Here is a 144,179-nt window from a genome sequence, read left to right on the forward strand (position 1 = left end):
TCTCACTGAGTTCTCCCATTCTTTTCTCTAGTGCAGTATCTTTAGAATTATTAAATTGTTTATCCGGCATATTGATTATCTCTGTTTCATTTAGTTCTTTTTCTGAGCTTTTTTTTTTTTCTTGTTCTTTCTGTTGAAATATATATCTCTTCCTCCCCATTTTGCTTGTCTTTCTGTGTTTGGTTCTATGGATTAGACAAAATGGCTTCTCCACCTAAAGTTGAAGGAGTGGTCGTGTGGATGATGTCCCTCCTCAGACTGTGTGCTTTGTGACTGCTGGCTGGCTGGAGCTGTGGCTGTGTGTACTAGTTACTCTTTTAAACTGTGACTTTTTACATGGAGAATTAAAAAATAAAAGAGAAAAAAACAGAACAAGAAAGAACAACCCCCCCCCAAAAAAAACCCAAAATAAAAAAAAAAAAACTTTTTAAAAGTAAAATAAAGTAAAAATGTAAACCCCCCACGAGATCACCACTTGTTTTTGTGCCCTCGCACTACAGGGTGGCTGGTGTGGGCTTGTCTGAGGTTGCAAGCTCACAGCTCACCATATGCTGGACCCGGCTCTGGTCTGGCCCTTTAAGGCGCAAGAGGCGAGAACAGTCCCGGGGTTCTTCGCCCCTTTTAAACTGCGGCTTCCCACCTCCGCGGTTCTCCAGCGCTGGCGCACGCGCGACTGGGGCTGGTGTAGGCTTGAGGGCCCTGTTCTTGCCGAGGTGGCAAGCTCCCTGTGAGGGTTAGAAAGTGCAGGTTAGAAGGGTTAGAAAGCCCCATGGCAGCCAGACCCGGCTCCAGTTGGGGCTTTTAAGGGGGAGGGGGAGAGAGCGTTGTAGCAATTCCTTGGCCCTTTGAAACCTTGGCCTTTTCCGGTGTCCCAGTACAACCTGGGCTGGTGTGGGCCTGCAATGCCTGGGCTTGCGGAGGTTTGCAAGCTTTTTGTGAGATCTGACCCATCAGTTACGATGTTGAGACCCCCTCCTTATTGCATCAGTTTGGGCTTTTAAAGCGACAGGGGAGAGAGTGTTCCTACAGCTCCCGAGCTCTTTTAACCCCACCACCTGCTTTTTCTGTGCCCTATTGTAGAGGTGGGCTGATGTGGGGTTATGGACTCTGGGCTTGCTACGGTTGCAAGCTCACCGAGAGGACCGGACCCACCCCTTGGGGGGTCCCCACCGTGCTCTGGTCTAGGCTTGTAAGGTAAGGGGGGACCATGAAGGGTGTACCTGGAGAGCTTTCCCATCACTCCCCTACTGCTTGGCCGAGTTCTAGCACTCTTTTCTGTGCTAGTTCCTCTTTTAAACCCCATTTTTTTCCTGTGCCCAGAAGGACCTGTTTCCGATCCCTCCCTTACTTTCCTTCCTTCCCCACTGCCCTTCCCAGTGTCAGGGGGTGGGGCTGAGGTGGGGCTTCCGGTAAGGTAAGTTACTTACCACGTCTCTGTGTCTCCTGCTGTTCTTTCCCTGGTTGCTGGCAGCTGTGCAGTCAGTGCTCGGTTTGCTTCCGGACCAGTCATTCTGTTAAGAGGTGTGATTCGGTGTGTTCCGTGGAGGGGAGTTCAGAGTCTTCCCAGCCACCATCTTGAACTGGAACCTAGAAGTAGATTCCTGCTTGCTAGATTTTTTTTTTTTTAATATTTATTTATTTTTGAGAGACAGAGCCCACATGTGAGTCGGCAAGGGGAGGGGATGGAGATAGAGGGAGACAGAGGACCTGAAGAAAGGTCAGGGCAGAGCCTAGTGCGGGACTTGAACTCAGGAACTCAGAGATCATGACCTGAAGTCAGTTGCTTAAGGGCCCAGGCACCCCCCTGCACTGAGAGATTTTAAAAGGTGCAAAGCAGCAAGCCGTCCAGTGACTCATCACAAGAAAATGAAAACCGCTGGGGGTGGTTATGGACAATATGGGGCAGCTGGTCTTAATTCCATTCCTGGCATAGACCTGAGCACCCACGTTCGTTTTGTGTGTTGTTACATGGGAGAACTCCTGCGCTCTCCAAACACTTGAAGCTGGAAAAAAAAAAAAATGAGATTCTCTCGTCAGATTGATTTTGTTAAATGTTTTAAAAATTTGGTAAGCTTATTTTTAACTTGACGATTTGGTTGGCTTTCGGAAAGTTAGGTATTTCTTTCAGGAAGAAGCCCTGCATTGGAATCGTTTTCTTTTTGAACAGTCCACTGTTTAATGGTGGAGCTTACAAAGGATCATAGATAATTTCTTTTTTCCCCTCAAAGAAATACATGCTCAAAAGTGAGGGTTTTAAAGGCAAATGAAGGCAAACTGAGGAACCTTTTCAGTACACGTATTGCCATGTCATTGTGCCATCTTCTGGAGCAGAGGCTACAGGGAGACTGGTGTCGCTGCAACTCGCATGTCCCAGCAAGCTGCTGCTTACGACCCCTTTGCTTCACCTCCCAGAGCTGCGTGCATGCACTCAGGGCCTCTCTTGTGCCCAAAGAACTCTGTTGCAGCCAAGCTGTAGGAATTGTCCAGTCATCAGAGGGAAGACGTCTCCGTTTCTACCTAAATGCTACGTGAGTGATCCCCACTGTATGATGAACTGGTTAGACCTTTTAATTACTACGAGTTAGAAACCATAATGGTGCCGAAATGGAACGGAAATTGTGCCTCCGTATTGGGGCCGCAGAAACAGATGAGAGAGGAATATTTGAAAGGGAATGTTGTGAATTAGGAAAGATCAGAGATCAAAATTTAAATACAGCATTTATATTCCGTTCTGTTTTGAATATGGGATGTGGAGACACAAAGATAAGTGGTAATTTCTGTCGTCAGGATACAGTTTCTTCCTCATGGTATCGTGGAAGTGATGGGAATCTTGTGAGGAAGTAGTTGTGGCATTTTAGGATTTCTGCTAGCCAAACAGAAAGCTTGGAATGCTAACACAAGTACTCAACACTTAGAGAAGGCAGATTTCAATGAATTCAAGACAAGATGGTTATCATTCTATTACTGAAGGGGGAATTCAAAGGGATAGGTAAGCTTTCAAAATTATAGTCTGTCTTTGCAATTACACGTTATCCATGCTGAAGACCAAAAGTGAGGGCATCTAGAGCCAACATGGAAGCACTCTCTCTGAGAAACTCAGATTTAAAAAGGGCACGTGCCAAAAAGTGGAAAAACCTGTCACCAAAAATTATGTGAAAGAGAGGCAATGGCCAGTAACAGGGAACAGAAGGACCAAAGGCCAGAGTGTGCTGAGGCTTTTGAGAAAGAAAGAAAGAAAAAAAAAAGGGGGGCAGGATAACGGAGGACTTACAACTTCAGAGCGAGAACAAGAAGGAAGAGGCAGGCCGTGTTGCTTGCGGCCAATGGTGTGATGTTGATGGATAATGTGAAGAAAGCAGAACTTGTTTCCTGCTGTTTTTCCTGTCTTCTCTGTCAAGGAGAGCTGTCTTTGGACTAAACAGGGTAGAATGAATGTTGTTAAGAGTTGGAAGCCCAAGATGGGTGAAGAGATTCTGTGCGAGCCATGCGTTGTTTGTAAATGAGCCCAAGGTGCTGGCTCTGAATGAATTTCAGTGCGGGGCTCTGAGAAAATGTGCCGGTGAGTTTACCCACCCACGCAGGGAGAGCTTTGAGGGTGGAGGAAGGGAGAAAAGCAGGCTGGCTGAAGACAGGTAAATTCCACCACCTGGGAACTGTGGAATCCACACTTGGAAAGGACCTTAGGTACCCAGTTCATTCCCTATCTGATACATTATGACACATACGAGTAGGTGTTCTATGGATATTCAAGGGCGCATTTGAGAGGCCCAGCTTATCTGTCTAGTATTTGATCCCTTTCCTTAACAGCACAAAAAGCCCTTAATGTGCACATTGTTTCCCAGTTGTCAAATAATCCATTCCTTTCTCCCTTTCTTTACGTTCTCTTTCCATAAACATTTGTCGACTGTACATTATGTTGTATTGTCTAGGAAGATAAATAGGACATAGTTCTTGCCCTATAGTTCTTTAAAAATATATGAATTTACTTATTTGTTTATCCAACAAAGATTGACTGCCCCAATGTGTGCTGGGCACTCTTCCAGGTACTGGAAATAGGATTTTAAATAAAACCACAGCCCTGCCCTCATGAAGCTTATATTAGAGGACAGATAGAGGACTAGCAATAAACATAATATCTAAATTCTGTAGTCTACTTGGAGGTGTACATGCCGTAAGAGACGTGTCAACAGATGAGTCTGGTGACGGCTCTTGGGGGACAGCGGGTGCACAGAGGAAAGAGGAGTAAATTCTTCTGAGGTGCTTGAGGACCTGATCAGTGAACTGAATCTTGAAAGATGAATAGTTTTGAAAATAGCTGGTTGCTTTAGGGGAGGAGCGGAGCTGGCATTCCAGGAAGTAGGAGATATTTGATCAAAGAAGTGTGAATGGAAACAGTAGAATGTGTTAGATGTTAGAAGACGTCTGAGGAATCAGCATCATTTCATTTGATATCGACAAATAGAGGTAGAGATGTTTTTTTCTCCTTTTCCTCTTTCTCCTCCCTCTTTCATCCTCCTGCTCTCTCTTCTTCTTCTTGTAATGATTAATACTGTTGACTCCTTTGGAGTTTACCATCAGCTAAAATCCTGAATGTTTCCACTCACATTATGCCTGAGCCATATCACCCTAGTCTTTCTGTGTGGGAATACTTTGTATTCTCAATAATCTTTTATGAGTTTAGGTTGTGTGTATTTTACGTTCTGAAAAAGAGTTGAAGTAACTGAAGTAATTAGACCAGAGAAGAGAAAACTCCAGAAACGGATAAAAGTTGTCTCCTCACAGTTGAAGATCCATCATGGGGAAGAGAGCTCTATTTTCTCTTTTTGTGGCTGATCTTACTAATGGGTGGGACTTCAGGGATGTAGAGTTCAACTCCATGCCAAGAAAAGCCTCTGGAAGTTGATTTGAGAAAAGGCCAGCTGCATTTTTCAAAGCTGCATTTGGATCTCCAGGAATCTGTTGGAGAGATGGGGAAGTCTTGGGCAAAATACAGACTCCAGGGCCCCATCATGGACTTTGTGAGTAGGGGCAGGCATCTGTATTATAATAGGCTCCCAAAGAAATCCTATGCATACTGAGAATTTTAGGGAAAAGTGTTAATCATCTCTTCTTTGAGAGTCCTTTGCATCTTGGGAGCCTTTGTCCCTAGAAGGGGGAGTCAGAGAACATTCATTTTCTTTAAAGTGTGAGGAACCTGATGACTGTGGGTGTCGTCATAGGGTGATCATAGTATTTACCACTCAAACCAGAACACTTTTGAGAAGGAAGAAAGTGCTGAAAGTAACCATGTGTTTTTTGAAATATTTATTTAATGACTGATAGTTTCATTATGTTGATGAACCCATAAAAGTTATATTCAAGAATTGTTTAAAAATAGTTTTTCCCAAAACGTGTAATAACATAACTGCGCACAGTAAACTTTAATACGACTTTATATTGAAAAGTAAACATTAAAAAATATCAGAATCCTTATTCACCTCTTAAATCAGTTCCTTAAAACACATATATCTCTCATACCACGGTACTGTATTTGTTCTGAAGCAAGTGGGATTTTTTTTCTTATATGATCTTGTTATGTTGAACCAAAAGTTACCTGAATTTTTCTTCAAAATTACATTTTATGGCTAATAAATTTGAGATGAACCTTCAATTAACCTTTCTGTAGACCATATTGTGTTGGAGACTGTACTTTCTCTAGCATACTAATAGGATCGGAACACATTCTAAGTGGATGATATTCTCAATTCTAATGCAGTTTCAAGGGTATTCTTACTTCCATTCCTTTCCTCAAAAAGTATTTTTACAAGGCAAAGCTTGTCAAATTAGTTCTCTATTGTGCCATGTTTATATTTTGCAAAAACTTATTTCTCAGCTTTACCCTAGTCTGGTACAACGGAAAATAGGAAGGAACTCTATAAAAAAATTCTCTCTACAAACGGAGATATTCCAAAATGTAGTTCTAGAACTGCATATTTAAATCTTACACATCATTTGAGCTGCCGTTATTTAATTTGTTCAGTTCTTCCCTTGCCCTTGTGGGTACAAATTTTAGCGTCTTGCTGTTTTTAAACCTCCTTACCAATAATCCCAATTTGCTGAAATTCTAGAAAACTGAAGTTTGATCATCTGCTCACTGAAAATGTTGATAACAACTTCTCCAAAACGGATTTAGAAGGATATGGCCCAAATCTAGAAGGCTTATTTATAAAGAGTTCAACACCATCATAGGACACTTAGATTGATTTACAAATTATTTTCTCAAAGGCTCATATTTTTCTAAAATCCTACTTATGGCAGCCAGCAAAAAGAGAAACACGCATTGCTTGGTATTCAAAATCAGACTTTTCACAAAAAGTGTGTGGTTCAGTTATTCCAAGTACTATATACGTTATGCTATTTATAAACTCCTCAGCCATTGCTTATTTTGACAACTTGAGTACCATGTTGCACCACACTTAATTCCAAGCACATTTCTACTCCATCAGTGTTTTTCGCAAAAATGGCGTTTTACCATGGTACTGTGCTCCATCAAAATTTGTACTTATATCAGTATGCAAGGATAACTTTTATCTGTCGTTTGAACTCTCTAGGAACTGAATTTACAGCAGCAGTGACTCATTTAACGGAGTTTATCATGGCATCGCACCCTGGTAATGTCAGGTGTTTACTTTCAACAGAATGAAATCCCAAATGCTTTGCTGGTACCATGAATTAAAAAAAAAAAGAATTGGGGTGCCTGGGTCGGTTGAGCAAGTGACTTCGGCTCAGGTCATGATCTCACGGTTTGTGAGTTCGAGCCCCCGCGTCGGGCTCTGTGCTGACAGCTCAGAGCCTGGAGCCTGCTTCGGATTCTGTGTCTCCCTCTCTCTGCCCCTCCCCCACTCATGCTCTGTCTGTCTCTATGTCAGAAATAAATAAACTTTAAGAAAAAAGGAATCATTATGGAAAATGACTGTTTTCCAGTTTGTAGCTTCTGATTACATTTCTGTAAAAGTGACGTCATTTAATTAACTTGAAGCGCTCTTCCGCCAGGGGAGCCAGCACATGAACAGCTGTCTTCGCTTTTTCTATGTGCCCAAGAACAATAGAATGAAATTGATACAGTAAGTTGATTAATAAATAGAATACAGAGACATTAATAAATTAATAATAAGTAATTACTAGAATAAAACTGTAGAGCAACGTTTAATTGGTCTAGATGAAAGTCTTGCTTTCCTCATATTTCCCACAGCTGCACGTGTCAGGTCATTGTGTTCCGGCACAGTCTTTGGGAGCTGACGCCGACACTTGAGCAGATGTGCGTCTTCTGGTTATTGTGGGATCAGCGATAGCATGTGACTCCTCTAGTAGAGGGTAAGTGTCGATCAACCTTTTGGAATTTGTAGGTTTGTCACGGACTTTCTCATGAATGGAGTATTTGGTTTTCCATCAAACAGTCCTTCTCCTCTTTTTAACCCGTTAATGCCCAAACGTTCGTTGCCAGTTTTTAAAGTGCCACCGCGTAACCACACAATTTAATAGTTGTAGATTCATCCTGCATGCCGTTAATGTTAAACCCACTGTAGGAAGAGTATTTGGATTTGTTTCCATATGCTATGTGATGGGACTGCTCAGTGCCCATTACCCATGTTTCATATACATCTAGACTAAGATTTCCCTGGTTTTCCACTGCACCCAATGGTGACCTGCTGACTTTGGGTATCTCTCACGTTAAGACGGCAGAGGCAGCTGCACCAAATCTCCTCTCATCATTATCCCAGATGGATGAGAGCTCTTCCCAGCTGCTGGTGTTCTGTCACTTTCTTTGGTAAGTGAGCACCCCACAAGCCGTCCTGGAAGGGGAGGTGTTACATTGGGTTGTGGGTTGAATTATTCAGAAGAAGATGCCGAGAGGAAGTTTGGGGTCTATTTTGGGGATCAAGAGGAAAGGGGAAGAGCGGGATTGGGTAGAGGAAGATGTCCAGATGTCATACAGGCTTGACAAAGCCTAGGCTAAACTAGCTGGGAACTCTGGAGTAAGGGTAACCCCTCGGAGGTGTTCGCGTTCGGCCAAAGAGCTGGACTTACACCCGCTTCTTACTTGGTCACCAGGTGTGGGCTGTCCTGGAAGGTGTGTGAACTTCAATGGGGCCACTCTCTGAAGCTGAGGCTGACCCTGAAGAGGCTGACAGAGGCCGTCTGTTCACTGTGCTGCCCACACAGCAAGTTCCACCTTGAAGAAGCATCTCGACATCAGATAGTCTGCCATACATCGTGTCTAGACAAGATTGGAAAAAATGAGATCGGTTACCTCCAGGCATCCTCTGATCTCACCAGAGTAAGAACTCCGTTCACTACATAAGTGTCTCGTGTGCTACCAGACGTGTAGAAAGCCGAAAGCACCAAGTGGCACCGGTCATTGCCGTGAGCTGCTTGGAAAGTCAACTCTGAGATGGAGATGAGCATCCAGGAGTTTGTTGGGGCATGTTCTTTGGACCACCCACTCTGGGAGGGGAGCGAGGGAGGTGGCCTGGGCAGAAGGAGAAGCTGGCCTGTGAGGGGGTCCTCAACACAAGCCAACCCAAGCTCCTGTGAGGAGCCTCGAAGCCGGGCCAGGCTTTTCTACCTCTCCGTAAACAAGTCATTGAACCTGGGCACCCTGGGAAGAGGACGTGGCCGTGCTGAGATGCCACTTTTCGTCTGAAGCAAGTCTGAGGAGGGCTGATGGCTGGGGCTTTCTCCAGAAGCCCTCTTGGAAGCTTCAGGAATAATCCTGATGGGTCTCTGAGGGGTACCTCACAGCATCCCCACTGGAAGCGGACTGAGCCTGTCCCGGCTAACTTAGGCCACTGGTACCGTTGCCGCTGCTGCTGCCACCCCTGCTGTTACTTAAAGAATCCTGAACAAATGCTGAAAAGAGGTCACGCCTGAGACAGCAGCTATACACGCGGCTGTCCCTGAGCAAATCAGGAGGCAGCCACCCTGTCTGTAGCAGAGTTCAAGGCATGATTTCCAGGAGAAAGGATGACTTCCGTTTACCAGCCTTGAAAGGTAAGGTGCCGGTTCAGAAATCTTGAATTTGCGCTTGTGTTTCACTTAAATGCAAAAGGATTTAAGTCGATTATTTCATGTTTGTCTAGAGCGTGACGGTGCTTTCTTTATTTTGCAGTATTTGCTTCCATTTTCAGCAGCCCCCTTTCTGATCCTCGTGTCTACTGCCCTGTCCTGATCACTCAGTAGAACCCGCCACTGGCCAGGGCTGCGTGGCTGCAGGTTCCAGCATGCCCAGTGCCTGCACTGTTGGCCCCCGCTCTGCCCGTGGCCTTGCTCTCCCTTAGGCTGTGAGCAGAGCATTTTTTCACAGCTGCCACAAGATGTAGACACTCATCCCCACCGATCCTTTCAAAGAGCCCAGGGACCCCAGGCCGCTCCAAATGAGATGCTTCTGCCAAAAGAACGCAGTGAGAGTGGCTCTGGCTACCAGAGGGAGGCTGGAGCATTTCCTTTCGTGATGAGCGCAAAGCAGGGTCGAGAGGAGGTTGAAATACCTATTGTTAGCTCTCAGTCATTGTCATGGCTGCCACACAGTGTTGTGGAATCGTGAGGGAGGAGGACAGAGCAGAAGGAGTTTGGGACTCAGATGTCAGCAGGCGTGGGTCCCAGCCCCTCTCAGCCCCTGATATTCTGGTTCTCCCTGGACGGATAAGGTCTTATTCACCCTACACGCGTTGCCTAGGAAAGTGTCAGGTTCACGGTGGGCGCTCTTAAGCGTGTGCCTTTGTTTTCAGGGTTTTCCACCCCCGGACACAGCTCGTGTAAAGAAAGAGTAGGTGCGGGAAAAAAAGCTAAGGAGTTCTGGATTTCCATTCATGATGCACATTCTCTACCCCCACCCAAAGCACAATACCTTCCCTTGACATTGCATCTTGCAGCCCGCTGAAAAGATGTCTCCCAACCTCATACATCTGCCCGAGGGAAATGCTTATTTGGAATTGCTGGACATACATGTGTTCCCCCTCAGAGCACACTTTATGTCCGGGAGAATAGAGTTCTGTGATTATTCAGACCGAAATACTGCTTCCCCATTCTCTCTTCTTGTTATCCTACTAGATACATGCCTACTAGATACATGCCCAGCCTTTCTTTCTGTTCTACATGTATTTGTGCTGCATTTTGTGTAATTTCTTCAAATATATTTGGAGTTTACTAATTTTCTCTCGAGCTGGTTCTCATCTACTATAACCTATTCATTGAGTTTTTAAAAATAAATTTTTTTTAATGTTTATTTATTTTTGACACAGAGAGAGACAGAGCATGAACAGGGGAGGGTCAGAGAGAGAGGGAGACACAGAATCAGAAGCAGGCTCCAGGCTCTGAGCTGTCAGCACAGAGCCTGACATGTGGCTCGAACTCACGGACCGCGAGATCATGACCTGAGCCGAAGTCGGACGCTTAACCGACTGAGTCACCCAGGCGCCCCTTCATTGAGTTTTTAAATTATAATAATTATAATAAACACTTTTCTGAAATACAACAGCTTATTAAAATAGACTTGTCCCTAATACCTTTTATTGTGGTTAAAAAAACACATGCCATGAATTCTATACTCTTAGCAAATTTTTAAGTGCATAGCACTATGTTGTCAGCTGTATGCACAGTGTTGTACAGAAAATGTCCAAGAACTTTTTCGTCTTGCGTGATTGAGACTCTATAGCCATTGAACAGCAGTTCCTCATTTCTCCCTCTTCCAATCACTGGCAGCCATCATTCTACTCTGCTTGCATGAGTTTGACTACTTTTGATACTTCCGATAAGTGGAATCATGTGGTATTTGTCCTTCTTTGCCAGGCTTATCTCACATTATGAGATAATTACGTCCTCAAAGTTGATCCATGCTGTAGCATATGACAGGATTTCTTTCTTTTTAAAAGCTGAATAATACTCCATTGTTTGTATGTGCCACATTTTCTTTATCCATTCATCTGTTTATGGACACCAAGGTTGTTTCCATTTCTGGTGAGTAATGCTTTATGAGCATGGAAGTGCATGTATCTCTTTGAGATCCTGACTTCAATTCTTTTGGATAAATATCCTGAACTAGGATTGCTGGGTCATACAGTAGTTCTATTTTTAATATTTTGCGGACCCTCCATACTGTTTTCCGTAGCAGCTGCAGTATTTTATATTCCCTCTAACAGCACGTAGGGGTTCCAGTTTCTTCACATCCTCACCAGTGCTTGTTATTTTTTGTTGTTTTGTTTTTTGAGAATTGCCATCTTAATAGGCGTGAGGTGCTCTCTCATTGCGGTTTTGACTTGTGCTTCCCTGATGAATCGTGATGTTGAGAATCTTTTCATATATATGTTGACCCTCGAAAAAAGCCTATTCAGATACTTTGCCCATTTTTATAATTGGGTTATCGTCTTTTTTGCTAGAGTTGTAGGAGTTCCTTATGTATTTTGGATATTAACCCCTTATCGTATATATGGTTTGTAAATATTTTCTTCCATTCCATGGGTTGCCTTTTTACTCTGTTGGCGGTTTCCTTGGCTTGTTTGTGTAGTTTCACTTGTCTGTTTTTCCCTTTGTTGCCTTATCTAAGAAATCATTGCGGATCCCGTGTTACAAAGCTTTCCTCTATGTTTTCACCCAGGAGTTTTATAGTTTCAGGTCTTACAGTTAAGTCTAATCCATTTTGAGTTGATTTTTGTGTATGGTGTGGGGTAAGAATCCAACTTTGCTCTTTTGTATATGGATATCCAGTTTTCCCAGCACCATTGGTTGAAGAGACTCTCCTTCCCCATCATATAGTAGTGACACCCTGTCAAAGATCATTTGGCCATATATGTGTGGGTTTATTTCTGGGCTCTTCTGCCCCCTTGGTCTCTATGTCTGTCTGGATGCCAGTACCACTCTGTTTCGATTTCCATAGCTTTGTAATATGTTTTGAAGTCAGAAAGTATGAGGCCTCTAGCTCTGTTTTGTAGATTGTTCTGGAATAACTATTTTTTTTAAGGTTTAAAGATAATATGTGTTTTTGTCTTTAACTTGTCTCCTTTTTTCCTAGTTCTTGGCTCTTCCGTTTTAGTTTTAGTTCTTATTGTATAATCTTTTTCACATTGTCTTGTCAACTACCCTAGAACATGTGGTGTTAAATCCAATGGTCGTGTCTGCTATTCTCTTTCCAGTGATTTCATTTCTTGTGTGTTTTGTAATTTTTTGTTGCAAATTCCTTTTAAACTGGGGTTGTTTTTCCCATGTAAGGGACATACTCCCTTGTGGCTCAATTTTGCATTTACTTTTCTTGGACTTCAGGGGGTCCCTTGTACTAGAGTAGGTTTTGTAACATTCTCTTGGTTTGCATTTATTATATTCTTTGGGCATTATAATTTCTGATACGATGTCTGGTGTGGGGTTTCAATTTCATGGAAGATTTTATTTGTTTTCTACTTAGATTCCCAGCAATTTGTAAGGTTTTTTCTTTCCCTTTCCTGAGCTGATGGGTAGGGTTTTTCTAAGCCTCTTTCTGAAGAGAAGGAAGTCCTTTCCAGAACTTTACTCTGTGCAGGATTCTTATTTTTTCAGCTTCCTGCCTCACACTGCCCCCGGGGCATTATCTCCTTTTCTCAGTGCAAAGTAAAGCCTCTGCCTTTAGCTTCCTGGTGGACTGTGGAGACCCGTGCTCCTGTGGGCTCTTCTTTCATCAGTTGTCAGAATTACCAGTCTGGTTTCGGGTTCTTTTTCCTGGGTTTCCCTCTTCTCCTTGCTCTCTCCTTTCCTGTTCTCCCCACTTCCCTTCTTCATCTGAGTTGATAATGTATTCTATACAATTGCTCAATGCTTTTACATAGCACTGCTGTGTTTTCAACAGGATCAGTAGTATCTGTTTGTGGTGGTAATGGCGATGGAAAGATGCAAATGACTTCAGTTTATGTTGCCCAAGGATCTTGGGTGATGTTTTGCAAATGAAATAAATCTTGTCTCTCTCCAGATTAAAGTCTGCTGATGACTTGCTATTGCATTTAGATAAATAAACTCCAAACTCCCGATTTTGGCTGAAAATATCCCATAGGAGTCGATTCCTATTTTTCTTTGCAACCAGAGCTCATGGTACATTCCTGCCCCCGCCCCCAAGCCCCGACTCCCCTTAGTCAAAGCAGCCTTCCTTCTTGCCTTAGTGTCATTGTTCCTTCTACCTGGAATGGCTGGTCCCTGGGTCTTTGCATGGACATCTCCATCTCGACATCCAGATGGAAGAATTGCCACCTTCCTAAAAAGGTTTTCCTTGTTGCCTGTCAAAAGTAGGCTCTCACTCCCTCCTCTCATTTCCACTTATTTCATAGTCTTAATGACACTTATCACTTTGTTAATCCATATTAGTTTATGTTTTTTGCTTAGTTACTGTTTATTTTGGAGGCTGGCTGTCAGGGATTGCTGATGGAGGAGGAAAGAAATAATCGAGGATGAATCCTGGATCTGGGGCTTGAGCAAGTGAGCAGACTTCTGTAAGAGAAATAGTGTGAAATGGAAATCAAGAGTTCTCTTTTCATGTTTGTGATTCCTTATATTTGTGATTCCTAGTCTTCATCCCTAATGGACAAATCAAGTGGGAAGTTAGATATAAAAGTCTGGAACTCAAGCAGAAGTCAGAGATGAAGATAAGCATTTGGGCATCATCAGGATATAGATAATATTTAAAGCCATATGGCTAAATGGTAGTACCCAGGGTAAGAGTGAAGTGTCCTCAGAAAAGAGAAGGTGGTCCGGTCAAAGCTTCAAGGTTATACCATTGAACCAATAAATGCAAACGAGGGAGGGTCTTTTGATAAAGAAAGTAAACAGCATGGTCAAAACTTTGTCTAATTAGCTTAACTCAGAAGTTTGATGCATGGAACCACCAATGATGGCCACTATAGATTTTCAGAGGAGGAGAAATAAACTTCATGGAGTCCCCGTCCAATGTGACTTAACCTCCTCAAACAAATGTACATAAGGATTTCATGAATATGTTCTTTCACCCTTTTTCATAAGGATTGGTGTCGGCGGGGGTGGGGGGGGGCGGAATCTGACAGAGATGACACGTGGATATTGTCCAAAACAAAGTTGTGTTAGAAATCTCTGGGCAGCTTCATCTTCGCAGTATCCCCAAAGGCTACTGAGAATGGACCAGAAGAGCATTTTCTTCCCTCATTTTGGGGAGACTAAGTTACGCATTTGAGCAACTTATTTGTACTTTAGAGGAACAGGACGCTGTTGCTGAATTCCTTCAGACAATTTGGTCCAAGGTGGGAATAATGCTCTGATGTTTTGAGATGTGTGATAAGGTTGAAGAATTGTCAACCATAGTCCTGGTAATAGAATGAACAGTCTCTCTATCTGTTCCGACTTCCTTGAGCTACAGATCACCGTCTCGCTTTTAAATCTAAGTTCCTTACTGCTCTCATTGTCTTCTGGACTTATTTAGGCTATAAAAGGTTTGCCTAGAGATATGGATGGTTTATGCAGATGGTGTGGTTACCGCTGTGCAATATATCCATGCCTTTGCTTTACGATTTCAGTCAAAACAAAATTAAAGGCTCATAATCACCCTTGTTCAGGAAGCACTGAGGAATATTTTAAAGTTCACATTTTCATTGATCTTTCATCAAGAATAGGAATAAAGTTCCAAATGAGATGCATTTTCTATAATGCATGTGGCGCCCTGTCCTGAAATAGCTATTGTTTTTGTCATTGTGATTTGCTGGCCAGACAGTTGGATATTAAACAATAAAAAATAAGTTTTTGTACGTGACATTTCGCTTTTGGGTAACTAGCAACCTCAACTCCCAGGCATTAAGATTAGTATATTCATCTCCACAGGTGTCCAGAAATGAAATGAAAGGTCACCTAAAGCAGTAGACACACTTCATTGCTATTACACCCCAAACTTCCTCCAGTAAAATATTTTATTAAAATTAAATGAAAAACCAAAACCTGCACAGTGGTTGTTCAGACAGCTTTAATGGGCTTCAGGAGGGAGTGCACTCCCAACCATTCTGTGGTGGATATTTTATTATGTGCAAGAATATTATACTGTTCTTTCCTCATCTTTTTGGCTGTGTGTTGAATCAATTAAATTGCAGCTTATAAATTTCGGCTTAAAATCTCTGAGAAAATAGCTTTTGTTTCTATTTATAGATGCAGTATGTACTTCCTGAAGATGGTTTCTCTCGTGCTGAATCATTCTCTCCTTTCTCCTCATTTGGTTGTTCATTTAGCAAATATTCACTTATGTGCTGAGTTACTGTGTGTGTTCTGAAGGTGACAGTTGTGAGCAAGGTAATCAAAGTCCCTAGGCCCTTAGGGAGTTTATAATTTAGCCAAGTAGACAGGTGTAACACCAAAAACAACGGTAACAGCTATAACTTGTTCTGCTTATTAAATGTTTACTATTTGCCAGATCCTGTTCTAGGTGAGTTCATGTATTACCTCATTTAGTTATGACAATACAATGTGGGAAGACCTATGAGCTAGGTTCCATTATTATGCCCATTGTATGGAAGAGGAAGCAGAGACACAGGGAAATGTTAAGTAACTTGCCCAAGGCCACACAGCTCAAAGTGGCACTGACAATACAAGGTGACCAGTGTTGTGATGGGGGTACGTTCAGAATATTGTGAAAGCCTGGATTAGAGGCTCCTGACCTGATGTCTTAGACTTCTTCTTGGGCTGCCATAACTAAAGTACCATAGACTAGGTGGCTTAAACAACAGACCTCTATTTTCTCATAGTTCTGGAGTCTGGCAAGTCCAAGATCAAAGTTAGTCTGGGTTCCATTTCCAGCGAGGGCTTTCTTTCTGGCTTGCAGACGGCTGCTTTCTCATTGTGTCCTCACACAGCAGAGAGGAAAGAGGTCAGCTCCCTGGCGTCTCATAAAGACACTGGTCCTATAATGAGGGCCCCCTCCTCATGACCTCATCTAAACCCAGTTACCTCCCAAAGGCTCTATCTCCAAATACAATCACATTGAAGTTTAAGGCTTCAACAGTAGAATTTTGAGGGTGGACATAATTTAGTCGACAGCAGCTGGTTTTAGAAGTTTTTCAGGTCAAGGATTATAGATTCCTTTCCAGATCAGAAATAATATTTAATAGCTATTAATGAGACAACTTCATATATATATCTGCTAGATCCCAGTGGCATCATAATGGGTTACTATATGACCTTTAGCTTTTTAACGCCATTAAGCCTTGGTTTTCCCATCTGAAAGTTGGGAGGAGAGTTATGTTGCTGTCACACTTATGTATATACAGCACTTATGTATATATGGTGTGCATTTCTATATGGCGTTGTTTATGTGAACGGTGAGGTGTGCACGTATGTGTGTGGCTGGGGCCAAGCGATCTTTTTTTTTTTTTTTTTTTGGCACTTTCAAATGTACAGCACTTTAAAAAAAAAAGTAGGTGTATATTATCTCATGAGATCATCACAGGTGAGCTGTTACTTTTATTCTCATTTTTCCATGTGTAGAAAGTGAGGCCAAGAGGTCCAGTTTCTTTTCCAAGGTCATGCAGTGTGTATGAACCAAGGTAAGGTGTCAACAATAGACCTCCGATGCCTGGGTCAGTGCTACCCCTCTGCCTCACGGCTTCCTGGTGCTGATGCACGTTCTGACTGCCACTTGCTTTGAAAAAGATGTTCGTTCTCTCCTGTCTGCTCAGCGGACATTTCCTTTTGGTTCCTTGCCATCCATGACTGTGTCACAGTGGTGAGTGTTTCAGTGGATTTTTGAAGCATTGATTTCCAGCCAGCCCCCATCCCAAACACCTGACCGCACACCCACTTCTGTTTGCTTCACTTCAGTTCACTGCGAGCTGCTACGGGAGCTCCTCGTTTGTTCTCGCCCAGTTTACATGGCAGCTTTCAGAGTTTTATGGTGGCCATGAGGCCCCATTGCGAGGACAACAGCTTCAGAAACGTGAGCAGGTCGTGCTGTTTCATTTATATCATTTCATATAAATCTATGCATTGGATCATAGCATCATGCCTTTTTTTAAGCGAAATATTTTTCTTTATCTGCCCTTTCCTACTCTTTCCCAACCCATATCAGCCTCTACACCCAGCTAGTCCATGTTTATAATCTAGCTTGGGGGCGCCTGGGTGGCGCAGTCGGTTAGGCGTCCGACTTCAGCCAGGTGACGATCTCGCGGTCCGGGAGTTCGGGCCCCGCGTCAGGCTCTGGGCTGATGGCTCAGAGCCTGGAGCCTGTTTCCGATTCTATGTCTCCCTCTCTCTCTCTGCCCCTCCCCCGTTCATGCTCTGTCTCTCTCTGTCCCAAAAATGAATAAACGTTGAAAAAAAAAAATTTATAATCTAGCTTGTGCTCAAATAATTCTCAGTGCTCGTCTTATGAAGTCACATGTAAACGTACATCTATGTGTGTTTATATATACACACATATGTTTATATACATGTATGTGTTTACATATGTGTTTGTTTATATATGTTTGTATTTATATAACATATATATGTGTATATATATATTACAGAACAGGTCATCGTTTTGTAAATAACCCCAAAATGGGTTCTTTATTATGATTGTTATGTGTACTTTACTTCATCTCGCTCTTTTCACTCAACAAGAAGGCATGAAAATTGCTCCAGGTCAACTGTCAGAGTTCTAATCTGTTCTTTTATTCTTTATTTTAAAGATGGATTCTTTATTGTAAAGAATAAAAGATGGAGAAAATAACATGATGAATCCCCACTGCCCATCACCTGGCTTCAACAATTATTGGTGCTTTATTTTATTTCATATATTCCACCTAACTTTAAAATATTTTCATCTTTTGCTGGAATATTTTTAAGCAAACCTAGGCTTTGTGTTATTTTTATCAGATAAATACTTTAATATGAATCACTAATGGAGGTGTTTAAAAAAACATAACCATAATAACCATTATCACTTAAAGCCAAATTTATAATAGTTCTTTATGGTTAAATCCCCCTGATTTCCTCAAAAATGTCTTTTTGTTTTTTTATGGTCAGTTTGTTTGAGGATTCAGAGCCAGACATTGTGTTTTCATGATATGGCTTATAAATCTCTTTTAAATTTACAACTTTCCCTTCCTCTCTCCCTTTAATGCCTCTATTATTGAGGAAACCAGGTTAATTCCCTTGTAGAATTTCCCATCTTCTAGATTTGGCTTCCTGTATCCTTATAATGTGATTTAACACCTTTTTCTACCCTGTGTTTCCTTTAGGTGCTTGAATATAAAGCATTGACTAGATTCACGTTCCATTTTTTTTAAAAAAAATTTTTTTTTCAACTTTTATTTATTTTTGGGACAGAGAGAGAGAGAGAGAGAGAGAGAGAGAGAGAGAGAGCGCGCACGCGAGCATGAACGGGGGAGGGGCAGAGAGAGAGGGAGACACAGAATCGGAAGCAGGCTCCAGGCTCTGAGCCATCAGCCCAGAGCCTGACGCGGGGCTCGAACTCACAGACCACGAGATCGTGACCTGGCTGAAGTCGGACGCTTAACCGACTGCGCCACCCAGGCGCCCCTATTCATGTTCCATTTTTTTGGCAAGAACACTGAATAGCAGGTGTTGCATACTGCCTGTTGCATCACATTAGGAAAAACAGAAAGTGGGTGGGCCTAGTTTAAGTGAGGCTGAAGTTGATCAGCTGTTTCAGGTGTGGTCAGCTTTATTTCTCCCATACAAACTTCCCGAGAACCCAATTTTGTGAGGACTAAAGGAAAATGACACTTCTTCAGGTGGATAGACATTTTCTCCTCTGCTTTCTGGAGCTGATTTTTAACCAGTTGCGAGGCTGATACCCTTCCCTCCTTGCCTCTCGTGGTTGGAGAAGAGGCCGATCATCAGACAGTGGGCAATGGAGGAAACAAAATTTATTGAGAGCTCTCGGCTCTGTGACTAGCAATAACCATTCCTGGCTGGTTACAAAGTTCCCCAGATACACTGTGCTATATAACCCTGATTTTCTAGTTCATTGTAAATTCACAACACTACCCTAACTCTGCCAACTGGCCCTCTTTTCAGTATCTACATAAAAAAGAAAGCTCCTGGTAACACTCTTAATGCTTTTGATAATACTTATTGACTTTACAGAAAAACTTTTATTATAGCATAATATACATTACAGAAAAGTACATGTAAGTGTACAGCTTGATGAATTTCTACACACCGAACACACTCATATAACCAGCATTTGGATCAATAAATAGTACATCATAAGCACCCCAGAAGCCTCTTTATGCTCCTTGGAGTATCTCCCCTTTTACCTGCAAGGATAACTATTATCCTGCTCCCTAAAAGCATAGATTAATTTTGCCTGGCTTTGCACTTACATAAATGGAATTGTAGAGTATATATACTTTTGCATCTGGCTTATTTCTGTCAACATTTGTGGCATTCAGCCGTTTGAATATATGCAATTGTAGATTGTTCATTCTCATTGTCATATGGGATTCTGTTGTGTGTTTCTACCTACCAGAGAGATTTTTGGTCATGGTGTATGCGGTATGTTCTTTATTAGATAACGCCAAGTAGTTGTCCAAAGCAGTTGTACCAAATCACACACCCACCGGCAGATGGGCCACATTTGATATTTTCTATCTTTTTTCATTTGTAAGGACATAATTTTCAGTTGGAAGAAGATTCCCAGAGTAGAAAAGACTTTCTAATACCAGCCTCCAGGTTCTGTTTGAGTGTAGCGATACAAATGGGGCAGGTTAGACTGGGCCTCTAACAACATCCTCCTTTATTTCACTGATGATAGAGGATGAATGGGTCAGATGGATACACATAGCCTTGCTTATCAGCAAGGAGAAGAAGCTTATGGGCTTAGTGATTTAAGAGCAGCCAACTTTATTATCATATAAGTTTTATGACAAAAATAAAGACAGTAAAAAAAAATTCAACATTATGGAACTATAACACAGTAATATTTTTTGAGTTCCCTCATCCACAAACATATATGAATTTTATATGGTTACAGTCATAATCTAGATATAATTTTATATTATGCTTTTTTGAAAAGATACTATATTTGAATCACATTCTCCTGTTGTTTCAATGTTTATTCATTATATGTTTAGACCATTTCTGAAGTTTTGCTATTCTCTACAGGTCTGAAGAACATACCTTTATGAGCTTACCTCTTCTTTTTTTTAATCAATTATTTTTTTAACTTTATTTATTTTGAGAGAGAGAGAGAGAGAATATCTTAAGCAGGCTCTGTGCTGTCAGTGTGGAACCTAATACAGGGCTGGAACTCAGAAACTATGAGATCATGACCTGAGCCAAAATCAAGAGTTGGATGCTTAACCTGCTAAGCCACTCAGGCACCCATAGGCTAAGTTCTTAAGAGTAGGATTACTAAGTAGAAAATTGTGTTTTTTTGACTCTTGATTTATCATGCATTTTTCTTTACAAGGCTTTCCACCGTCTATACCAGTGGAATCCAGCCTTCTTGGAAACCACAAAAGCTTAGTTTTATTTATAAGCAACAAAAACTTTGTTAGGTTCATAAATAAATAAAATATATAGCATATTGTAAAAAGGAAATTACTTGTATTTTGAAGATTTAAAACTCTTTTTCTTGGCATTATTTATGCCAAATGAATAAGCAACCCAACTTTCTACTATTAGGCCAATAGATAAACAAATGTGGTACATCCATATAATGGAATACTATTTAACAATTAAAAGGAAGGAATCACCGATACGTGTGGCAGGATGGATGAATCACAAATAATTATGCTGAGTGAGAGAAGCCATACAAAAAAAGAGTACATACTTCATGAGTCTGTTATATAGAACTCTATAAAATGCAAACTAATGATAGTGACAAAAAGCGGATCAGTGGTTGCCTGGGGACATGAGGTGGGGGTGCAGAAGGGCAAGAAGAAAAGGTTACAGAGGAGCACATGGGGACTTTTGAGGGTGATGGGTATGTATATTATCTTGATTGTGGTTATAGTTTCATGGGAATATACATATGTCAAAACTTATTAAATTTGTACACTGTAAATCTGTATGGCTTATCGCATATCAATTATACCTCAGTTAAACTGTTTCTTGCCCAAATTTCTTGCCCAACATTTCCAGCTGTTTGAAGCTCAAAAGTTTGATTTATCCACGTTGCCATGAGGAGCATCAGTTGCAGTTAATTCATTATTATTATGCAGTAGTGTGGGTTTAAGGGACACAAACCCATTACACTACATGATGATGATAATTAATAGCGATTCATGCCCCTGATTTTGGGTCCCCCCCCCAAAAGATATGTTCATTCCTAACCCCCAGTACTTATGAATGTGATGTTATTTGGAAACAGGAACTTTGCTGATGTGGCTGAGTTTAGATGAGGTCCTACTGGACGAGGGTGAGCCCTAAATCTAATGATTGGTATTTTTATCAGAGGAGAGGTTACACACACAGATACACAGAGAGAACGCGATGTGTAGATGGAAACGGGCAGAGATTAGAGTGCTATAGCTCTGAGCCAAGCCCCCCTTGTTTCTGTCTGCTCTGTCCCGAAGGCAATTATGCTGCTGTCGTGTCTTTATATTAACATATGCACTCAGTGGACATCAGAGTATTGTCCATGGGTGCTTGGTTAATCCCGAGTCTCTTCCGTGGGGTCTGGGAGGTCAAACCGACCTTCAGTTTTGCTTCTTTCGCTGTGCTGACATTCGCAGTGATAGTACAAAAGCGCGGGTAGGTGAAACTGCTGACGTCTTAGCACGGATCAAGGCTGTGCTGCACCAGGAGACACTGTGTTCTTCATCCACTTGCACTGGCAGAAAACAACAACAAAAGAGTTTCATTTAAGAATGACCTTGGTGAAGCAGCCAAATTATTTATTTTGTTAAATCTTAATTCTTCACTGCATGTCTTTTCCCTGCATTGTGTGTGATGACATGGGAGTACAAAAAAGTCCTCCTGTTACATACAAAAGTACAAAAAACAAAGAAACCAACAACAAAACCAAAAAGCACTTTGCGTAGTTGAGTTGTGAGCCGAACCAGCAGCTTTTCCCAAGAACACCATTTTTATTTGATAGACGCTGGTTATTCAGAATGTCGACTTGGATTTTGGGCAGAAGTGCCCTTCCATGCTCAGAGATTCTTCCATCAGAGACAACAGTCTTAGAGATAATGCTTTCTTTACTGAGAATGACATTTCCTGTAAAAGCCTAAGCACAGGTAAGGCCCAGGGAATGCTAGGGATTTGCTTAAGGACACGTAGCAAAAAGTAGCAGCGGGCTTAGAAACCAGCCTCCCTGACTTCCAGCCCACTTCCCTCCCCATTCCACTAAACGAGACAGGTGGCTTTCCATATTTCATGCACCCTCACCTTGAGACAGAGTTAATGCTGCAAAAGAAAGAAATGCCAGGTGGAAAAACTGACAAGTCAGATATTACACAGCCACTTAATTTTTATTTTGTAATCTTCACAATCGGAGCAACCAAGTAGAATACATAAAGAAGACACTAAAACGTGGCATAATAAAATTCATTTGACCAGGAATATGGGCTTCCATGTTTTTGTCTCCAGCTCATTTTTTTTCCCTCATTTTTAATGTCCGCTGTGTTTTGGGTCCAGTGCTCACTTTGGCAAAGGCTACATTTAGCTGCAAATTGAGACATGGTGTGTAGCTGCTATGATTAAGGAATTCAGGATCTTTATCCAATATTAGGCCTTGAGGGTGGAGAGAAATGCTGAAGAAAAAAAAAGATTTCAACCTTGCCATGAACAGATGAATGCCTGAAATAAATATTAACTGTTATTTCTGCAAACTTTCCCACTGTTTTATATACTTCATTTCCCCCCATTTGTGAGTCTACAACGTATTCTGGCAACATTATGGGTTTCTACTCATGATGAGTCTTCTCAGCATGGGCTGGGTCAGTGTTTGTAGCTCAGCTGGCCGGTGCCAGAGTGGAGAGCTTGTCTGATTTGATTCCACCCCAGGCACTGAAGGATTTTCAAGATTTTCCTCTTAATATTTGGCTTTACTTGATAATCCTAGGGCATGCTGGGAAGTCTCAGCAAGAGGAAAAAATTAGTAACCACAGGGAGGCCTGTTTGGAGGGTTGTGGGTAAGTATGAAAGCCCATGAGTGTGACTACTAATGACTCTTGAATGTTCTGCTTTTCACAAGATTTTCCTTCAACAAAAAGCGTGTAGGCTTGTGAGGACAGAGGGCTTTTAGAAAACTCGCCATCCCCAGAACGACAAATGTATGACTGAGTCATTTCCCAAGAGAGAAGCCACTAGTCGGTAAGGTATGTGGAGCCATATGGTTTAGCATGCAATTTAGAATTTCAAAAGCAGGAGTTGGCAAAAGGTTGCACGAGATGTTAGCCTCACGTTTTTATCATTATTTTTCTTTCTTTTTTGTTGAGTGCTGACATTGCCCTTGGCATATGCAGGATAGAAGTCATGCTATCTGCCTCTGATCAACATTGGAGAAAGTGCCCAGTTCAGAAACAGGCTTTGCAGCTGAGAATGTGATCCCAAAGGCTTAAAGGTTGTATGGGGGGGGGGGGGGAGTGGGGGTGCACAAACCAGTTTCTCATGTGTTTTCTTTAGTTTCTGTTTTTTCCTGGTTTTTTTTGTTTGTTTTTTGTTTTTGTTTTTATACAGCCACTAAGAATTTCTCTCTTGGAAATGCTTGATAGGCTAGAATCTCCTTTTGTCTGGATGCTCCAGATGTCAGGTGGCCCTATGGAGGAAGTGTGGTAGGGCTGACGGTTTTGCACTGTGCAGTGGAGGAGGGAATATTACTGACTGGATGACAAGGCTCTGAGGGAGTCTGTATTTAGAACTAGATTTTTCTGATCAGACAGCAGTTGTGCGAGGCATCTGACAGTGGCTGATCTTGACACGGAGGGGATCCAATCAGAGGTGGTCTGTGCACAACATGTCCCCTAGAAATACAAGCAGCCTTTCCCCATGACCTTGTACACACAGAGATAACATAGCACGCCAGCCAGGATGACTTGGTGGCGCTCTATCTGCTGAAAATAACTTCACCTTAATTTAATCGAGTTCGGTTCACTTTATAAGGTTCCTACTAAAACACATGCACGAGGCTTGGACGTAATTAATTCTTGTGACTTAGATATAATTAGCCTCATTTTAAGTTATAGGAAACTGAGGATTAGAGAGGATAAGTGTCTTATCCAAGTTCATACAACTGGTTCTCACCACATATCTTCATTTTGATAAGACGCACGGCTTTCCTTTCTGTGACAAAAATTCAGTCTCATGCCCTGATTAGTGAGTCTATGACTTCTTTTTTTTTAAAGACTTAATTTTTTCAGAGCACTTCTAAGTGCACAGCAAAATTGAGAAGAAAGTATAGAGATTTCCCATATATACCCTCCCTCCTATGCATGGTCTCCCCCATTGTCAACACCCCCATCCAGAGTGGCACATTTGTTACCATCAGTGAAAGTATACGGACACATCATAATCACTTCAAGTCCATAGTTCACATTGGAGTTCACTCTTGCTGTTGTGCATTCTGTGGGTTTGGAAAAGTATATAATGATAAGTATCCATCATTATAGTATCATATAGAGTATATTTCATACAGAGTATTGCCCTAAAAATCCTCTGTGCTCTGCCCATTCATCTCTGTCTACTCCTACCTCTGGCAACCACTGATCATTTTACTGTCTCCATAGTAAGACTTTCCCAGAATGTCATATAGTTGAAATCACACAGTATGTAGCCTTTTCAGATTGGCTACATTTGATTAGTAATCTGCATTTAAGACCCCTCCACATCTTTTTTATGTCAATGAACAAATACGTCTATAATTAAATATTAATACAATAATTTCATAGAGTCTTACATTGCATGAATGTTTCAAGGGTGAGTATCCCCAAATGGAGAGTCTGTTAGAAGCTGTATTGCTTTTTCTTTTTTTAAAGTTTGTGTTTAAATTCCAGTTAGTTAATATACAGTGTAATATTAGTTTCATGTGTGGAATGTAGTGATTCAACACTTCCATATAACACGTGGTGCATATCACAACAAGTTTACTTTTTTTCTTTTTTAAAATAATTTATTTTTTTAATTTACATCCTTCATTGTATGTATGTGTGTATATGTATGTGTATACATACATACATACATATACATATACACACACACACCACATCTTCCTTATCCATTCATCCATTGATGGACATTTGGGCTCTTTCCATACTTTAGCTATTGTTGATAGTGCTGCTATAAACATTGGGGTACATGTGCCCCAGGTACATGTACCCCAGGATACAGTATACCTGTATCCCTTAAATACTTAGTAGTGCAATTTCTGGGTCTATAGGGTAGTTTTATTTTTAATTTTTTGAGGAACCTCCATACTGTTTTCCAGAGTGGCTTCACCAGTTTGCATTCCCACCCACAGTGCCAAAGAGATCCTCTTTTTCTGTATCGTCGCCAACATCTGTCATTGCCTGAGAATGCTAGCCATTCTGACAGGTGTGAGGTGGTATCTCATTATGGTTTTGATTTGTATTTCCCTGATGATGAGTGATGTTGAGCATTTTCTCATGTGTCGGTTGGCCATCTGGATGTCTTCTTTGGAGAAGTGTCTATTCATGTCTTTTGCCCATTTCTTCCCTGGATTATTTGTTTTTTTGGTGTTGAGTTTGATAAGTTATTTATAGATTTTGGATACTAACCCTTTATCTCATACGTTGTTGGCAAATATCTTCTCCCATTCTGTCAGTTGCCTTTTAGTTTTGCTGATTGTTTCCTTCACTGTGCAGAGCTTTTTTTTTTTTTTTTGATGAGGTCCCAGTAGTTCATTTTTGCTTTTGTTTCCCTTGCCTCTGGAGACGTGTTGAGTACGAAGTTGCTGAGGGCAAGATCAAAGAGGTTTTTGCCTGCTTTCTCCTCGAGGATTTTGATGGCTTCCTGTCCTACATTTAGGTCTTTCATACATTTTGAGTTTATTTTTGTGTATGGTGTAAGAAAGTGGCCCAGGTTCATTTTTCTGCATGTTGCTGTCCAGTTTTCCCAGTACCACTTGCTGAAGAGACTGTCTTTATTCCATTGGATATTCTTTCCTGCTTTGTCAAAGATGAGTTGGCCATACGTTTGTGGGTCCATTTCTGGGTTCTCTATTCTGTTCCATTGATCTGTTTGTTTTTGTGCTAGTACCATACTGTCTTGATGATTACAGCTTTATAGTATAGCTTGAAGTCCAGGATTGTGATGTCTCCAACTTTGGTTTGCTTTTTCAAGATTACTTTAGCTATTCAGGGTCTTTTCTGGTTCCATACAAATTTTAGTATTGTTTGTCCTAGCTCTGTGAAGAATACTAGTGTTATTTTGATAGGGATTGCATTAAATATGTAGATTGCTTTGGGTAGTATTGACATTTTAACAATATTTGTTCTTCCTATCCAGGAGCATGGAATATTTTTCCATTTTTTTTGTCTTCTTCAATTTCTTTCATAAGCTTTCTACGGTTTTCAGTGTATAGATTTTTCACCTCTTTGACTAGATTTATTCCTAGGTATTTTGTGACTTTTGCTGCAATTGTAAATGAGATTGATTCTTTGATTTCTTTTTCTATTGCTTCATTATTGGTGTGTAGGAATACAACCAACTTCTGTGCATTGATTTTATATCCTGCAACTGCTGAATTCATGGATCAGTTCTAGCAGTTTTTTTGTGAAATCTTTTGGGTTTTCCATATTGAGTATCATGTCATCTGCGAAGAGTGAAAGTTTGACCTCCTTCTGGCTGATTTGGATACCTTTTATTTCTTTGTGTTGTCTGATTGCTGAGGCTAAGGCTTCCAATACTATGTTGAATAACAGTGGTGAGAGTGGGCATCCCTGTCTTGTTCCTGACCTTAGGGGGAAAGCTCTCAGTTTTTCCCCATTGAGGATGGTATTAGCAGTGGGTCTTCCATATTTGGCTTTTATGATCTCGAGGTATGATCCTTCTATCCCTACTTTCTTGAGGATTTGTATCAAGAAAGGATGCTGTATTTTGTCAAATGCTTTTTCTGCATCTATTGAGAGGATCATGTGGTTCTTGTCCTTTCTTTCATTGATGTGATGTACCACATTGATTGTTTTGCAGATATTTAACCTCCCTGCATCCCAGGTATAAATTCCACTTGGTCATGGCGAATAACTTTTTTAATGTATTGTTGGATCCGGTTGGCTAGTATCTTGTTGAGGAGTTTTGCATCTGTGTTAATCAGGAAAATTGGTCTATAGTTCTCTTTTTTAGTGGGGTCTTTGTCTGGCTTTGGAATCAAGATAATGCTTCATAGAAAGAGTTTGGAAGTTTTCCTTCCATTTCTATTTTTTGGAACAGCTTCAAGAGAATAGGCGTTAACTCTTCTTTAAATGGCTGGTAAAATTCCTGTGGAAAGACATCTGTCCCTGAACTCTTGTTTTTTGAAAGATTTTTGATTACTAATTCAATTTCCTTACTGGTTATGGGTCTGTTCAAATTTTCTATTTCTTCCTGTTTTAGTTTTGGTAGTGTATATGTTTCTAGGAATTTGTCCATTTCTTCCAGATTGCCCATTTTATTGGTGTATAATTGCTTGTAATATTCTCTTGTTATTGTTGTATTTCTGCTGTGTTGGTTGTGATCTCTCCTCTTTAAATCTTACTTTTGTTTATTAGGGTCCTTTCCTTTTCTTTTTGATCAAACTGGCTAGGGGTTTATCAATTTTGTTCATTCTTTCAAAGAACGAGCTTCTGATTTCTTGATTTCTTCTACTGGTTTTTTTTTTTTTTTTTTTTTGGTTTCGATACATTGATTTCTGCTTTAATCTTTATTATTTCCTGTCTTCTGCTGGTTTTAGGTTTGTTTGCTGTTCTTTTTCCAGCTCTTTAAGGTATAAGGTTAGGTTGTATATCTGAGACCTTTCTTCCTTCTTTAGGAAGGCCCAGATTGCTATATACTTCCCTCTTATGACCACCTTTACTGCGTCCCAGAGGTTTTGGGCTATGGTCTTACCATTTTCATTGGCTTCCATGTGCTTTTTAATTTCATTTTTAACTTCTTGGTTAGACCACTCATTCTTTAGTAGGATGGTCTTTAGTCTTGTGGTTGATTTCGAATTTCATAGCATTGTGGTCTGGAAATATGCATGGTATGATCTTGATCTTTTTGTACTCGCTGAGGGTTGCTTTGTGTCCCAGTATGTGATCTATTCTGGAGAATGTTCTAAAGGCACTGGAGAAGAATGTGTATTCTGCTGCTTTAGTTGAAATGTTCTGAATATATCTGTTAAGTCCATCCTGTCCAGTGTGTCATTCAAAGCCACTGTTTCTGTTTAGGTGATCTGCCCATTGCTGTAAGTGGGGTGTTGAAGTCCCCTACTATGATGGTATTATTAATGAGAAGTCCCCTACTATGATGGTATTATTAATGAGTTTCTTTATGTTTGTGATTAATTAATTAATTTGGGACTGCCACATTTGGAGCATAAATGTTTACAATTGTTAGGTCTTCTTGGTGGATAGACCCCTTAATTATGATATAATGCCCTTCTTTATCTCTTGTTACAGTCTTTACTTGAAAGTCTAGATTGTCTGATACAAGTATGGCTACTCCAGCTTCCTTTTGGTGACCATTAGCGTGATAGATGGTTCTCCATCCCTTTACTTTCAATCTGAAGGTGTCTTTAGCTCTAAAGTGGGTCTCAACAGCATATAGATGGATCTTGTTTTCTTACCCATTCTGTTTCTGTACGTTTTTTGATTGGATCATTTAGTTCATTGATGTTTAGGGCGAGTACTTAAAGATATGAATTTATTGCCATTATGTTTCCTGTCGAGTTGGGAGTTTCTGGTGGTATTCTCTGGTCCTTTCTAGTCTTTGTAGGTTTTGGTCTTTTTTTTGTGTGTGTGTTTTCTCCCCTCAGAGAGTCCCCCTTAAAATTTCTTGCAGGGCTAGTGGTTTAGTGGTCACGAACTCCTTTAATTTTTGTTTGGGAAACTTTAAATCTCTCTTTCTATTTTGAATGACAGCCTTGCTGGGTAAAGAATTCTTGGCTGCATATTTTTCTGATTCAGCACATTGAATATATCCTGCCACTCCTTTCTGGCCTGCCAGGTTTCTGTGTATAGGCCTGCTCTGAACCTGATCTGTCTTCCCTTGTAGGTTAAGGACTGTTTTTCCCTTGCTGATTTCATGATTCTTTCCTTGACTGAGTATTTTGTGAATTTGCCAATGATATGCCTTGTTGATGTTTGGCTTTTATTGAATCTAATGGGAGTCCCCTGTGCTTCCTGGATTTTGATGTCTGTGTCTTTCCCCAGGTTAGGAAAGTTTTCCTCTATGATTTTCCCTCATAACCCTTTTACCCCTTTTTCTCTCTCTTCATATTCTGGGGCCCTTTTGATTCTGATGTTCCTTTTTAACGTCACTGATTTCTCTAATTCTTAAACCATGCTGTTTTGCCTTAGTCTCCCTCTTTTTTTCTGCTTTATTGTTCTCCATGAGTTTGTCCTCTCTATCACTGATTCGCTGTTCTGCCCTATCCATCCTTGCCACTGCAGCATCCATGGAGATTGCAGCTCAGTTATAGCATGTTTTATTTCACCTTGATTAGCTTTTGCTTCTTTTATCTCCACAGAAAGGGATTCTAATCTGTTATCAACCCCAGCTAGTATTCTTATTATTGTGATTCCAAATTCTGGTTCAGACATCTTGCTTGTATTTGTCTTAAGTCCCTGGCTGTCGTTTCTTCCTGTTCTTTCTTTTGGGGTCAGTTCCTTCATTTCATATTTTTGAAGGAAGAAAAGGGATTATTAAGGTAAAAAAAATTAAAATTAAAAAATCAAAAACAAAAAAATCAAATAAATGATGCTAGATCCTAGGTGCATTTTAGTTTGGTGTTTGAAAGGAGCTTGATAGATTGGAGAAAAAAGGGAAAGATATGAGAAGAAGAAAAAAAAGAAAAAATGAGAAAAAGAAAGAGAAAAAGGAAAATGTTTGAAAATTTGAAAAAATGTATACAATAAAATAGAATAAAATGAAATGATGAAAGTAAAATAGAAGTAAAAAATTTACAAAGATGTGAAGATATAGTAGAAAATTATTAAAAATCTTTTTAATAAAAATGGGAAATAAAAATAATTTTTTTCTCTTTCTATATTTAAGAATAAGAAAAAGAAAAAAAATTGAATAGATAGACTAGCGAACAGACTGAAATACGATTGAAATTACATCAATTTCCCCCAGACGTCTGTGAAGCATTTTATAGTCTGTAAACTAAGCAGGCAGAGAGACATGTGGTTGGTGTTCCTGTAGAGCCAGGTTGCCCCAGATGGGCGGGGCTTAGTGTAACAGCTCCCTTCTGCACTAGGTGGCCTTGCTTAGCTTACTGAGGTGGATTGTTGTGGTGCGAGTAGGTGTGAATGTGCATGCATGGGAGAGATGAAAATGGTGTCACCCAGCTACCCAGTCTCTAGTTTGGGAACTCTGTTCTCCCCAACCAGCAATCGCACACCCCTCCTTTGTCTCTGGCTTCCATTCACTCCCCGCTTTTACATTGTCTGTGACCAAGCCATCAGGTTGCAAGATGGCACCTCCCTCCTGAATTTTATCTCAGATGTGGCTGGGATTTTTCTCCCAACTTCTGAGGGACTGAGGCTTTGACCCACTCAGACCCTCTGGGGAGAGTCTCACTGAGCAATGGTCAGGTGCCGGCCGAACCCAGGAACATTCATAGGACTGTGCTACTGATGATGCTCAGAGACTGTGGCTGGGTGCCAGCCTGCCCCAGAAAAATTTCTGCTCTCGTGTAGCAGCATCGTTTCAGGGATTATGGTAAATCACAACATACATCTGACACCAGGCTTCCTGTTTAATGTCCTTTTTCCAGTACCAGCGAATGTGGTTGTTCTCCAGGGTCTGCTGGGACCTTTGCCTGTGGGGTGGCTGCACAGCCTCTACCAAATATCCTCCCAGCAAGGGAACTGCCTCTCCCCCTGTAGCCTGAGGACCCCTTGGTCCTTGCTCTCTGCTCATAGGGATTTGCCCTTCCCACCAGAGCTCTGCCCAGTATCAAGCTGCAGAGTTTCAGACTCTGTGATCCCCCTGTTTATAGAGTCTTTTTTTAAAAATTTTTTTCGATGTTTATTTTTGAGAGAGAGTGACAGAGTGTGAGTAGGGAAGGAACAGAGACAGAGGCAGACACAGAATTCAAAGCAGGCTCCAGGCTCTGAGCTGTCAGCACAGATCCCCACGCGGAGCTCGAACCCACGAACCGTGAGATCATGACCTGGGCTGAAGTTGGATGCCCAACCGACTGAGCCACCCAGGCGCCCCTGTTTATAGAGTCTTAATGGAATTTAAACCCTCTGCTTTCTCCTTTCTCCCTTTTAGGTTCAGTGCCTTGTATACTCTTTCTTTTCTCTCCAGCTTTCAGGCAGGGGGGAAGCTTTCCTGTACTCTCCCCCCATCTCCATCCTCTCTCCGCAAGCAAAAACAGCTCCCTCTCTCTGCTGCTTCTCTTTCCCCCCGTTCACTTCTCCACACTGAGTGCCTGCTGAGTTCTCTGGTTCAGGTTGTGTCAATTGTTGTGTTAATCTTCAAATCAGTTATCTAGGTGTGCAGGATGGTTTAGTGTTGATCTGGCTGTATTTCATGGATGAGAGACACAAAAAAAACCTTCCATGCTGTTCCACCACCTTGGCTCCCACACAACAAGTACACTTCTTAGTTCTCATCACCTATTTAACCCATCCACTCACCCACTTCCCTTCTGGTAACCACCAGTTTGTTCTCTATAGTTAAGATTCTGTTTCTTGGTTTGCTTCTCTCTCTCTTTTATTTTACCCTTTGCTCATTTGTTTTGTTTTTTAAATCCACATATAAGTAACATCATATGTATTTGTCTTTCTCTGACTGGTTTGTTTCCCTCTGCATTATACTCTCTAGCTCCATCCATGTCATTGCAAATAGCAAGATTTCATTCTCTTTTATGGATTAGTAGTATTCCACTGTATACATATATCACATCTTCTTATCCATTCATCAATTGATGGACTCTTGGGCTGTTTCCATAATGTGGCTATTATAGATAATGCTGCTACAAACATTGAGGTGCAGCATGGAGGTTTCTCAAAAGGTTAAAAATAGAACTACCCCATGATCCATCCATTGTACTACTAGGTGTTTACCCGAATATGCAGAAATCCTCCATGTCTTTTAATGGCTTGATAACTCGTTTCTTTCCAGCACTGAATAGTATTCCATTGCCTGGATGAACCACAGTTTACTTATCCATTCACCTACTGAAGAACATCTTGGTTGATTCCAAGTTTGGGCAACTATGAATAAAGCTGCTATAAATATCTGTGTGCAGGTTTTTGTATGGGCGTAAGTTTTCAGCTTCTTTGGGGAAATACCAAGGAATGCAATTGCTGTGTTTTATGGTAAGAGTATGTTTAGTTTAGCAAGAAACTGCAAACTGTTTCTAAGGTGGCTGTACCATTTTGTATTCCTATATACACATATGTGTGTGTGTATATATATATGTATATACATATATGCAGGTATGTATATGTGTGTGTACACACATACATGTAATATGTATATATATTCATATAATATATGACATAATATACATTTATAGACATTTATATGTGTTATACAGAATATATATACACACACACACACACACACACACACACACACACACACACATACATAAAGGTATGTATATCTTTTTTTGGTAGAAATTGGCTCATGTGATTGTCAGAGGCTGGCAAATCCAAAACTTGTAGGGCAGGCCAGCAGGCTGGAATCTCAGAAGCTAATATTGTACTCTTTGGTATGAAGTATTTAGGGCAGTCTTGGCATGCTGGAAACTTAGGCAGGATACACATGTTACAGTGTTGAGGTACACTTCTTCTCTGGAAAACCTCAGTTTCTGCTCTGAAGGCCTTCAACTGATTGAGTGAGGCTCACCCATATTATTGAGGGTAATCTCCTTTACTTAAAGTCAGCAGATTATAGATGTTAATCATGTATACAAAACAACTTCACAGCAATATCTCAACCACTGTTTGACCAGTCAGCTGGTCACCAGACCCTAGCCAAGTTGACACATAAAACTTAACCATCACGCCTGTGTGTGTGTGTGTGTGTGTGTGTGTGTGTGTGTGTTTAATTGTAACAGAGATAACCGTTAACTTGGTGGACCACATGTGCAAGATTTCTCTAGAAGTCTCTTGGAGTCTCAGCCTAAAACCAGTTCGACACTCCTTCTAACAAATTTGTAAGGACCTAATCCTTTTTCTGCTTAAAAGAATTAAGAGTGGTTTCTGTTATTTGCAATGGAACCTCACTGCTATTCTAGCAAAGTCTTGAGAGTATGAGAAAGAAACTCTATAGGCTAAGTATATTCATGAGGATAGATGCAAAAGTAGCATCTAAAATGTTAGCACTTGAGGGGCACCTGGGTGGCTCAGTCAGTAAAGCATCCGACTTCAGCTCAGGTCATGATCTCACGGTCCTTGAGTTTGAGCCCCACTTTGGGCTTTGTACTGACAGCTCAGAGCCTGGAGCCTACTTCGGATTCTGTGTCTCCCTCTCTCTGTCTCTTCCCCGCTTATGCTCTCTTTTTCTCTCTCAAAAATAAATAAACATTAAGAAAAAAATTAAAATGTTAGCAATTGAATTCAGGAATCCATCAAAAAGCTAATGTATGATCAAGCTGGGTTTACATCAGAAAAGCAAAGTTCAGCATTAGAGAAATAGTTTATTTTACTAAATTAACAGATGTAGTATTAAAGATATAAAATCATTTGATAAAATGCTATTAAGGGAACTAGAGATAGACATGAATTTCTTTAACCTGATAAAGTATATCTGAAATACCAAACATCAGACATGAAACAACAGTAAATTCAATGTTAAGCACAAAACCTTTCCTTTAAAAAGAATAGCAGGACAAGGATACCCACTATGACCGTGTAGGTGCAATGTTGTAGTAAACATTTCAGAAATAGTACTCATAAGGAAGAAGAAATAATAATTGTAAAGATTGTGAAGGCAGGAACAAAATTTTGTTATTTGTGGTTGAAATTACCATAGAAAACTCCATAAAATATAGAGACAAATATCAGAATTAGTAAGAGTTCAACAGGTTGCTGGATGAAGTTCAGTATATAAAAGTCTATTTCTTTAGTAGCACCAGCAACAGACCTTAACATTTAAAAAATACACTTAACATAATGTGTAGGGGTAAGGAAAAAAAATAAAGACCATTAAGGAGAAATTTACAACAATTTTATTGAAAAAGCCTAAAGATTGTGATAAATGAAGCTGTATACCGTATTTTAGCATAAGAAGGTTCAATATTATAAAGGTATTAGTTCTCACCAAGTTGATCTACATTTTTTTTTATTTAAAAAAATTTTTTTTAACATTTATTTTTGAGAGAGAGAGAGAGCATGAACGGGGGAGGGTCAGAGAGAGGGAGACACAGAATCTGAAACAGGCTCCAGGCTCTGAGCTGTCAGCACAGAGCCTGAAGTGGGGCTCGAACTCACGGACCGCGAGATCATGACCTGAGCTGAAGTCGGCCGCTTAACCGACTGAGCCACCCAGGCGCCTCTGGTCTACATTTTTAAAAGAAATTCCAGTCAAAATCCTAACAAGACTTTTTATGGAACTTTTGAAGTGTATTTTAAAATTTATACGAACAGAGGTAAAAAATAGCCCAGATGCTCAGATGTTCCTGAAGAAGGAGGTGGTGGGTGGTGTGGGGGGTGAAGTGGGGTGAGGAAGGAGGCCAGACAACTTGCAAACATTAAAAACTGTGGTAATTATATCAGCGGATATTAGTATATATTGATAAATAGATATAGAATCAATGAAGCAACAGCTCAGAAACAGACATATATATTGAAATCTGATACATGGCAGAAAGCACAGTGGATATGGAAAAATAGAAAATTGATTCCTACATCACAGGATATACAAAATCAATTCTAAATGTAATAAATATGTACATATGATAGACAAAACTTCCAAATATTTTCTAAGGAAATACAGAAGAGGCTTATACCTTCAGCTGAAAAATATTTGTTGAACAAAACATAAAAGGAAGAAACCGATTTAGGAATTAGTTGCTTATTAAATATTTGGTAGAACTTGCATATAAAACTGTCTGTCCTTGGAGTTTCCTTTATGAAAAAAGTTCAGATGGACCCATGCCTTTATTGGTTATGGGTATATTCAAGTTTTTTATTTTTTTTTTCTTAAGTTTTGACAATTTAACTGTCTCAGGGAATTTGTTGATCTTTCCTATATTTTCGAATTTATTGACAAAAAAAAACTATAATCTTAAAGAAATCTTGTTAGTCTCTGCTGAATTTGTAATTATGACTTAATTTTATTCCTCATAATGTACCTTTTCTATTTTTTCTTGATCAATCTTGCTAAAATTGGTCAAATTTACTACTCAGTTAAAAGAATTCTTTTGTTCAGTTAATCCTCTCTATTAATATCTTCATTTCCTATTTTATTCCTGTTTCATCTTATCTTTACTATTTAATTTTCCTTTTTTCTTTGTTTTTAGTATTTTTAAAAAATACTAAAATTTTTTTTTTAATTCCTTAGGTTGAACTCTTTATTTATATTCACACTTTTTCTCTAATAAAAGCATTCATGGCTGTGTTACTTCGATTTTTTTTTTAAAAATTCCTTATGTTGGACTCTTTATTTATATTCACCCTTTCTTTTTCTCTAATAAAAGCATTTATGGCTGTGTTACTTCGATTACCTTTTTTTCATTTTGTTCTTGGTTTTGTTTGTTTATTGTACTTCAGGTATAGTTAACATACAGTCTTGTATCAATTTTAGGTGTTCAATGCAGTAATTCAATAATTCTATACATTACGCAGTGCTCATCACGATAAGTGTACTCTTAGTCCCCTTCACCTATTTCACCCATTCCCCCACCCACCTCTTCTCTGGCAACCACCAGTTCGTTCTCTATAGTTAGGATTCTGTCCTTTGGTTTGTCTCTTTTTTCTTTGTTTGCTTGTTTTGTTTCTTAAAGTCCATATATGAGTGAAATCTTACAGCATTTGTCTTTCTCTGACTGACTTATTTCGCTTAGCATTATATTCTCTAGCTCCATCCATCCATGTCATCGCAAATGGCAAGATTTCATTTTTTTTAGGGCTAAGTAATGTTCCATAGTATGTGTGTGTGCGTGTGTGTGTGTGTGTACCTATATATATATACATATACGTATATATACATGTATATACATATGTATACATATGTGTGTGTATATATATATATATATATATATATATATATATATATATAGGTACACACACACACGCACACAAATATATATTGTTCGTTACAATAAAAGTGGTTAAACCCAGGGTCATTTTTTATAGTCATGGTATTTCTTATGATAAAATGAAAGTTTTTACAAAACCACAATTTGGAACAGAAATATATATATACATATACATACACACGTACACACACACTCACACACCACATCTTCTTTATCCATTCATCTATCAGTGGACACTTGGGCTGCTTCCATAATTGGGCTACTGTAAATAATACTGATATAAACATAGGGGTGCATATATCTTTTCAAATTAGTGTTTCTGTATTCTTTGGGCAAATACCCATTAGTGGAATTACTGGATCATAAAGTAATTCTATTTTTAATTTTTGGAGGAACCTCCGTACTGTTTTCCACAGTGGCTATACCAATTTGCATTCCCGCCAAAAGTGCATGAGAGTTCCTTTACAGCCACATCTTTGCCAACACTTGTTTCCTGTGTTGTTGGTTTTAGCCACTCCGACAGGTGTGAGATGATGTCTCATTGTGGTTTTGATTTGCATTTCCCTGATGATGAGTGATATTGAGAATCTTTTCGTGTGTTTGTTAGCCATCTGTATGTCTTTGGAGGAATGTGTGTTCATATCTTCTGCCCATTTTAAATTTGTTTACTTGTTTTTTTGTGTGCTGAATTGTATAAGCTTTTTATATATTTTTGATACTAAGCCTTTGCTGAATATGTCGTTTGCAAGTATCTTCTCCCATTCAGTAGGTTGACTTTTTGTTTTGTTGACGGTTTCCTTTGCTCTGCAAAAGCTTTTTTTTAATTTTAATTTTTTTACTTTTTTTTTTATTTTGGTGTAGTCCCAGTTTATTTTTGTTTTTGTTTCCCTTGCCTTAAGAGACCTATCTAGAAAAAATGTTGCTATGGCTGATGTCAGAGAAATTATTGCCTGTGTCTCTCTTCTAGGATTTTTAAGGTTTTAGTTCTCACATTTAGGTCCTTAATCCATTTTTTTTTTGTTTATTTTGTGTATGGTGTAAGCCAGGGTCCAGTTTCATCTTTTGCATGTAGCTGTCCAGTTTTCCCAACAGCGTGTATTGAAGACACTGTCTTTTTCGCATTGCATATCCTCGCCTCCTTTGTTGAAGATTAATTGGCCATATAATTGTGGGTTTATTTCTGGGCTCTCTATTCTGTTCTCTTGTTCTATGTGTCTGTTTTTGTGCCAGCACCCTACTGTTTTGATTACTGCAGCTTTGTAGTATATCTTGAAATCTGGGGTTGCAATACTGATGGTGTTAGTCTTTTGCAAGATTCCTTGGCTATTCGAGGTCTTTTGTGGTTCCATACAAATTTTAGGATTATTTGTTTTAACTTCAATTACCTTTTTAAATGCATTCCTCAAATTTGCGATGTAGTGTTTCTGTTATTTTTCCAAATGTTTTGTGTGATTTCTCCATTGAGCCATGAATTATTTAGTAGTGTATTTTTAACTTTCTAGGGGTGCCAGGGTGGCTTAGTTGGTTAAGCATCCAACTTTGCCTCAGGTCATGATTTTGCTGTTTGCGAGTTTGAGCCCCACATCGAGCTCTGTGCTGACAGCTCAAAACCTGGAGCCTGCTTTGGATTCTGTGTCTCCATTTCTCTCTGCCCCTTCTTCACTCATTCTCTGTCTCTGTCTCTCTCTGTCTCTCTTTCAAAAATGAAAATATTAAAAACATTTTTCTAAAGTAGCATATTTTTAACTTTCTAAATATATGGGCCTGAAAAAATCCTCCTCCCACTGATTTGTAATTTAGTATTATTGAGATCAGAGAATGCAGATTACTATAGGATTCTCTGAAATTTATTGAGACTCCTTATGAGGGTCAGTTTTTAAATTTTTTTTTCAATGTTTATTCATTTTTGGGACAGAGAGAGACAGAGCATGAACAGGGGAGGGGCAGAGAGAGAGGGAGACACAGAATCGGAAACAGGCTCCAGGCTCCGAGCCATCAGCCCAGAGCCCGACGCGGGGCTCGAACTCACGGACCACGAGATCGTGACCTGGCTGAAGTCGGACGCTTAACCGACTGCGCCACCCAGGCACCCTGAGGGTCAGTTTTTATAGACAGTCCATGTATACCTGAATAGAATGTTTATTCTCTAATTATATTCTATGTACATTAATTTTAATGTATGGAATATTAATTGTGTTCTTCAAATATTCTATTTTCTGATTCTTTGTTTACTTGGTCTTTAAATTACTGAGAGAAGTGTGTTAAAACCTTTCACTATGATGATGGTTGCTTTATCAATTTTTCCTCTTCATTCTATAGCTTTTTGTTGCATATATCTGAAGGTATTTTATTGTGGTTTATAGAGTTTTAGTATTTTTACATGTTTCTACATTTTTTTAAATATGTAGAAGCCCTCTCCACTAGTGCAATAATCTTTTCCTCTTAAAAATGATCTTTTGTCTGATATTATTGTAACTATACCAGAATTCTTTGGGTTGTGTTAACCAATACGTGCTTAATACATAATTTTTCTACATTTTTAATTTTTCTGTGGTTTGTGTTTAGATGTTCCTTTTGCAGATTTCATTTTAGATGTGACTATTTAAAAAATATATAGTTCAAGTTGGGCAATTGAGTCCATTTACATACATGTGGATCCATCTCTTCTAACTTCTTTTGTGAGTTTTGTTGGTCAGACTTCTTTCGTGCAGTAAGAAGTTTGAGCTTTCCCCCTTATGTAATTGGAAATTGTCAAGTGTTTACTGAGCGCAGTTTAATACACATACACAGACACACACCCCGTAGGAAGCAAGTTACTTTTACCTTCATTTTACACCCGAGCCAGATGAGTTAATTGTGTGGCTTTAGGTTACAAAACTATTAGGAGATTAAATTTGAACCACGATCTGAAATTGGATCCCCAATCCACTATCCTTTCATGCTTCCATCTTGTCTCCGGGATAGAGAGGTTCTGTCATCTACAGTGGAGCTACAGGTGGCAGAAAAGATCAGAGGACGATGAGGACTCTCAGGAGAAGCTGATAAGGTATGTTGAGCTCAGAACTTTTATTGTCCCTAATTTTTAAAAGGAGGTTGAATAGAATTTGGAAAGTGAATGACATTTTGCTTTGTTCTTGTTTCTTTGATGAGATTTACTCATCAGAAAGTGATGATGTTTGCTACAATAAAAGTGATATTTAAACCCAGTGTCATTTTTTTTAATTAGTCATGGTATTTCACTTACAAAATGAAAGTTTTATAAGATTATAATTTGTAACAGAAGTACATGGTGATTTTGTCCATTTTCTTGATAAGTGGAGAGAATGAAGATTATTGTTGAACAAGTCTGACAATGACAATAACCCCAAGTCCATTTCAATGATTCAAAAAGAGATCAAAAGGAATTTTTCTCTTTTAAATTATTGTTTTACTGTTGAATAATTTACTTGGAAAAAATTTCTTGAGAAGTTTCTTAGGGTCACTGAAGCTAGTTTTGATAATAAATTTAGGATTTGAGAGGAAGCAATGGCCTGGGAAAATAAAACTTTGATCAGTAATTGTCTAAAATCATAGAGATTGTATGATTAGGGTGTTAGGAAGAAATTGGAGCTATTTTGGGGGAATTAAAGAATCTATAAAATGCAAACAGCCTGATTTTCTTTATGGATTCTATGAAATTTCAAAGTAATTGTTTTTTCTATATTAGGTCATAGCACAGCTTTCTAGACCCAGTTCCAGGTCCCCTTGTCCAAATTTTAACCCCCCCCCCAACAGTTGTGTGGAGTTGTGATAAGAGCTCTAAGTAGCTTGAAAATACTGTGGGAATCACATTGAAGCTGGCTTCAGGATCCTAGTTTTGCAGGACTAGGTCACTAATAAGATGCAAAATCCATTTTCAAATGAAATATACTTATTCTAAAAGAAAAGGCCTTTCAAATGAGCAAAATGCAATTCTAGGTCTTAAATTGGGGCATTAACAAAGGCTGAACTTCACTTTGATTTACTTAAAAAACAAATCACCAAAACAGGGTGCTGGCTGGTTTTACCCCTTTTCCTCTGTGGTAGGATCACTTCTACTTTGTTTTAGTATGGGACATGCGGGTGGTCTATGAGATGTACCGATAGTTAAAAGATAATTCTTTAGGCTTTTCACTGGTTTCCTCACTTCTGTTCTTGTTCTATACAATTTATGCACATATTGCTATTGAAATATTTTTTTACAGCCAGTTGAAATTTATGGAGAAAGTACTACCTTTACAGCTTGGGTTAAAAGCCATTCCTTGTCTAATCCCAACCCGCCATTCTGATCTCACCTTCAATCCTTTATCACTACCTCTAGATGTGTGCACATGCCCGTGCACGCGCGCGCGCGCGCACACACACACACACACACACACACACACAGTTTTAACCACAACATGGTACTTGCCCTTTTCTTTGCATATGCTGTTCACACTGCCTGAAATACTCATGACCCTCCTGCCATTGTAATCCCAGATTAAATATCACTTCCTCTTTGAAGCTATACTGAACCTGCCTTTCATAGTCGCTCCCTACTCCGAGCTCCCAAAGCATACTATAAACTCATCATTTTATGGAATTCGCCAGTCATAGTCTAGTACGAGACATTGCCCACAAACAATAGCTGCATAGGGATTGGCTTTGCTCTTCCAGTTTGGTACCATTCTCTTGTAACTTCTTACCTTGCTCCTCTTATATGCTCTGGGTTGAAAAAAGAATAGACTTGCTGGCAGTACCTCTTGGACTTAAGTAAATAACGGAAAATGTAGAAGAGGCTGGTACTAAGAAATGACAGCAAGGAAGCAGGGGGATTTCTGTCACCCCAGGGTGGTCTATCCAGACCGACTATGCTCAAGTGGCCATCCCTATCTGGAGGATGCATGCAAAATGGGCATAAGCCAATCAAAGATTACCAGTAGAAGGAACACATTCTGCTTAAATCTAAGAAAAACTAGGATTAGATTAAGGATGTGGAAAAAATAATAACCCTCCCCAAGTGTTGAAATTTCTGTAAAACTCAACATTAGTCATATATTCTGTTTTAATATAATGATTAGAAATATAAATACACGTTTATGCTGAGGTATTAACAAACACTAGTTCAGCTTTTACTTATAATCTGGAAAAGTGTAATAAGCTGCTAACCACAGTGTTAGAAAGATGGTCTTATTCAAAGCTATAGACTAGGTTGGTAATACTAGTTACGAGTTGCCATTTATTCAGTGCCTGTTAAATCTCAAGCCCCGTGAGGGAGGCGTCACGACTATATTTTACTTTGACATATTTTTTTTTAAACTTTTTTTTTTCAACCTTTATTTATTTTTTGGGGACAGAGAGAGACAGAGCATGAATGGGGGAGGGGCAGAGAGAGAGGGAGACACAGAATCGGAAACAGGCTCCAGGCTCCGAGCCATCAGCCCAGAGCCTGACGCGGGTTTCGAACTCACGGACCGCGAGATCGTGACCTGGCTGAAGTCGGACGCTTAACCGACTGCGCCACCCAGGCGCCCCTACTTTGACATATTTTATTTGACTTAATCCACACAAGATACTTGTAGGCTAGGTACAATCATCCCAACTTTATAGAGTAGACAACCGATGTCCCAAGAGGTCGAATAATTTGCTCAATGTCACCCACTTTGTGAGTGGAGTCCGAATTTGAATTCCAGTCTCTCTGCCTCCAAAGCCCATGCTCTTTCTGTCATACAAGGCTGCCTCACAAAGTAAGTTTCGAAGAAAGAAACATCTACGAAGAAAGACGGAGCTTCTCAAAAACTGTACCTGCAAACTCACATCTGTACTCAATAGCAAACAATTCCATTAGTTAAGAGAAATGTATTTCGGAAAGCAGTTTGGCATATGAAAAATGTGCCTACCATACACAATGACTACAAAAATACTTGAAATAAATGATCAGATGTAGTTATCTCTTGAGGCTTTTCCATCACTGTCCAGCCCAACCTCGTGAGATCAGGCTGAGGACACCATGTAAAAGTTGTGACCCATGGCCCTGTTGGTCCGTGGCCCTGGCCCCCACTCATTATTCTCTCTGCTTCTCTAGACTTCCTGTTTTCCGACCCTGCGTCTGTCTGGTCACAGCATTCCATGCTGTCTTCCTCACTTTATTCTCTGTCTTACACAGGGTTCTATCTCTTCTGGGCACAGCCGCGGTGATTCCCTTGGCAAAGCTCTGGTTCTGGTTTGGTAGTGCAGACCCAGATGGATACTTTGTCAGATGCCCCTATGGTGGTGGTTATCCAGGAGTGGTTTGAAGATCACTTCTATACAGATTACCTTGCAGGAGGCTTGGAGAATATCCGAGTTGACTGAATCAGGACCTCTGGGGAGTAGGTCCTACAATCTGCACTTTAGTAGGCTTTCTCGTTGATTCTCTGTCTTTTTTTAATGCTTTATTTTGAGACAGAGGGCACACCACATGGGGTAGGGGCAGAGAGAGAGAGAGAGAGAGAGAGAAAGAGAGAAAATCCCAAGCAGGCTCTGCACTGTTGCACTGTTGGTGCAGAGCCTGACGCAGGGCTCGAACTTATGGCCATGCAATCATGACCTGAGCCGAAATCAAGAGTCGGACGCTTAACCGACGGAGCCACCCAGGCGCCCCTCATTCATTCCTTTGTGACCAATATTTTACAAGTACTGCCCTCCATTTCATGTGATCCCTGGGCATCCCTACCCTTTCTGTCATCTTTTGCAGGGACTCCCACATGTGAGAGCTCACCGGTCTGACCTGAATATACTATTGTTTTGTTCCATTAGTGTGTTTAACTGAGGGTGATCTATATTGCTTGGGCCTTTTAGAAAATCACATACTGGGAGTGACTGTCTGCCCTTTGCAATCACAAATGTAATTTTCTCTCTACTTCACATATAACCTGACTTTCCCCAAAGCCTCATCTGTTTGTGGGTACAAATAAAGCCACTTAATGGTTATAACCCAAATTTCACTGACTCATGCCTGTACCTACGTAATACAAAACCGCAGTTCCCTGCATAATTCTCCTCCGGTATTTCTGGGAGGTCTTGGAAGGTGCCTCGCAGGTGCTCTCAGTCCTGCTTCTCTGCACTGTGCTGCTGGTTGATGTGTGTTGCTTTTGGAGTCATTTAGACTGTGCCTCCCCATGGCTCCAAGGCTGGTGGCCTCCCTGAAGATGCTGAACTGCATGACCAGGACCAGGTGCGCGCGCTCTCTCTCCCTCTCCCTCTCCCTCTCCCTCTCCCTCTCCCTCTCCCTCTCCCTCTCCCTCTCCCTCTCCCTCTCCCTCTCCCTCTCCCTCTCCCTCTCCCTCTCCCTCTCCCTCTCCCTCTCCCTCTCCCTCTCCCTCTCCCTCTCCCTCTCCCTCTCCCTCTCCCTCTCCCTCTCCCTCTCCCTCTCCCTCTCCCTCTCCCTCTCCCTCTCCCTCTCCCTCTCCCTCTCCCTCTCCCTCTCCCTCTTTCTCTCTCTCTCTCTCTCTCTCTCTCTCTCTCTCTCCCTGTTCTCTTATAGCCACAAGCCCTCAGGTTGCTGAGAGCCGTGCTGTGTTCCCAGGCCTCCTGATGGGGATGAATCCATTCTGTGCTGGACACAGAAGTGAGGAGGATACTGTTTGCTCTGATTCTGTGTTTTTTTTTCCCCAACACTATTACTTTTCTGGATCCCCAGGGTCCCTTATGGAACTATTTCATTTAATTTGTGCGTGCAGCTTCCCCTCGCCGCCCCCCCCACCCAACATCCCAGATAAACACTAGCCTGTATATCCATCCACTTGTCCTGGATGCCCACAAGAAAACCACATACCCCCAACAAAACCTCTGTGAAAAATCTACTCCTTACAGACACTTCCACCAGTTGATCACACGCGCTCCGCCATGTCTGGATCTCGGAAGCTCCTTTCAACTTAGGTTGGGACTTGTCCTCTCCTGACCCATGGCCACGTGTGACACGTTCCTGAATCCAGTGAACCTGGCTTGAGAGCTACTAAAGGGCCTTCCTGGGGAAGATGTTTTAAAATTTTGAATGTAGGAGAGGCTGTCAGAGTGAGAGAGCCCAGACAGTACTGATCCTGAAAGTGTACTTATTTTTCCTTTAAAAGAAGACATCTGATCTCCAATTGAAGAAGATGAAAGCAAAAAGAGAAGCAGAGAATTGAACCACATGCAGGATTCAGCATTCTAAATGGTACACATTCTCCCCTACCTTCCTCCTCCTTTACCATAGAGTGCCAGCTGTCACCAGAAGCTGTTTCCAAACCAATTACCATTCCTTTATCAGCAAGGAGGATAAAATCTTCACAAAGGAACAGATGACTGGATGCCATTGGTTCTTCTGACTCTGGAACTGCTTTAGAAAGGAAGTTGCATCTTTGCAGAATTATTATTATCAATCAGCCTTTATTGCTTCAGCTTTCTTTATTGCATTCTAACACACAAAGTAATGAAAACATATAATAAAGAGAATAAAACACGTAATGCATCACTGTGCAGATATTGCAATCATAGCAAATCCAATGTAAATGCCCTACAGGGAATACTTGAGCCTTCCAATACATTGCTAACAGTTTGCATGATACTACATCACATTATTTATCTACTAAACCTGTCATGCTCTGCTAAATATTGTGCCAGCATCAACCCCAAATAGTACTACTCCTTCCCATCCTCCAAACGGAAGGCATATTTCTTTGCTGTCACTGGTTTTAATGTTTGCAAAGAGTAGCTCCAGCTCCTGAATAATTAATGCATAACGATTACTAAGCCACGGGTAGTTTACTATTCTAGCCCCTCTGGTCTTTGCAATGTTGCTTGCTTTAATATGCACTTCGAATTGGAACCAAGAGGTAGTAAAAGTCATTAAGACGGCATGAAGCTAAGTCAATAATGATTTACAGAGTTTGGATGCATTCCTGGGTTTTTCATTCTTGGCTCTCAAGCCCCATCTGCTGCTCATGTTCTGACTTGGTCTCCCTTTTGCAAATGCTTCTCTGATGACAGGGTTTCCGCTCTGTTTATACTTACTTAAAAGAGTCAGCTCTCAAGAGTTCAGGTCAAGTACACACTTCCTTTGTGGTAGTTTCAACTTTGGAAGAATACTAGCGGTGACTAAATACATTTGGAATACTTCTGCCAGATAGATGCATGTCAGGAAACGTCATGATCTCAAATGGTATGGGCGCCTAGTAAATGATGATAATACTTGCAAGGGTGATTCACCCTAAAGAAGGGTGTTAAAAGCTAAGTAGGAGGACTTTAAAAAGGAGGACGAACTTTTTCATGGTGTGATGGCAGAGTACTAATGTGAAGACTAACTCTTCTATGTGCTGCTTGTGGTTTCTACTCAAAAGATGTTGCTATATATCAACTGAGACTTTAATAATTCCTGTGTGGAGTAAGCTGTTTCCTCCCACAGGGCAAAGATTGGTCACTTTAGTGGACTTGCCTTTGAGCAGAAAGGATCCAGTGCTTCAGGAGTATCTAATGAGAAGATGTGACTATGGCAGGGTAAATGCCCCTTGGGTAGACATTGGAAAGAGAACTTGTTGCTTCTAGAAGGCCAGTGACTCAAAGCTTGTTCTCCTTCATGCTCGGCCTGTGGCTAAACATATATACTGTAGAAATTTGGACAAAACATTTGTGAGATAGTGGTGAAGAAAAGAATGTTGTAAACACTGCCATATTAACCAAATGGAGGGCCGCTTACAGCTTGTTTGCTCAGTGTTTTCCTTTTATAGCATATTAATGCCATTTCTCTTTCTTTTAGAGTTCCTCAAATCTCCCCAGCAAATGAAAAATGTTTAGGAATAAATATATACATGCTTTGAGTCTGGTTCTGTAGATTACAAAAAATCTCTGAATTCTCTTATGATAGGATATATTGTTAATTCTTTGAGGTGGTTTGGAAAATGTCTTTGACTTTTAAATGGACCCTGGTGATCTACATGTTAGCTTAAGTCTGAAAGGTCAAGCTTGCTATTTCCTCCTCACCCAGCCGACCAAGCCTTCTGTACTATAATTGGTGCTTTGCCCTTTCGAGTTTTTAAATTGTTGCTAGGTCTAGCACTAGGTTAAATGGATGGGACCCTTATTATTGGTAGAGCAAAGAGAAGTGAGGCTAAGTGTATAAATTGCTCCATGAATGCAACTGGTTTGCCAACAAACCACTTGTTAGAGAAGAATGAGGTAGAAGAGAGAGATCTGCAGGATGACCTAAAAGACCCCACAGTAGGGTGTATGAATAAATAACAGATTGAATACCAAAATCTCTGAGTACTTTGGAGAAATAGAAGACACTACAAATTAGCATCGCTTTCCGTAACAGATTCCCAGCAGAAGAACTCCATTGAGTCAGGTTTCCCCACCCCTGATAATGTGCAATAGGACCATTGAATGCATTCGTGGTCTAATTGGTTGGTTGCTGATTGCCTTGGTGAAAGGGGTGGGAGTGACAGGACTCAGGGAATCCCAGGGGAGACTGCAAAATGCTTTGATTTGGTCCTAGGGACTCTCCTTACCCCATCGCCTTATCCTTCCAGATGTCACGGCCCCATCTTCCTTTCCATGTGTTTGTGGTTACTTGTGTGAGTGACCCAAGCCATCGAAATTGGGGGGCGGTGACTGTCCCTATCAGGTGGGTTGAATGGAAGTGTACAAAGGTCAAATGAACATCAGCCTCGCTTATCATTTGGTGGGTAACACCCAGACTGTTGGGGTCTGAACCCTGGCTGTGCTGCCATGAAGCTCTTGGACGGCAGATCTGAGTAGCTTCTCAGTGGTCCTCTATTCCTGTCCATGAGATCTCTCCTCCTGCCATCTCACCAGCCATGAAATTATTTTCTGCACTGAATGACATGGGGGTACCAAAGGTCCTATTGTTCCAAATTTGTACCATCTTTTACCTGCACTTCAGCTTGTCAAACATAAGTAATATATTTGACTCCATTGTTCTCTCTCCTCTGCTTTCCTATTCCTAAGGTCGTGAGTAATTCATAATGTATCACTGGAGTTGGGGGAAACACCTTGTGGAACATATGAAGGAATTCCAAAGAGGGAGAAGGTTGGGGGGAGGAGGTTGAATCTGGTTAAAAGTTACAAAAATATTATCCTGCCGTATTTATGCTTAGATATGCAAATCATTTAAAGTGTATGGCATCTCAAGTAAGTAATTTAACCTCTGTGTGCCTCCATTTTTCCATTTTTCACAGCTATAACAATTGCATGTAATTCCTAATGTTGAGAATATTAGAAGATATAATGCATATAAAGTACTTCATGTAAGTACTGGGCATGTCACATAAAGATATGTCCAATGTGAAGGAGTAAGCCATCTTTACCACTCTGGAAAGTTGAAAAGCTAATATAGCTTCCTAAAGCTCCTCGCCATAGCCAGGGATTGGGTCGTGTTCTCAGCATCCCTGGCCATGTGAAATAGGGAAACGGATTTGGGATTTAACATCAGAGGACCTGAGAATAAACTGAGGGTTGATGAGGGGTGGGAGGGAGGGGAAAGTGGGTGATGGGCATTGAGGAGGACACCTGTTGGGACGAACACTGGGTGTTGTATGGAAACCAATTTGACAATAAATTTCATATAAAAAAAAATAAAATCACAGGGCCTGGATTTGAATGCTGGGTGAACCTCTTACTATTTGACTTTAGGCCTGTTCCTCAATGCAGTAGTTTCCTGTGCAAAACAAATTGCCACACACCCTGTGACTTAAGATAACAGAACTTTAGTCTTCTATAGTTCTGGAAGCTAGAAGTCCAAAATCAGTTCCACTGGTCCCAGATCAGGGTGTCCGCTGGGCTGTACTCCTCTGAAGGCTCCAGGGGACAGTCCATTCCTTGTCTCTTCTAGCTTCCGGGGGCTGCTAGTACTTCTTGGTTTGTGGCTGCGTCACACCAATCTCTGCCTCCGTGGTCATGTTGTTTCCTCATGTGTGTTTGTGAAATCTCCCTCTGCTTCCATTTTATAAGGACCCTTTGATTGCGTTTAGGGCTCGCTTGATAATCCAGGATAATCTCTCCATCTCAGAATCTTTAGTGTAATCCCATCTGTGAAGATCCTTTCTCCTTATAAGGTAGCTTTTATAGGTGCCAGCAATTAGGGCATGATATTCTTGAAAGGTCATTATTCTGCCTGTTACCCCTGACTTCTCTTAGTCTTAGGTTTTTTGTTTTTTGTTTTTTGTTTTTTTCACCTCTAAAATGGGAATAATAGTACCAAACTCATAGGTCATTGTGAGGATTAATCCAGTAACCCATGAAAATGCTTTATTAATGCTAAGGCCTTAGACAATAGTTGCTGAGAGATCTTCAAATATCCATTTGAACTTTCCCAGCTGCAATATGCATCCTGCATTCCTATGGCAAGATGCAGCATGCAGCCTGTGTTTTCTGAAATGGTGTTAGGATTGTACGAAGTTGAAAACCATAGGAAGTTGCCAGTTTTTGCTCAGTTCAAACATTATAGGCCTGCTCTTTGCTGGATGCTCTTCTGAAGATGAGAATGACAGGGATGAAAAGCCATGGTCTTGAACAATTCTGTTCCTGATCTATTCCATTTGGGATGCACAGACACACAAATTTGGGGGCACAATGGTGGATGGCCTGGCAGCATGGTGTTGGAGTGCTGGGGTATGGGCGGGCATGGAGGGGGCGGGCTGCTCATCTTCATGGGGGGGTAGCACTGGAAAAAGTGCCCCTGGTCTGCAGGTCTGACCTGCCTCAGTGTCTTTGTAGTTGCAAGTAGAACAGATTGTCCCTATACCCTTTGGCTCCTGAATTTGGGGATGAAATAAACAATATTGTAGAATGAGATAAAAACACAGACTTTGCTGTTTGTTCTCCAAAACTCGAAAGTCATGAAGACCTGTATCGGGGGGATGCTATCGATTTAGCACAAAGAGCCCAGGAAGGCTCTTAGTCCTTTTCTCCCGCTTCCCAATTTAAACATGCCTGAATCTTTAATAATCAAACCAAACAAATTATGAAATACCCAGTGACAGCTGGTTGGTTTGATGGAGCTGGCCCTGGAAATAGATTTGTAATTCTGTCGTGTTGATGGGAGAGAAGATGTTGATCAGCATGTTCCTAATTCATTACCATACTAGCGAGGCCTGCTGCCTCGCGATTTCCTATCAGGTTCCTTGTTGAGCCTGCAGTGGAGGTGGATGTGGGAATGTGTCATTCATACCTATTGGGAGTAAATGTTGTTTTCTCTTCTAAATGTATTGTTTTAGCACTCTAAGTAATTATTATATGAGAGGTAACAATTGTACTTCCAGTTTCAGAGGACTGATAATTTATGGGGATCCTATTTGGAGAGACAGGGCATATTTATCAAAAGATAACAATTCCCGGTGGCATATTCCAAAGTAACAAATGAGTGGCTCAGACAAGGAGTTTTAAAGACATTTGGAAGAGCGTGGTGTTTGGGCAAGACTCCACTGAAGAGGTGGGCCCAGAGCTGAGCTTTCGAGTGTTGGCAGTTATGAAGGAGGCATTTAGGAAAGGAGTCTGGAGACATAGGAAGGGTGGCACCAGAAAGAGACATAGGCAGGAATGTGCTGATGTGCTCTGGGGACAGAATTTATATCCTTGTTGATGAAGTAGTATGATTAGAGCCATATAAATATAAAATAAATTTGAATAGAGAATTCAGTCCACATTCATTCGTTGATTTATTCATTCGTTGATTTATTCATTCCTCGGTATATTAAGAGTACACCATGTGCTGGCCTTGACCCTGAGGTAAAGAAACTTGTATTTTATCACGTTGGCAAAGAGAAACTAAGAAGACTTTTTTTTTTTTTTTTTTGAGCATTGGAGGAAAGGAAAATCATGTAAGAGCGTGAAGTAAACCACAAATCATGATTTGAGAAAGTTCATTTGGCTGCCTTGCATAGAGTGAATTGGACTGGAGAGATCGTGAGAATGGAGAGATGAGCTAGGGAACCATTGCAGCCAAGGGACTTGGATAAGAGAGGTAGCAGAAGGAATGGATGCAGGAGATACTATTGGAGGAAAAGTGGCTGTTCTTCTGTTTCCATAACACTTTGTAGGATGTGTTGTTTGCTTACCTGTCCGTTTCCCCACCCAGACTGTGAGCACTTCAAAGACAAAGACCACACCCAATGTCTTGTGTCTCCACAGCCCCAGGCTCTGGGCCCGGCACACTGTAAGTCCTCACCAGGGGTCTGTTGACTTTCTAGTTATCAAAAATGGATTGGATGTGAGAGGTGAGGAGAAAGAAGAGTCAGAGAAGGCTCAAGATCTCAAACCAGGGAACAGGGGAGGGTTGGTTACTCATTATCAACAGGATAAGAGATGGTCACCGCAAAATTGCTACTTAGACATGTTCTGCTGCTCTCACTGGTCAGGCATTTGTGACACTGAAGTGACAGTGAGACACTAGGACTGGCTTCAGTTTCTAGGTTACATTTTTATTTTTATTTTATTTTATTTTATCTTAGTTTATCTTATTTTTTAAGTTTAATTGTTTTTGAGACAGAGAGACAGAGAATGAGTGGGAGAGGGCCAGGGAGGGGGAGACAAAGAATCCAAAGCAGACTCCAGCTCTGAACTGTCAGCACAGAACCCGATGAGGGGCTGGAACTCCTGAAACCATGAGATTATGATCTGAGCTAAAGTTGGACACTTAACCAACTTAGCCACCCAAGTGCCCCTCTAGGTTGCATTTTAGAAGAGAAACAAAGGGGCAAGGTTCTAAGAGTTATTTTGAAATCTTAGGTAGGAGGGGGACAGGGAGGAAGTACAGTTTGTAAAAGCATATTCTTTCCTTTCTGATTTTCTACTCGGGGACAATATAAGATATAGACGGGTCTTAAATATTTGCTTATAAATGGAGGAATGAATTTCTAGTGATTCATATGCTTTGATAAGAAGTCCAGTCAGACTCTTTTCCTAACACCCTTAAAATCATACCTCACAGATCTGGACCATCCTCTTGGAAAGTGGCTTGGCAGACAGGCATAGGAGAAATCTTTTACCCCAGTTTTAAGTTTTTACACACACAAAAAATGAATAGCTTGGTGCCCATTGTGAATAATTCAGTCAAGTAATTCAAACAACAAAGACATATATGGAACAGAAAGTTAAAGTCTCCTTCACAGCCCTCCATCTAATCTTTTCATTAGAACTAGCTATTGATAAAAGTCTGGTTTGGTTTTTTTCTCACATGTTTTAATCGCCCACACAGGCCTGGAGAGATTTTATAATACATAAGTGAGGTCAGACTATACATATTTGTTTTAGGATATCTTTTTTCTTTTAACATCTATGATCTCTGATATCCATGCATGTAAATCAGCCTTGTGCCTTTAACAGTTGTATAGTATCCCATTGTGAAAATGACAGTTGACATTATTTAGGCATTTGTTGTAAGTCAGCATCTGTGCTAAGCATTTAATATGATAATCCCACTTATCATTATGCCAGTCCTAAAGGGTAGATATTTTTATTATCTTCATTTTGGAGATGAGGAAAATAAGAGATTGGGTAGGTTTCCCAAGACCACAGAGTTAGCAAGTATCAGAGATAAAACTTTATTTCAGGTAATCTGATTTCAGCATTTTTATTCTATCCTGCCCTTTTATGGATCTACCATAATTTATTTAAATAATCACCATTAATGGGCACTTACTATGTTTCCATTTTTTTCAATTCATTCATTTATTCATTGAACAAATATTTTTTGAGTGCCCACGACCTACCACACATTAGTTTAGGCACTAGGGATTCAATAGTGAACAAACTAAACACAAATTCCTGCCCTTGTGGAGTCTACTGGAGAAGATAGACAAGCTAAGTAGGTAAATATATATAATATAATGAAGAAAGAAAACAATATAGCAGTGAGGAGAGATATGAACTGTTGTGGGTAGAGAGTTGGAATTTTAGAGAGTGTTCAGTTAAGGCCTTTTTGAGAAGATAATATTTGAGCAAAGACTTAAAGGAAGCAGGAGCTCCAGTCTTGTCTCTGTCTGGGAGAAGAACATTCAAGGCAGAGGGAAGAACATTCAAGGCAGAGGGAACAGGAACAGGAACAGGGTGAACAAAGGCTCTGAGAAACAGCAAGGAAGCCAGTGTGGCTGGAGTGGAGTGAACAAGGGGAATAGCGGTAGAAGACAATGTTCAGGAGGAAAAGGTGGCAGATTACGTAGTTCTTCTAGGTCTTCTGGTACAGAGTTAGGCTTTAACACTGGGTGAGTTGGAAAGGTATTGAAATTTTGAGCAGAGAAGGGACAGAATTTCACATTTTAACATCCTCAAACTATCGAGTATAGACTGAGGGAGATAAAGGCAGACACAGGGGTTCTTGCCGTTATCTAGGCAAGAGAAAATGGTGGCTTGGATGATGCTGGCAGGGATGAAGTGGTTGAATTCTGGGAGCATTTTGAAAGTAGAGCCAATGGGATCAGATGTAGCATGTGAGCATAAAAGAATCAAGGATGACTCCATTGTTCTGTTCTTGAGCAATGGATATATTAAATGCGAAAAATCTGTGAAAGGTCCACAAGGAGATAGTAAGTAGAGAGTTGCATATGGGGTTCTGGAATTCATAGGAGAAGTCCAGACTGGGTTATAAATTTAGAGGTTGTCAACATTTACAGATGATGTTTAAGGATAGGTGCCCAAGTCAAATCACTTAGGGAGTAAGAGAAGATAGAGATGTGGGGCAAGAATGAAATCCTGGGTCATGCCAACCTTATAAAAAGGCTGAAATCAACATTCTTATACGTATTCTTTGCATCTACATGACGTCATTTCTTCAAGATTTTTCTGTTGATGGCTCAAAGGACATTTTTTTCTTTTTTAAATTTGGTGGTTGCGCATAAACTGGCCTCTGTATCAATCTGTATTCTCAGTTGGAAGCAACAGAAGACCAGACAGCCTTCAGCAAATAGTTTTCTAATGCATTTCCTTCCACTAAGGAAGTGTTGGGGTCAGTACTGACTAGAGGCTGGCATAGTGGGCTTCAAAAATGAATGAAAACCAAAGAAATTCTATGGGCTGGGCAGCAAGAGAGATTTCATCAAGATGGTGCCAGAGCCACTGTCGACCTTGCAGACAGATGTGCCGAAGGTGGCTTTGACTGTCGCACCATTGGCACTGCTGCTGCCATCACTGAATGAAATTGAACCTGGCCACTGTAAATCAGAAGTCAGCAACTCCGGTCCCTTGGTCAAATCCAGCTGTCTGAGTGTTTTCATAAGTAAGGTTTTACTGGAATAAGCGCCATCTACTTATTTACATATTGCTTATGGCTGCTTTCATCCTACAGTGGCAGAGTTGAGTCATAGCAATTGAAAATCTTTGGAACACTAAGCCACAGTTACTTACTATCTGGCCCTTGGCAGAAGGTTGCTGACCTGTGCGGTAAGTGAAGTTCAGCGGTCTGTATTAGTTTGCTGTGGCTGCCATAACAAGGTATCACAGACTGGGTGGCTTAGCAAATTTATTTTCTCCCAGTTCTGGGGGTTAGAAGTCCAAGATCTAGGTGTCAACAAGAGTGTGTTTTCTGAGGCTTCTCTCTTTGACTTGTAGATGGCTGCCGTCTCACTATGTACTCACATGATCCTTCCTCTACGTATGTCTGCGTCCTAATTTTCTCTTCTTAGAAGGACACTATTTATATTCGATTATGAACCACTTCCAATGACCTCTTTTTAACTTAACTACCTCTTTAAAGACCCTACCTCCCAATGTGGTTACATTCTGAGGTACTATTGTGGCAAGCACTTTGTTTCAAAACTTTTTGGCTACTTCTTGATTCCCCACTCAAATGGATATTCGGGCGTTCATATTAAATTCTGTTTGTAATACTGTCTGAGGTTTTTATTAGGATTGCATTGAATATACAGAATAATTTGGGAGGAATAGGTGCCGTCATCATATTGAATTGTCTCTGTGAGGAGCACTGTATGTCTCTTAATCAAGAATTCTTTTATATCTTTTAGTAAGGTTTTATCTTTTTTAATATGGGTTTATATACTTTTTGTATATGTTCATTTCTGAGTATTTTACAGTACCTGTGGCTATTATGTGTGTGATATTTCCATTTCATTTTCTAATTAGTTGTTGCTTCTATATGGGAAAACTACTGATTTTTGTAGGTTTATCTTTCATTTGGATACTCTACTGACTTTCTGACTTCTAATTAAGCTGTCGGTTTTCTAGTTGAAAATAATATTAACTGCAAATAAGACAGTTTAGTCTCTTCATTACACACACATACTCACATACTTATATATCACATGTACATAAATATGAAGATGAGAGGTACAAAAGGAAAGAAAGAACTTATTTCTTTTTATCTTTTTGCATTGACTTGGGCTGTGTAATATTAATTTTTTCCATTGTGGAAAAATACATGTTGTCTCCAAATAGTCTTGTATCTTTCTTCCCTTTCATACTTCAGAGAAATAAAGACAGGGAGGAACAAATATAAAAACATGAAATGCCTACCTTTGAGCATGTTGCTATTTGCAGTTCTGGAAAGCAATAAAAACTGACACAGAAAACCAGGCAACGAATGCCCCATCTAGATGTGTGATAGGTTAGTGTTTATTATGGTCTAGATCAGGACTGTCTAGTAGGCATTTAAGATACATTCACATAAAATAGTCCATCCTTTGCTAGAACACACAAAATGAGTGGATACACTTCAAATGAATTGTTGCTGATTGAAGGAGGAAGCGCAATGGGAATGAGGAATGAGCATTCAGGGGGAATAACTAAATAAGAAAAATTTTGAAAGACTGCAAAAAAGAAAGAATAGGAGTAGTCTCCCAACAGCTGTGCCAGCTCCTGCAGATGTTTAGTTAACATAATCCTTCACAAGCTTGGGATGTACAAATGCAAAGCTAAGTTTCCCGAATACCTGTCAAAACTGAATTGTTCCTTAGTTAATTGAAGTCATCAGAGAATTATTGCTTTGTGTTTTCGGTAACTTCTTCGGGGCAGGGGGCGGGTAGCTGAATTATAAATATCAGAGAGCAATAGAATAAGGAGTCAAGGGATGTCTTCACTCCCAAGATAATGCGGCTGATACCTCTTTGCCCATATGTTCTCTCCACCAGCCATTTCTTTCTGACACCCGTGAGCCACGATGGCTCTCTGTTTTGAGAAAGATGATATACTATTGGCAAAATCTTTCCTAGAGTATCTTCTAGGTTGGGTTTACAATTTAAATGGAAGTGGAGGAAAGAGCTCTGTGTTGCGTGTTCGCCATGAGGAAGCCAAGAGGTTTTTTGTTGTTGTTTTTTTCATTGTTGTATTCCTTTCAACAACCTGCACTGTTTTTAATCATTCCTCATAGTGTTCTAGGCAGGTGTAACTGTCAGATAGCAAAAGATGAACTCAACAGGGTACAATCATAAAATAACTTTATGTTTCCTCCCATGGCCCTTTCAAACCAATTCAGTGTGCTTATTTAAGTCCCAGAGATTTTCCGGGAATTCTTAGATTATAACAAGTCCCCAGTCGCTTCAAGTCACAAGAATAGTCTCAGTTCAGCAATTTAAGGATGCAGCCCAGTTTAATAATAAAAATCTGAACTTCAATTGAAGTTTGATATTCTCCTGTCCCCCAGCTTTATACTGCTTCTTTGAGCTGGGAATCTAAGACTAGGAGAGGTGAACAATATCAATTTCTATCCATTTCAGTTATATGTGCCTTATCTTCATGCACACCCTTCACTCTACCCCACTTAGCTGACTGCCTCCACCACGGTTGAAGTTGAGGGCAGGAGAAAGAAGTGAAGGAAAGAAAAGTTCTTCCTTCATTGAAAAAGATGTTATCTGGTATGGCAGATAATTTCTCTTCAATTTCTACTTTTACAGATCATAGGGAAATAAATTCTTCCAAAGATTTTTTTTTATGAAGTGAACATAACATTGTCTCCAAATACTGAAAAAGTTTACCAAAAAATAAAGTTACAAATTTTCCTTTCAATAGTAAGACAATTATCCTAAATAAAAAAAAAAAATGAAGCAGCATTCAATAGCTTTAGAAGATACTACAGCATGACCACGTGAAATGTATTTGAGTGATATGCAGCTGGTTTGGCATAAGAACATGCATCATAATGTATCAAAGTACATAGATGTACATTGGTGAAAGACTATAATAATATAGATAACCAAACAGGCAGTTGATAAAATTTGGCTGGCTTTCTTTTTTCTTTTCTTTTCTTTTCTTTTCTTTTCTTTTCTTTTCTTTTCTTTTCTTTTCTTTTCTTTTCTTTTCTTTTCTTTTCTTTTCTTTTCTTTTCTTTTCTTTTCTTTTTTCTTTTCTTTTCTTTTCTTTTCTTTTCTTTTCTCTTTCTTTCTTTCTTTCTTTCTTTCTTTCTTTCTTTCTTTCTTTCTTTCTTTCTATTTATCTATCTATCTATCTATCTATCTGTATTCAAATTAGTTAACATACAGTGTCGTCTTGGCTTCAGGAGTAGAACCCAGTGATTCATCTCTTACATATGACACCCAGTGTTCCTTCCCAAAAGTGCCCTCCTTAATGCCTATCACCATTTAACCCATCCCCACCCACCCACCTCCCCTCTGGCAATCCTCTGTTTGTTCTCTGTATTTAAGAGTCTCTTATGGTTTGCTTCCCTCTCTGTTTTTATCGTATTTTTTCTTCCCTTCCCCTATGTTCATCTGTTGTGTTTCTCGAATTACACATATGAGTAAAGTTATATGGTATCTTGATTTAAAAATTCAATTAAGTAAGCATATGTAGATCCCTCTTTAGCATGATTGTAAAAAATACCCATCTCCATCAACAAAATAGCTTCATACCCAGTGGAAAAACTCTAGAAACATTTCCACTGAAGTCATAAATAAGAAAAGAATGTCCATTAACACCGCTGTTATTTAACATTGTTTAGACTGAGGTACTAGATGTTGTAAACAGGCAAGAGAAATGCACATTTGAAATGAAGAAGTAAAATCTTTGCATATGATGTGAGTTATAAACCTCTGAAACCAAAAATCAAATGAAAAACTAAACAATAAAGTTAAATTGAGGGAGATGACCACTACAAAATATAAATAAACAACTTCTGTATGATCAACCACCAATTAGATAATAATGGAAGACCCCATCTCAAATCACAGTACCACACCGTGCAGAGCCAGACCCCAAAGCCAAGGAGCACATGCTCAGTGTTTCATCACATCTGTGAATTGCAACAAACACGTGGCATGCCTTAAAGTGTAAAATAAATAAATAAAACAAAATTGCAATAAAAAGATGCATTTCCTAGAATGAATGCAAGAAGAAATGTACAAGGTCTATACAAAGAAAACTTCTTAAGACCCTGAAGAGCCATGAAAATGATCACTTTAACAAATGAAAAGGTATACAATATCCTTGGAGAGGAAAATGCTATCTCATAAACATAATTTGTCAAGTGAAATGATGCATGTAGTGCAATTCCAATGAAATTCTGTTAGGGAATCATTGATGGACAAGCTTATGTTTCTCTACATGAATGTTATTCTTTAATATTTAATTTTAATTTTTAATCTCTCATGTTAGACATTTCTTTGGTATTTTACATGGCTAATGATTGTTTAAATTTAGTCGTGTGCTTAGGAAGTTTTTTGCCAATATTTCTTTGGTATAATAAAATTTTCATCTAGGATCGTGTTCTTTCTTCCTAAGTATAATTCAGAATTTCCTTGATTGAGAGTTTGTTGGTAGAAAATTCCCTCCCTCTCTCTTTCTCTCTCTCCCTTTCTCTTTCTTTCAATTTTGGGGTCCTGGAAATGATCTATTTTGGTTGTTTTAGTGTTTGCTTAGCTAGGTACAGTATTTGGCTACTGGATTTTCTTCTTGGTTCTTTGATGGTATTACCTGATTGTTTTCTGATTTCCATTTTGCTGTCGAGAATTCACTGGTCAGACTAATTGTTGCTCTTATGTAGATGATTTGTATTTTCTGTGATTACTTTTTCAAATGTTCCCTTTGTCTTTAATAATCTGTACTTTTAGTCTGATGAGTCTAGCTATAGATATCTTTTTTCCTGTCTTGTGTAGGACTAGTTATCTTTCCTGAATTTAAGGATCCATATCTTTCATTAGTTCTAGAAAGTTCCCATCCATCATTTCTTCAACTATTGCCTCTTTCAAAGTCTTTTTGCTTCTTTTCAAATGTCAATTATATCTTTTGTAGACATTTTTTCAGTCTGTCTTCCATGTTGCTAATGTTTTTTCTCTTCCCTATTTCTCTCTTTTTCTCAATGTGCTACATTTAAAAAATTTTTTCAATTCTATATCAAGGACCTTATTTACCTCTAATAAGCTGTGTCTGCTCTACTCTTTGGGCTGCTGTTGGCTTTTTAAATTTCAGTGATTATAATTCTGGGTGGAGATATATCTGGCTATTTTTCAAATCTTTCTTTTCAATAACATGTAATTATTAGCTCGTGTTTTTATTTAAATCGCCTTAAATATTTTAAACACATGTATTATATATTCTTTATACATTCTTCATTATTCTATTATATGAAACAGGCAGAGGTCTAACAGAACTATTATTTATGCTTACCCTTATTTGTGGTGGCTTATTTCCTCATATTTAGTAGATATTAGTCTGTGAAAATCCAAAGAGGTCCAGTTTGAGGGAACTTTGGCATTGCCTACCTGTGACCATTTAAAATTAATTGTCTCCATGCTTCTTTCTTCCTTCTCCCCATTCCGTTATCCTCCAATTTTCTAATTCTTTCTCAAAATGTGTAATCTTCAGTTAAACCTATGCTGAGTTAATTTCAGCTGTTACATTTTTTGGATTCTAGAATTCTCATTTTTAAAAATATTTCAGTTCTTTGCTGAAATTCTCAATCTTATTTTTATTTTCTTGAACACATTAGGTACAATTATTTTAAAGTATCTGTCTGGTAACTCTTTTATTATTCCCTATAGATCTGTTTATATTGCATATTATTTCCCTTTATCTTTGTTCACATTATCTTTGTGTGTGACTGATAATTTTTGATGAGTCCTAATCTTTACTTATGAAAAAATATAGAAATAATGTGAGGCCCAGAATAATTTTATCTTCCTCCATAGAGGATCCACATTAGTTTCTGATAAGAGACCAAGGGCTCTAGCCATCCCACACTACCTTGATTCAATTTCAGGGATTGAGGTGGCTCAACATTGGGCATCAGTCCCTGTAAGGCCCAGTGTATTCATAAGTCACCTTTACTCTTAGGGTACATTCCTTTTGTGACCATACAAGTCCTTCGTCTTTGTTAATCCCTGGACTCTAATGATTGTCTCTTTACTCCACGAGGCTGTTGGAAACTGGTTATCTTCTCAGCTACATCTTTCAATAGTAACAGATACCCCCAGAAGGAAAGCAACTTCAGAGGTGTGTCTCACTTAGTGGGTTTTTCTGTTTTCCACAGATCTGGTCGTCTAATTCCTCATGGCTTTGTTTGTTCTCTGAATACTTCAAGTATATATTTGTTATATGTTTCCAACTTTTCTAGTTGTCCTCAGTGGAAGGGTTGATTCTAATGACATACTCTACCATTATCAGAAGGAGACGGTTTTTATTTTTCTTCTGGTAAAAAAAATCTTTTCCGGATTTTGCACCAGTTCTCCATCAATATTAGTGGCCATCTGATATTGCTAGTCTATTTTGTCTGCTTATGTCTGGCTACTGTTTCCCTTAAGTGCATAGTTTTCGATGTATAATATATATTATTATTCCCTCAGCAGTTGAGTCATATTGTGAGCTTCTTTGTAGAGCTTACAACCAGTAAAAAGGTAGTGGAAGGCCCAGCAGTGCTACTCTCATCAGTTAATGAATCAACAGTAAACAAACTGGAGAAAATCTTTAACCCTCTGCTGAAGCTTGGAGAGAAAGCTGGTTACTGCCAGATCCCTGATCACAGTCATAAAGATGGAGAACTATTTTTGAAAGATTCCCGTCTAGTTCCAGTGGGATTAGAAAGATAGAACTCCCTGGGCAAATAGGTAGTGACTTTCCCCGAAAGGATTCACAGGCCTCCAGCAGCTAAGCTACCTCAGAGAACCATGAAATCTCAGACTTAGATCCTGGTGTGAAAGAGAAGTAAGTCCTTGACTCCGTGGTTATCTTGTTAGCTCTTGGCAGGCCCCTAAAGAGGTGGAGTTTATCACTACCTTTTTGCCCTGACTCCCTGGGAGAATCCTTGGCCTCAGTGGACAAGTCTTCTGAAGTCCTTTCTTCTCAGAGTCCTCCTCTCCTTGTGAGTCTACTTTTATGAAGAACACTGGTCTGTGTTCTTTGAGAAGAACATGGCTGTGGTGGTGGTGGTGGTGAGGAGGAGGAGGACGACAATAGCTGGAACCATTTATTGAGCACTTTTTTAAAGTTTATTTTTGAGAGAGAGAGAGCGAGAGAGAGCGAGTGAGCGCATGCGTGCAGGGAAGGAGCAGAGAGAGGACCCCAAGAAGGCTCCACACTGCCAGCACAGAGCCTGATGCGGGGCTTGATCTCATGAACTGTGAGATGATGACCTGAGCCGAAATCAAGAGTCAGACCCTTAACTGAATGAGCCACCCAGACGTCCTATTGAGCACTTCTTAAATGATAGCCACATCACCATATGCTTTGGGTGTCCTGATTTCTTTAACCTCCTTTAAGAAAATCATATGCAAATGTTTCGTTTCCCTTTACACTGCAAATTGAAGCTTAGAAAGATGAGCCACTTGCCTATGGCTCATGTAGTTAGTAAGAAACAATGCTAGTATTTTAACATGCAAAAGACTCCTCTTTTTATAACTCTGGTACATTTTCTAAATGAAAATTACCTACATGTGCTGTGATAAATAATTCTTTGGCAGGGGGGACATTTTTTAAAAATATAATTTATTATTAAATAATTCTTAACATATACTTATTTTTGTAATAGTCTTGTAAGGACATTTGTAAAATGTATTACAAATAAACACATTTAGTATTATATATTATATTTAGCCACTTCAAGAGTCAAAGTCTAAAATGTAAGATAATCTTAAAAATTTGGCATCTGTTATGCAAAGCTTTTGATTTCTTCTCTCCTACTACCTAGCTGTAGAAACATGGGAAAATTGCATTATTTTTCTATTGGTCTGTTTCTCAACTGTATAATGAAAGGGCTATCTTAAATTATCTCTGACTCCTTGAGATCAAAGACTTTTTACCTTCTTAAAAATACCAAATGACTTTTAGAAACAATTTAAGAAAGTTATTTTGTAAACTCTTTAGTCAAATAGAACTCCCCCCTTTATTTTTCAATCAGATGGTCATATTTTGCAGGTATATGTTTTGCTTTAAACAATATATAAATTTTCTTTTAAAAAATTTTTTTTTAACGTTTATTTATTTTTGAGACAGAGAGAGACAGAGCATGAACGTGGGAGGGTCAGAGAGGGAGACACAGAATCTGAAATAGGCTCCAGGCTCTGAGCTGTCAGCACAGAGCCCGAGGTGGGGCTCGAACTCACGGACCGCGAGGTCATGACCTGAGCTGAAGTCGGACGCTCAACCGACTGAGCCCCCCGGGCGCCCCTATAAATTTTCTTAAATAGATAAAGGTAGATTTTAGATGTTGGAAAAATGTGTGTGGCAGACACTATTAGCAGCTGTTTCTTCTATCCATTCTATCTCATTAATAGAAGCCAATTTATGTAATTTATAATTGAAATATAATTGACATAAAACACGGTAAGTTTAAGATGTATATAGTGTGTTGATCTGATACATTTGTATGTCACAATATGATTACTACCATAGTAATAGCTGCATCATATCATATAATTATCCTTTGTGTGTGTGTGTGGTGAGAATATTTAAGATCTAGTCTGCTAGTAACTTCCAAGCATATAATACAGCATTGTTAACTATAACCACAATGCTGTGCGTTAGATCTCCAGAATTTAATCATCTTCTAACTGCAAGTTTCTACAATTTGGCCACCATTTCCCCCATTTCTCTATCCACCAGCCCCTAGTAACCACCATTTTACTCTCTGCTAATAGAAACTAATTTAGTTCAGCATGGCAACATGCCCAGCTGTAAATTCTAGCTTCATCGTCACACATGGAAAGGATGAACATGTGGCACAGTACTACTGGCCAATGAGATATAAAGTATAACATTATAATAACTTTATATGGTGACAGATGGTAACTAGACTTACCACTGGGGTCATTTTGAACCGCGTGAAAATACAGGATCACTTTGATGAGTACCTGAAACTAACAGAATAGTATATGTCAATTATACTTCAATCAAAAAACTAATAAAAACTAAAGTTGCCCATCTCCAGTCAATGCATACATACGTACATACATAAAGTGACAGTTTCTGGAAAGTGTTTGCTTTCCTGATTTAGACACCTCCTCTTCTTCATTGCCCTTTCTTCTTTCCTCCTACCTGGATCGCCAACAAAAGGCTTCTAGAAGCAGCAGCCGTCTTGCAACCGACTATAGACGAAAGCCACGTGCTAAGGATGGCAGGGTGGAAAGAAACTTGGTCCTTGATGGCCCTGGTGACAGTCTGAACGGTCTACCTCCAAAATTTTCTGTTACATGAGTGAATAAAGCACCATATTTTAAATCACCAACAGTATGGTTTTGCTGCCAAATGAGTTCATAGCCGGTAGAGCAGGTATTGATTCTAGTCTACACTAAAATAGTAGAATGAGATATAAGGCACACATTCCCTTTTGTTCTCAATCAGATTTAATCTGTTGTGAGTGTCCACCTACTTGGTTGGTGGGAAATTCATCCTCAGTCATTTTTGTGATTCCTGTCCTGTCTTCTCAAGAACGCCAGACTTATGAGGTACTTACACACACACACCCACACACACACACACACAAAACCAGGGAAAATGCCGCATCTTCAGTCCACAGTGGCTGTATTCACGGAACATTTATTTACCTATTGTCCAGGAAATGTATGAAGAAAGAGAATACACAATGAAAATGCCTGTAGCTATGAATGTGCTGTTTGGCCCTCAGCTCCAAGCAGACGGGGACATGTACCATGTCCAAGATTTGCCTATGAGATTTTTAGCCCCTGGTCTCCTGACCAAGATAGAGTCCTGAGTTCAGGCGTCCTTCAGTCTACCATCAAGGCACTACCTGATCTCCCCTACTGGGGGAAATGTGTGAAACCCTATCCCTATATTTGATCTTAGGACTCTAAACCTTCTTAGGATCCAAAAGCTTCTGCTCTGTCCAATTTGAACACTCCCCTCTGCAGAAGGGACCTAACTTAATTTTCACTATAATAGCAAACACTTTTGTGCTCTCCTGGTCATACAGATGAGGAAACTGAGGCGCCAAGGCTAAAGTCACCCAGCTAATAAGTAGCAGAGGCAGAATTTGGATTCAGAGAGACTCATTTTCATCCCTGCCGCTAACGAGGTATTGTGCTACTCTCTGCTTATCACACAAGGGCTTCTCACTCTGGTTACGCTTACCTCACTTCTCTTCTGGGTAAACATGTCCCAACTGTTAGAAACACAATGCTGATCTTCTTTTCCTGGGTGTGATGAGGGAAGAGGTATTAACTCTCAATACTTTTCTTAATAACTCACTCTGTAATATAGCCAATGAAAAACAATATGTTGCTTTAAAACTGCATTAGTTGAAGCTCCTTGTGTCTTAGTGTTTTCATAAGTTGGAGATAGTCATTCAACTACAACTTTGCTTCTATATTTTACCTCATTACAATTCAGTGATAGGGTAAAGAAGGATTGTCCAAGAAGGTGTTGGAAATCTTCAAGAAAAAAAATGATATTATAACTAGAAAATTGATACAACAGCAGGTACCATACTGGTAAAATGAATTTTTGCTTTGGTATCCCTAGATGCTCCCTATTCAATTCTTACTAAAATGTATTTCAGTCTAGAAGAAAATAGGGACCCTGACAACTGTTATTAATGCTCGTTGCCTTTTAATTGAAGCACACTCTTGGAAAATGTCGTATGTATCCGGGGAAATTTAATGCATTCAGTGTAAGAATAAATCTGTTTTTTGAGTGAGTTACATCCAAGGATTTTTTTTTTTTCACTTTTCAGTCATTCCACAATCTCTCTGGTTTATCAACTCCTTTTTCTTTGCTAAGCGGTGATGGTAATGCATACATTTGCCTTTTCCAGTAAATCATCCTTTTATAATTTGGCTTTCTTTCAATCTCAGATTCCCATCAGAAGGGTTTTACCTCGAGGCATATTGCAACCAATTTCCCTCGTAATTAATGCCATATCTGCCTCAGAGTCCATTTCAACTCCCAAATGAAAATTGATGAGGCAGCCAACCACGATAATCAGATCACATGCCACTGATTAAACTATCAGTCTAGTTTCCAGACTATCACCTTATAGTGCTGCATCATAGCCAGAGGGGGAGTTTTCTGGTCTTTTGCAATGTATATTGCTCATAGTAAGTGTCCATAAATTGCCATTAGCAGACGAAGAGAGGGATTTTATATGACCCCTATCAAATTCTACCAGAAAGACTAATGATCAAAGAGGTTTGTGTTACAGGGACTGAGACGCCACAGCATATGAAAAAAAAAAAAAAAAAAGCTGTCTAGACTTGATAAAACGAGCCACAGACTGTGACAAAAATCTCCTGGAAAAGAAAAACTACTCGCGTAGGTGTTTTCTCTCATCCAGGTGGAATGTGGATAGTTGAGCTGCATTATTGCCCAGGGAGCATGGTGACAAAATCTTCCATCCACCAGCCTTCAACTCCAGACGTCAGGGTGGGAGTGGGATTAGAGGTTGGTGTTTGAGATGACTCTTCACCAAACGGTCAGAGCAAGATTAACTCATTCTCTCGTTCATTCGATTCATATATTCACTCGCTCACTCAGTGTTTTTCAGGCGTCAGGAGAAGCACGGGGTCACGTAATGAAAAAGATACTGGGTCTGTTCTGGTGGAGCTGATACACTACGGGTGGGTGCAGGGGGACAAGTAAGTAGCCAGACCGTTCAATGCAGAAGGGTTAAATGCTAAAGGGGAAGTAAGCATGAAGTACTAGTCAAGTATACAGCTGTGTGTGTGTGTGAGAAGTTCCTGGAAGGGAGCCCTAGAGCCCTCCGTAGGTGGGGATAGTTAGGGATTGTTAGCCGGGTAAAGAATAGGGACAGGGCAGGGCAGGGCATTCAAGGTAGTGGAAACAATTAGAGTCAAGTGTGGGATGGACGGAGAGTATGACTTGTTTGGTAGCTTTGTAAAGCTAACCACAGCTGGAACAAAGGTATGAGAAGGGTTTTGTGGAGAAAGAAGACTAGAGGAAGGCTGGCAGATGTTCTGCCCTGAAAAATTCCATTGACTATCACAGGGAGCAGGGTGGATATTGGAGCAGTTATGAAAACAGATATGTAGGTGAATATACATGCATAAATTTACCTATAAATGCATTACTTATTTAATCAGTAGAGTATGGTTTTTGTTTGGGTACCACTTTGAAATGTTTTTAAGCAAGTCATTTAAAAAAAATTCAGGACCACTGTAGATAGGAACCTACCCCTAAGAGGCTCTTTGACACTCTCAAGCAGATACTTTATGTCCCAATTTGAATGACCTGACTCCGGTTTATCTCACTAATATCCATAGCTACTCCCAAAGTAATGGCCAGTGTCTTCTGAGATAAGAAATTCCAGAGCTTTTTCCTATCATAGAACAACCTGCATCGGTGGGGACCTAAATCACATTGACTTACTGAATTAAAAATGTTGACCTGTCCACTTTTCAAAGGCTCAGCTACCCTGTGCAATTTTCTGGCTGCCTGTGACCACTGAGTAGCACAGTGTATAGAAGGCTGTCATGGCAGTCAAGGGGAGGGAACCATGTGGCCTGCTTGGCAGGTATGTCCTACAGCATCAGAGGACACACAAATAAGGACCCAGGTTCAAAAAAATAAGTTGACAACAAAAATACACAGTGAACAAATGGCTTAGTCCTATCGGCTATGCTTGCACTTTTTTTTTTTAAAAAAAAAAAGCTGATTTGTTCTTATAATTTATTTTAGGCAACAGACATCTTGTCTCAAAAATGATAAGCTAATTTGATAGCTGTTATAATTCTGAAAACAAACTGATGATGATGTTGATGACGATGATGGTAGGAGTTATTCGTACGGTAACATGCCCAAGACAAATCCCAGGGGAGCAACAGAAACAAAATCAAATGGAGAGATTTGTCTTTGCCCAAGTTCCTCTGAACTGGAAATTTCTAAAGGTGTTTTGTGTGGCACACTGCACTGTTTGCAATTTTTAGCTTTTAAACTTCAAGCACATCAAAGTGTTGGGAGAGATTCAAAGAAAGATAATAAAATTCTTCTGAGGCTGCCTTACAGAACTGGGCTAACTGCCTGAGAGAACAGTGCTGTTGAATCAGCCCTTGCTGAGGAAGCTGCCACACTGGGCCGCTGAGACCCCTCCATCTCATCCAAAGGACAAGGGCTTAGACCATTATTCATTGCCTGGCCGGCCTTGGGGTGGCTTGCACACCTTAGAAGAACAAGGGCAGCAGGCGTTCAGAGCATGGGGCCATGCTGTGTGGTTTCCTCAGAGAGGGTTAACTGTATGTTTGCCGTGGAGTTCTCCGCTTCCTTCTTTCCTTCCTTCCTATTTGGCCCTCAAACAGTAATAAGGGGGAAGTCTTAGGATCTAGTTCCTGATCCAAGAATAGATACACGAATGCCGTGGTTGCTTCAGAGCAATGTGCACCTGCCCAGACACACGATTCCAGACCACCTGCCATTAGTTTTACATTGTAAAGAAGTTTCCTTAGTTCCGTTCTTGAGAGCAAATCTCAGTACAGGATGGGGGTAAAGGCCCTGACACTAGGTTTGGCCCTTCACACAGATAAAGTGAAAGTGAAGGAGAGGCAGATGTGAAGGGAACCTACGTTCACCGAGTTTCCACTATGTGCCAGGCACTGAGCTAATAGTCCTGTGCATATTCTTTAATTCAGTCCTCACTGGTGTCCCATGCCTTGCCCTTTAGTAACCTTTTGCTGTCTCATACCGTGAAGGTGTTATGCTTAAGGCCACCCAGAGAATAAATGGTGGGGCTTAGGTCACACCTGGATCTATCTGGCTCCTAAGCCCGTGCTGTTTGCATTATGCCACATTTCAAGGACATAGACTACAGGGGTGAGGACTCTTATGGGAACAAACAAAAAAGACCTATCTGTGCTCAATATCCAAAAAAGAAGTACTAAACCTTCTCCGATGGCCCCTGATTTACTTGCTTATTTTTAAACAGAGAATAATGACCAGAAAAATGAGCAAACAGAAACTTCTGTGTTTTCTACTTCATGCCTATTTTTCTTAAATAATATCAGTTACTAGGAAAGGATCTATTTAAAAACCTTATTCTAGCTAGTTTGTGACCCAGGACAGATTGAGAAGAAGTTTCTGGATTTCCATGTTTCTACATTTTGTTCATTAGATCATATGGATATTTTATAATTTTGTGATTGTCAACTCTTAATAAAAATGAACTTGTCATCTAAAGGAGCCCTTTAATGTACCCCAAAATAGATTTCAGGGACCAACTGTCAGTCTCAGTAAATCCCTGCTTTCTTCCATTTTTAACAGGGAACCAAAGGAACTTACAGTGAATTTGTTCAAACATGAGTAAGATCCATAGACTCAATATTCCCATCAGGAATCACAGATACTTCAGTTGCCCATGTTAGTTTCCTACATCTCTTCATACTGCACCACCTAAAAAATTTAGGATTGGAGCACATAGAGATAGAGGCAAAGGACAGAGGATGTCAAGTCCCTCAGGTACTTGAGGTTAGGATTCTTTCTTAACCCCTTCCTATGATTCCCTATGCAGAGAAATGCCATAGTAGAGATAAACTGGGGAGTTTCTCCATGGATTACACAGCCACAGTTACATACATATCAGCGTCTCTGAACCAACCAGAACAATGGCAAACTAGGAAGTAAAAGGAGGTAAGAGATAACGACACAAAGACTGAATAATAAAGTGGATGAGTCAGTTAGCCACGCAGAAGAAAAGAGTACAGTCGTAGGCTGGCAAAGGTTATAATTATCAAGCTCTGTGAATGTCAAGTACTGGGAGAGCAGAGCTAGGGGAGAGAATGGCAGAGGGCAAGGTTAAGGTGGGAGTGACATGGACAAGGGAAAGGGAAATGAGGCCAACTAATTAGGGATGAATCACAAGAAGCAGAATCTGACAACAGAGAGCAGAGATCAGGAGGAGCGAGACTGCAGCAAAATAAGAAAAAGAATGAATTGTATGTGAACATTGAGTTCAGGCGAAAAGCAGACTTATAAATCCCCATGGCTCCTGAGTTGGCATCACTGGATTATGGCAAGGAGTCTATGTAACTGATGCTTAGAATGATCAGGCTGGGCCATCGAGAACATTTTAAAATAGGAGTGTCTTATGGATGACTGCAGAGACGTGTAATACATTTTGGAGGGATTTTAATGTAGTTGGATTTCAGTTTGATCAGTAAATGCGTAAACATTTAGCTATTTGGAAGTATAACCAGTTCCCAACCATCCTGGGTAAACTAGAGCCTAGCCAAAGAGATCACTTGCCACATTTCCGAAGGCACAGAAATGGAAAGGAAATGGGGTCCTGTTGCTAGATCCTCGGGTGCCTGGGGGAAGAGTGGAGGCGGCGTGGAATTGCAAGGCTTGGGAAACCTCTCAGGGAGCGTGCCAGGCTGCTTTAGCAACAGCATAGCAGCAGGGCGCTACAGGAACTTGCACTGGGAGGAGGCTTGGCAGTGGAGTAAGGCAACTTAGGCACTTATCTCTGATGCAGAATCCGAGGCGGCACCAAAAACCTCTGGTAATCAAGATAATATTCTGACGGATTGTTTTTACAGATCGAAATTAGTGCAAAAACAATCCATGACGAACAAACCGTCAAACTTTGAAACAAAGACAGAATCAGCAGGGACACTGAAAACATCCGGGAGAGGCTGGATGAACTGGAGAGATGCTTAGGAGGAAGGACAGGTGGTTGATGCAGTGTGCTGAAAGAGCGAGACAGGGGAGTCAGGGACAGAGCCCAGCTTTATGACTCATGTGGCATGTCAGTCCCCGACTTAGGGGATTCAGAGAAGGAGGGCATTTGGGGGAGGATGATGGTAAGTTCCGCTAGGGCTTTGTCACATGTGAGGTGACATGAGCTATCAAATGGATTCCTGGAAATATAGCTGGCACTTGGGAGAGAAATCTGAGCTGGCTATAGAGAGAGAGGCTCACATGTAGATGCTACTAGAAGCCAGTGTATAGGTGAGCCTGCCCAGGGAGCAGGTATACAGACAGAAGAAACAGATGAATGCGCTGAATGTAATAATAAAAAGCAACAGTAAGTAACACTTATTGAGCTTTGCTACGTGCTTACCACTCTGCTGAGTTGTTTACAAGCAATATCTAATCAAATCCTCACAAGGGCTCTAAAAGATCTATGCTATTATTCTTCTCATTTTACTGATGAGGAAATGGATGTTTAGAGAGGTTAAGTAAGCCAGGATCTGAGCTCGGCAAGCAAATGGCCAAGCCAGGATTTAAACTCAGGAGGTCTGAAGGAAAGAGCGGGGGACAACCTGAAGAGAAGAGCAAGGGCCAGGATTTGAATGCTGGCTTTGTGGTTTACGGGCTGTGTGATCCCGGCCAGCGCTCGTCCTCCTGCCGTCTCTGTTTCTTCGTCTGTAAAACACGGGGATAGCAGAGGCTACCTCCTAGGGTTAATAGGAAGATGGGAGAGGGCATATTAAGTGTCTGATACGTAGTAGGTGCGCAGCACAAGCTAGCTAACTATGGCAGTCATGAGGAACACACGAGGGTCATGGCAAACATTTAAAGGGCCTTAGAGAAGAGGAGATAGAGGAAAATATAATGGAGAGGAAGAAGCAGAGCCGGGAGAGAAGCAGTCCAAGGGAGGGAGCATACCAGTGTTTGGTTGGTTTGCCAGCCATTGATGCCCTTAGCAGAAGCGGTAAGTTGAGTGAGGTGGTTGGGGGCGGGGGGGGGGGGTGCTCATTAAGTGATGCTGAGGAAGGGGAGCTAATGAATGTGGACAATCCTTCCTGCAAGTGTGGCCCTGAAGGGAAGGGAAAGGCGAGATGTTGCATGAGGAAGACACAGTGGTCAGGAAGAGTACTCTCCCACCCCCTATACATCTGAGGATGGGGGAGAAATTGGGCCTTTTTCCTCCCTGAGAGGAGAAGTCATGGAAAGTGAGAGAAAACATCAGGCCTAAAAATAGTGATGACTTTCTACTTAAACTTGAACAGTAGTTGAACGTATTCAAAAGTGCTTTTATAGCCGATGTGATATGGAGTCTTTAGAGCAATCCTGTGGAGTAGGTAAGGTAGTTAGATTCCCCGATTTATAGATGTTGAAATGAAGACTCAAAAGATAAGAGATAAAGGGTTGTCAATGTGAGAAGATTAAGAGACTCCCTCCTCACCCCAGCTGGTGTGCAGAATGGAGGTAAGGGGCTGATTCTCTAGCATAGCTATGAGAGGGGCCATGTTCCGACAGAGGGCTACTAGCAGGAGGGGTATGCTCCCCGGAGGCAAAAATACATGGGAGGAAGCGAGACACAAGAGACCCGTGGCTAGCCCCCACACAAAGTCTAAACCATGAGAGAGATCTGAAAAAAGACTGTAAAGTTTAACTTTGCATTAAGAATATACTAAGATCCTTTTGGAATTGTCTTAAGACATTGAGAAAAGATTGGAATTGTTTGCAGTGGATTTTTTCTCTGGAGCCCTGGGCACATGGGGCATGGCAATATTTTCTTTTGTGCAAAAGAACAAAGAACAAAGGTAGAAAGAAGAGGAGGTAAATGGAAATATAAGGGTTTTAGGAAAGGTTGAGGTTTCAGAGAAAGACAGAATTTAGAGAAAGTGGTTGAAAATGAATAAAGCTGGGCCGAGGTCATATTCTGGGAAAGAAAATCTACACTGCATTTGAAAGAAAAACAAGACCTGGAGAGAAGCTGAGGGGAATGGGATATTGGTCTGGGAGCTAGTGACAAACTAAAAGTGGTATGACACAGGTGTGCTGTTTCGAAGGGACACAGGCACCCCCATGTTTATAGCAGCACTATCAACAATAGCCAAAGTATGGAAAGAGCCCAAATGTCCATCGAGGGATGAATGGATAAAGAAGATGTGGTATATATATATACAATGGAGTATTACTTGGTAATCAAAAAGAATGAAATCTTGCCATTTGCAGCAACGTGGATGGAACTTGCCATTTACAGCTAAGTGAAATTAGAGAAAGACAAAAATCCTAAGACTTCATTCATATGAGGACGTTAAGAGACGAAACAGATGAACACAAGGGAAGGGAATCAAAAATAAAGACAGGGAGGGGGACAAAACAGAAGAGACTCATAAATATGGAGAACAAACTGAGGGTTATGGGAGGGAGTGTGGGAGGGGGAATGGGCTAAATGGGTAAGGGGTATTAAGGAATCTACTCCTGAAATCATTGTTGCACTCTATGCTAACTAATTTGAAGGCAGTCTGGGAGGCTAGAGGTGCTCTATGAGTTTGAAAAGGGGGCCCAGGTTCCTTATGTCTTGTTGCTTCCACAGGTGCTGTCCTTATCTGTATGACCAAAGTTGGCCCTCTACATCCATATTTCAACCCAGTGGAGGGGGGAAAGAGGAAGCGAGAGCTCTGAGTTTTCTTTGGAGAACAAAAGCTCTGAATTGTGCACACCACTCTATTTACATTCCGTTCGTCAGAGCGTTGTCAGATGGCCGTATGTAGCCGCACGGGAGGTTGGGCAATGTGGTCTCTAGGTGGGCAGTCCTGTGCCCAGCCCGAACTCAGGGGAGCGTGTTACCGAAGGAAAGAAGAGAGGACTGTAAACTGAGAACAATTAGTCTCTGTGCTCACAGTCAGACACCATAGTTAGATAATCGGAAGATTCCAGTAAGTAAGCTTGAGTAGGCTATGCAGAGTGTGAGTGCGAATCTGAGTTCGGATTGCGGGAGTGAGGTGTGTCGGTTTTGGGGAGAAGTAAGACAGTAGTAAAGTGTGGAGGGATGATGTGTGTTTTGGGCGTGACTGAGGTTGTACTAAGCGGGACACACTCCTAGGTCCATGACTCTCGTTTATAAATATGCCTCTAGTTTAGGAGTCGGCAAACGTTTTCTGTAAAGGGACCAAGTAGTCAATAGTTTAGGCTTTGTGGGCCATACGGTCTTTGTCAAATCTATTCAGCTCGGCTGTTGGAGCATGAAAGCAGCCTAAACAATATAAGCAAACAGGTTGTTTCCCAGTAAAGTGTTATTTATAAAAACAGGCTGTGGGCCAGATTTGACCTGTGGCCATAGTTTGCTGACCTCTGGTCTATTGCTCTGAAAGTACAGTCCTCTGAACCTACAGTATAACTCTATCAAGAATAACAGTTTCATCTGCATTCACTAATACATTTATTTAACTGGGTGTGTTCTATGCAAGGCTCTGGGATATGAAAGAATGTGAGACACAGTGCCTGAACACATAGGCAAGTTATTGTCTAAAGAAATATACACGGAAATAATTGCAAAACACCACGGTAACTTCTTTCTTTCTTCCTTCCTTTTGTTTTTCTTTTTAACCGAAGTATAATTAATATAGAGTGTTCATTAGTTCCAGGTATATAGTATAATGATTCAACAACTCTATACATTATCCAGTGCTCATCAAGAGGAACGATCCCCTTTATTTCACTCCTCTGCACACCCACTTCTCCTCTGGCAACCACCAATTTGTTCTCTGTCTTTTTAAGAGTCTGTTTTTATTTGTCTCTTTTTTTTCTTTGTACATTTGTTTTGCTTCTTAAATTCCACGTATGAGTGAAATCACACACCGGTAGTTTCTATAATAGATGCATGGGTCAGAATCAGTAGGAACACGAGGGAAGGCATGCCAAAGTTTGCCTGGAGGTCAGAAAAGCCTTCTCAAAGGCAAGGGCCAAGCTGGAGCCGGAGGGGGAAGGGAAGAATCCCTGCCTCACCCAACAGAGAAGGGAATTTCAGAGCGCGTGTGTTGTGTGTGCGAGCGCGCATATGCGTGGGGGTGGGGGGTGGACAGTATGTGGACAAAAATGGAAAATGAGAGAGTCTGGCATGTTTGCAGCACTCCCAACATTTGAGGAACAGAGAGATAAATGCTTAGAAGTCAGGTTATAAAAGGCCATTTATAAGTTGTTCCAAGGAATTTCATTTTATGTTGTAGGTCATGGGGAGCCATCGAGACTGCAAATGAGCTGGGCAGTGACAGTGGCAGATCTGTTAGAGAGCTCCCTCCTGCAGGAGCATGTGCCACGGAGGGGCGGGGGCGAGACAAGAGCAAGGAAAACCAGTAACTGTTATCAATGATCGTATGTTTGGGGGAGGGGAAGGAGGGCCTGAAATGAGTTGCCAGGGGTGGGAAGAGAAGGAAATAATGGACTCAAGAGACTTCTGATATGAATTATTGGCTTACTGGAAGCAAATTGTGTAGGGAGAAGGAAGAATTCGGTATGACACCCAAGATTCTGACTTGGGTAACCAAGTACATGGTAACACTTATCAAGACAGTAGGGATTACAGAAGGACTGGGTTTGGGGGGATTTGATATGCTTCTGGTATGGATTTGACATGGCTGGGAAAATCCAGGTGGAGTCTACTGTGCAAATGGGTGTTTATGTCTGTTCCTTGGGAGAGCGTCTGGACCAGAACTACAGATGTAATCAATTAGGATGCCTCAGTTTTAGGGGGTAATTACACTCCGTTACCTTCTGGAAAACACCATTGCAAGGCCAAAATGGACAAATGTAGAAGTCAGGGGGAATTCAAAATGTGGTTACAAGATATAAAATCAAACCAGACTCTGCCTGTACTAACAGTAGACTTCAGACTCTGCACTGAAATTCCCTATGACCAATACAAAGAATGAGGCCATTGCTTAAGTCACGGTATCTATAGGACAGTCAGTTGTTTAGTGGGAGCCAGTTGGTCTTGGTACTGAAATTTAAGTTTCCCAGGTGATATGGTGAGCAACTTCTTCAACAGCATCTTTTTATTTATATAAAAAATAAAATCACTTCACTGGGTTCTTTCTTCTCCGGCTCTCAAAGGGTTACATTAAAGCAAAGTTGTACAAGAAAGGTGTTGTTCTCAACTCACCTGTCATCTTCATAAAGTCCCTAGATCAGGAACTCTCTGAGGGTTGTGCTGGAGAGAGTTCTGAACCAGGAGGAACCTATATGACATTCTTGTTGCTAGGGTGGGCAACACCAAGTAAATGAGGGCCTTACAGCCTGTTGTCTTAAAAAAGACAGAGTTCTTCTCTTATTTCAGTGGATTTTGTTTAATTATCCTTTTATATACATTTAAGAGATTTCTCCAAAGGAGGTCAACATTTTAGTGCAGGTACTTTTAAGGTCACTAGGTTTAGGCCAAGAAAGCTTTCTTCTGTTCAGGATGTTACAAATAGGTCAGCAGAATGCTGTCACCATGAGCCATTAGGGGAACATGGGAACGACTTGTACTGGATTGTTATTATCCAAGAGTCTTTTGCGCCTCTAAAAAAGGTCAGCTGAGTAAACGTGGAGTCTGAAATAGAAGAGGAGCAGATTATCTAAATTAGGACATATGTTTGTCAGTTTTCTTCTCAAAAGAGTGTCTTTCAGCAGCATGCTTCATCATCTTGACTATCCAGGTTTTAGTCTTTACATTTAAGAATCAGATCCCTGGGGCGCCTGGGTGGCTCAGTCGGTTAAGCGTCCGACTTCGGCTCAGGCCACGATCTCGTGGTATGTGAGTTCGAGCCCCACATCGGACTCTGTGCTGACTGCTCAGAGCCTGGAAGCCTGTTTCAGATTCTGTATCTCCCTCTCTGTCTGACCCTCCCCCGTTCATGCTCTGTCTCTCTCTGTCTCAAAAATAAACGTTAAAAAAAAAATTTAAAAGAATCAGATCCCTTACGTACACTGTGAGAACATCCTTAGCTCACTGCAGTGATCTACATTTATTTATAATTATCCTTCAAACTTTTATGACTGGGAGATGCTGGGAATTGAGTTGGTGGAAGGAACAAAGGAGTTAGAGGGATACGTGCAGAAAATGATGCCGAGAGAGAGAGGCACATAGACATAACAGAGATTTATTCCACTCATATCTGGCTTAGCTTCCCAGGATCTTTCCTCATAAACTTTTTGTTTCAACTTATGTAAAAATTCTAAACATAAATGAATAGGTAGTATTACAAGTTTTTATGAGCAAACACTTAAATAACCACCACGTAGACCAAGTAATAAGAAGATATTGACAGAATTCCAGAAGCATCCCCTATTACCCACATGGCCCTGTCTGTCACCAAGTCTTCCGTCCCATAGTAGTCATGCCCATCAATGTTATGGTAGTCACTATGCATCCCTAAAATACTAGCTTTTGATACAAATAGAATCATAACACATATATATTTTTGCCTGGCTTCTTTCACTCAATGTTATGTTTTTATAATTCACCCATGGTGGTATGTGTTATAATTCACTCATTTCCTTTTTTTTTTTTTAATTTTTAGTGTTTATTATTGAGAGAGAGAGAGAGAGAGAGAGAGAGAGAGAGAGAGAGAGAGAGAGAGAGAGAATGAGTGGGGGAGGGGCAGAGAGAGAGGGAGATACAGAATCAGAAGTAGGCTCCAGGCTCTGAGCTGTCAGCACAGAGCCCGACATGGGGCTCGAACTCGCAGACAGTGAGATCATGACCTGAGCCGAAGTCGGATGCTCAACTGACTGAGCCACCCAGGCGCCCCATATAATTGACTCATTTTCATTGCTGTGGAATAGTCTACTGTCCGAATTAACCCCAATTGCTTATCTATTTTATTATTGACGGAATTTGGATTTTTTCCAGTTTGGAGCTCTCCCCACCCCTCCACTCCCAATTTATCCAATCACTCTTACTGCTCTTCTCTTGTCGTATATATTCCAAAATATACCAGGATTGGAAATTGGAGATGATGAGACTTTACCTGCTGATAGCCATTATAATCTTTGTCTGGAAAATTATCTTCAAAGACCCATTTGACCACACTTACCCTTTGATTAAGTGAGCTATTTAAAGGTGCCCAGTAAATGATAAAACACTAAAAATACTGAGTATTGGTTGTTCTGTTACCACAATTATTATATTTCTAAAACCAATTTAGTTAGCTAACATTAATATACACACCGTCAGGCATTGTGTGTTAATCCTCCCAAACCTCTTCAGAATAGGAACTGTTGTTATTGCCATTTTACAGATGGTGAGACTGAGACACAGAGGAGCAGCCCCTTACGTGCTTCCACACATCTGTTATGTGAGGTATCCAGAATTCAACCTTGATGACCAAACTCCATAACCGTGCTCTCAACGATTGCACTAAGTACTTTAAAGGCAAACATGGGGAGCAGAACGTATACTTCTGCCCAGGTTCTGTTTCAAGATCATGTGACACTTAGTTCTGATGACAAATAATCCTGCCAGTGCAGCCACAGTAACCTGTGTTAAGGCAGAAGAAAGATTTGTAGGTGAGCTCCCCTGCAGCTTGTGGGGACTCTTCGTTTTGTTCTCGCACTGGAGTGGGTCCTGCAGAGGTAGAGGGGCTCTGGCAGTGGCCTCACTGAGCACTCCCACAGGAGCCGACCCTGCAGTCCACAGCCACGCTTCCCTGGCACCTGTGGAGAAGGTCGCCTTGGGCTTGGTCACAGCCCAGTTAGGTAGTCAGGGTCACAAGGCTGCGAGGTGAGCAGCAAAGACAGCCTAGGCAGAGGCGTTTCATTCCATACAGAATCTTCAGGGTCCGCCACAGGACCTGTCTCCTCACCAGCCGTCAAGAAATGTCTGGTGAAGGAGCTAGAAGGAAAAGCTATGAAGCTGGTTTGACTGACTTTGTGAAACTGCATCCCTCTGCTGTTAGAATGATTCGAATGCCATGCTTAACAAAGCTCTGATTCCCATGCTTCAGAACCTGCTGTAAGCACGCTCGTCAACAGAACTGCACATGCATGGGGCTCCTGCCAAAGCGTGTGTTTGTGGCGACACAGATTCAGTTGTGACTGTGTGGCGTTAACTTCCTGCATCCGAAAGCAGGGGCAGTCAATTAAAACCCTGATTTATTTACACATCCCCTCTCTTTCTTTCAATTGAATATCTTGTTCAGAAGAATTCTATTAATATGATTTATCACAATAAACAGCATGGTTCCTGCTTTAATTGATTCATCTTTTTCTCCATCTAAAATGTTTCCTATATCTCTATTCTGCATCAACTTTTAGTGTCCTTTTCACAACCCCCCCGCTCCATATCTTCACTGACTTTGATCATTTCTACAGAGTCTAGATTTTTTATATAGTCTACATCTTAAATCACTCATTTTCTCATTTTTAAAGTGCTGATTATAATCATCCCTTAAATTTACTGAAATTAGCATGAGTTTTTAAACCATTAGTCAAAAAAGAAGAGGCTTTTTTAAAAGAAACTCCCTGCTGTTCTTTGTGGATGAAACAGTTGACATTTTGTTAAGAGATTTTTATCTGACTTTAATTCTGTAGCTTTAATGTATTCTTCACAGTTATAAATGGAGCGGTTTGTCCTAAATGGAAGTGTATCTATATAAGCATAGTTATATCCAGTCTTTAAAATGGATCATTTCATTTCACACATGCTATAGAATCTTGAATTTCACCTTTACTCATCTCAATTTCTTTACTAAAAACGACTCTGTTGCTCCAAATTCCTATATCAATGGATTGGATATATCAAATTGTAGTAGTAATTGTTCGTAAGTACATATTTTATAACATGTACTAATGGAATAATAAAATATATTGCAATAACAATATGCTCTGCCTGATAGAATTTCATCATGGGACTCCATTAACGCATTCGGCTGGTATCAGCTTTTGAAAACGCCTTCCGTTGTGGGGCAAGGAAAATGCTCTGTATAATAGTGAATGGTGAAAATGGGATTCAAATAGGAATTTCTAGGAAGGCTGAGCAGAATGAAAGAATACAGAAACATGAACGGATGCTGACCACGCAGTTTTGATATTGCTAGAAACTGGATTGATCCTGTGGATGCCTGTGCTCTCATCACACCCCAGCCTTTCCCCCCTACAGGTCAGGGGCTACCCTCATGCCTGAATGACACTGCTTTGCTCAGGTCACCAAAGGGTTCCTAATTGGCATCCCCAGTGGCCACATGTTAGCCTTCATCTTCGTCAGGCAGCCATTAGCCCTTCCTTTTTCTAATTTCCCTCTTCCCTGGACTTGGCTCTCCTACCTCCCTGAAAAGTCCCCTTCAAGCACACTGGTCCGTAGGGCTCCATGCCTCACAGCCTTTCTGGTCCCTGGGTTCCATCTCTGCTCTTCTCCCCTGGGGATCTCCCCTCCTCTTGCCTCTGCACCACCCCCAGGGCTGACTTTTCACCCCCTGCCAATACCTGCAGAATGCAGAGACCTGAAGTTCAACTTGTCCAAAACCAGACAATAATTCACTGTCCCTCAGATCAGCTCTCCTGGGGCTGTTGGCCCTGTGCTTCTCCCCCAGGTCTCCCAGTGGTCCTTTTGGTCTGTTCTGTCACAGCCAGCCTGAGTCCCCGGTTCTTCTGCCACCAGATCATTTGGTTTTTCTCCCTGTATTTCATTCCTGGGTTTGGTCCTCCTTATTTTCTGCTACTGGAAAATGAGGACAGATGCCGGAGTCGTTTCCCTGATTCTTTCCTCATCTTCTCGGATTCATCCTGCTCAGTATTGGAAATCAGTCCTCAGGCCAAGCGCCTACTAAAAACACCACCAGTGATTCCCTACTGTTTACCAATTAAAGTTTATTAAAGTGTCTCCACGACCAAGCTGTAATTTCTTCCCAGAGTTATTTTCCAGCACAAAATATATATTCTCTCTGCACTGCCGCCAAATTTAATTGCTTGTAAATGTTACAGTTAATAAATATTCTTTCCAGTAGCTCTCAGGTACTGTAAATGAATAAACGACATAAGAAGGATGACTTAATATTGCCCTCTCACCATGAGATAGTTAATCATAAAATTATAACTTTGAAATAATATGTAAAGTCTAAAAACTTTTTTTTTACTTGTTTCAATCATGTAGATTGCCTTCAGAATTGCACTAAAGATGAAAATCATTTTCTTTTTTTTGTGTATGCGCTTCTCCTGTTTCATAGGAAGGAAACTGATACCTTGAGTTTTAACACCTGACTTTTTCTTACCAAAATTAAAGCTCGTTTAACTTACATAGATTATACATAGACTTTTTCGATCTTAATTAACTCTTGGTCTGGTTTCATGTGTTTCTTGACCACCATTTCCATGATCTTGGTCACAATCCATTTGACATATCTCTCAGCAAAAAGCTGGCCCTTCAGTTAGGAAATGGAGGCACATTTTGCACCTTTTCCCAGCCTTTAGCACACCATCTGACCTCTCGGCAGCTGTCCCTCCCTCTCTCCACAACCCCTTCCTTTCCAACCTTGTGCCTCAAACAGAACCCTGGACTTATGGGACTTTGCCTTCTGATCTTCCTTATTTACATAAATATACAATGCAGCACATACTGTAATGACTTATAGAATTTAAATAGGTAATATATTTACAGTGGTATTTATTTATTTTTTCTCCTTCAACAAAGCCGGGCTTCTGAAACGCCACTGGCTTTCTATGATACTTTGTCAAGCCACCTTGATCATGTTTCTGGGCTCATTACATTATTTTCAAGGTGGAAGGCGTCTTTCTCTAGAACCCTCTGTTTGTAAACAGGTACTCATTTCCCCTCAGAGAACCACGCCCCATGGGCCTGGAGGATGCTGGAACTCACACCATATAGCTGAATGTTTGGCTGAGTTACAATTGGGTAAAGCCTCTGACCCTGCTCCTAAGCTGTGATTTCCAATAGCTACAGGGATTTCCTCTACTTCTGACCTGACTGGACCCGTTGTGTAACTGGTACAGTATGGTAGCCCTAATGTGGAGAAAAATGAGCGACAGTTCTCTGGAGGCAGACAAGGGATTGATTTCGAACATAGGGATTGATTACATTTCAGGCAACAGGACTGTAATTTAAGGGGTAAGGCAGAGTCAATGAGGCCAATATAATGGTTTCCTCTACAAGCACTGATGCAATTAGCAACTCATTTTAATTGAAAAGGTGCAGGAACTCTTGGCCCTGTTCCTATGGCCTTCGTCACAATAGGAAATGGGAGGGAAAACCAAGTCAGGATTCGCTTTGGTGGAATGGTAATGCATATTTCATAATACCAAATCTAGGAACCATAAATCATTTTCGTAGAAAGTACTGCTATAATATGCCATTGGTCTGGCTTTGAATGAGAATAATTGGCACTTTATTTATGTGATTTATTGAAGGTTAGTATGGAGAATCTTTCTCTATCCCAAAAGCCACTCTTATCATGCAGTCCTTGGTCCTAAATCTTTGCCAGACTTGCCAAACAGAAATTCAGTTTATTAAGGCTAAAGCCTTCTGGCTATTGAAGTCCCTTCTTACATGCTATCATACTTCAGTAAACATAAGTAGCACCTAGAATGCTACCTCTCTGATTCTGATTCACTGGGTCGAAGATGGGAGCCAGTTCGAAGATGGGAACTTAGATTTTCCTTAAGCATCCTAAGTGAGTCTGGTATATGAATTGTATTTTGATAAATACTGCTCTACATCTAGAGATAACATTTAAGTAGGTAATTATTAAATGTCTCAGGCTTATCTGAAATCAATTTTTCCTTAACAGCATGTTGGAATATTGGAACACAAATCAGCTAAGTTTCAAGAGAGGGTCATGGCAAGAAAAAAGTATGCAGCACAGGGCAGTAGTTTGAGAAAACATGCTCAGACTGGGTGTCTAGGCAGGGAGCCCTGTCAGAAGCTAGCATAAAGGTACTGAGTGCATGTGGAAGGCAGCAGGGTGAAGACTAAAGTTGGATTGATCTCTGGGGGGCAATTGTCTGGGACTCACTCTTGGGGTCATGTAAGATTAAGTGTTTCTGGGGTGCCTGGGTGGTTCCGTCAGTTAAACGGCCACCTCTTGATTTTGGCTCAGGTCAGGATCTCAAGGTTTGTGAGATCGAGCCGTGCGTCTGGCTTCGTGCTCTCAGCGGGGAGGAGATTCCTTGGGATTCTCTGTCTCTCTCTGCCCCTCTAAACCCTCAAAATGAATAAATAAACTTTTTATTTATTTTTATTATTTTTTTAATTAAAGAATGTTTCCTTCTGTTTTGCACCCTAGGTACCTCACTCACCTCACCCTAGTGCTGGCTTTGGTAGATAGCTTCTGCAATGGCTGCCAGTGGTCCCACCTTGTGGTATTCATGCCCTTGTGTAATCTGCTGCTCTTGTGTGTGGACTGAAGCTAGTGACTTGTTTCTAATGAGTAGAACATAGCAAAGGTGATGGGATGTCACTTCCAAGAGTAGGTTATAAAAGACTGTGACTTCCATCTTCTACCCCCTCTCATGCTCTTTTGTTTTTTAACTCTGATGAAACAAGTTGCCATTTGTGATTTATTGTGGCTTATTGCCATTTCTGCCTTATTGAGAGACCTAGGTGGCAGGGAACTGAGGGGAGCCTCTAGACCATAGCCAGTGGATCCTTCCCTGGTTGAATCTTGACGTAAGACCACAGCCTCAGCTGACACCTTGACTGTAATCTTTGGGAGACCCTGAACCAGAAGCCCCAACTAAGTCTTGCCCAGATTCCTGACCACAGAAACTGAGAGGGTAAATCTTGTTGAAGTCACTGTGTTTTTGTATGATTTTTTTTACTCAGTAGTAACTAATACAGTGCATAAAGATCGTGGTGGTGGTGGAGTGATGGTGCTGAACCTGAAGAGCAACATAAACAAGGAAAAGAGAGAAGGTACTGAGGACACACTGAACCCAGTTTTGTGTGTTTAAGCAGTTTGAACCAGGGATAGTTCTTCCTACAGGGGTTGCTTCCTTTTCTTCTTCCTCACCTCCTCCAAGTCTTTGCTGCCCTAAAAAATAGCTGGACAGTTGCTTAATCAACGTTGACTGCTAAACGTTGAAATTTCTTCTATCGAATCTCCAAGATTATTGCCGTCACCACCTCCTTGTCTATCGTGAACTCCTTCCCTGAAATTTGCTATGGTTCCTAATAAGGAGGTCTGTACTTAACAGTGATAGATAATATCTTCATCCGGCAGCCATAGCCACTAGAATATAAAAAAAGTAAAATGTCTGACATTGCAAGGATGTGGAGCAACGTGAACTTTTATAATTGCTAGTGGGAATGCAAAATGGGATGATCACTTGGGAAAACACTCTGACAGTAGTGTATAGAGTTAAATCTAAATCTAGCATACGACCTAGTAATCATACTTCTGGATATCTATCCAAGAGAAATAAAAACTTATGTGTACACAAAAGCTCATATTAATTTTTTTTTTGAGAGAGAGAGAGAGAAAGAAAGAGTACAAGCAGGGGAGGGGCAGAGAGAGAGGGAGACAGAATCCGAAGCAGGTTCCGGGCTCTGAGCTGTCCGCACAGAGCCCGATGTGGGACTCGAACCCACCAACCTATGGGATCATGACCTGAGCCGAAGTCAGGTGCTTAAACTGAGCCACCCAGGCGCTCCTATATTAAAATATTTATAGCAGTTTTATTTGTAATAGTCCAAAGCTAGGAACAATCCAAATGTTCATCAACTAGTGAATAGATAAGCAGACTGTGGTGTTACAGATTATCCTCTGTTCCCCTTTGTCTGTCTTTCTCAGGATTCTCTCAATGAGCGCCTTTCATCTAGCACCATAATCGGTCATATTCCTCATAGGCCTTTGGGGTGGGGCTCAACTGGGAGGGCATTATTTTCTCAGAAGGGAGAGACAGTAAGTGGGGCCTTCTGCACTGACTTAGATTTGTCCTTTTTTTATGGGCCTGGGACATTCACTTACCAATTAGCTCTTAGAAGCCTCTATTAGAAACAAGGTGCTTCTGAGATTTTTGATGCAAGGGATGCTGCTCAGAATCCTAAGTGGCCTCCTTAATATTCTGCATCACTAGCAAAGGCTTACACAGCAAATATTCATACCCATCAAAAAAAAAAAGTCTAAGATAAAAGTGCATGCATAACATAACACTTAGAGCTGTTGAATCACTATGTTGTACACCTGAAACTAATGTAACATTGTGCGTCAACCATACTTCAATTTTAAAAAGTGCATGCAAGAAGTTCATCGGGATAAAAGGCCCATTTTGGAAGCAGTGGGAAAGCTAGTATAGGTCAAGTTAAATCTATCACGTACTTCAGTCCCTTAAGAGGGCTACTCTGTAGCTCACTATAGTTTCATTTATTTTTCTTCTTTTAAGCCTGTCTAATGATTCTTAGAACTGGAAAGCTACATGGAGTACATGAGTCAGGGCCAGGATTTGCAGAGGTCAAGAAACTTCTTTATTCTTTATGAATGGTTGCAGAGAGAACGTCATCATCATCATCGATGGGATTATTTTTTTTCTTCCTTCTAATGGTACAGCATCTTCCTTCCAGATCACTGTCAGCATATCCCTCGTCAAACAAGTCTATAATTCCATCTCAAGCAACTCCTTTTACAGGCATGACAAAGTCATTGGCTGATTTAAATGAGGGAGGGGGGTTGAACATTTAGCATAAAGATGAAGTAAAGGCATTTTTAAATTTTTTACTTTATGTGAGCACTGGTGTCTAACTTTCCAGACAGAAAAAAAAAAAAATCACTAGTGATGAAAATAACAATTAAATGTAACTCATATAACACTGTACCACCGTATGTTGTTTTGATTCATTGTTATCTCCTTTTTGTTTTTGTTTTGTTTTGCTTATTTGTCTGGTCTTGGGTGCTCGCTTAAAACCAGTGAGGCCACGGAAAGGTTAGACTTGAGACCAGTTCTTTGGGGGCTCTTTCTCGTTCTGCTGAGAGTGTTTCTTCAGCTGCAAGGAAAAGATGCGTGCACGAATTCTTTTGCCTGTGTCATGATCAACTCCAGCTCCGTAGACGACCCCAGCTGTGGCAAGTTGATAAGTCCAAGTTTCAAGATGATACAAAGGGATTGAGTCAGGCAAGACCCAGAAGATTTGGGGCCAAATTAAATGTTACTCCTCGATGGGAAAGAAGAGAGGAAGGAGGATATGGAAATACACAGCCCAGTTTCTGCTGAGATGCTAGGCTCTGGAAACCCACCCCGCATGCTCGCTGTTAACTCAGTACTGGTTTGTGTATTTTCCGAATCTGCAGTGGGTGGCTTCAGCAGTCACCCGGGGACCGGGCACCCGGCGCCGTGTGATGACTTTTCCCTCTCACGGTTCTTGGGATTTCTCTGGAAGGTTCTAATTCAAAGGCAGCTTTTATTTGGAAAGCTTCAGAAGTCATTTCACTCTACACATTATATGAGGAGTAAAAGGCTTGTTTACGTTTAGCTCCACTGCTCTTAAACCCTTCTACTTGTTCTTGCTGGTAAAATTTATGTGAGTGGGAGGGAGATTATTCCTAGGTATGGGGTTTGTGTTAGAAGTTACTTTTTTTTTCCATTCTCATTCACCAAATAGGTACTGAGCACCCACTAGATGTCGGGGTACATGGGCAAAGCACCTGTTTCAGAGCTTGTGCAAAACCTCAGTTTCTGAGGTAGCCAAGCCCTGCACTTTTAGCCCTGCGTTGAACCACAGGTAGTGCTGACGGCCCTGTTCTTGTCATGGCTGAAGGCTTCTGGGAGATGGATCTTTGGGGAGCTACCTTGGCTGAGGCTCTCTTGGTTGAATCTCTAAGCACAGCAGCACAAACCCAAGCTTCCTGTTGAGTAATGTGGCCTAAGGGGAGAGAAATGAGAGCAAGTTCAAAGTTAACAATCTTACAAAACAAATAAGCAAACAACCTTGCAAATGTTTCTGAATCCATAAAATTTCCTCTACTCTGCACGGTAGAAACCATTGTGTTTAACACACCCAGGTTGTAGGATCTTTGAAGACAGGCAGTGTACTTCTCTTCTTTTGCATTGCTCATTCAGTTAAGTTAAAAAATACATGGTCATTGATCAACATGACAGATCAGTTGGGGAGGGACTTGGGCCATGAGTCATCTGAGCCTGACCTGCATATCTTCATTTTCAAAATTTTCCTCAAGCCAGAAACTGATATATTGAATCTCTGTCAGTGTTTTTAGAGTGTAGGCTGCAGACCAGCCACGACACAATCATCAGGCTGAGGCCACATTTAATAACGCTTTTTAGAAAATTCAGATTTCTGGCCCTATGCCAAAGACTTTCCTAATCAGAAACTCAGAAAGTTAGGTCTGGAAATCTGCATTTTGATATCTCATGCAGGTAGATCTTATGCGCACTAAACACTGAATGTCTCTTTCCCCGGGTTTCCTTGGCCTCTATGCAATTTTACTCTACGAACAAAGCTAGTAGATGATGCTTCTGCAAGACTTCAGGCAATCCTGAGCAGGCTGCATCGAGCTCTGCCACTTACCGGTCACATGATCCTGGCCAAGTGATTTAACTTCTTCACCTCTCAATTTTCCTTTCTGCAAAATGTGGGTTATAAAAGCACCTACCATTGGATGGAGGTGACTGAGTTTCAAGTAAGACAATATTTGCAAAGTGCTCAGAACTGTCCCTGGCAGATAGGAAGGCCTGATAACAGATACCTATTGTTACTGTTCTTGTTATTCAACCATTTGCAAAAACCGTGTCTTTTATGCAAACGCAGGAACAACAATATAAGGTTGAGGTGCTAATGTTAAGTGAGCTGCTTAGAAAAAGAAAGCTCTTCCAGTGACAGAGGCCAGCTGGAGACCGAAGTCATTTGCTAGAAGAAAAGAGACTCAAAGACAGTCACATCTTTCACAAGGTTGTTGCTTAAAGTCTGTGAAGATCTTTTGCAACCATCATTTCATTTGTGCTTCATAAAATCCCATGAGGTTGGTAGAAGAAGAGAGATGTCAGAGCATGGGCGTGAAAATGCATGATCTGTGCAGGCGACGGCCCTGATATTCACTCTACGACTTGAGCAAGTTGTATAACGTGTCTGAGCTGCAGTTCCCCACTGCTGTGAACTGGGGAGAAAATGTATAATATATAATATTACATATTATATGTGTAGAGCTCCTAGCACAAGGTCTCTAGCATGGGAAATGCTCACGAAACGTAACTGTTATTGTTGTGAGTAAACCAAGCCTCTGAATTCGCACATCCAGCAAGCGGCTGACCTGTGGTTTGAGCCTAGACCATCTGCCAAAGCCCATTGCCATCTCTACTAGATCAAGTGCCTGTAAATCTCAGACAGTTGTTGACATTTTATGGCAATCCATACTCTGATTTCTTGAAGCCCTCTTAATTTACCCATAAAGCCTTGCTTAGGATTGTCAGGGATAATCATTTTTAAACATGGCCTGCCAGCCATGTTATAAAATAGCACACTGGCAGAGGAGGCCATTCTACTTGAATTATTTATCTGGAAACTTGACTTCCGGCTGCAGCACACGAGTCCCTCCCTAAGGTGCCTGGTTTGGGTCAGGTAGTTAAAACTCACCAAGCAGCTGCTGGTGCCGAAGGCTGTGAATATAGCGGTTCTGCAGGGCCTCCCACTGGGGCCTGGAATTGTAAATCCTCATGATGCTGTAAAAGTAGCGCTGCTGCCCTTGGGTTAGGTCCTGTCGGAGCAGAGCAGGTGATTTTGATGAGTTGGTGGAATTCTCTAGGACCAGGAGTGTGATGTATTCAAAGCTGACTTCTTTTGCAAATAAGATATATATATGTATACATACATATGTATGTATAACAATTTTATGTATATATGTGTGTGTGTATATATATATACAAATTGTGCGTGTATATATATATATATATGTATACGCACACACGTATATATATATATATACACACACACACACATACATGTAACAATTGGAAAACAACCATTGGGTAGTTTCTTCTCCTAGTTTATTTAAACAACTTCCACTGGCCTGTGTGATAGTAAAAATGGATAAGCAAACATTCTAGGTTAAGTAAGTAGGTCAAGGTATTGGGCTGAGAGAGATCTAAGGATTTCCAACATCTTATAATTTTATTTATCTAGTATGATCCTTGTTGGAGAAGGTAGGTCATGAGACTCTACACAGGGCCTGACGTAGACCCGGCTTCTGAATGGGGTCAAGAGAACTTCCCACCAAGAGTTGTCAGTAAGCAGGGGAGATAGCTGGATGAGTGGATGGGTAATGTGATAAAGGTTCACAGGTGCTAGTTAAAAGGTGCTATGAACACAGAGGAGGAAAATAAACTCTGTGCAAGGCTTTCTAAATGAGTTGACCAAAACATCGGAGTCTTAGGGTGAGGAGAAATTCCCCCAAAGAACCAGAATACCGGTTCTCAAAGGGCATTGGCATCACCTGGGAACTTGTTAGAAATGCAAATTCTCAGGCTCCACCGTAGATCTACAGAAGCCTAAACTCTGGGGAGTGGGACCCAGAACTCTGGGTTTTAACAAGCCCTCTGGGTGATTTCTGACACAAGCACACTAAAATTTGAGAACCACTGTGCTGGAAGAAAAAGAAAGGCTAATTAGTGGGAGAAAGTAGTACAGATTTCCAATGGGGCACAAAATATCTGGATATATTGGGAAGCAGACTTTTTTTTTTTTTTCTTCAAGCAAAATATAGAGTCTGAGCTGGGAAAGGCTTAGAGGTAGGCAGGGGAAGGTCATAAAAGCCTTATAGATGTAATGTTCCGACTCAAATCTTAAAAGTAATACTTAAAAAAAGTTTAAAGATTATCTTTTATATGAGGAGCCATTGAAGGTCTTTATTTAAGTCCGCAATTCTCAAAGGGAGTGATTTTGACCATTGAGGACATTTGACAATGTGTAAAGACATTTTTGGTTGTCATAAATGGTGAAAGGGAGGATGTATGCTACTGGCAGTCAGTAGGTAGGAGCCAGGAGTGCTGCTGAACATCCCACAGTGCACGAGACAGCCTCCCGGTCCCTCGTAACAAAGAATTATCCAACCCCAAATGTCATCCTTTCATGTGACCAGATTTTGCAGCTGGCCCTGCTGTGGAGGATGCGCTTCTGGGAAGACAGACCATTGGTAGGGAGAGCATTTAGAAGGCTGACCTCTAGGGCAAGCAAGGAGCAAGAAGGGCTGGGACTACAGTTTCTGTTATATACCTCATCTATCATCAACGCTTATCGTATGTAGATGGGGAGACTGAGATAGTGGCATCAGCATTCTAGAAAAATCAAAGAACAAGAAGTTCACCGTAGGCTAAAAAATTCAAAACAATGACAGAATTTTCAAAGCAAGTTGTTAACCATTGTAATGAAAACTAAATTTAAGTGAATCAAATGTAAAAGTAAAGTGACTTTCATCTGTTAGAAATTTGGTGTGGAGGGGTGCCTGGGTAGCTCGGTGGGTTAAGAGTCTGACTCTTGATTTCAGCTGAGGTCACGATGTCACCCTTCATGAGTTCGAGCCCTGCACTGAGCTCTGTGCCAACAGTGCTGAATTCTCTCTCTCCCTCTCTCTGCCCCTCCCCTGCTCGCTCTTTCTCTCTCTCTCTCTCTCTCTCTCTCTCTCTCAAAAATAAGTAAATAAACTTAAAAAAATGGTATGGAGTTGAAGCCTGTGTGTCAAATTTATTTTCTGGTGTCTAGAGACCTTAAGCTTGATATTGAAAATGTGTCCAGAGTGAAGGTAGCAAAGCCAAGTATTTCTCAATTTGAGACATCATTTCAACTTTACAGTTTGTGAATTAGATGTTTTAAAAGATATCTTTGAAGAAGATAATCGATTCTTAATTAAGCTTTTTCAAAAGACAGACAACAATATAATATGAAAATAGCAAGCCAGTTTCAAAAGCAAAGCTCCAAAGGGCAATGGGAATAATCATTATAGAAGATAAAATCTTAGCAGTTATTGTTTTATTTCATGGGGGGGGGGGCGGGAATGCTATGTCCTTTCCTTAGCAGGGATCTGAGCTTCCTAAATAACAGTCCTAATATTCTTACCCTATTGCTTATCCTTCCTTGAGGCGATGGAAGAGAACTTAACTTTTGCAAAAAGTATTTATGAGAATGGCTTTAAATAACTTTGACTGGAAGGCACTAACATCGTTCTCTAGCAAGGAGCCATAACATGGTTTGCTTCCCGCCACCGATCAGTGCTTTTGCAATGAAGACAAGACTGTCCACAGAGCTCCTAAAATGCGCTGGGTATAGGATCGGATCATCCAAGGGCTCATTTATTCACCACACAGGCCGTCAACATGCACTGAGGGCCTTTGTCAGGCACGATGTTACCAAATACTGGGTAAACAAAGACATGAGAAAAAGTTCTCAAGCTTTGAAGGAGAGACCTACAAATTTTCTCCATTAGCGAATGATATGCTATACCTTCAGTAAAGAAGTCTCCAAGGCAGAGGAAGGGACGCGAATGCAAGGAATCCGTGGAACATTCCCAAGTTTTTGCTGTCTTTTCCGTTTTTCTCCCATTCTTTATCCTGTGCCTCCAGGGAACAACAAAGCATAGCATGAAATTGCATTTTGTTCAGCCTATTTTGGGACCTAAGTAAATAAGTAAGCAAGTAAGTAAATAAAGAAACAAATAAATAGATGTTATTTATGTCAAGGGATAAGAAGTTTTCTCACATGTTTCCAAGTAATTGGATCTCACCAGACTGCTCAGTTCTGTACTTTTCCCTATTCCCACCTGCTATTTATGAAAGGACTTTTCTTTCTGCTTCATCTTGTGTGTGCAACATGTAGACTGGGGAACCACTCCCTGTCACAAGTTATTTCTTATAGTTATAAATAATAGTTATTACTTTATCTGACTTTAAAAGCAGTATATGTCATTTTTGAAAATTTATCCATGATCTAACTGTCCATAACTATTGGTGGCATTTGATTGATTTCCTATTATTCTTTCTTTTCTGTGTACATTTTGTATGGTTTTAGAAAAGGGAGATGCTACTCTATATGTTGTGCACTTTCCCAGCTCATTGAATATCCCTTAAAAAAGCCTATAATTTTTAGTGGCAGTATAGTATTCCTTTACATTTTTCTCCGTTTCTTGCACATTTTGCAGTTTTCCGGCACTGCACTGTCCAAGAAACTATTAAACTTAGCTGTATTTCTTGCCAATTGCCCGACAAAATGAAGGAGCCGCAAAAAAGACTATGAGTAAGTCTTTTTTTTTCCTTTCCGTATTGTTTTAGGTTTGGAATCTGAGATGTGTACAATAATAAAAAAAATTAATAATCAAGGAGTAATAGACATATTGGAATAGGGTCGCCAAGGCATGGAGTGAGAACTCTAAGTGTTGTCTCCTCTGCTCATACCTTTGCCCTTGCCAACACCTACCCCCATCGGGTTGTTTGACTCACTGAGATCATGGCTATAGAAAGCTCTCCTTCATGCCAGTTCCTTCTCTCTCTCTCCTCTCCTTTATTATATGCTCATGCACATGCATACATAAAAGCACCCACATGTACACACGCTGAAGAAGTATTTCAACATGTGATAAATCTCTGCTTCTGAATTCATGAAGCTAAGGCTCCGATCTTCCTGAAGAGAAATTTATTAGGAAAACATCAGCCAACATCTCTGTGTGTCTTGTTTCCACGATATAAACTTATAAATTAAACTATAAATATTGTACTTAATCCTGCCTTCCCTCAATGTGCACTTCAGAAACCACACTAACCAAGATAACTCTTTTAATATTCTCTGTGATAAAAGTTGACACTCTATCCTGTACTTAGATCTTCTCAGTATCCCTCCTCCCATTTTCCAGATCTGCAGAGCAGAGCATAAATATTCTTCAAAGCTAGAAAGATTTCTTCTTTCCTCAACTAGCATAAGGAAATGACTGACGATCTTTCTTGTGGCAACAATTCATGGGTGTTTTTCTTGGGCTATTGCTAAGGAAATCCTTCTTGCCTAGTCAAGTGGACTATACCTGATAAAGTTTGATTAGAATGCTTGGAAAATTCAAGGAGGGAAAATCTACCAAATAACTTCTGTCTGAGACAAAAAGATTTGCTTCAAAGACTTACCCTGTATTATAAACTTCCCTCTTTTAAAAGCTGCTACTCCTATTCAGTGTAGTCTGCTTGCGAGGTCTCTTTCTTCATGGGATGGTGGCGGTCGAAATTCAGTCTGTTGATAAGCTGATATCTAGGCAACGTCATGTGATGAAACAAGGAGCTGGGGCGGGGGGGGGGGCGGGGGGGGGATGGATTTGGCTGCACGCCTTTCCCTGCTTCTGGGCAACATTCGACTGCACAATTTATCTTTTTCCTTTGAAATTTTGTGTCTAATCAAGTGTCAGCTTCTCAATCTACTACATCTGCATTATATGCAGACATGAGAAAAGAAAGTACATGGAGACAGAGAGGCTGAGTATTAAAGGTCAAGAGATCCACCAGGGCAATGGGCCATTATATATTTCCCAGATTTGGAGTCAGTCCCCTCACCCACATTGTTCAGAATGAGGAAGAAACAGTTCCTAGATATAGACCTACGGGCGTGAATTTTACTGTGGTAACCTGTGGAATTGTTCAAGACAGTACTCCTTTCTTAATTTTTGGAGGAGTAAGATATTCTCATTTTGGACCTTGGTTAGAGGCTGCGTATGATGATAATGAACCTGTGGCACAAGGATCTTGCCCACACTGATGTCATCAGCATAAGCCGCGCGTTTTAACCTGACTCATGACAGCAATCTTACCCCCTCCCTCTGGAGTAGCATTATTACTACAGACTTCCTTTTTTCCTTCTGAATCCTCCGTCTGAATGCCAGATTATCTGTAAAAATGAATAATTCCTAGGGAAAATGGAAGAAGAAATACCAAAAGAAAACCACAAATTCAAAATTCTTAAGTATCTAAAGGGAGTATCTCATCAAGATGAGAGTGATGAATTGTGCAGCTTACAGAAGAAAGAAAGAACTCACCAGACATAGAAAGTCTGCATTTTCTTCAATAATTTAAGTTATTGGAGACTGGGGAATAAACATGGCAGACACAGGAGTCTATAAAAGCCTGTGGATACCACAAACCTCTCATTGGATCTGAGAGTTTGGTGATTCTCTACTGAGAGATAAAGAACAATTGAATGCAGAGTTGACATCGTCAATTGAATCTTCCTTGAATGTTTTCCCAGCGTATGATGAAATGCCTTCCAGGGTATACCACATCTGCTGACTGTTACACACACGGGCTGATTCATAGCAGTGTGCATCAGTCCCTGCACCACCAGGAAAACAGAAACAGATCTAGGTGTTTGACAAAGAGCTTAATGTAAGGAATCTGTTTCAAAAGTACTGGAGGGGCGCCTGGGTGGCTCAGTTGGTTAAGCGTCTGACTTTGGCTCAGGTCATGATCAGGTTCGTGGGTTTGAGCCCCGTGCCCGGCTCTGTGCTGACAGCTCAGAGCCTGGGGCCTGCTTCGGATTCTGTGTCTCCCTCTCTCTCTGCCCCTCCCCTATTCACACTCTGTCTCTCTCAAAAATACATTAAAAAAAAAAAAAGTATTGGAGTGGGTTAGAGGAGCAAAATAAGAAAGGCCCGCTCATGCAATGATAGGCAATTCCACTCCACCACTAACACACCTAGAGCTGGAGGGACAAAAGGGAAAATGATTTTCCCCAGAGTCCATAAACACTGTGCCATCCAGGCTGTTTCCGTTGGAACACGGCCTGAGTAGCACCTCAGTACCTGGCACTCAACCAGTGCCCTTGCTTCCCTGCTCTGTCCCAAATGCTGATGTTACAGTGGCTGTCACCGCCACCACTGCCCCTGCTGCTACTGTCCCTGACATGGTTGCTGATGCTTCCACGGCCACAGACGTAAGCAGAAACCATGAAAGCAGTTTCTCCTTTCCTCTCACCTTCCATTTTCTGTCCCCCATTGGATGCCAGCTGGTAAGGGACTCTGCAAAATGCATTTTGCAGTCTTCCCACTGCCATGACAAAGAGAAGGGTATAGAATGGTAAGTGCAAAGCTGGGAGATGTTGACACTAGCCAACACGTGGGGATACCATCAGCGAAAATCTAAGAGGTACCTCTTGTTTCTGTGATGTCAGGTGGGAGGCTCAAGAACTTAGATGTACAGTCAAATGTTTGCCTATTACCACTAAGGTTTGTAATTTTTAAAGAAAAAAAATACCTAGCTCTGTACATAGTGTCAAGGAATGAAACAGGAGGTTTGGGTCAGTAATTTAACATTTAAGAATGATGAAACCATGCATATCATCAGTTTTGATCAAAGAAATTATTTTTCCAAAGACTAGACTTTTCAAAAAGAATTAAAGTTGACTACAAAAAAAAAAAAAGAATAAAAACACCTAAAATCTAATTACTATAAGGAATACAGTGTTGACTATTGGTAGAAAATATGCATGCTCTCTCAGAGCTGAAACAGTGGTAAAACAATGGAATAAGACAGTGGTATATCTATATAACTGTCCTTAGAACATGTGTTTTCATGGAATAATAGAATAATAAAGTGTTTTGACAGAATAGTAGGGTAAATATGATCTCATGGTCATTACCAAGTGAGGAAGGAAGAAGGACCCATGATTAGAATCCAAGATGAGGTTAATTCAAAGAATCTTAATCAAAGAGTCCAATCCTAATCCTAATTCAAAGAATCCAGTCTTCTAGAACAAGAGGCAAAGCTTAACTCTATTTCATTGAGATAGGTATTTCCCTGGAAAAGCATGAACCCAAGGGGAAATTATCCGCTCATATCTTTCTGCTTTTGCTCCTTTCCATCATTTCCAGGATCCTCTTAGCTGCAGAGCTCTCCAGGGAAATAGTTATGCTAGGCACAGATATCCTCCTTGTGCTACCCCAAGCCCTCAGAGGGCCTCAGTGCACCATCATGAAATGAAGGGACTGTCCCTGTCCCCATTCAGAGCTGCCGTATATCACCTGGACTTTTGGATGTCTCTACACAAGAGTCTTACACAGACTTTGTTAGACTCTCTTTCTCGTAGGACTACATAGCCTGTTGGGTGTAATCTTGCTTGGTGGGGGTTGGAATGGGTGTCAATTATTCCTCTACTATCTTGTTTTTCTTCCCTCTGATCTCTTCGCAGAAAATTCCCACTTCTCCAAAACTCCAAACCAAAGCTCTCACACATACCAACACCTTAGGGGGCACTGGTCTCAAAAACTAGAAACCTTAAAAGTCCCAGTTTGGTCTATAAAAGCCACTTTCAATGAGTAATAACTACTTTGAACACTTAAATGCAGTGATTATCAGGAAATGAAAAGCTGGATATGGTCATATATGTGCTAAGGACTTTGGGAAAACAGATTCAAAAAGTACTGAAAAAATCTAAAATAGAATATAACTCAAGAACAAAATGGTCTGTGGATTTAATTTTGACTCTATAATCCCAAATAAATGCTATGGAACGAAGAGGTATGATGTCAAAAGAAACTAGAACAGGTGTCCTGGGAGCTTGTAGATAATTCTAGATTCCAGACCTTGATTTTTTTTTTTAATTGTAAGAATTTGCAAGAAACTCTCTTTCATTAGGGACTAGCAATGGTCCTCTAAAAATAGACCTTATGACATAGTTATTAAGCAGGAGAACCAGGATTCAAACCCATGGTTACCTGCGGTCTATGGTTTCTCCCCTTGGCCTTTGGAAATAAAAGGGAATTTGAGCAACACACGCATTGCTATAATAGGAAACTCTCTCTCCTTGGGTGTGTTCTGTTCCCATCTGCAGTATTGCTTTGTTGAATAAGGGGAGGCTTCAGATTCACAAAGTCTTATGGTCATAATTCTGGAGCAGGTTATTAGTCTTAGGATACCAAGTCATCCATCTTCTAATCTAGTCTCCTGGGAAGGTTTCACACAAGCAGGCCATTCCCATCAGTTCTCAAACCTGCCTAGGCGTTTCTGCATTCACAGCATTGAGGGGTTTAAAGCTTAGGTCCTTGTCCGTGAAAACACTTCCCAGATGTATTCTAATTTTCTAAAAAGTGGGCTGAATAAAAATACCATCTACTGCTCGGCAACAGATTGGCAAAACAACTTTATAAACATTTAAAAGATCAGTACTGACAGCTATGTTTTCAAGCAATGTCATTTCCTTTTGTTGTTGTTCTTGTTAACAGGGAGACGGTTCTGGGACTCTTAGATGTTGTAGACCTGGTATTTCTGCCGTTGACAAGGTGCCTTGTGCAACCCTCATGGACAGATAAGTACAATTTGAAACTTGTTAAAAATTTTATACTCAAGTGTGCTAATTAATGAGTTCATGACAATCTGGATGGGTTTTTGGTGGCACGCTCTGATCTGTTCCACAGTTTCACCAGCTTATTAAGTTCTCAGATGACGAAGATCTAGTTTCCAGATGATAGAGATCTAGGTGGGATGGAAAACATGGCAGATGGCAGATGACGAAAAGATCTCGACAAGTTAAAGTGATGGACTGCATCTAATAGGACAAAATGCAGTAGTAATAAAAACAATATTCTGCATCAGAGTTTCATTTCTAATTGGACAAATACAGAAAGAAAATGTGATGCTTAGTAGCAGTTCAGGCACAGGGAAAGGCAATGCATCATGAGTTAATGAGGCCGCTGGAGGGATTCATGAGTGTGTATCAACAGAAGTGTAGTATCTAAAACAAGGCAGAGACTGGGACTGCCCTGGTGTGCTCTTTGTGCTTCAGTGTGTGCAGACAAGGGACATAGGCAAACTGGGCCGTGTGGCTAAACTAGAGGTGCTTCGTCATAGGGTAAGCTGACACATGCATTAAGAGCTATCGAATCTGGAAAAGGCCTATGGCAGAAGGGGGCGGGGTGGGCAATAATGCGTCACAAAGTATTTGAAGAGATCACGCGTTTGAGATTAGACTTACTTTGTATATCCCCCAAAAAGAAAAAAATTAGGATCCATAACTAGAAGCCTGCCAGGATATAAATTTCTGGTGTAAGAAACCACCTCAAGAGAGAATGAGCTCCCCATCCCAGATGTCTTAAAAATAAACTCCCTTGATGAAAACGCTGTAAAAGGTATTTACACATTATACTGGGTCGCTGACACTGTAATTCTATAATTCCAAAGGCCTATATATGAGTCAGAACATCCCAGCTCCCCCATTGCCTGCCTGGCCCTTCCTGATACAGTCCATCCTTCTTTCCATAAGCTTCAACGTTCTGTGCTTTGAGTGAAGCCCCAAATTTGGCCAGTTCTTCTGTAACTGTGGCTCACTGTGTACCATTCCAGGCACCTTTGTAACATTAACCCATGTAAGCCTCATAACGTACTGTGAGGCATTCACGATGACTAGCTCCATTTGGCTTCTGAGGAAATGGAGCGGAAGAGAGGTTACGTAACCTGCCCATGCTCCCACGGCCAGGAAGTGGCAGGACTGGCACCTGAGCTCAGGCGTGTATCTCTCCTTCTTAGAGACCTGGGCTACCCACAGCGAATCTCCTCTGGGCAGAAGCGCCCTGAGAGGTAATCTTTGGCTTGGAATTGACACACTCTAGTTCTGAGACGTTCCAAGTCCAAAGTCAATGGGGCAGGAAGGGATACTCTTCTCTAGGAGGTCATGGGAAGGAGCGAATGTTTACTTAAAGGTAATTTGATCTTCCATGAAAGGACTGGATTTAGGCCAACTCCTAGCCCGGGGGCAGGGCTGACTTTCCCAGATGCTAAAGGATATTTATCCAATGTCAGCTGTGGAAGGCTGTTATCCAGGAAGAAAGAGTGAATGGCTTTTAAATGGGTAAGAAACAGTGTCAACAGTGTCTGCCTTGATCTGAAAGGGATTTTTGTAGTTCTATCCACATCTTAAACTATTAGGCAAAAGATGTAGTGTGTCTAAGTAGATAATTATCTTTTTCTGTTTCATACCTCCAGGGACAGGGACAAAGATGAGGAAAGGAACTACCATTTATTATATGTCTAATAAATGCCACAAACTGTGCTAGGAATGTAATAATAATAATAACATATGATTATTATAATTTTATAGTTGTATGGATAATAATAAAGATAATTGTTACTATTATTATTTTATAGTTGTATGGAGGAAAAAAATTGAGGCTTTGGGAAGTTACTTGACAATTTATATTATCATACAAGGGGGACCCAAGATTTACACCCAGGTTTGCCTGACACTAGGGCTTTATTCTTTCTATTGTACTATGTTGCCTTTACCACACTTTGTTCTATTTATTTAAGAGCTATTTCTAGAACATTCTATGCGGAGTCTCCTAGAAGAAAATCATCCTCAAACAGGATAGTTCTTTATATGTATGAAATCAATCATTGTCTGAGTCATTGCCTCTCCAGGTTAAAAATAGTTCCTTTAGCAATTCCTTTTATTATATGTGTAAGCTTCTGGTAGTTCCATTTTTCAGAAGGTCCCCAGGTAGTCCGATGTGGAAGAAGAACTCTTAACCAAAACAATCAGGACTAATAGCTGGCTCATTACTCTTGTCATAAGCCTATGTAATATTTAATTAAAGCATGCCATTCCAATAACAAGAGCAATAACATAAACAGGTTTGGGAACGTACCCACATTGGTAAGTACACAGTACAACTGGGAGTGCCATTAGAAAATCAGGGGATGCTACAAAAATATGATCAGAGATCTTCCACAAAAATGTGTTTCTTGGAATCTCTGTTAATGACTGTGGAAAATTCCTTGCAGCCCAGATCGCAGGTGTAGTAGACTGAAATCCATTTTGTGGAGAATTCCCCATCAGGCTTGTTACCGTTTCCCTTCTTTCCCACTTTTGCTGGGTCTTCTGCCTTTGTATCTTTTGTTTTGGTCCTTTAACCCTTTATCAGTTACGCGATATGCAGTATGAACCCCAGAGAAGAGAAGCTGCATGCAACACAGCCTTCCCCCCGCCACCTCGCAGGTAATGAGAGAGGGCTTTCCATCCTGTCTTCTCTTTCTTGTGTTACCGCCTTCAAATCTAGTGATCCAGTTCTTTTTTTTTTTTTTTCCAACGTTTATTTATTTTTGGGACAGAGAGAGACAGAGCATGAATGGGGGAGGGGCAGAGAGAGAGGGAGACACAGAATCCGAAACAGGCTCCAGGCTCCGAGCCATCAGCCCAGAGCCTGATGCGGGGCTCGAACTCCCCGACCGCGAGATCGTGACCTGGCTGAAGTCGGACGCTTAACCGACTGCACCACCCAGGCGCCCCTAGTGATCCAGTTCTAAACACCTCACCTGGTGAAGCCGATGTGTCATCTTATAGCTGTTGCTCCTCCTTCTTTCCAGCACCCCTCCTCAATCGTGGACACAGCTCTCAAAACTCTAGCCCGCCTCTCCTGGTGTTGGAGATTGGACTTTGTGGCCATCATCTACAGCCCTTTCGAAACCCCACGGCTAATATTGTCATCTGCGGTGTGGCGGCTTGTTCATGGTTGTGAGCTGCGCTCCCTGATTATTTTGAGCTCAAATTAGGGACAGTAAAACCCTGAGGTTAAAATCTCAGATGCTTTTAGCAGAAAAACCTGAGTTTTGCAGGATGATTCTATAATATTCTGCCTGTGTAACTTTGGACAGGTTTCTCAACCTCTCAAAACTTTGGCTTCCTCATCTGGAGGAAGGCTATTTGAGCAGTTCCTGTATACTTAAGGGTTGCTCTGAGCATGAAATGAGCCAATAATGCTTGAGATGCAGCAAGCGCTCGATCCACGGGAAACTTGCGTGTTGCCTCTGTGTCATGCGTGAGTCTAAGAAGTTTACATATATTATCTTGTTTAATCCTCACATAAGCCCCACAAGCTAAGTACTATTAAGTCCTATTTGATAGACGAGAAATCTGAGGCACAAAGAGTCTTAACAGCTCAGTCGTTTATACAAGCTATTAAGTGAAAGTGCCAGGATCTAAACTCAGGTGGGCTGGTTCCAGACTGTGCCCGGCTGACCACTATGCCATGCTGCCTCTGCACTGGTGGCTCTTACTGTCTACATTACTGCTTATACCTGCATCACCTCGACAGAGGGAGGAATGGGAAAAGACTGACCCTTCCTTTTTTGCATGAGGTCATCCTTCCTGCTTTCTTCTACCACCAACGTACGCTCCCTTTTATGCTTCCTGTACAGAAAATCCATTTGTAGCCTCTTCCCTCTGCCTTGCCACTTGGGCCCAGCACCCTTCTTCATCTTCACCACACTAGGACACCTGATAAGGCAGAAATTCACAAGTTTCTAGGTCATAGCTAGTTAGAGCCAGTCTCCATGTGCTTTCCTTAAAAAAATATATATATATCTATTATAATATATTATATTATAATAGATATTACATATTATATATTATATATATTATGTATTATATATAAATAAATATATATAATATATCAATATATTTAAATATATATAATATATAAATACATTTATATATTTATATATTATATATATTATATATTATAATACATATTATATATTATATTATATATTATATATAATATATTATATATTATATATATATTTATTTAAATTCAAGTTAGTTAACAAACAGTGTAGTATTGGTTTCAGGAGCAGAGCCCAGTGATTCATCACTCACATATAACACCCAGTGCTCCTCCCAGCAGTGTCCTCCTTAATGCCCATCACCCATTTAGCCCATCCTGTCACCCAACACCCCTCCAGCAAGCCTCAGTTTGTTCTCTATATTTAAGAGACTTATGGTTGCCTCCCTCTCTGTTTTTATCTTATTTTTCCTTCCCTTCCCCTGTGTTCATCTGTGTTTCTTAAATTCCACATGAGTGAAATCATATGATATCTGTCTTTCTCTGACTGACTTATTTCACTTAGCATAAAACCCTCTAGTTACATCCACGTTGCTGCAAATGGCCAGATTTCATTCTTTCTCATTGCCAAGTAGTATTCCATTGTATATATAAACCACATCTTCTTTATCCATTCATCAGTTGATGGCCATTTAGGCTCTTTCCATCATTTGGCTCTTGTTGAAAGTGCTGCTATAAACATTGGGGTACAAGTGCCCCTTTGCATCAGCACTCCTGTATCCCTTGGGTAAATTCCTAGCAGTGCTATCGCTGGGTCGTAGGGTAGCTCTATTTTTAATTTTTTGAGGAACCTCCACACTGTTTTCCAGAGTGGCTGCTCCCGTGTGCATTCCCACCAACAGTGCAAAAGTGTTCCCCTTTCTCTGCATCCCCACCAACATCTGTTGTTTCCTGAGTTGTTAATTTTAGCTATTCTGATAGGTGTGAGGTGGTATCTCATTGTGATTTTGATTTGTATTTCCCTGATTGACGAGTGGTGCTTTAAACCTCCCCTATAACTCTAACTGGGCTCTTATGGACTACCTTGGTTTGTCAATGGCCTTTCAAAACATTTCTCTCGAACCAGACACCATGTAAGTGACCAGAGCCAACCCTGATGAGCCTACTTACTTCCTATGATCTAGATGTTGTACTCCTCTTTAAACTTCCCTAGAGAGTGTTGATACCCTTAGAAGCCACATCTGGGTTAGCATGTGGCATCATATTAAATTTATAATCAACTATCAAAGATAACTTTCCAAGGATGGTCATCCTCTTCCTATAATAATAAAATTGATAGTTTGTTATTTTTAACCCTAATAAATCTTAGTAATTTTACACTTGCATTCAATCCTGTCAAAGTAATTTTGACTTTGCATTAGGTTGTCTTTTATAGTAGTTACTGCCAAATGTTTCCATAATCTGCAAATCATGTGTCCGTGATGTTGGTTCTTAGCAAAATCTAGACTTTAATAGCAAACACCTAATTTATGAGCATTTACAAAATAAGACAGTGGTCACTCAGAGCCAGTGAGTGATCACCAGGACCAGGTCATGTTGTGCTAACCTCATTTCCTTTTGGTTAGGGTCGTTACTTAATTAGAGCAAAGCCATACACAAATTGTGTTGTGACTTCCACAAAGTCCTTGACAAAATCTCGGATTATGTTGCTATGAATAAGAAAGTGAGCTGTGATCTTTAGGTTGGTACATGCTAGGGGAATTCATAGTTCAATGAACTACTGAGTCCAAGAATCCAAAAAATACTTAGGAATGACTTTAGGTCAATCAGCCCAGATGATTTCTCTATAGTAGCATGTAACAACTTAGTGCTGGGCCTTGTTTTACTCAACTTAGGTATGGAAAATGTGCGCCATACTATGCATGTATGATGTGTAGTCCATTCTTATTCCCATTTGAAAATTAGGATACTTCTAAAATTTCTCCTACATTTTCTGTTGTCCAAGAGTGCCTGTAGTGTTTCTGAAGTTGATCAAAAGTGTCTTTAGTGCCTGGAACACCAGACAGCTGGGTCTGGCGTTGTGAGCACATACAAAGTGCATGTTCTGAATTGTAATTCCCTCTTCATATCATTGGCTCAGTCCTACCGGTCAAGTTTTAATTTTCTTTTTCTTATTGGGCAAGACAGAAGCAAAATTGGAGTTGGAGTAATTTTGCTGTCATCTGTTGAATTGTACTCAACATTCCCTAACCCTCTGTGTGCTCATCTTGTTCTTATTCTTGCCTCTTATTGCTTCTTTTTTTTAAAAAAAAATTTTTTTTAGAGAGTACGCAAGCAGGGGAGAGGAGCAAAAGGAGAGGGAGGGAAGTAGGTGGGGGGAGAGAGAGAGAGAGAGAGAGAGAGAGAGAGAGAGAGAGAGAGAGAGAGAGAAAGAATGAATCCCAAGCAGGCTCCACTCTCAATGCAGAGCCTTATGTGGGGCTCGATCCCACAACCCTAGCATCATGACCTGAACCAAAATCAAGAGTAGGACACTCAACCAACCGAGCCACACCGGTGCCCTGCCTCTTATTGTTTAAAAATCACTTTCTGTTGTTCTGACACTTTTTTCGAGTTTTAGCTCATCCTAGAATTTTGCCTGTCTGGCACCATTTTTACAGGTCTGGGATATTTATTTAACAAATTTATAAAGCAAACATCTAATGGAGCAAGAAAGACGATAAGCTTCATAAACAGGTGAATTATGTCATGGGTTATAAGATGAGCATAGTGGAAAATGCAAAGGAAAGCAGAGATGCGGAATTCTGGGTTGGGGGATGAGTTGCAATTGTAAACAAATTGGCCAAGGTCGCTCAGTGAACCGACATCCTTTAAGCAAAGACTTGAAGGAGGTGAGCAGTCAGTTAACCTTTGTGATGGAAATTAATTAAATGCTTCTTTCTCCCTTGCTTACACAAAGGCTCCTATGTTCTGAATCAGTTGTAGAAAAGGAGCATTACGTTTATTACCCCTCCAATTTTCCATGAACGCTTCCCCCCACCTCTCTCACCTTCTTTCAGTCAGGGACTAAGATCGACAGACTAATGCTACGTCCAATTCTTCATTTCAGCTGTCAACGAATGCTTTCTTGACACGTAGTAAACACTTAGTAAATATTTATTAAGTGAATGAATAAAGAGTAAAAGCCACTCGCTAATTATAAAAGGTGGCAACTAAGAGCTAATTTTGAAGCCTCTAGGAATATATTCCCTTGAATGGGATCCTCTGAAGATGCAAGGTAGGTGGTGGATTTGTAGTTTGGGGCTGGAGGCCTTTCTATGCAGTTCCTTGAGGAATGCCTCTAGTGACGTGGGCGTAGAAGCTCGCTCCACAAGCTTCCCGTGAACTTGGGAACTGTACACTCAGACATTGATCCTGTGAGAATAGGAAGTGGGAAAATCACCCACAAGGTATTTTTCCATTTAGTTTTTAATCTTCTGAGTGAGCTTTGCTGCGACTCACCACAAGACAAACATCCAGCAGTGTTTTTCCCAGGGTCCCACATCTTGGGCGGGCTGAATGCAAAAGGCACTTGCCAGAAGTCCCCGCACTGGATGTGCTGTTTGTAAGGAAAGAAAACAGGAATTCACAAACCAAGGAGTTCTGAAACACTGTGTAGGAAAACGGTCTGGGATAGAACTTTTTCTTTGGTTTGAAATATGCAAACTATGGAAATCTAATGCATCCCGTATTCTACGAACATAGATAATGAGTGAAAGAAACTTAAAAGATGGGTAACCATCTAACTTATTGTCCCAACTGGGACACTTTGGGGAGTGAAAGGGTCTCTGTTAATCGCTACACTTGGAAAACAGGCATAAGCCAAGGTTTGACTTTCTTAGGCAAACCAGAATATGTGGTAATGCTACGTAGAAGAAAAGTGCTGTGAAAGAGAATGTACAGAGAAGTGTAGGTAAAATGTGATACTTCTCCCCCTGTTGCTCATTTTACCTTTGACATTGCCATCCCTATCATAGAGTCACCAAATCATAGGATTTTGGGGCACAAATTGTGCTTACAGATCATACACCCTTCTACTCAAAAGATGGTCCATGGCTAGCAGCCTTGGCATCATCTGGAAGAAATACAAATCTCAGGCCCCACTCCAGACCTATTGAATCAGAATCTGTGTTCTCATACGATCCTCAGGTGATTTGTGTGAGTGTTAAAATTTGAGAAGCACTGACTTAAGCCATTTAACAAATGAAGAAGCTGAGGCTCAGAGAGGAACAAGGGTTCATCTAAGTTCACTAGTTATATCCAGGATATCATCTCCTGTCTCCTAAGGCTAGCTTTCCTTCCATGTGCAGTGGTTCTCTTCTATCAGACCTAAAAATTCCTGAGGCTAGCAAAAGTGGAGCTGAATTCTCGACCTGGAGTCACCTCAGGGTCAGCAAAGTCACTGCATGCAGTCTCTTCATTGGTAAAATGAGAAAAATTGACGATTTTGCCCACTAGGTTTCCCTTCAAGTTCTAAAGTTCCATAATTTTATGAATTGTGGAGCATCCCGGAAACCTGAAGCTAAAGGAGAAGAGTCCCCCAAAACATGGTGAAGGACAAGTGTCTTGATTAATGCTTTTCATGAGGAAGACATGTTGTTTTTAATGAGAAACAGGAAGGACCTTCCAGGACCTGGAATGGCAGATGCAACTGTTGATCCTAGGAAAAAGTTTTGGGGGACAATGGATAAAGATGGTATGGGATGTTTAAGAAAGGGGAAAAAAAATATCAGGCAGCTTTAAGCATGTCCCTAGTAAATTTAGACCATGGCATACAAAATAGCCTGTAAGTTAACAAAACTTTTCCTTAATTGGAGGTCATATATTCACTGCTTCTGAGACTTTCCCTTGCAACCTTGGGCATCTATGTCTATGGGCAATGAGATAGTTAATTTCAAGTGTCAACTTGGCTGGGGTTTGGTGCCCAGTAATTTAGTCAAATACTAGTGTAGCTATTGCTATGAAGGTATTTTTTAGAAGTGATTAACATTTACAGTCAGTAGACTTTAAGCAAAGCAGATTATCCTCCGTGATGTTGGTGGCCTCTTCCAATCAGTTGAAAGCCTTACAAAGGCTGAGGTTTCCTGAAGAAGGAATTTTGCCTCAAGACTGCAGTATAGAAACCTTGCCTGAGTTTTCAGACCCTGTGGGTTTGGGACTCAAGAATGCAACATCAATTGTTAGCCGAATTTCCAGCCTGTCAGCCTGCCCTACCAATTTCAGACCTGCCAGCACCCATAATTGCTTGAACCTGTTTCTTAAAATCTGTCTGTCTTTCTCTCTCTTTCTCTGTACACACACACTCAGTTCTGTTCCTCTGGAGAACCCTGTCTAATGTAGGCAGGGTTCACAGATCAATTCTTATTTAAAGAGAAGTTAAGTGACAGACAGACTTTGGGTGATCTATTGATAAATGTGAAAAGTAGAAAAGTCTTTGTTCTGAAGTTCTCCCTGAAGAAGGCAGGGTTCATTTCTGGCTCACTGATTTATCCTTAATATCTATCTCTGTGCCTGGCACAGAGACAGCAGAGGCTCTCAATAAATGTTTGTGAGGGAACTCACATGAGACTAATACTCGTCTGGGAATTTTGAAGGCTTGGGAGAGGGAAATAGAATACCTTGGTATCCATATGCCATAATGATTAAGAACATAGAGTTCATTGCAAGGTCTAATCCCAGCTCTGCCGTTGGTAGCTGTATGACCTTGGGAAAGCTACTTAAACTCTCTTAATCTCAGTTTATCTATACAAAAAAAAATGGGTATAATAATGTGCCTGCCACAAAGGGTTTATGTGGGGCTTCTGTGATTTAATTCAAATAAAATACTCAAAACAGTGCCTGGTATCCAGTTAGCACAACAGAAGTGTTAGCTGTTATTACTATTATCTTCTCACATTCAACAAAGAACACTCATTGTCTGCAACTGTACTAACTGCTGGATTAAAAAAAGAAAAAAAAAGCAAGACAAAATGACAGCCTTGGAGGAAATCAATCAGACAAAATGACTAAATGCAATGTGATGAATGTGCAAAAGGCTTATAAAGTGTTTGGGAACACAGACAGCAGCTGATTATCTAAACCACGTAGCCCATGAGGCCTTTATGAAGGAGGGAAAAATTTAAGCTAAATCTTGAAAAATGAATAAGAGTTCACAAGACAAAGAAGTTGGGAAAGACATTTCTCATGGAAGAGACAGCACATAGAAAAGCATAAAGGCGCAGTTTGGGAAGTGATGAGTTCTGTGTTGAGGAGAAACGTCCAGAAAGAAATATTCAGTAGGAAAATGGCAAGAGGGTTTAGAGCTCAGAAGGAGGTAGAGGCTGAAGGAATGAATCTGGAAGTTACGGTGTCAGCAAATTTGTTCCAGCAGTTGTGAACCGTGTGCAAGAATGAGCATGTGGGTGAGAAAATTCAGAGATCTCCAAGGATCATGGTGTTTAAGGAGCAGTGGGGATGTGATATACTTGAAACAGAATTAGAGAGGTAGCAAGGAGACCCAGAAGAGAAGAGTACCACGGAAGCTGAGAAAGAACATTCCAAGAATGAAGGAATGCTGATCTTCTCTCTGTCACTATGGATTTGCCTTCCATAGAAGTGGAATAATACGTAGTCTTGTGTCTGGCTTCCTTCGCTTAGCATAATGTTCTGAAGTTTCATCTATGTTGTAGCAGTATTTTATTCCTTTTTTGGGGCTGAATAATTTCCCAAAGCCACATTTTGTTTATCCATTCACCAGTTAATGGTCATTACTGTTGTTTCCACTTTGTCTATTATGAATAACGCTGCTATGAATATTCATGTACAAATTTTTGTGTGAACATATGTTCTTAATTCTCTTGAGTCCAGCAATTGGAGATTAGCTAAATAATATAATAAATTACTATGTAACCGTCAAAAAGAAGGGTATAGAGTTGTATATGTTCATATGGACAGAATCATTAAATGAAAATACAGGGTACAATGTGTATTGAATAAACCCTTTTTTATAATTATAGACAAATGAATAAATATGCAAAAAAAAAAAAAGAATGAGGAGATGCTAGAAGGAAAGTGATTGTTTCAAGTCGTATCTTGTCCCTAATACAGACTTTGCCAACATGCAGATGTTTTTAGAACATTCAGAAAGAGATGCACCAATGTGCTTATGTTAAGAAGAAAACAACAGACAAAAAACCCTCACTAATTACATAGCTTCAAGGTAATCTTATTTCACCTCTTTGGTAAGGTTTCCATGAATGTGCAATTAAGATAATTGCCAGTAACTGTGTGAATTTAGTCAAAGCAGGAAGTATGCTGTTCTAGAACTTGTGTGGGTGCAATTAAAAAATAAAAAAGGAAAACATCTGTTAATGCTCTTGAAGAACTTCCAGTGCTTTCAGTCCTAAGTTATCACCCCCCAAATTGCCACTAATCCTGGCTTTGTCCCCACACAGCCATCTATTCCCATTTACCTACTTTCCTTTTGTTTTGTGGAAATCTTTCCCAAACAAATGCTTCTCTAATCTGTTATATTGGTGGCCTCCAATGAAGCTTGCTTCCAGGGTTCACACCTTGGGGGGGTCCTCTCCCCTGGAATCTGGATTGGCCTGTGACTCACAATACCAATAAAATGTGGCCAATAAAATGTGGCCACCGTGAAAGTGACAATGAGCCAGTTCTGTGCCTAACCCTTAAGAATGTCTGACAGCTTCTACTTTTGGGCTCTCCAGAGCCCTAAGCCACCATGTAAGAAGACTGGGAGCTCTGCTGAAGAGACCACCTGGAGAAGCCGCGGAGAGAGGTCATGCGAAGAGAGAGACGTCCTGAGATCCCAGCTATCCAGCATCCTTCTAGACCTAGTGACTCAGTGTAGCCAAGCAGCCACTGAAAGGACCAACAGGGGAGCTGCCCAGCTGAACCCTGCCCAGTTACTGAATCCTGGGCAAAAAAAAAACCCTTAAGCCAGAAGTTTTGGGATGATTTTCTATGCAGCAGTAGGTGACCAAAAGGAATAACTGGTCTTTGTCTGGGAGAGGTGTAAGGAATTTTGAAGGGATGTAAATAACCTTACCCCGAAGGGTTAAGGACCAACTTCTTCATGTTGCAAGTAGGTCCTTCCCTAATCAGCCCTTTCATATCACTGGGAGAGAGACGGAGATGGTTAAAAGTCAGGTGAAGCAAGAGCTTGAAGGGAATTCACCTCCTTCAGCCCACACTTTTTTCATCAAAGCAGCATCCCTTTTTCCATTAAAGCTGTAGATCTCAAGTTTTTCTCGCCATCTGCTGTTTCCGTGTGTGTGCCTGCTGAAGATACTCAAGTACATGTTCATTCCCTGGAAAATCCCCTTACCTACCTTTCCAGCTTGACTATTCCCCTGGAACCTACTGTCCTACGGGTGTTCCCTCTCGTCTTCTTTTTACCTTCTCCATCCCGTGGACCGTCACAGTCCCTGTGTCTCTTGGACGCTGGTTCTCGAAGCGTGCACAATGGGCCGGCAGCACCAGCAGCTCCTGGGAATTTATTAGAAATGCAGTTTTAGATTCTACCTCAGACCTACTGAAGCAGAAACTCTGGAGACAGGGCTTCTGATGTTTTAACAAGCCCTCTCGGTGATTTCTAACATACACCAGCGTTTGAAAGCTACAGGCCTAGAGCACAGGTCAGCAAACTTTTTCTGTAAAGTGCCGGAGAGGAAATAATTCAGACTTGGCGAGCCTTATGGTCTCTGTTGCGGCCATTCAACTCTGCTATTATAACATGAAAGCAGCCACAGACAATACGTAAACGAATGAGCACAACTGTGTTCTAATAAGATCTTACTTATGGGTGCTGATATTCGAGTTTCATACAGTTTTGATGTCTCACAAAATATTGTTATTCTTTTAATGTTTTTCAAAACTGTTTAAAAAAGTGAAAATTATTCCTAGCTCAAAAAAGCAGTCAGTAGACTGAGTATGGCCCGCAAGCCTGAGTTTGCAAACACTTGCCTTAGAACATCTCTGGTTTGCTCTTACTCAAGATGCCTTTGGCTGAGGCATCCACCTTTAGTTCAGCAATCTTTTCTTATTGAGGCCCCCGGGGTGATTACTTCCACGCTCTAGGCCGTTGGTCTTCTCTGAAGCCATGTCTTAAGGAAATGGCTCCAACTGGGCCTTGGGATCGAAGAAGAGGTCTGTGTATGGCCCTCAGCCAGGGCCTTCCTTCTCCATGAGAACTTACTCAACCTCAGGTCAGCCTTAATGGGGGTGGATTCGGGCCACTCTGCTCCCAACAGACTGACGGTATAGTCCATGCTGAGCTGGGCCCCCCACCGACCCCAGTAAACCAGAAATAAGGAGTAGAGATGACCTCTCCAGAGCCATTCCAGGCAGGGATGATCTTGGACCAGGCCACATCCCTCTAGGTACTCCCCTCTAGAGCTGTGCTCCCAGGACTGAGTGCTCCCAGGACTGAGTGCTGGAATCACAGTTGTTTGTTTAGTGCCACTCCAAATCACATCTTCCGAGTGGGCTAGGGAACGAGAAAAATGTGTATCTTGGCACAGTTGACAGAAAGCACACAGGGAACTGTGGGCTGGGAAGGGAGTAAGCGTTACAGTCTTCTAATTTAAAATTTTTTTTAATGTTTATTTTTGAGAGAGACAGACAGACAGACACAGACAGGGTGTGAGCTGGGGGAGGGGCAGAGAGAGGAGGAGACACAGAATCCGAAGCAGGCTCCAGGCTCTGAGCTTCCAGCACAGAGCCCGATGCAGGGCTCGAACTCACAGACCGTGAGATCATGACCTGAGCCAAAGTCACTCAACCGACTGAGCCACCCAGGCGCCCCAGCAGTCTTCTAACTTTAAAAGAAAAAATAATAACACTGAGTCCTGCGGCTCCCTGGAATATGACGTCATTCGTCTCCCCTTCTCTTGCCCACCCCCCCCCCCACCAGGGAAAGCACAGATACCGTAACAGCAACCGGTGTTTATTTTCCCATGCTGCACCCAGTCACACACGCTTGCAGCCATTACACAGCTTCCTCCGTCTCTGCCACTGCTCTAGGATTTGTAGTGCTTCCAGACTCCAGTGCTAAATGGCAAGCAGATGGAAATTTTTTTTTTTTGTACCATTAACAGAGGCAAACCATTTCAGGGCTCCTCGTTTCTGGCAAAGCTGTTGTTGTTGTTGTTGTTGTTATGGACGTAAAGCAGAAAGGTGATGACTTGGTGAACTTCTTTTTCTGCTTCAGAATCAGAACAGAATCCCTCTCCTGAAAAAGATCAGGAACACAGTGCGTGTATCATTGTATACAAGGTTTTCCAGATGGAGCTCAGTGGGAGCCCTTCACTGGGGTCCAGGGCTGCAGCCTGAGCAAAAGAGTGGCTTCCTACCCAGAGACCGCATCACGCTGCATGGGAGAGAAGTAGGGATGGGGGGCTGGAATGACGGGGACCGTGTCCTCCTTAGCACTGACCATGAATGGGGCACTCTGCACAAGGGATGATGAAATAGAGGCACGGAGAGATCAGGTAGCTCATCAAGGTCACCCAGTGAAGTGGCCAGAACCAATGGCAGGTCCAGGTGTATTTGGTTCCATGTTCCTTCAACCACTCCATGGCTCCCCCCTCTCCAGCACCCACTAGTCCTAATTAGCCCATGTCCTAATACTAGTACTTCAGGGTGCCACGCGCCACATGTTGTTCTAAGCACCCCACATAATTAACTCGTTTAGTCCTCATCATGGTATAGTAGACACCATTATTATCCAAATTGACCTGAGAGGCAGCTGAAGTGCAAAGTTAGCAAGTAGCTCAGTCACCATCTGAACCCAAGCCCACTGGCTTTAGACGCTTGCTCTCAACCACTGCACTACGAGGCTCGGGAATGAGACAGAAGGCTAGAATCCTTGGTTAGCTGTGTGATCTTGGGCAAGCTATGTAATATCTCTAACCCCAGCTCTTTTATTTGTAACATGGGCTCAACAGGGTGTTAGCAGCAACAAGTAAGTGAACTGTCCCCTAATAGCCTACTTGCCAGGCAGGTAGCAGATGCTTTGATAAGTGGATGCTGTTATTTATTATTACAGAATCCATCCAGGCTAAAGAGAGAGAACCACGGACTTATAAATCTTTTTTAGCGATGTTTTTCTACGGAAGAAATACGTGTACACTATAGAGAATGCAGACGAGAATGAAGAAGGCAGCAGCCTCCAAATTCCAGCAGTATAAGATTAACTATATGCTTTTAATATATATCCTTCTGATGTTCTTCGATGCATATATATGCAGTTATTCTTAGAAGGTTGAGATTATACTCTACATTATGCGGTACACTAAATTGTGTATTATGACCGTATTTCTACATCATTAGATCTTCTTCTACAGTGTCATTTTGAAAAAAAAAAAAGATACAGTTTGCACTGAAGGGTGACACTGTAATTTTTCCACTCAGTTCTTTATTGTTGGGTATTCGGGTGGCTTGCAGTTTCCCCCTATTTTTTATAATAAGTAAGGCTTTATAATAAGTAAGGCTTTTATAATAAGTAAGGCTTTGATGAAAATTCTTAAGTATAAGAACACAGCCTTTCACAGCATTTGGTACTTAAGGGTCCCATCTGAGACCTGCATTTGAGTCCCTTTCTGGCTACGTATTTGCCACCTAACCTTAACAAGTTATTTGCCCTTTTTGAGGTTCAGTTTTTGCACTGGTGATCGAAGACAGCAATGCTTACAATGTCTTAGTAACCACCTCAGAAAATGACTGTAAGGATTAAATTGAGAGACTCGGCATAGACCCCTAGTGTGTACCTGTCAGGTCAAATGATATGCGTATTTTTGAGATGCAGGATAAAATTGCTCTATTACTTTCCAGAAAGGTTGAGCTATTTTTATCCCTGCCAGGAGTGTAAGACAGTACCCGTTTCCTTAGAAACTTGATAACGTTGAATATTAACATAAAAAAAAAAAACTCTGCTAATTTGATTGGCAAAGAACATTTCAGTGCTGTTTTAATTTACATTTCTGATCATGTGGATTTTTTTAAAATGTTAATTTTTTGAATGTTTATTTATTTTTGAGAAAAAGAGACAGAGTGTGAGTGGGGGGAGGACCAGAGAGAGAGATAGAATCTGAGGCAGGCTCCAGGCTCTCAGCTGTCAGCACAGAGCCCAACATGGGGCTCGAACTCATGAACCGTGAGACCTTGACCTGAGCTGAAGTTGGACGCTCAACTGACTGAGCCACCCAGGCGCCCCTGATCATGTGGATTTTTAAATAAATGTGTACCTATGTGAGTCCCGTGGTTCTACTGCCTGAGGAAAGAGAATGCCAAGAGTGACTAGAAATACTCAAAATGAAGGATGGCAAGGAGTTCTAAGATATGCAGCTGAAGGGGAGAGGCCAGTCTTGGAAGAATAACACTTCGTACACATATAAACTGTGCCTCCAGAGACCTGGCCTCCTATTGGTCTCTTTACATGGGGTTTCCTGGGAATTTGAGGCCCCCCAAATCCAACACTGGGGTTCTTGAGTCTCCGTTGGAGGATGGACGAGGGAGATGAACCTGTTCTTCCCAAATGATTTGCCGCAAGCCTCCTAACCTGGCCCTGCTTCCTGTATGGCAGGGGCATCAGCTCCCACAGCCTCTGTTTCTGGTGCCCTTGCCTCCCATGGCCACAGGCATGGAGTGGAGAAGCAGCAGGACAGGTCTCTCATCTGCTTGATGATGCGATTCCTCTGGAAACTGTCGAGGAGAAAAGGCAAGCCAACTTTTGTCAATTAAGGAGCAGAAAAACTCTGGGAGTGAGTCCTTGGCTCTTTTTCATGACTTAATTCCAGCTCAGAGGAAAATAAATAAGCAGGGTATGGAAACAGGGCTGAACCGAGCCTTTATGAATCTATGTCACCGGACTTCTAGGATGTCACCCACACCTACACACGAACGTCAGTGAAAGATACATTCAATTCTGCCAAGCTCATCTACTGATTTATTTATTGCCTGAGGTCTTTTGCAGTGCACTCCTTACTCTGACCCCGAACCAGAGCTACACTGATTCAGTCAGTCATGCCTGGTGCCCACTTGCAAGATCACTCTCCCTACATTACTGGTGGACAGGCCCCAGTATCCTCTTAGTCTCCCAGGACATTCCGGCACTCTCAAAACACCACCTTTTGGCAGAGGAAGCCAATAAACTCCCTTTAAGTGACAGATTCCCCTTCCTTGCTTTTCTCCATTGTCCCCAAGGAAAAATCTCCTGCCACCTGTTGCCCCAAGGTTTCCTCTGACCAGTTTCTCAGGTCTTTGACCTCATTTGTCCCATTTGTTTGTCTTGCCACCTCCCTGTTCACCGCCAACAGCCTGACTACCCTTAGGCCTTTCCAATTTTACCTCCCAAACATCAAGTCTCCTCATCTCTGATCATCAGCACTCTCACCTTCTGTCAAGCTGCCATCATTGCTCCCCAGGACTCGTGAAACTTTGGTTTCCACATTGTTAGTCTCCTCTTCAATTCGTTCTTCCCACCATGCTGGGAGATCTTAAAGTACTTCCCATTGGCTTCCTGTTGCTTTTAGGAAAGTTGCGAGGCTTCCACACTAGTCCCCGTGCACATCTTTAGCTTCATCTCACAGCCCTTATTCCCTTGGTGTCTGCCACCCTGACCGTGGCCATCTTTCAGTTTCTTGGACCATCCCGGTGCCCTCCTGCCTCTGCATCCTTCAGATCTCTACCCAAAAGTCACTTCCTCTCAAATGTTCTTCCTCACCTCCGTGACCAAGTCAAACCCCACACGTGTTCTTAGCCCTCCGTGTCATTTGTCTGGCATGGGTTCTTTCACAATTCATAAATTTACATTTTGTGTAATTATTTAACTTATCTCGCAGCCAATTAGACTCTGAAATAGGTGAAGGAAGAAGCATGGTGTTCTTACTACTATATTTCAAGCACACGTTTGGCATATAGTAAATAATCAGTAGATGTTTTAATTAAAATAATGAACGAAGAAATGATTTAACAAGGACCGGGTAGTTTTCTCAAGAAATGCTAAGACTTTTCCTCAGGAATAGAACACATTCATCTATGTATGTAGGAATCTTCTTGGTTTTGTCACATTTAGGTAACATGACCAAGGAGGCATTTATCTTTGGGGTTCAATGAATAGGGGGAAGCACCACAGTTTCTATTCTTATGTGCCAATTTTGTACATTATTATAATGATTTAGTGTGGGCATGGTTTAGGATAATATAATAAATGTGTTTAATTAATTTACTTCTTCTCCAACACCTCCTACCCTTAACTCACCCAACCAGCACTTGTCACAGATTTATGCGGGGACCATTTCAGCACTACAGAGACAGGCTGTATCTTGCCGCCCCCATCATCGATCACTAGAAAGGTGTTTCTGTCTTTGTCATTACTTTGATGGTTCTCAGGAGTATTGGTCAGGTAGTCCATAGTATGCCCCTCAATTTGTGTTTGTCTGATGTTTTCTTTATTTTTTTTAAATGTTTATTTTATTTGAGAGAGAGAGAGAGAGAGAGAGAGAGAGAGAGAGAGAGAGAGAGAGAGAGAGAATCCCAAGCACATTTCATGGGGATCAAACCCACGAACCATGAGATCATGACCTGAGCTGAAATAAAGAGTTGGACACGCAACCAACTGAGCCACCCAGTAGCCCTTTCTTTCTTTCTTTTTCTTTCTTTCTTTCTTTCTTTCTTTCTTTCTTTCTTTCTTTCTTTCTTTCTTTCTTTCTTTCTTTTTTCTTTCTTTCTTTCTTTCTTTCTTTCTTTCTTTCTTTCTTTCTTTCTTTCTTTCTTTCATTGAAATATATTTGACATATAGTAATGTGTAAGTTTAAGGTATACAATATATTGATTTGATATATATTGCAATATGATTGCCATTGCAGCTTTAGCTGGGTAAAGGTTATACAGGAACCTCTCTAATATCTTTGCAACTTTCTAATAAATATAAAATCATATTAAAATACATTTTAGTTAAAATTAAAGATATTTTTTTCATTTGTAATAATTCTTACCCATATACATAGGTAAGAATTGAGCATATGGATGTTTTAGAAACGTGTGCTGTATTTCCTCCAAGCTTTCTGGTTGGAATATGATCCTTTCTCCATCCATGTATTCTAATCTTACTTAAATTTCTAGGTCCAGCTAAAGTTCTATAAGAATAATCATCCTCTTTCTAGAGTAAGTACCATGTGCCAAACAAAGTGCTGAGCATATTACATGTTATTTAATTTCATCCTTAGTACATGGTGGAGTGGGTATCATTTTCCCTGTTTTTACAATGAGTGAGAGAACCAAAGCTTAGAGACTGAATAACTCATTAGCATCATCTAGCGTGCTCCAAAATCATACATTTAATCTCACTGTGCCCTGCTGCCTCCATTTATCCCAGGAAGCAATTCTTGGTCAATTTTAGTCTTAGTGACCCTCTCTTCTGAATTGCTGAACTTCCTTCTGGCTGTGACACTCAACTCCAGATTTTATTACATTATGTGCTAATTTGTTGGGGCTCCCTGTAGACTCCCCTTGCCTCCCCATTTCTCCTCGTGCAGTACACGAGTGATGGCTAGCACCCTTGATAGTTTGCTTACCCCCCACCATGGATGGAGAAGTGGAAAAAATGGAGCAGGAGTTCATTGGGGGAACAATCTACATGAGAAGGATGGCTGAGGGCACATCCTATAACAAATGGGGTGCCCAGTGAGGCAGTCAAGCCTTTGGAAGTATTATGATAGTTTTGTTCACATTTGCACATGTCCCAAGCAAGCTGAATAATCATAAAAGGAAGTGTTGCATCCACGGAAAAGGCAAGCAATGGGCTCCTTTGAAAATAAACAACATGCATCTTATCGATGGGATGGCATTTGGCAAAATAGAAAAACATATGCTGTGGTGGTGAGTGTTAAAATAACAAACCACAGCCCAAACCAAGCATAACAAACCAAGCAGCTTGGTTTCTCTTAATTACAAGTTGTTACAGCTCTTTTCCTTTCTCGATTGTGAGCCTCGATCCTAATTGTCTCACAGACTTGTATGAGGAGGCTCTTCAGCCTGTATTTACATCATCACCCATGCACCATCACATTGTCTTGCTAACCAGTTTTCCTTGCACATGCTTGCTGGGTTTGGTTTGTTTTGTGTTTTTAATTGTATGTCCCACGGCTTAACTAACTTTTTCTTCGGATTCAATCCAAATTCCTAGCTGTGCTTCTGGTCATGAAGCCGCCCTCTCTCAAATCCTTTAGGTTGCAATCATCAGGCTAACTTGCTTTCCCTCTCAGGCACTGTGAATGAGACTTACTCCTCTGAATCCATTTTCGGAAAAGCAGGTCAAAGTCATCAAGAATAGACTTCCTGAGTGGTGACTTTCTGTCTCGCCATTCATCACTTCCTCGTGAACAATGGGAAAATAAATTTCATGTGACTCTAGGCAGGTATCAAGCAAGATCCTCTGTTGAGTCCTGGGAGGATATAGGCAATTTTATGGAACTGGAAAAAAAAGAAATTTTCCATTTTTCAACCCTGAGATTCCTCCTTTCATTTTAAAATCGCAATTGCTTCCACTTTTATCATTTCAGTAAATCCTAGGAAATGATTCTGAGGAGTTATTTGTGTAGTTTGAAGACAGAAGAGTGCTCCAGTGAGTAAGGGACAGAAAGGGGTGTTCCTAGTCCAACAGCAGTCTTTTCTCAGAAGTAACTCCTACCCTGTGAGTTGGATTTATTAAACCAGAGGTTATGGCATAGGAAAAAGTAATGAGCCATGTGGACCCGTTAGTTCTAAATTGCTTTCACCTAATTGTGACTCAGCTCCACAGGATGAAAAATCATCTGGCTACAGCCCATAATCAAGAGATATTCACACTACAAAAGAAAGTCTCTAAAGGGTCACCCCGGACTTGACTTGTAATTATTTCCAAAAGGCGTTTGAAAGCTCTGGCAGAGATTTTGACTTAAAATTAGTTGAAGGGAAGGAAAAATTCTTCCTCTACCCTTCAAGGTCTTCCAGCTGGACTAAGAAATTTACATGAGACGGATGAACAGGAATAAAAACTCAAGTTTTTATTATGTGCACATGGAGCCCCAATAATGAAACTGAGACCTAAAGAAATTACCAAAGCAGACAGTTTTTATGCCTTTTGGACAAATAGACAACAGATCTGTGAGGAATTGATGAGACCAAAGTTAACATTCGGAGCTTTGATTGGTAAGGAATTCTAAACAGAATTTGGGCTGGGGTCATAACTTAGAAAAAAGTAACAAGGGTTGTTTATATAGCATTCTTGGTTTTAAATTTCCTATCTCTGGTAATAAGGATGTCTCTTTACTTCCTGGTACAGGGAGGGTACCTTTCACTTGGGAGGTTTATTTCCTGCCTACTGGAGGACAGAGGAAGATCTGAGTGTCCTTCTTGCACAGGCTGTCTCTTAAGTAACTTGTGTTTAAAATACTCAGTGTGACAAGGGGGCCCACTTTGGGGCAGTCTGTCCTTGGCCCCTACACAGTCTAATATCTTTTCTTGGTAGAATGGGCAACTGTCCTGCATCTTTGAGAAAGAGTGAACTGAGAACTAAGGTGGAATACACTGCCCTTGATTTGGCCTGTGGGGTTTCGAACAGGGCTGAGATTAACCTGCTGACATCCAGCTTCTACAGGGCAGCACAGCTATTTGCAGATGGAGATTGACAGCCTAACTGTGCCTATCTCCATCAGAAGCCTGGCCCCGAGAACTGAGCCATCAACAGGAGCACCGCAAGGTAGTCAGAACAGCTACTGAGCAAAGGAGCCTATATGTGTTCCCTCTGTGGAGAGAGAGAGAGAGACGCTGGCTCACAACACGGCCTTCTCAGCTACCTCCTTCTAGACAGAAAACAGCATTATCCAGTTCTTCAAGAATAAGCATAAAGCATGGGGCTGCTAAGTACAGGGGTGGGGCACCACAGACAAAATATGCCTGTTTTATTGTGCTTGAGAAGCCCATTCCAAGAAGAAATTCTGAATAGTTCAAATGTGACCCAGGCCAAAACCTAATGATAAGGGGGAAAAGGAGCTATGCTAATTATGTTTCCAAACTCACTCTGAAAATGTTGCCTTACTTGTCGTCTAAGCTCAGCTTCATTCATTCATTGATGCACTCACTCATTCATTCATTTGCTCATTCACGAGCCAGGGCCTGTGCAGGGCATGGGAGATAGAATGGTGAATGAGGCATGAGATACTCACAGGCTGAAGAGGGGTGGGGGTGGGCAGGAGCTGCCTTGTTATCGAACCCACTGCCTCCTGAAGACTTCTTTTAAAATGACATCACAGCATTTGCTGTAGTTTTCTGGAAATAACTTGTTACCCAAATGAAGAAATGTTGCTGTTACTTTGGAGACTCAAGTTCAGTGGTGACACACCCTGAACAAGGGGCGTGCTAACAACTCACCCCAGTAGTTGAGGGGTACAGTCACTCAACTGGAGGCAACTGCTTTTGGGGAAGAATCTTGATAGAAATCTCTACAAGGTTAGTTCCTCGTATCGATGGCAGAGGGGGATGGTCTTCTGACTGAGTTTATTTCCAAAGGAATCCTAGGGGAATTCACCGCAGCCCTTTGTGACTGGTGGGTGGATAAAAGAAGTAGAAAACCAGTCGGCAAGGCTCTTTCAAACCAAACAACAGGGTAGTTTGCACGTCTTGAAGTTTCTCTCGCTGTGTTACAGGATGCAAAGTACATCCACATTGCCGAAACAAGGGGCATGAGAAGGGTGTCTATTTGATGCGTGTGTCTATTTAATGTAGGTGGCTCTGCTGGATGATGGAAGCCCAGAGGGGTGGAGAGAAGGAAGGGTAGATGTTTGTGATTATATCCTAGTATCTTAAAATCAGTGTTTGATTAATGAGTTTTCTTGGTGAAAGCGATTTAACATGTTAGACCCATAAGAAGAGACCGCCAGCGATGTGATAAAGCTAAGAAAAATTATAGCAGATGACACTCCTGGGGCAAGCCCTCCTCAAAATGCCACACTCTGTGCTTTCACAAAGTCCTCACCGAAGCACATGGCAAAAGACAAGCCTCCCGTCCACAGTTGCTCTGAGTGGGAATGTGGGCCTGGAAGAAAATGGACAACGTTATGATTCTCTCAGTCATATTCTTCAGTTACAGTATTGACTTCAACAGGCACCACAGTTTGTTTCAGTGTGGTTGAGGAAGATGGCAAGGCACAGCCGTCTCCTCTTACAAACGGTTTCTGGAAGGTTACTGGTAATGACCCACCAGCTTCAAAGGGAGTCTGGGGAAGTGTAATTGAAGGAACTGGGTGAACTCTATGAGGCAGCTCAACCTTCCTTTCTTACAGCCCCTCACCACGTGACTGCTCTAGGAACTGTATAATCTTTCCCTCCCTTCCCTCTGAGAGGGAGATACAGGCAGCTTCTGTGAGGTAAACTCTGTGTTGTGAGGTTTGCTGTTGTGAGGTGTGCTCTGAAATGAGAAATGCCCTGGGCTTCATTTTTTGCTCATCTCACAGAAGTGCTTAAAAAATTCAGGTGAGATTCCTCCTGCATAGATGGTGACCTTTTGACCTCCTATCTCAGGGCTCACACCTTGACAGTGTCACCCAAAACCCCACCATGTACATGTCCTCATAGTCTCTGCTTTGATCACCTTCCCCAAGTACAGGCGCACACAGCACTCCATGAGCAGCCCAGCCCCAAATCCAGGAGCGACAGTCACCCAAACCCATGCTAATGGCAGTGGGCCTCCTGGACGGCTTGAGAGAGCTCTGGACATGTTTTACTTGGGAAACCCTGGACCCCTCCTTCCCAGCTATATGAGAAGAGAAACTTAAGAAGCTGAGAAAGTTAACTTCATGCAGAACTTCTCTGGCCTCTAGATCCTTTTTCTCTCCGTGGTCTGAGTCTGTAGGTCCAGCAAAAGCCACAGAGAGCCATGAGCAGCCCCTGGGGAGCAAGTTGGATGGAGGAGATGAGAATATCATGAAGGACCTTTGCCCTGTCGAAAGATCTAAGACGTTCTTCAGTTTAGAGGCCACATCAGTTGCATTATCACCTTCCCCATGTCAGGCAAAATGGGGAGTGACAATAGGGTAGCCTGCCTCATCTTTCCTTCAGACCCAGGAGAGTGTTTAGTCTTTGCCACCGACAAAGGAGATTAAGACCATTGGATTAAGAGCTTTCAAAATTTAGGAGCCTTGGAAATTATTTAGTCTAGTGGTTTTCAAATGCTCTTTAGCTATGAAACCTTTGTTTCAGGAAACTGTTCTGGAAGCACCTTACTAAAAACAGAGGAAGACAGACATGTTCTGACTGAAGCAGGAGCAGGGCAAATTCTGGACCCCGTCTCCTTAGACCCCAACTCGGACCCTTTAGAGTTGCATGGCCCAATATGGCAGCCACTCGCCACATGGAGCTATTTAAGTTTAAGTTAATTAAATTTAAAATTCAGTTTCTCAGTCACTCTAGCCACATGTCAAACACCCCACAGCCCCTAGGGATGAGTGACTACCAATTAGATAGCATGGATGTACAACATTTCCATCATAGCAGAAAGTTCTATTGAATAGAAGTTCAATTGAACAGCTATGCTCTAGAGTCTAGGAGATCCCTAAGGAGACTCTGGAACTTCCTGGACCCTGAGAAACACAGGTAGAAAACCACTGGTCCTATCTAACACTTGAGCAAGAAGAAAAATGCAAAGAGGTGGTGTGGTTTGCCAGCCAGAGTCTTACCTCATAACTCCTACTCCATTTCTGTCTGTTCCCAACGTCTTACCCCACTAGTCTCTGTTGCCTCTCAGGAGTCACCAACGCCTCCCCCAAGCCTTTTTCAGACATCCCTACTATTGAAAGAGAGGGCATTCAGGTCCCAGGCATCTCTCAGGTTTAGAAATGGATTTAAAATTTTATACATGTTCAATCAGCTTTAGGCACTTAAATAGAGACATTTAAACTCACATCAGGCCCAAGCAGATGTGGAGGGAAATACTGTCAATTAGTGAGAGGCTAATTAATCTTTCTTTGCCACATGCACTCTGGCAAGATCTAGAAAGTGCTGTTTTGCTCAGAGCTGTGGGATCCTTTGCTATGGAAACAATGCATGATTATAATGTTGATTTTTTGACTTTGTTCAGAAGTTGGCAGAGGAGGGCAGATTGTGCCAGCAGTCACCCCTGCAGTTAGAAAGGAAAGGAATTAGAAAATAGAAAGATACTTTAATTAGTGAAGCTGGGTATTTTGGATTCTCTGCTTATCATAGGATAAGCATATTTTATTCTACGTAGCATCTTCCAATTCAGGTATTTCCAAGTGATTTCCTAATCACATTTGTTATTTCTCAGTCTAAGTATTATTATTATTATTTCATGACACAGAGGCTTGGATGAGGAAATGACGCTTTTCAAGGGCAGAGGCATCCTACACAACATGGTAACTGGCTGTGCTTTTTGCAAGGACTCACAACTGGCCCAGTTTTTCTACATGTTTGATAACTTCTTTCTTCCTGTCCAAATCACCCTGTGGCTGCTACAGAGAGTCCCGTGCTTACTTACAGGGAGATGCCTAAAGAGGGCCAAGCCAGAAATCAGCCAGCCAGCCAGCCAGCGGTCTCGGTAGCCATCTAAGTGTCCCGAAGTTAGGCAAGGTAAGCTTAGTGTCAGGCACTAAATTTGTACCCAGCACAAAGTTGCATCTATGCAAGTGAAGAGAACAGTTTCTAGTAATTGGCACTGACTCCTGAACTCACATTTACAATATGGTGTGGTGTTTGTGATAGAAGAATTTACAGTGATGGGTGCTGTAAGCTTTAGCTCTCGTCACTACAATGCAACTGTTTTCTCTCATGTCAGGCCGCTAATCTGTATGTGTTACTTCCTTGGCTTCTTTACCTCTCTCAGTAATCTTCATTCATTCATCAAAGTTCAGTTGAGGTTGCTTTTATCTGTGAATCATCTCTGACCACACTACCTTCCCGAATGATAGGCAGAGTTGGGTGCATTAGCTTCACTGTCCTTAGGGTAGCCCATACATTTCTCTGTTCAATACACACACAGTTTTGAAATTATTTGTGTAGTTTCTATTACCCCTTTGGAATATGAGCTTACCCCCTCTGAGACCCAATTTCTTTATCTATAAAACAGATCAATTTTATACTTCTTCTATACTATACTTCTATACTTCTGTAAGAGTACAGAGGTTCTTAAATGAATGGTAACTAATATTATTATATGACTAGTTGGAAGGATGGATGAATGATACGGAGGATGTGACATATGAGTTGTGTCATAAAAAATGGAAATTGTCAGGTAGAGATGATATCTTAATTCTAGTAACATCCTCCGTAAAGTTCGCAGCGTATCTAAAATTGGGCACTAGTTTGTTGAAAGTCCATTATTCACTTCACTAGAGTGCCTTTATTTTGTTTATTCATTCACTTATTTAAAAAGTTGGAGAGGACGGAAACCCTCTTGCACTGTTTATGGGAATGCAAACTGGTGCAGCCACTGTGGAGTACGATATGGAGGTTCCTCAAAAAGTTAAAACTTACTCTCATAGAACTACCCTATGATCCGGTAATTGCACTCCTGGGTATTTATCCCCCAAATACAAAAACACTAATTCAAAAGGATACATGCACCCCTATATTTGCAGCAGCATTATTTACAGTAGCCAAATTATGGAAGTAGGCCAAGTGTCCATCAATAGATGAATGAATGATGAAGAGGTTTCATATATATAAAGGAATATTTTTCAGCTATAAAAAAGAATGCAATTCTGCCATTTGCAATGACATGGATAGAACTAGAGACTATAATGCTAAGCAAAATAAGTCAGTCAGAGAAAGACAAATACCATATGATTTCACTCATATGTGGAATTTAAGAAAAAAATGAGCAAAGAAAAAGAAAACAGACAAACAAAGAAACAGACTCTTAAAAAATTTTTTAAGTGTATTTACTTATTTTGAGAGAGAGAGAGAGAGAACACAAGCAGGGGAGGGGCAGAGAAAGAGAGAGAGAATTCCAGGCAGGCTCCACACCATCAGCAAAGAGCCTAATGTGGGGCTCCAACTCACGAACATGAGACCACGACCTGAGCCAAAACCAGGAGTTGGACGCTTAACTGACTGAGCCACCCAGGCACCCCCCTGCCGCCCAAGAAACAGACTCTTAACTACAGGGAACACCTGATGGTTACCAGACAGGAGGTGTAGGAGAGGGGTTAAATAAGTAATGGGGATTAAGCAGGGTACTTGTTGTGATGAGCACTGGGTGATGTATGGAAGTGTTGAATCACTATATTATACACCTGAAACTAATATAACACTGTATGTTAACTATACTAGACTTAAACTAAAATTTTAAAAATAAAAATAAAATGTATCCTACATATACACATAGGATTTGGGGGAGTTTTTGACAAAGGAAGGACACACAACCCTCTCTGGAAGAGTTTAAAGTCAAAGATACAGGAAATAGTTAATCCTGTAGACATTTAACTCGTAAATGCAAAGATGAAAAATATATAAAGGATATATAAAGGACATATATGATGAATGCAGTGGGTGTTCAAAGGGTGCAGATTTCGTTCTGATTTTGATTGAGGAAATTTTCATGAAGGAGGTGTTTTGAATGGGCCTTTAAAGATAGGTACCATTTTGGTTTTTGTTTTTTTTTTTTTATGAAATTTATTGACAAATTGGTTTCCATACAACACCCAGTGCTCATCCCAAAAGGTGCCCTCCTCAATACCCATCACCCACCCTCTCCTCCCTCCCACCCCCCATCAACCCTCAGTTTGTTCTCAGTTTTTAAGAGTCTCTTATGCTTTGGCTCTCTCCCACTCTAACCTGTTTTTTTTTTTTTCCTTCCCCTCCCCCATGGGTTCCTGTTAAGTTTCTCAGGGTCCACATAAGAGTGAAACCATATGGTATCTGTCTTTCTCTGTATGGCTTATTTCACTTAGCATCACACTCTCCAGTTCCATCCACGTTGCTACAAAAGGCCATATTTCATTTTTTCTCATTGCCACGTAATATTCCATTGTGTATATAAACCACAATTTCTTTATCCATTCATCAGTTGATGGACATTTAGGCTCTTTCCATAATTTGGCTATTGTTGAGAGTGCTGCTATGAACATTGGGGTACAAGTGGCCCTATGCATCAGTACTCCTGTATCCCTTGGATAAATCCCTAGCAGTGCTATTGCTGGGTCATAGGGTAGGTCTATTTTTAATTTTCTGAGGAACCTCCACAGTGCTTTCCAGAGCGGCTGCACCAATTTGCATTCCCACCAACAGTGCAAGAGGGTTCCCGTTTCTCCACATCCTCTCCAGCATCTATAGTCTCCTGATTTGTTCATTTTGGCCACTCTGACTGGCGTGAGGTGATACCTGAGTGTGGTTTTGATTTGTATTTCCCTGATAAGGAGTGATGCTGAACATCTTTTCATGTGCCTGTTGGCCATCCGGATGTCTTCTTTAGAGAAGTGTCTATTCATGTTTTCTGCCCATTTCTTCACTGGGTTATTTGTTTTTCAGGTGTGGAGTTTGGTGAGCTCTTTATAGATTTTGGATACTAGCCCTTTGTCCGATATGTCATTTGCGAATATCTTTTCCCATTCTGTTGGTTGCCTTTTAGTTTTGTTGGTTGTTTCCTTTGCTGTGCAGAAGCTTTTTATCTTCATAAGGTCCCAGGAATTCACTTTTGCTTTTAATTCCCTTGCCTTTGGGGATGTGTCGAGTAAGAGATTGCTACGGCTGAGGTCAGAGAGGTCTTTTCCTGCTTTCTCCTCTAAGGTTTTGATGGTTTCCTGTCTCACATTGAGGTCCTTTATCCATTTTGAGTTTATTTTTGTGAATGGTGTGAGAAAGTGGTCTAGTTTCAACCTTCTGCATGTTGCTGTCCAGTTCTCCCAGCACCATTTGTTAAAGAGGCTGTCTTTTTTCCATTGGATGTTCTTTCCTGCTTTGTCAAAGATGAATTGGCCATACGTTTGTGGGTCTAGTTCTGGGGTTTCTATTCTATTCCATTGGTCTATGTGTCTGTTTTTGTGCCAGAAGGAGGTGTTTTGAATGGGCCTTTAAAGATAGGTACCATTTTGAAGGGGTTTGGGGAAGGGCTGTCCAGTAGTGGTAGACTAGGGGCATAGGCCCGGAAGAACCATGGACAGGGCCGACTCAGGAGGCAGAAATAATTCCACCACCTATGGAGAGATCTTACACTGAGGAATTGTAAGAACTAAGATGCATCCATTTATTCAACAAACACTTACTGAATTCCTGTCACATGCCAGGCACTGTTCTAAGCATGGGAAGTATAATAATAAACAAGATAGATTCCCGATTACAAGGGAAGACTGTCAAAAATAATCCCAAAAAATGTCCACTGAATAAAAAGGAAGACTAGGTTGTTAGGCCAGATTTGACTTTTCTTATTGGACTATCAAGTGATTGCTGGATGATTGAAGGCAGGAAAGAGAATCATTATAGTGGACTATAAAGGTCAAGCCTTCTGAGCTTCCATGATGTAGCTACATGTCTCCATCTGGGAGAAGAAGTGGGTCTGAAAGGGGAAGCCTTCCTATACGTCACGTGGTTATTTTCAGGGACTCAATGTAACAACTCACTTAACAGATATTTATTTAGTGTGTACAGTGTGCCAACAGTGATTCACGCAGAGTCCTACTCTCCTGAAGCTATAGTCTGGTGAGGAAAGCCATAAAATACATAAATAAGCAAATGGATTATTTCAGTGTGGTAAGTGCTAGAAGAAAACGAGCAACATCACACAAATGAATGTAACTGGGGTTTGGAGGAAATAGGGGAAGTGCTAGTTTGAATAAGATAATCAAGGAGGGTCTCTCTGAGAAGATGGCATGTGAGCTCACATCTGAAGGTGAGAAGGTGCAGCCACATGAAAATCCAGAAAGAGAGCATTCCAGAGGGAAAGGCAACAAGTGCATAGTGCTTAATGCTGGAACGAGTATTAGGAGCTAAGAGGGCAAAGGTCTAGCCAGCCAACTAGAGTATGTGGAATAAAATCTGTATTATATTTTAACTCAGTGAGAAGATATTGAGAAGTTTTAGGAAAATGAAGTGAAGCACCCAGTCATGAAATTGTAGAGACTAGTAGTCCAAGAGAGAGGTGATAGATATTAGGCTGGGGTAGCAACAGTGGGGAGAGACAGAAGTGGGCAGATTTGAGATATATTTTTGGAGAAGTGATATCAAAATAGGGTTGAGGGAAGAATTCAGTTGACTCCTGGGTCTTGGGAGAGCCTTGGGAAGATGAGGCAATAAATGCATTTGTGGGCCGAATCCCAAATGGCTTAAGACATGTTGAGTTTGAAATGCTGTAAGACAGAGACGTAGTATGTTAAGCAGGCAGCTAGCTACACAGGACTGGGGCTCAGGGGAAAGGTCAAGGATGACAGTTGGGGTTTGGATTCCATGAGCATTCAAGGGCTGTTCAAATCTATGGAATGGGTGAGATAAGTTAGGGAGAGAGTATAGATGGAGAAAAGAAGGTGGCCTAGGACCAGACCCTATACTACTTCAAGAATGAGAGGCTGAATAAAGGAGAAAGAGCCAGCAAAGAATCTGGTGAGGAGTCTCTAGAATAGTAAGCAAAAACTCCAGAGAAGAAAGCACTTCAAGACAAAGGGAGTAACAACCACATTCAATGTTGCAAAGAAGCGATGGGAAGTAAGGACAGAAAAGGGGCTATTAGCTTTGGCAATTTGGGAGCCAGGGGTAAATCCCAGCAAGGGGAGTCTTGGGTGTGATGGTGGGGTACCATACCAGACACTTCCATGAAGTCTCAGCATTAGGAAAAGCCCTCCCACTGCAAAAGAGCTGGATATAGCTTAGCATTGCAAACCTTGCACAAAAAACAAGAGAGAGATTCAGAAGCCAAAACACCCCAACAGGACACCAAAACAACAACTGACCTACTGACAAATCTAGAAAAGAAAACTAACACCTCTACAATTTGCAGAATAATGCAGACCGTTCGCTTGGCCTTGAGCCTGGACATGGGGAGAGGCGAAGCACAGACCACATCATGAGACACACGTCTTTAGTGGATGTCTTAGGAAAAAGACTGGCTTGCTTTCAACAAGGGGAGCAACAGGATATGGCTCCAGGTGGAAAGCTGAAAGGAGAAAATCCATCATCACCGTCATCATCATCATCATCTTTTTTTTTAACCATAGCCTTGCCTTCAAGTGGGCCTGAGGTTCAGATTTACATTATCTGCATCATCAGGGAATGCACAAGTCAAGAGCATTAAATCAAACTAATTCCAGGTTAGTAGCAACCTCTACTCAGCAAGCTCAATTTCATAAATATGTTTAGAATTCTGCACATCGAAGTAAGAGAACTCGCATTGCCTTCAGGCACATCTGCAATAATTACAAAAATATAGCCCATACTGGGCCTTAAAGGAAATCTCAAAATTTTTAAGATTGTAAAAGTGTAACTCAGTCACAAAAGTAAATCAATTATATAAACAATTATGAAAATACATTTTGAATTTTAAAATGTATTTCTATACAACTCAGATGTAACAGAGTAAGTCATTACCGAAATATTAAAATAATGAGAATTTAACTTAAATGAAAATTCTGCACTTCAAAACTTGTGAAGTGCAAGTAAAACAAAACTCTGAGGGAAAATTATAGTCTTGAATGCTAATATTAAAAAAAAAATAAAGAAATGGCTGGGGCACCTGGGTGGCTCAGTTGTTTGAGCGTCCGACTTCGGCTCAGGTCATGATCTTGCAGTTTGTGGGCCTGAGCTCAGCTCAGAGCCTGGATGGAGCCTGCTGCGAATTCTGTGTCCCCCCCCCCCACTCTCTCTGCCCCTCCCATTCTCAAGCTCTGTCTCTCTCTGTTTCTCAATAATAAATAAACATTAACAAAAAATTAAAAAAAGAAATGGCTGGAAATGTCCAAGTTATTATTTTTAAAAAGAAAAAGAAATACAAAAAATGCCAGAAGGAGTGAGATGATGAGAATAAAAGAAAAACTAATGAAATTGGAAAAAAAAAAACTATAGAGAAGACAAAACCAAAAGGTGATCCTATGGAACAATTAATAAAATTGACAAATCTCTGGAAAAATTAGTCAAAAGACTGTGCACATAATTAAAAAGTGTTAAGAATGAAAAAGGGGACATGGCTAAAAATGCAGCAGAGATAAAAATATATTAAATAAATACATTAAGAAAAACTATGAAGACTCATGTTAACATTTGAAAACGTAGATAAAAAAATTTCTAGAAAAATATGGCTTACTCAAACTCGCTCATGAAATATTAAAATTCTGAACAGCTATAGAATAACTACAAATTAAGTCAGTTAACAATATTTTATAAAGAAAGCTGTAGGCGTGGACAGCTTTATAAGAATCATACCAAACTTTCAGGGGTGCCTGGGTGGCTCAGTTGGTTAAGCATCTGACTCTTGATTTCAGCCCAAGTCACGATCTCGGCTCAGGTCCTGATTCCACGGTTCATGAGTTTGAGCCCTGTATTAGGCTCTGCACTGACAGTGTGGAGCCCGCTCGTGATTCATTTTCTTTCTCCCTCTCTCTCTTTCTTTCTCTCTCTCCCCCTCTCCCCCTTCTCTCTCTGCCCCTCCCTATTTCTGCTCTCTCTATACATATCAAAATAAATAAACTTAAAAAAAGGATTATACCAAACTTTCAAGCAATAATTTATTCCAATATCATATAAATTATTTCTGATAATCAAGAAAGAAAAAAAGAAAAAAAAAAGAAAAAGTCCTTAGCAAATATTTTGTCATGAATATAACCATGATATGAAAGCCCCCATAAAGACAATTAAAGACAGGAAAACTATTTATTCATGAACACAGATACAAAAAATCTTCTAAAAACTCAGCAACATATGAAAAAAATATCATCATCAATTTCGGTTCATCCCAGGAATACATTGTTCATTTTACATGTGAAAATCCATTAGGTTAATTCATTAGATTAACAGATTAAATGGTCATTTGAATAGTACTAAATAAACTTCAACCATATGTGGTCCCCCACCTCTCCAAAAACCTTTCACTAAGATGAAGAATAGAAATTCTTCTTTTTTTTTTTATTTTTTTTAAAGTTTTTTTTTTCAACGTTTATTTATTTTTTTGGGGACAGAGAGAGACAGAGCATGAACAGGGGAGGGGCAGAGAGAGAGGGAGACACAGAATCCGAAACAGGCTCCAGACTCTGAGCCATCAGCCCAGAGCCTGACGCGGGGCTCGAACTCATGGACCTCGAGACCGTGACCTGGCTGAAGTCGGACGCTTAACCGACTGTGCCACCCAGGCACCCCTAGAAATTCTTCTTAATAAAAGAAGCAATGAATTGCTGTTCCCTAATACCTGTGTCGGAGAGCAGAGAGCAAGGGAGAGAGACAGAGGGACTGTGTATCTGTTCATATATATGCATCCTGTGGAGTGATAGAGTAGGTAACAATGATTGCAATTGAGGAAGGCAACTGGAAATTTGAGGAACAGGGTGGAAGGGAGATTTTTTTCTGTTTACCTCTTTGTGCACTTAAAATCTTGATTTACGTACATGGATTGCATACCCAAAATCAATGTTTAAAAAAACAAGGCTGAAGTTATAAAATATTACCAATCTGTCATTAGTGAAAAGCCAGTGTTATTTCAACAGCAGATAACTGGTGAGATACGAGTACTCCGAGGGTTCCTGTGGAACAAAGATACCAGGACATTTGGGAGATCATAAAACACTCCACATTAGCTTTCTGTGTGTCCTGACTGAAACATATATATTCCCTAGAGGAAGGTAACAAAACAGCTTGAGGACTTAGAGACCAAAATGAAACAAAACAAAACAAAACAAAACAAAAAAACATCCTTCTTCTTATGTATATAGTTTTCCTGGTAAAATACACTAGTGATCTAATTATCTAATAGAATACTTTGAGTACCCACCCACCATGTACTAAGCACTATGTTAGAGTGTGTGTGTATGTGTGTGTGTGTGTGTGTGTGTGTGTGTTGGGGGGAAGGGGATGAGTTACAAAGGTGAGTAAGACATAGTCCCTGCTCTTAATGAACTTATCATCTACTTAGGAAGACAAGTCCAGCATACAAGAAACACTGTTTTTCTATCTGTAAATAATTCAATTTATGTATGTGGATCTACGACCACTTCTTTTATTTTTTTAATTTTAATGAGCAAGTAATAAAAGACCATACAAGTTTTTTTTAAATTTATATTTTATTATTTATTTATGTTTCAAGTTCCTTTTTAAATTTTAGTTAGTTAATATATAGCATAATATTAGTTTCAGGAGTAGAATTTAGTGATTCATCACTTACATACAACACCTGGTGCTCCTAACAAGTGCATTTCTTAATCCCCATCACCTATTTAGCCCACCTCCTCCCACCTCCTCTCTAGCGACCCTCAGTTTATTCTCTATAGTTAAGAATCTCTCTTTTTTTCCTTTCCCTTATGTTTATCTGTTTTGTTTCTTAAATTGAAATCATAAAGTGAAATCATAAAGTAGTCTTTCTCTGACTTATTTTGCTTAGCATAATATAATCTAGCTCCATCCATGTTGTTGCAAATGGCAAGATTTCATTCTTTTTAAAAAATTTTGTTTAATCTTTATTTATTTTTGAGAGAGACAAGAGCATGAACAGGTGAGGAGCAGAGAGATAGGGAGACAGAATCAGAAGAAGGCTCCAGGCTCTGAGCTGTCAGCACAGAGCCCGACATAGAGCTCGAACTCAACAAACCGCGAGATCATGACCTGAACTGAAGTCAGACGCTTAACTGACTGAGCCATCTAGGCGCCCCAAGATTTCATTCTTTTCGATGGCTGAGTAATAGTCCATTGTACATATATACACCACATCTTTATCCATTCATCAGTCAGTGGACATTTGGGCTCTTTCCATAATTTGGCTATTGTTGATAATGCTGCTATAAACATTGGAATGCTTGTATCCTTTCAAATCAGTATTTTTGTATCCTTTGAGTAAATACCTAGTAGTGCAATCCCTGGGTCATAGGGTAGCTCTATTTTTAACTTTTTGTGGAACCTCCATAGTGTTTTCCAAAGTGGCTGCACCAGTTTGCATTTGCACCAACAGTATAAGAGGGTTCCCCTTTCTCTGCATCCTTGCCAATGTCTGTTGTTTCTTATGTTGTTAATTTTGGCCATTCTGACAGGTGTGAGGTGGTAGCTCATCATGGTTTTGATTTGTATTTCCCTGATGATGAGTGATGTTGAGTATCTTTTCACGTTTCTATTAGCCATCTGGATGTCTTCTTTGGAAAAGTGTCTATTCAATGTCTTCTGCCCATTTCTCAACTGGATTATTTATTTTTTGGGTGTTGAGTTTAATAAGTTCTTCATAGAATTTGGATACTAACCCTTTATCAGATATGTTATTTGCAAATATCTTTTCCATTCTGAAGGTTGCCTTTAGTTTTGTTGATTGTTTCCTTGGCTGTGCACAAGCTTTTTATCTTCATGAGGTCCTAATATTTCATTTTTGCTTTTGTTTCACTTGCCTCCGAAGACATGTTCTAGTGAGAAGTTGCTATGACCTATGTTAAAGAGGTTGCTGCCTGTATTCTCCCCCGGGATTTTGATAGTTTCCTGTCTCGCATTTAGATCTTTCATCCATTTTGAATTTATTTTTGTGTTTGGTGTAAGAAAGTCGTCCAGTTTCATTCTTCTGCATGCTTCTGTCCAGTTTTTTTCAACACCATTTGTTGAAGAGACTTTCTTTTTTTTCCATTGGATGTTCTTTCCTGCTTTGTTGAAGATTAGTTGACCAAAGAAAATACAGTTTTAAGAGCACTGAAATGGGAGGTTTCAGTCTAGTAGAATTGAACCAAAGGGAATGATGGGAGAAATCCTGGTCCTGAAGGAAAGCTGTTTCTGGACAGAGGGCTGGGAATTGGCTTACCTGGTGGGCCATCTTACAACTGTAGCTTTTCTGCTCTTTGCATGGAAGGATGCCTCTCCTTCTCTGCGTTAGGCATGGCTGACATTACAGCCTTCCACTGGTATGCTCAAACAATATTGTTCAAGAGTGGAGAGTAGGAGTCAGTGTTGGAGAGTACCAATGTGTAAGTCAGAAGGGAGCGTTTATGGTCATTTTATATTTTATTTTGAGGTGCTGAGTAAAGAACTCTTGGATGGACCTCTTTTCATTCAGTGAGTTGAAAAGGAAAAATCTAGGGCTGTCAAGTAGACAGGCCTAGATCCCCACTGACCATTTCCATCTCCTCTTAGATATGGAACGTGGGCAACCCACTGAGCCTTCACTTGCTCACTAAGAAATGTGGAAAACTGGGGAAGACATGTGTGGGGCAGGCAGTATATGGGAAACCTCTGTTCCTCTCAATTCTGTTGTAAATCTAAAACTGTTCATAAAAAGTCTTTTAAAATGGGGAAAATAACTACTTTGCAGTATTATTGTTAAGATTTAGTGAGCTGCTGATAAAGGACCGATTAAATATCTAGCAAGTTAAAACCATTAATTTTAATTATTATTATAACTATAAACTGCCATTTTCTCCCCCAGGGCATGTCCGGGTCTGGAGGAGACATGCAAACCGTCCCCTCTGAGGGTCTCCTCATCCTCAGATCAGTACCAGACATCACACCTAGCTATAATCTTTTAAAGCTTAATCTGCATTTCCAATTCACATTAGTAATAATACTAACAACCACAACTGTTCTCTATTGGTCACCTGCATCTGCCAGGCCCTGTGTGCAAGTAGCGTATATTACTGAAGACAGGCCCATACTTAAGGGCTACAACAGCTTAAGTCAATCTTGCAGAGAGAAGGAAGGAAAGGAAAGGAAAGGGAAGGGAAGGGAAGGGAAGGGAAGGGAAGGGAAGGGAAGGGAAGGGAAGGGAAGGGAAGGGAAGGGAAGGGAAGGGAAGGGAAGGGAAGAAAGAAGGAAGGAAGGAAGGAAGGAAGGAAGGAAGGAAGGAAGGAAGGAAGGAAGGAAGGAATGGGGAGGAAGGAAGGTTGGGAGGGAGGAGGGAAGGAAAGGAGGCAGGGAAGAAGAGAGAGAGGGAGAGGGGAAGAAAAGAAAAAAAGAAAAGGAAAAAAGAGGTGAAATTAACAGGAATCTAATTGTAACAGTCAAATAACAAGACATCTTTCCTTCCCGGCCTCCTCCCTCATTTTCTACTCTCTATTTTTAGAACAAAGAAACAAATAAAACCTCCTATCAGAGATGTAGATGATATTGTTGATGTTGATTTGAATTCCAGGGATGTGCTGGTGGGTGGTTGTCTCAGGGGGATACTGACTGACAGCAAGTTGCCAACAGACACAGGCAAAGAATACAAATTCTTTTTCTTAAATGGATACAAATGAGAATTTAGCTGCGGGAAGACTGCTGCACAGAGCAGGGGACCCACCATGAGCTCATGGTTGGAGATGCCGCTTCCCTAGCCCCTACATTTCCTGTATCAGGCCATCTAACCAGCGACACCACCTCAAGGGACTCATGATTTGGTCAGGCCCTGCCAGACTGTATGCTGGACCTCCCCGGGTTGGGAGTGAGGTGGGGGGTGTCTTTATGCCTCTCTGGCGTTCTTGACAGTTGTGAGAGAGGAAAGTAGCAATGCTGTCGAGGCAAATTGCTCTTCAACTGTATCAATAACAAATTAGTATTCAGTGTACCAGGGTAGGAATGCATTTTGCCCTAGGGATGCTGACATCCCCTTCTCATCAGTTTAGGAGCTAAAACAGTCCTGCACAGGGCTGGGTGAGGGACGCAGACTCCACCGAAGTGGTCAATCCAGGACTCTCTGAGATCTGGCCATCCCAAGTAGGATCACAATTTGATTCTGCTTGAAGTTCGGTCCTCACTGGTAGGCTCAGCAGTATCCAGGACTGAACGATACAGCTGTACAAGTTATGCACCGTACAACTCTACAAAACCTTCACTTTTTATGATGGCCCTGGATTCTGCTCAGATTCCTGTCCTTCTGCCGCCCCAGTGATCACTGAACAGTGATCACTGATGTTTAGGATAATAAATAACCAAAAGTACTGCAAGGTCTCAGTAATCAAAAAAGAAGAAGATCTGCTTTCTATTTTATTCAGGTAGAAAATGGATAAATACAATAAATGTCATGTTCTAAGATTTCAAAACAAGATATAAAAGAAAATCTCTACTTAATAAAAAAAATTGATTCCACAAATTCCATTTACTTAGGATTTTGCAATATACAACTTATGTATCCTATTGTAATCACAGCAAAGAAAAATAGATTCTTGCTTTATCACCCTTTCCACAATGGAAAATCATTTTGTGAAGTTTTCATTTCGGTAGGAGTTGACTTTTCAGTATCTAATATGTGAATCAAAAACCCATCAGTAGAAAGTGCGTAGTGGTTTGGGAGGTTAATTTATAATTCAAGCCTATTCCCAGGTAATTCAGGAAGATATCAGTAACGATTGTACAGGATACACAGAAAATTAATACATTTTAAGGAGAAATGTAGACAGGATTGAATTAAGAAGGATTCAGCTAGGCCTGTCTCCAGTTGGGGTAGAGTATAAACTCTCTCTCCAGATTGCCGTTAGATTAGCTGAAGCAGCAATGTCTTTGATTCCAAAATATAAGCGGCAATTAGCTCATACCCATTTATCTGAAAGCCTGCAGCGAAAACAGAGTTAAAGCCGCTTGCAGTTGGTGAAAGACTAGTGTTGAATTGGAATTACATTGTTTACTACAGCACTTTCCGATGAACAGCGAAATTTCCACTTTCAGATTTCTCAAGCTCAGATAACACAAATGATTTCATATCAGTAGCTCTCACCCATTTTTCCCGCACAGAGAGCACTCTGGCTAAGCCAACCCCTCGCCCAGATGAGGAAAAGAGTCAAGGACTGAACACCTTGAGTGGGAGGAAATGACAATTGAACCAATTAGCCACGTTACAACCTCCTGCTAGTTTGAAGACAGGTTTTGTTCTAGCTTCTTTATGCTCAGAAATTTTTTACAAATGGTAATCATTATTCTATAATTACATGAAATGCCAGCTTGTGTGATCTCTCCTGAACCCTGTAAAGCTGCAAAGCAATTCATCTAGGCCATGATGAACTTTCTAAATTAGACACAATATACTGATTTACTGTGGATGCAGCTAAAACCCGGTGGGGCAGCTGATTACTTATGGTTATAAATATTAACAAATGAGCAAGGAAGTTTTTGAATTTCCTCTCTCATTCGCAGCTGCGCGTGCGCACACACACACGCACACACACACAGCCTCCTTTCATGAGCTAAATTGATGTTCAAGTATAATTTTCAAAATGATAAAATCATAACTCTTACAGAAATTTAACATGAGTCGATGATTTTATTTATCTCTTTATTTAAAGGAGAATCAATAAGATGTTTCTAGAGAATTTGAAGATTGGGCAATGGGGAATGAGGAAATGAATTTGCTCACAGATGCAGAGCAGGTTAATATCCTGTAAGGAGATAATGTTTGGGGTAGCCTTCTCCATAGGTCGACAATCCTTTGTCCACCTACCAGATAAAATGTATTTATATTGCTATGGATAAGAATCACGTACACTGCACTCAATTTCCTACAACTTCATTCTCCCACTACAGAGTTACAAAATACTCAGTGGAAACTGGCCAAAGGCAGAATTTCTACAGAAACCAGCAATCCCTGAAGGTCAGATAGACAATGCCCAGCACACCCAGGGTGCAAGACGCCCAGCAGTCTCCTTTGCCATTTGAAAAATGTGGCCTTTTTTTCTGACAGTCAGCTAACGTGCACTGATCTTACTCCTATGTCAGAGGGAGAGAAAAGGTATCTGGCGAGAAATCAGGTAGATCATTCAAACCCACACAAAAGGGCTTAATGAGGCTAAGGCCAAGATTTCAGAAATTTAGAGCTAGAAGGGGTTTTAGAGATCACCTAAGATGTTCATTTTGCGGGAAATAAGTCTGAGACCTTCTTCCTGGCAGTTGAAAGAAGATCTTAAACCACCTTGATCAGGTGCCTTAAGCTCTGTGGAGTTTGCCTCAGGAAACTCCTTTCTTCTTTGGTGTAAAGAATCTCCTTTTTCCTCCCTCATTCACACCCTGAACCACCCCGGAGAGGTTTCCTTTTTTATTCAGGAATAATCAGAGTTAAAAGACACAGAAAAAACATTTATCAGTGTAATATTGCTTTTCAATCATGTATGCATGCTCTAAGCTTTTTTTAGCTGTTACATTTTTTAATTGAAGTATAATTAATACACAGTGTTATATTAGTTTCAGGTGTACAATATAATAACTCAACAATTCTATACATTGCTCAGTTCTCATCAAGATAAAAAAAGTTTTAATGGAATGATAGGACATTTAAAATGTTAGTTCAAATAACTGATGTGGCATACTATGGAAAATAGTCAACCTACTTTTATGTCCAAAAGGTTGATAACCTCTCAACCCCACAGAACTAGAGGATGATGGGGACCCCACTCCCCACTCTGTGTCCTCACTCTTTGGAATATCTGCTTGGTTGGGCAAGCTAATATTCTTCTGTATCCTAAACAGAGCCACCACTCCCCCAAACTGTTATGCTCAGGAAGAACAAAGTATCCCCCCAAATAAAACATCCCAGTTTTAGGTCTGCTTTTTTTTTTTTTTAATTTCAAAGAGTATACTTATATAATTCATCTTTTCCTAGGGCTTTGTATGCATAGCTCATTCAGATCAGGGGTAGAATCTACATGATCAGACTCCCACACATTTAACATTGACCAAACACAAGATAGTGTTGCTCTGTGTCATTAGATATATGCTATCTAATTGGTAGATTAAAGATACTTATTAGTTAAAATTACATTGGTGCCGGTAGGAATAAATGGCTTCTCAAAATTTATAGTTCATAAAAAGTCAGATTCTGATTACTGTAATTATTTCTTTCAAAATGTAAAGCATATGAATTTTTCACATTAATGAGAGAAAAACAGAAAGGAAGCGGGACCAAAAAAAAATGAATCTTATTTTTCACCTTGTTTTTGTCTTCAAGTGTTAGGCTAAATTGCTATTTTGGTCAAATTCAGTGCATCTCTGTCAACATTTTCAAGGCGTGGATGGAATGAACAAAGCTGCATTGTCACCCCCAAATTCAATTTAGAAATTTCATAGTGAGAAATATTTGTGTGAATGTAGAGTTCTGAAGGAGCTAACAGTACCTGTCATTTGGTTTCTTGGGCGTTTTGCATGTTTTATTCCGAACACTTCCCATTTTATCTGCACTCTCCACCCCACCCCCTCCGTAGTAATTATTACAAGGAACAAAGAACTTGAGCCTGCCTCCTAGCTCTGAAAACAACTTCGTTGTACCCCAAGCCTAAATGAGGCATGCAAAAAAATGGAATCATTCCTAATGAAGAAGATATTCTGCCCCACTAGGGATAGATAACCCATTTATTGCCCCAGAAGAAAGAATTTTGTTACAAATTTAGTTAATGATGCAAATAGATACACTTCACCTGTTAAGGGGAACTCGTCTATTATGAAGGGCGGTAAAACAAGATTTTTTGTGTTGTTTTTGTTTGTTTTGGTCTGTGAAGAAATGAGCCTTATTCAAAGATGACACAGATACAAAGTAGAGTATAAAATGTGAACCTGTGTCATTCCCGTGATAGAAATATCAGATACCAGACACAGAAAAGAGGAAAGCTTGGCATATTGGGAAACCACCACTATTTCCTCTCCTCCATCACATCTGAGATAATAAGAAATGCTGATCATGAGCCATCAGACTGACAATCATGCATAAATTGCTCTTGACTACTCAGCAGGGGCAAAGTGATGAAATTTTACAACACAAGATGGAAAGATCTCCATCAGGACTCAGCGTGAGGTTGCTGGGGCAGCCTCCTGTTGCTTTTACTTCTCGTGGGGAAATCCTGTTTCCCTGAAACGTCCCGGGGCAAGCAACCTCAGTACCTTCTGAGCAGTCCAGCCTCGAGAGTAGTCACTTGGGGCTCAAACCCAGGATCAACAGAGGCTTTCTGGCTCTCAGAGCTGCCTTCTCCAGAGTATGTCCTTTGCCCACATGTGAAGAAGCATCAAAGCACATTGCCTGCCATCTGGAACTTATTGTTCAATGATTACATTTTGGTGCCAAAATTATGAATTCAAACTTAAATTTTCCTATTTTGGGGGGGGGGCGGGGTTCCCATCTTGAGGATATCCTGTGTGGGCTCTTTCTGAGGCAGAGAACAGAAACAGGCTCAGGGTACATTAGTTAATGAGATACATAGGGAAGTATAAAAACCTGGATGCTGTCTCAAAAGCATACAGCTAAGGGTCACAGAGGATTGGGACACATTTATCACATGTAGCATATGACCCCAGCTCTGATGGTTTGACAGTAGCTTGAGGGCCAGAATAGAAATTTTATTTCTGAACCAAGTTTATGTTTCAGTTCCTGCGTCTACTTTTCCCTTCAACTGCTTCTTTTTGCTACTTTGGTATCAACTTCTTTTGCTCTCCTTTTCTCTGCTTTGCACGCTCTCTACTTAGGTCGCTGCTCGTTCATGGCTTCTGCTCGCTGCCTTCACGCTCTACCTCTCTACGTCTGGATCACTCTGTATTCTACTGGCTGTAAGCCCTCACTCAAACCCTCGCAAAGAGAACCTGCCCAAGGCCGCTAGTCCTGGGGCTGCAGGAGGGTGAGGGAGACGCTGGTCCTTGTCTCACGGAGTCCAAGAATGAAGTTGGCAGACAACAGAGCGAGCAAAACGATAGAGTTTATTAAGGGAAAGTATAAAGCTCTCAAGAGTGATAGGGGTCCCAACTGGGGAGCCGCTGAAGATTTTTGTCCCTGACTTTTTATTGGGACCTTATCAGAAAGTTTGTGAGACTTCATGCATGGCACCTAGACTGGATAGGTCCGGAACATGTGTATCTTATCCACTTCTTCCCCAAACTCCGCTGCCATTGCTGCTTCCGCAGCCCCCCACTTGCAGCTGTAGCCTGCCTCCCTGAAGGTCCCTTATCTCTCCCTGCCTACTGTTGACCCTTTCCCTACTCACTTGTGCATATGGTGGGCCCTTACTGGCCAGAGATCTTGTGCTAGGCACCCCGAGCGCCCCTGCCAGCTCACAGATGACAGCCACCTATCTCTGGTCTGGTCTGCTGTGACCACAGTGACAGGGACACGCAAAAACATGATGACCTACAAGAAAGGAAACATGCAGAAGAGAGGATGGAGTGGGTCCTGCGTATGGACAATGAGAAGAGGCCAATGAGATCTGCAGCTATAGGAATTCATAGTTCCGAATCTGTGATTTCAAGATTTTGAAGCAGACAGGAAGCCAAGCCAGTTTGGTGTGATATTTTTGGATCTGACTCTTCACCTACAGATGAACTAGACACTGAAGGAGGAAAGAGCCTGAGGGCTATTGATTCCCTGCAGTAAGGAAATGGAAAAAAAGGCAAATAGAGTTTTTATTACTTTCCTCATGTGATGCAGGATAATATCAGTGTTCAAGTGTTTGATTCAACCAGCATTAATCTGATTGCCAACAATCTGCAGTACTCCTCTAAGAAGACACGCTATAGCCACAGAGTAGGGCCATAACTCTTGAAAATGTACCACTAAGGCCATCCCTACACTCACATATACTAAGGTTATCAGACAGTTGCAATAAAAATCTATTAATAAAAATTGGTTGGCTAAAACTCTACATATATGTTATAGGACATTTATTAATCACTCTAATCAGATCTCATCTGTTACACTAAATTGTGCAGCTTTTGATCATTTAAAAAATTTCCCCCAAACTCATCATTTACTTCTAAACAATGAAATGTGTATATCTTTTTAAAAGCTAGAAACTGAGAACAAACTGAGGGTTGACGGGGGGTGGGAGGGAGGGGAGGGTGGGTGATGGGTATTGAGGAGGGCACATTTTGGGATGAGCACTGGGTGTTGTATGGAAACCAATTTGACAATAAACTTCATATATTGAAAAAAAATAAAAAAATAAAAGCTAGAGGTCACATTATGTAGAATCCACACTCAGACTATCATATTCATTGATTAATAGATTACCCATGACACTATTTTTTTTTTCCTACACAGCCTTTTAGCATTGAAAGTGAAACAAAATACTGACCTGGTTTCTAAAAATTTGTAGTGTAGTTTCTTTGCTGAAAACAAAACAAAACAAAACAAAACATTTCTACCTAGCAAGAGATATTGTTCCCTCATGGGAAGTAAAACATCATGTCCAAGGCACTGATTTCCTTATTTTAAAAAATGGAGAAAATGCTTCATTCCTCTTGACAGCATTCAGAATTGTATTATTTCATCAAAATAGAATGATATCTGAAAGAACACAATATACTGACTTTTCAAAAGGAAATCTTGTATCAAAAGGCAGCTCTGTGTCACTGCTATTAGAAGTAATTATCTTGAATATCAGAACTCTAAGAAATTGTTTTAAAATATAAATATGACCTATGTCCCCCAAACCTTATTATCACTTTCCTCAGGAACTCTGAACCTACTTGTATTGTTAAGTTTGTAACAAAAAGTAACGCTCTTTAAAAATTTATTTTCCTACTAGGAAGATGAAAGTTAGACAAATGCTGTTTAAGTCATGAGCATTATTAAATCATTAAAGAGGTTCAGCATTATTGAGTGCTTCTGCACTGTCAGCCTTCTAGACAATGGATGCTACTTGGAAATCAGACCTATAGTTTACAAGTGTAGTGGGTTGAATGATGGTCCCCGGAAGAGATGTGTCCATGTTCCAATCTCCTGAACCTGGAAAGGTGACTTCATTTGGAAAGAGTAAGCAGATCATCTTAGATTATCCAAGTGTGTTCTAAATCCAATAACAAGTGTCCTTATAAGAGGCACACAGGGAAGAGACACAGAGAAGAGGAGAAAGCCATGGGAAGGTGGAGGTGGCCATTGGAGGGACGCAGCCACAAGCCAGGAAATGCAGACAGTCCCTGGAAGTTGGGAGAGGCAAGGAAAGAGGCACCTCTAAGAGCCTCTGGGGAGAGCGTGGCCGTGCTGCTGCCTCAATTTCAGATTTCTATCCTAGAACTACGAAAAAAATGCTTTTCTGGTTTTTTAAACCACTCGGTTGAAAAAGCGGGAGAGCTTGCAAGCAGAGTACTTATGGGACCATGATGGCTGCTTCAAAAGTAAGCTCTCCTGGCCTCAGTACGTGTTGTGTTTTCTCCTCCAACTATCCCCCTCCAACTTCTTTGTTTGACTGTCTGCTACCTTCCCTTCAGAATTCCACTCAAAGGTCACTTCCTCTCTAAAACCTTCCACACCCAAGCCTGGCTTAGATGTCCTGCCATGGGCTTCTGGAACAAATCCTAACTACTTATCATGTCATATCGTATTTACAATGTAAGTTACTCATCTATCCATACCCCTGGACTTTACACTCACGGACCTACAATATTAACTTTGCATTTCCAGTATCTAGCACTGTCCCTGGCCAAGGTAACCATGTAACAAATGTTCCTTGAATTATGGAATGAATGACTTTGGAAGTCTACTATGCTGAAAGTTTTGGATTTATTACTCATGGTAGTATGATTTCAGCAAGCAGAATTATGACCGGAGTACAAATAATGAAGTCTCCACACGAGTAGAGACATCCTACAGATGGGATATACTGACCTACCTTTATATAGGCTGTATGAAGTAGCATGTACCCATAATTGGAAGTGCCCAAACAAGGGCCTGATATGAGAAACAGTGTTGATGTGACCCTCTGCATTATTTAGTTGGTGGAGTCAAGTATGCTCTAGGGACTTTTCTTGCTCTAAGATTTTATCACTTTCCAGAGCCTGGAATTTCTATAAAAGATCTAGTGCTAAGTGATTCCAGTGATCCAGTTCCATCGAATTCATTGAAGTGAAGTTTCGACCACTATCAATTACCGAATGTGTTCACTACTACTAGAATTACTTAGATGAGTAATGTTTCTATCAAGAAACATTAAGCATTACGGTAAAATTGTTCATGACTCATGTAACAGACACAAAATGCTGTGGGTGTTCACAGGAGGAAAAGATCATATCTACTAGAAGAGAATCAAAGAAAACAGGATGAAGCAGGTGACTTTTGAGAAGGGTCTTGAGCAATAGCTAGTATTTTTAAAGAGTTTAGGAATAAAGCCTTTTTAATGGTTGTTTCCTGTTTCCTCATTCTTTATTAAGATCCAGCTTGTATTTTATAAAATTTTTTATTGGGAGAGTTAGGCCTACATACTCCTCTTTAGTCATTTTAGCGTAATGACATTTGGCTTATGAATGGGCAATCATTCATTTGCTAAGAAGTAGGATATGGGGCAAGAACGTTCAGCCAGAAAGAAACCCTTCCATATGGTCCATATACTCTGTCACTAACTCTTGAAATTCCAGCACTAAAGATTCATTCCTTTGACTTATGTCAGTATAGTATGTCCCCACCCACCCACTTCCATTAGTAGGCTCCAAGCCCAGCCAAACATGGGACTTGAACTCATAACCCTGAGATCAAGACCTGAGATGACATCAAGAGTCTAACACTTAACCAACTGAGCCACCCAGATTCCCTGCCCCCTTTCCATTCTTAAGAGTTACAATTTTTATTTGTGCTATATTGATTTTTTTCTTGATCAGTCTTACCAGAAAGTGTGTGTTGTTTTAATCTTTCCAGAGAAATGTTTTTACTTTGTTGGTCTTGCCTCTTTGTTTTCTCTTTGTCAATTTCTGCTCTTATTTTTAAAATCATTTTTAATCTATTTTCTTTGGTTTTATTCTTTTTTTTTGAATATAACTTCTAGATATGAGCACTTAGCTCGCTTATTTTCTGCATTCTTTTTTATGATATAAGCATTGTCTGTGGGAGAGTATCTAGAAAGAAGAGGCTGGAGGATGTTCAAGATGGTGTCCGTGTATCCTGCAATCTTCTTAGAGGGCTAGCCCAGCTGTTTGCAGAAGTGTTTGTTTGCCAGAATGTGCTAGTATGACTTTTCTGATCCTTTATCTATTTTCATTTTCGGGATTTAGACTCACACTCATATTCTCTTTAGGAAATATCCACATTTAATTAGCTGCCCAGAGGAAATTGTGTAGTTCCAATTACTGTCTCCTATTCTGACAACAAGTTGCAGCAACCTGAAAGGCATGACATTAAATGTTTTCTCCAGAGGTATACATTTTTTATCAAAAGCAAAACTTTCCAAGTGACATAAACATATTATTAAGTACTGGTGTTTCTTTAAATAAAAATTAAAGACTGGTGGAAACAAATATAAATGATTACACATAACTCATTCTAAAAACCATTCTAGTTTACTGCTAGACATCATTGCTTAATCTAGATTTTGTGTTTTTATAGAAGTGAGGAAATGGAGATAAACTGTAATAAATATAGTGGCCCAGGTCATTCATCTATCAATGTATTAATGCTTTTATTCAGCAAAGAACAAACTACTGAGCTAGGTACTAAGGAGATAGTAATAATTTATAAGAACCAATCTCTGTTTTAGGATATTTAGAATCCTGTACGGTAACGAAAACATCATCTGAAGTAAATACAAAATAAATAAAAAAGTGACAAATGTCAAATGGGGATATGGGTATGTGCTCTGTGAGTTCACTGCTGAGAGTTGGCTCTGTCCTTTTTGGTTCTTATTATAATTTTTATCCAGTATCTAAGGTCTTTGGGGTCCTGGGAACATAATACTTGGTTCAGCTCTCTTGAATCTCTTCTCTTTTTCTAACACGGAGGGAGAAAAGGCCTTCTTTTTATTTCAGAAACAACAGCACAAAGTTTGAACAGCTTAAGCTATCACTTATGGTGGCTTATGAAATGAATAAGCCATGAATACTTCTCTGGAACGATCATAACCATTAGGAACTATAAACAAACAAAAAAACCAAATCAATAGTTTACGTCACAGTGAAATAATGCCTTGTTTCTTCTTTCTAGAAGAGACTGCACAAAACACTTCATTCTCTTTAATCTGCTCTAACCCCATCATATCCCATTGTTTATGATACTAACAGTAACGACAATGCAATATAGCATGCTCAGTGACTCATCAGCACCCGCCTTCCAGAAGCACTCAGCTTGCACATACACAATGAGTAATGGCTCACAGACACATTGCTTAATATCTGTAATCAGTTTTAGTCTGATGCGGTGCTCAAAATGCATTCTTCTTTTCCAATAAATGATAAATTATAAGGCTATTGCCTGGCAAAGAGAGAGCCATTTTTCCGCGGCCAAAGATTTATTTTCCAGCCAAGTTGTTTTTGAATCCTAGAATGTCACTTTCAGCTGTTTCCAATTCTCTAAACAAGTATCTGCCAATCACCCAGACATGTGAGAGGCAACGCTTGAGTGTGTAGTTATTTAATGGGAAGTGTTACCATCAGGACTGAAGAGATGGTCTGTCAAAATCTGAGAGGGTAGCAAGAAGAAATTG

The 144,179-nt window shown here is 40.8% G+C and overlaps 1 protein-coding gene and 1 long non-coding RNA gene across 6 annotated transcripts; one reads left to right on the forward strand and one right to left on the reverse strand.

Annotated features, from left to right (window-relative positions):
* The first annotated feature begins 706 nt into the window (after positions 1-706).
* On the forward strand, positions 707-95,901 carry LOC109498166. 4 transcript variants are annotated; one of them, XR_006595047.1, is made up of 5 exons: positions 707-1,194; positions 7,232-7,353; positions 7,646-7,807; positions 8,092-9,030; positions 95,536-95,901. It is a non-coding gene; the product is annotated as an uncharacterized LOC109498166 (long non-coding RNA). The 4 variants fall into 4 exon arrangements; XR_006595044.1 differs by lacking the exon at positions 707-1,194 and adding an exon at positions 6,860-7,103; XR_006595049.1 differs by lacking the exons at positions 707-1,194; positions 95,536-95,901 and adding exons at positions 6,860-7,103; positions 39,284-39,525.
* FAM216B (family with sequence similarity 216 member B) lies at positions 83,794-91,557 on the reverse strand. 2 transcript variants are annotated; one of them, XM_019827152.2, is made up of 4 exons: positions 91,457-91,557; positions 89,793-89,905; positions 86,934-87,054; positions 83,794-85,208 (listed from the first exon to the last, which is right to left on the reverse strand). In XM_019827152.2, exons 2-4 carry the CDS (start codon positions 89,889-89,891, stop codon positions 85,015-85,017), a joined length of 414 nt encoding a protein of 137 aa, XP_019682711.2. In that variant the 5' UTR covers positions 89,892-89,905; positions 91,457-91,557; the 3' UTR covers positions 83,794-85,014. The 2 variants fall into 2 exon arrangements, with proteins under 2 accessions (XP_019682711.2, XP_044909406.1); XM_045053471.1 differs by lacking the exon at positions 91,457-91,557 and having other exon boundaries at positions 89,793-90,538.
* Positions 95,902-144,179: the final 48,278 nt, after the last annotated feature.

This window comes from Felis catus, chromosome A1 (genome assembly GCF_018350175.1).
Source record: "Felis catus isolate Fca126 chromosome A1, F.catus_Fca126_mat1.0, whole genome shotgun sequence".
Classification (NCBI taxonomy): Eukaryota; Metazoa; Chordata; class Mammalia; order Carnivora; family Felidae; genus Felis; species Felis catus.

What these genes read in the sequence shown, in the direction of transcription:
- FAM216B (XM_019827152.2), bottom strand. Translation starts at nt 89,891, where the DNA reads ATGGGAGAAAAACGGAAAAGACAGCAAAAACTTGGGAATGTTCCACGG. An exon ending in TGGAGACTTCTTTACTGAAG is followed by an intron (nt 87,055 to 89,792) that starts GTATAGCATATC and finishes CTGCTCCGACAG; the next exon opens with GACCTAACCCAAGGGCAGCA. An exon ending in TCGGCACCAGCAGCTGCTTG is followed by an intron (nt 85,209 to 86,933) that starts GTGAGTTTTAAC and finishes CTCTCCCCTTAG; the next exon opens with GCCACATTACTCAACAGGAA.